The sequence below is a fragment of the Budorcas taxicolor genome, chromosome 15 (genome assembly GCF_023091745.1).
Source record: "Budorcas taxicolor isolate Tak-1 chromosome 15, Takin1.1, whole genome shotgun sequence".
Lineage (NCBI taxonomy): Eukaryota > Metazoa > Chordata > Mammalia > Artiodactyla > Bovidae > Budorcas > Budorcas taxicolor.
Window position 1 is genome coordinate 5683715 of NC_068924.1, and position 141194 is coordinate 5824908.

Genomic DNA, 141194 nt, shown 5'->3' on the forward strand with positions numbered 1-141194 from the left:
GCTGCCGTCTATGGGGTCGCACAGAGTTGGATACGACTGAAGTGACTTAGCAGCAATCTCAAAGAAGATTTAAGTTCCTCTGCCATCTTCTTGGTCTGACAGTTTTCAAATAAAATCGTTATTCCTTGCCTCAAGCCCCGTCTCCTGAATTATTGGCCTGTCATGTGGTGAGAAAAGTGAGCTTGGACTTGCTAACAATTTTATCCTTTATCCAGCATTTTTATTGTAAGCATCAACCAAGATATCTACACTGCCATTTTGCCAGAAACAGAAGTCTCTGACTGGTAGTTCTATTTATTATTCTTATGGAGTTTCACTGTTTTCATTTCAAAAATGTTCCCTGTATTTAGTATTATTGTAGAATATTTTAACATTTTGTGCATGCATGCTAAGTCACTTCAGTCATGTCCGACTCTTTGTGACCCTGTGGACTATAGCCCACAGATTCCTCTGTCCATGGGATTCACTAGGCAAGAAAATTGGAGTAGGTTGCCATTTCCTCCTCCAGGGAATCTTTCAGATCCAGGGATCAAACCCAGATCTCCTGCGTCTCCTGCATTGGTAGGTGGGTTCTTAACCACTAGTGCCCCCTGATAAGCCATTTTAATCTTTTAGTCCATATGATTTTCTTCCTCATGTTCATAAGTAATTTCTCTAAATTTTCCCAGATGTCTTAAAGTTTTCTAACCTTCGATCAAACAATTCTCATAAAATAACCAGTAAAGCAGAGTGGTTAAGAGCATGAATTCTGCACCAAACTTCTGTGCTCAAATTCTCATTGCCACTTAGCTGTGAACCCTGTACCTTGAACTCCTTATGTGTAAAATGCAGGTGATAATAATAGTACCCTCCTGTTAGTATTGAAAACAAAAACCACAGTCCCCAACTGGCATCACTTCTGCTAAAAACCATGATACCAAACCTAGATTTTAATACCTAACCCAACTACAGTTTCAAACGTCCCCTGAAATCTAATCTTAGTCACCCATCTGGGAATTTTCTGGTCAGTCCTCTCGATCCTCTCCCCACCCCCCAAAAGAATCCTTTCTTTTCTTTTGCTAACAGCTTCCTCACCCCACACTTCCTTCCATTTAGCACAACCTCTCAGAGTGCCTTTCTGTTTTCTAGATGGGATGTTGCTGCCTGATCAGGACAGGCTGTCTCTGAGACTGGGATACTTGTTCTAGCTAGCTAAGTGTCTAAAGGCTTCACTGACCCCAGGAATCTGACATGCTCATCTTCACCTCCACAGCACCATGCGTGGACCTAACGCATAGTGGGTAGGCCATAGCTGTTTTCGGAATGTTGTAAAGGTTAGACAAATGAACGTGTCAATGAGTTAATGGATATGACTATGAAGATCAGGACAGAAATTTTTTTTTTTTTTTTTTTTAGGACAGAAATTTTTGACTGTGGCATCTTGCTTATGTGGTTACAGACAAGGTCTATGTGAGAACACCAGAAGATTTAAGTTCTTCTCAAACTCAATATAAAACAGTAGCAAGATATAGCTGATAAATAATTATGATATAACCTTCAGTTCAGTTCAGTCACTCAGTCGTGTCCGACTCTTTGAAACCCTATAAACCGAAGCACACCAGGCTTCCCTGTCCATCACCAACTCCTAGAGTTTACCCAAACCCATGTCCATCCAGTCGGTGATGCCATCCAACCATCTCATCCTCTGCCATCCCCTTCTCCTCCTGCCTTTAATCTTTCCCAACATCAGGGTCTTTTCCAATGAGTCAGTTCTTTGCATCAGGTGGCCTTGCTATTAAGTTAAAAAGAGCATGGTACTCAGAAAAAAAAAAGTTAGTGGGGGATTCTTCACTCCTATGGTCAGTTTCCCAAGCATTCCAAATGCCATCCTCCATGCAAAGGAAACTGATCTTCCTTTCCAAGACTGACTCACATCCATTTGTCCTGTTTCCTCACGTGGTTTTCTCACACCATAAAAAATGCTTTCCTTCTTATCCTTCATTTCTCTATTGTCTTCCTTGGAATTTTCTGCTGTTCTACAATCCCAGGCCCCATGCTCCCAACTTTTCTCTACATCCCCCAAACCTCTGGAACAATGTTACGGTGCTAATCTTTTTTAATTTGACATTTTCACTATTGTTGTCCTTGACTTCTTTATCAAAAAAGTGTCAGCTGTAAAGCACTGATCAAACGCAAGCAAATATCATTATTTTTGTTGTACTTGCTTCCATGTACATTTCACAGCTATTAGATCATGATCTTCTAAAGGTCAGTAAGAGACTCTTGCAATTTACATTATTTTATTTCTCTTTAACTTACACAGTGTACCTAGTTAGTTGTCCTGGACAAGGAACAAATGTTGCTTGTCTGATGGCTGACTCATGTATATCTACAAGCCACAACAAGAGGATGTTAACACACTAGCAAGGAACAAGGCTACATACATACTCCAAGCCAGGAGCCGGGTTTTTGAGACATCTCTTAATACATAGACATACAGACATATTTTCTGATTACATATTCTCATGTACATAAATTGAAAGAGTTAACCAACTAAGAATATGAAGAGATAACTTCCAGAAAGGGAAATACAAATGGCTAATGAAATATACAATGGTATGTCATCTTAGTTAATAAAGAAGGAAATGCAAATGGAACAAAATGAGACACCATGATTTGCCTACTACATTGGCAAAAGTCAAAGACATAGATAATAATCAGTGTCAGCTACAGCGGGAATGTAAATTTTAAAGAGCACTTTACAATACTGATAAAAAATTTTTAAACACAGATTACTTACTAAATAAGCCCACTTCTAAGAGCCTAGTCTTCAGAATAACTTTTTCCATATTGCCAGGATGTTGGCTGAAGAATGTCCTCTGTGTCATCAAATTTATATTAGTAGAAATCAGAGAAAATCTAAATATGTTAAAACTGAGATGTTCAAATAAACTGTATTCATACTTCATACTCTGATGCTTCATAGCCATCACAGAAAATGAAGCATATCTATGTGTGTAGATATGGGGAAATGATCACAATATATTGTCAAATTAAAAAAGCAAATTGCAAAGCAATAAATGTCGTATAATCGTTTTCTTTGTGGGGGAAAAAAACACGTTCTATGTTTCTATGTTCATATAAATACACAAGTTTCTACATAACTATGTGCAGAAACAGAAGTAAAAAACAAACCTACAAACAAAAACAAAGGTCTGAAATCTGGAAAGGAAAACACCCAGCTGCTAACCGTGATTACCCCTGGGGAGGAAAAACAGGAAAGGCTTTTATGTATTTCTGCGTATTGTTGAAATTTTCTTTCAACATTCACTTTGACTTTTTTGAAATAAAACAATAAACTCAATTAAAGTAGTTATAAAATGTTTGAAGATTTGAGAAAGTGTTACCGAGTCCAAGCTCCCTCTGCTTGCTGCACGATAGGCCACTGAATCCGAGAGAGAGGTGTTGAGGTAAGACAGACTAATCACGGAGCCAACAGACTGAGAAGACGGTTAGCTAGTGCCTCAAAACAACCGTCTTACTGGGGTCTGGATGCCAGGTTCTTTTACAGATCAGAGAGAAAGAAGCAATGAGGAACTAAAGACAAAAGGCAGAATAGAGAGGGAGAGGCCGTGGGGAAGTAAGGTGAAAGCGTCTTCAGTCTTACAAAATATCTCCAAGGGAATGTCCAGCCTTTGGAAGAGGTGTGTTAATATCTTTTATTCACAAGTGGGCAGGGACAAACCGTCTCTCCAGGAGCTGAACAAAGGCACCTTAGCTTACAGTCAAGCAGAGGCGCGGGGTCCTCCTGGCAAGCCACTGAGTATGATTATAATAATAAAAACAAGTCAAAGAAACAGTCTCCAACATGGAGTCAGCATTGCCTTCCTCCCTGCAACAGACTATGCTAAAGTCTTTGACTGTGTGGATCACAACAAACTGTGGAAAATTCTCAAAGAGATGGGAATACTAGACCAGCTTGCCTGCTTCCTGAGAGACCTGTATGCAGGTCAGGAAGCAACAGTTAGAACTGGACATGGAACAACAAACTGGTTCCAAATTGGGAAAGGAGTATGTCAAGCCTGCTTTTGTGATGCTGCTTATCTGACTTCTATGCAGAGTACATCATGCCAAATGCTGGGCTGGATAAAGCACAAGCTGGAATCAAGATTGCTGGGAGAAATATCAATAACCTCAGATATGCAGATGACACCACCCTTATGGCAGAAAGTGAAGAAAACTAAAGAGCCTCTTAATGAAAGTGAAAGAGGAGAGTGAAGTAGCTGGCTCAGGTTGAGTGAAAAACTCAACATGGAAAAAACTAAGATTATGGCATCTGGTCCCATCAATTCATAGCAAATAGATGGGGAAACAATGGAAACAGTGACAGATTTTATTTTCTTGGACTCCAAAGTCACTGCAGACAGTGACTGAAACCACTAAATTAAAAAACGGTTGCTCCTTGGAAGAAAAGCTATGACAAACCTAGACAGCATATTCAAAAGCAGAGACATTACTTTGCCAACAAAGGCCCATATCGTCAAAGCTATGGTTTTTCCAGTAGTCATGTATGGATGTGAGAGTTGGACTATAAAGAAAGCTGAGTGCTGAAGAATTGATGCTTTTGAACTGTGGTGTTGGAGAAGACTCTTGAGAGTCCCTTGGACTACAAGGAGATCAAAGCAGTCAATCCTAAAGGAAATCAGTCCTGAATATTCATTGGAAGGACTGATGCTGAAGCTGAAGCTCCAATACTTTGGCCACCTGATGCAAAGAACTGACTTCTTGGAAAAGACCCTGATGCTGGGAAAGACTGAAGGGAGGAGGAGACAGGGATGACAGAGGATGAGATGGTTGGATGGCATCACTGACTTGATGGACATGAGTTTGAGCAGGCTCTGGGAGTTGGTGATGGACAGGGAAGCCTGGTGTGCTGCAGTCCATGGGGTCACAAAGAGTTGGAGACGCCGAGCAACTGAGCTGAACTTGATGACTGCAACAGAAGCAGTGATCAAATCTGTAAGAACTGCGTGCATGAATTATCTCTTTAAGTATTGTTTAGAACTCTATGTTCAAAAAATTATTCACACATATTCATGTCAGTTACTGAGACCTTAAGTGGTAGCATAAAAAGTCATTTCCATGTTGTAGAAGAGGTAAGAAAGGAACAGAAAGAATTAAATTTCTTTCAACACTGTGGATGAAGAACGTCTCCTGTAATATCAGTAAACAAAAAATGCTGCAGTCACCAAGCCATCAGCAGCTGCAGACACTCCCAAGTGTGCACTCTGAGGGAACTCAAGATGGGAAAGAACGGAGTACTGGCCCCAGACAGTTAAGATGCATAACAAAGGAATGATTTCAATGAGCCCAAACTCTTGCATCTTCCCCTATGCACATAAATGTGTGCTCAGTTGCTCAGTGTGTCTGACTCTTTGCAGTCCCATGGATGCCTGCCAGGCTCCTCTGTCCCTAGAAAAGTCCTATATTCATCAACTTGAGATGTCCGGTTTTATTTTAATTAATAGTAATCTTCTGATGTTTGAACTACCTGGTTTTTGCAAAACCTCACATATCCTGGCTACTTCCTTACCTCTTTGGAACAATTCCTCAGAGCTATCTAAGAGTCCGTCTCTCAGGTTTAAGTCCTCAGTAAGTACGCCAAATAAAACATAATTTTCAACTTTTAGATTGTGCCTTTTTTTCCTCAGTTGACAATACTTTTCTTTAAAGAAATTGACAAACCAAGCACAGAAAAAGTCACCTGATCATTGATTTGTGCTAGAGGCCACAAGTTCAAATTTCACAGGAGACAGGCAAGTAGCAGAGATCAGTGAGGCCAGTTGGGAATACGTTACTAAAGGCCAGAGGGGCTGTTTGGAAAGGGTGTACTGCTTAAAGGTCATAGCGATTTCAAAACTCCAGCTAGTTGAGAGTTTGTATCTGGTATTACCAGATCTTTTAATATTTCAAAGAAAATCTGAAATCAGAATTTTTCATAGCAATGTTTCGGGAACAGAGGCCCCTTCCAGGGCCCAAGAGTGGGCTCTTGTCTAATACTTGGAAATGAACTGTCTGAATTCATGCTTACAAAGAACGAGATTTTATTGGAAAGAAACGCCCAGGTGCACAGAGCAATAGGGGAAGGGAACACAGGAGAACTGCTCGGCCACCTGGCTCACAGTCACAGGTTTTGTGCTAGTAGGCTTCGTTTCTAGGTCATCTCTTAGGGTTCTTCCTGGTTGCTTGCACATCACTCAGCCAAGACGGATTTCAGCGAGGATTCTGGGAGGTTGGTAGGAAATATAGACTGGTGTCTCCTCTCTACATTTGACCTTTCCCCATTTTTTTCTGGTTGGTGGTAGATGGTTAATTTCAAGTTCCTTACCTGGACCTCCTGTTGTAAGACAACTCCTGTAGGTGATTAGATAACTATTGTGCCTGGCCAGGGCAGACAGTTTTAGTCAGTGGTTCTCCTAACACTAATAAACTCAGGTTGAACATTTTAACAACCAATTCCTTTAAAACCTTAAATGCTATGTCAGTAGACATTGCATAAACAAAACACACCTCCTAGCTGGATTTGGCCGACAGCCTCTCATCTGCCATTTTGGGGTTTTACTGTCTTCACAGAGTTCCAGTGGACTAATTCTAACACGTCCTTCACCACCCAAATCAGTCCCCTCTTCTCCCACTAGCACTTTGGCCATTGTATTATAGAAAATTAGAGTTCAAAGATTTTTTTTAAAAATCTTATTGAAATCTCTCAATTTCTTATGGTAGCAAAATATATGTAACATAAAATTTGCCACTTTAACCATTTTATGTGTACAATTCAGTGTCATTAATTGCATTCAGAAGGTTGTGCAACCATCACCACTAGCTCTTTCCAAAGTTTTTTCATCACCCTAAACAGAAACCCTGTACCCATTAAACAACTGACTCCCCGCTTCTTCCTCCCCCAGTCCCTGACAAATTCTAATCCATTCTCTGTCGCTATGAATTTCCCTATTCTAGGTACCTCACAGAAATGGAATCATACAATATTTTTCCTTTTCTGTCTGTCTTATTTCACTTAGCATAATGTTTTCAAGGTTCATCCACATCACTGCATGTATCAGAACTTCAACTGAGCAATATTCCATTGTATGTTGTGATATTGTGGTTTATATCAGGAAATAGGCATTGGGTTGGCCAAAAAGTTTATTGGAATTTTTCCATAAGATGTTACAGAAAAACCCCAACAAACTTTTTGGCCAACATGACATTTGATCTTTGTTCCCATTTCTAGCACAGGGGTTTTAGAAATACTTGGCATCATCTAAGTGCTGAGAGAAATAGATGTTTCATTTGTCATGTTAATGAGGTGATTTTTGGAATGCAGGTTAACTAAGACTGGGTGCTGGTTGCCATGGCAACCAACCTTGTGATTGGAGGGTTGGCGCTTTCAGCCCCTTAGCCTGACCTTCAGGTAGGGGAGAGGGGCTAGATGTTGAATCATCACCACTGTCTATTGATTTAATCAATCATGACTATTTAATGAGGCCTCCATAAAAAATCAAAAGGAGAGTTTGGAGAGCTTTCAGCTTCGTGACTCTGCTGGAGATTGGTGCATCTGGAGAGGGCATGAAAGCTCAGTGCCCTTTCCCATCCCTTGCCCTTGCACCCCTTCTGTATGGTTGTCCCTGGGTTATCCTTTGATAACAAAACCATAATCTGGCACATAAAAGGGTTTCCTGAGTCCTGTGAACCACTCAGGCAAATTAACCAAATCCAAAGAGGGGATCATGGGGAACCTCTGATTTATAGTCAGTTGGTCACAAGCACAGGTAACAACCTGGACTTCTGATTGGCATCTGAAGCCCAGGGCAGTCTTGTATGACTAAATCCCTGACCTGTGGAATCTGATTCTATCTCCTGGCAGAAAGTATCAAAACTGAGTTAAAATGTAAGACACCTAACTGGTAGCAAAGCATTGTTTGTTGGGAAACTCTGTCTTGTCACCATGGAACTGTTTTCAGAACCATTTGTATGTATATAGCACATTTTGTTTATCCATTTCTCTTTGAATGGACACTTGGGTTGTTTCTACCATTTGAATATTGTGAAAAATGTTGCTTTGAACATTGATTTTAAAATATCTGCATCCAATTTTTATTCTTTTGGGTGTATACCTAGGAGTAGAATTGCTGGGTAATATGAAATTCTGTATTTGACTTTTTGAGGACCTGATAATCTGTTTTCTACACCAGTCACATCATTTTACATTCATACCAACAATGCATGTAAGTGCCTCATTTTTAAGATTTAGAAATCAAGGGCAAAACTGGTTAGATAGCTTGACCATAGATACAGAAAGTCAACTACAGATCTTGTAGTAGCATGTGGCCATAGGCATCCCTGAGCACACTGCATTTGCTGTGTACAGTTAGTTCACTCCCTGTTACCAGGCAACAATTACCATGAGACCATCAGTGAGCCCAATCAGCCAGCGTGAGTGGGGGGCCATCAAGCGGAGAGTGAAGTTAAGAGGCAGATTCTGGCCTTCTCCCCAGGGTCATCCTGCTGGTGAGCTGGGGGCCCAGGAATAGGCTGGGGGCTGTGTTCTTCACATTTCCAGAGCCCTCGCCTAGGTCACCCCCTGGCCGGCCCAGGCCTTGAGCGGGTGGTGAGCTTCTTCAGCAGCAGCAGGGTTCAAAGGATGTAGACTGTAGGACCTGGCCTGGGCAGGTTGAGAAGCCTGAGTGCCAGCCGAGTTGGGTGATTGACTCCCTCAACAATGACAGCTGGGCAAGGTCTGGGGGCCTGGCCCTGAGGGAGCTGCCAACTGAGCTCTGCCTCTTCAGCCAGGGCTCACCCCTTAGAAGGGGAAAGGTATGCCTTGGGACCGTGCCCTTTCTCATCAGAACAGAGAGTAACATTTATTTGGTGGAGATGAATAGAAACATTCTTAATGTTTATTTGGTGGAGATGAATAGAAACATTCTTACCTGACCATGATCTGACCTCAATAAAAAAGGAACCGACACTGAGAACTTTGTTGGCAACAACTACGTGCCCCTCCCTCACCTTTTCTGTAAAAGGGCTTTGCTGAGAGCTTTCAGGGAGCTTGAGGTTTTTAAGGCATGAGCCACCCATCTCCTTACAAGGTCCTCAATAAACCTTTCTCTGTTCCAAACTCCGATGTTTTGGTACTGTTTGGCCTCACTCTGCTCAGGCACACAGGCTTGTGCTTTGCTAACAAGCTGACAAGAGAAAGCAAGTATCTTGACTCCTAGTACAATTCTCTTTTAAAGGTTAACTCCACTAGAATTTAACTCAGATATTCAGGCTAATGACAGCACTATCTATACAAAGAGTGGGCCACTGGAAACAGATCAGTAGATATATTGGAGGAAACAACAACAACATTGGAGGAAAGAATTTGAATTAAGGTCTGGATTTTCCTCTCCATATGGAGCGAATTTTGTTTTGTTCTTCTTTAGGTCTAAGCTCTGAGAGAAGATAAAGTCATACTTGTCTTTAGCCTGATACCTAATTATAGAATAATCATACAAATATGTTTGTATCATTATTAGTCTTACCATTCTAAACTAAGGGCTTTAAAAAAAGTTCCTTGAAATGCAATAAATATTTGTTTTAGAGGAGTTGGAAAATTCAGAAAGGTAGAAAGGAAATGAAAAGGGTGCCTGTTGTTGTTCAGTTACTAAGACATGTCTGACTCTTTGCAACTCCATAGACTGTAGCACACCAGGCTTCCCTGTCCTTCACTATCTCCCTGAGTTTGCTCAAACTCAAGCCCATTGAGTCAGTAATGCCAACTAACCATCTCATCCTCTGTTGCCCTCCTCTTTTTTGCCTTCAACCTTTCCAAGCATCAGGGTCTTTTCCAGTGAGTTGGCTCTTTGCATCAGGTGCCCATAGTACTGAATCTTCAGCTTCAGCATCAGTCCTTCCAGTGAAAATTCTGGGTTGATTTCCTTTAGAATTGACTGATTTAATCTTCTTGCAGTTTAAGGGACTCTCAAGAATCTTCTCTAGTACCACAACTCAAAAGCATCAATTCTTTAGTGTTCAGCCTTCTTTATGGTAAAACATGTACAGTTATCTGTACAATCTGTACTTGACTACTGGAAAAACCATGGCTTTGACTATACAGATCTTTGTTGGCATAGTGATGTCTCTGCTTTTTAATATGCTGTTTAGATTTTCCATAGCTTTTCTTCCAAGGAGCAAGTGTCTTTTCATTTCATGGCTGCAGTCTCCATCTGCAGTGATTTTGGAGGAGAAGAAAGTAAAATCTGTTACTGCTTCTACTTTTTCCCCTTCTATTTGCCATGAATTGATGGTACCAGATGCCATAATCTTAGTTTTTTTCATGTTGAGTTTCAAGCCAGCTTTTTCACTCTCCTCTTTCACCCTCATCAAGAAGTTCTTTACTTCCTCTTCACTTTCTGCCTTTAGAGTGGTATTATCATCTTCATATCTGAGGTTCTTGATATTTCTCCCAGCAATCTTGATTCCAGCTTGTGCTTCCTCCAGCCCAGCATTTCTCATGATGTACTCTGCATGTAACTCAAATAAGCAGGGTGGCAATATACAGCCTTGTCCTACTCCTTTCTCAATTTTGAACCAGTCAGTTGTTTCATTTCTGGTTGTAACTGTTACTTCTCGACCTGAATATAGCTTTCTCAAGAGACAGGTAAGGTGGTATTCCCATCTCTTTAAGAATTTTCCACAGTTTGTTGTGATCCACACAGTCAATGAAGCAGAAGTATGTATATATAGATATAGATATAGATACATAGATAGATATGTTTGGAATTCCCTTGCTTTCTTCATGATCCAACAAATGTTGGCAATTTGCTCTCTAATTTCTCTGCCTTTTGTAAACCCAGTTTGTACACCTGGAATTTCTTGATTCATGTACTGCTGAAGCCTAGCTTGAAGGATTTTGAGTATAACCTTGCTAGCATGTGAAATGAGCACAACTGTATGGTAGTTTGGACATACTTTGGGATTGGAATGAAAACTGACCTTTTCCAGTCCTGTGGTCCTTGCTGAGTTACCTGCTGCTGCTGTTGCTGCTGCTAAGTCACTTCAGTCGTATCTGACTCTGTGTGACCCCCATAGACGGCAGCCCACCAGGCTCCCCCGTCCCTGGGATTCTCCAGGCAAGAACACTGGAGTGGGTTGCCACTTCAAAAAAAATGACTATTAACTTTTTAGTACTTTTCTTCCAGGCTTTTCCCCCCTAAATATGGTGTTTTTGTTTGGTATATATGGTTGAAATCATAGAACCTTAAAGCTTAAGAAAATTATTACAATTTGGGAAGCAAGCTTAAAAACAGAATAACGATAAATGAAGATTTCAAGGTTTAGAAAAGCACCCAGTATAGAGTTAGGACTCCTTCCTAGCAAGCCACGGCCCTCACTGTCTTATGACACTCCTTTTGGTGGCGTGTTCTTACTTATCTGTCTACATGGAAATGTGCCATTTGTCTAAGTGCATAAGCTCCAAGGACATGGCCACACATTATACTATTTTGTTTCTTCCTCCATGCCGTGTAGAGTGCTACAAACACAGTAGGTCCTCAGTAAAGAATTTCTGAATGCTTATTACTGATTTCAGACCATCTTCAAAGTTAACACTCCTCAGACTCTCCATTAAGGGTAATCTAACCCAGCACCTGCAGGACCTAGTCTTGTCAGGGCTTCACATTCTGTGATCTTTGGTTCAGCAATCAAAGATAATTTAAAGTCATCTGGGAGGCTTCCCTGGTGGCTCAGTGGTGAAGAAACTGCCTGCCAATGCAGGAGACTCGGGTTCGATCGATGGGATGGGAAAATCCCACATGCCTCAGAGCAACTAAGCCCGTGCGCCACAACTAGTGAGCCCGTGTTCTGGAGCCCAGCAACTGCAACTACTGAGCACTCACACCAGGACTCCTGAAGCCCACATGCCCTAGAACTCATTCTCCAGCAACAAAAGAAGCCACCACAATGAGAATGTCCTGGAACTAGAGAGTAGCCCCCACTCACAGCAACTAGAGAAAAGCCTATGTATCAATGAAAACCCAGCACAGCCCATAAATAAAAAAATAATTAACTGATTTAAAATAAAAATCATCTGAATCTTTACTTCCATTACTTGAATGCTATAGGAAATTCAACTTGTAACCCATAATAACACTTCTTAAAACCTCCTTTGCCCCATTCCCTTCACTTCAGTACGTCTCAAGTCCATGGCTGATTTAAAGCCCCTGTCTCAAAATCTTCACCAAAAATTCTCTCTCAACCTCATCCCCTGTGGTTCTTGGTTTCACGTTTCTTCCTCTTTAACTTCAATTTCTTCTTTCTTTCAGCCAAAAGTTACAGCCATTTATATCATTTTGGTGTTCTCTTATTTCTTTTTCCTACTCTTATTTCTTCAGCTCAGCCCCTCTCTCCTCAGGCTCTGATTTTGCATCAGGAAAGCTCAGGCATGGAGCCGTACACTCAGCCCGTCTCTCAGAAGGAGGCCCAGAAGTTAGGACCGGGGGACAAGCAGGCAGAGAAGATGGGAGAAGCCAGAAGTGTTTATAATGTACTCTTTTCTGTTAGTCTCATCACATGATGAAATTCTCACATATTATTTACTTGGGGTGGACTACATGAAAGTTCTTTGGGAAAATATGTAGCATGTTGTAAAGGGAAAATGATGAAATTTTCTTTGATAAAGGAGGTCACTACCAACTCACCCTCTCCTCTTTAGGATGTCACCTTGAAAGTATATGATAGGCCTGAAAAGTAGGGTCTGATCTTTTGGTCTTTAAAAACAGTCACAGGATCTGATCCTTGAAACTGCAAACATTCCTCTGGGATTAGCTCAGAGGTCTCTCATGGGTATAATAGGGTAATTACAAGTTATATCATCTTGTCTCTCAGAGATAAGTTTTCATTTTTCTCTTTTCTACTTTCTGCATATACCTGTGCGAAAATCTCTTCAAACTTGGTATTCACTGTTGTGATATCTGATATGCATATTGTCTCTGATAATGCTTACTCAACAGTAAAATTACATTCTCTCTTCTTTACTGGCATAGAGCATGGGTTCCCAACCAGTGCCAGTCCCTGGCCTCTTAGGAACTAGGTCACACAGAAAGAGGCGAGCTGCAGACGACTGAGGGAAGCTTCATCCGTGTTTACAGCCACTCCCCACAGCTCCTTACTCACATTACTGCCTGAGTCCTGCCTCTCATAAGATCAGCATCAGATTCTCAGAGGAGCGAACCCTACTGCACTTGAATCATCCCCAAACCAACACTCACTTCCCCACCTTTCATGGAAAAACTGTCTTTCACAAAACTGGTGCTTGATGCCAAAAAGATTGGGGATTGCTGGTATGAAGAGGTCTTTTGTTGGAGTCTTTGCTACCTTTCCCCAGCACTACGATATAGCCCTCCAAACAACCATGATATCTATTTAACTATAATTCTTATTTGATCTCTTCCTCCAGTTCAGTTAATACCCAAAGTGCACTCTTGCCGAGTGAGAGCAAACTTGGGCAATACCCAACACTACTTGACATGAGTCAACAGGTACCAACAGATAATCACCAAAACTTTTTGTTCTCCCCAGCTATCTCTGTGTGCATTCTTGACAGAGTTCGCTATAAGACTCCAAAGGACAGGAGGACAGTACAACCGAGTTCAGAAAGTGTGACTGAATATTCCAGGATAAGGGATATGGAGCTACCACTCATTTAGTTCTGAAGCCACAAAACTAGGATTCTGCCTTAGTTCTCTTTCCCTCAAACAAAACATCTGATCGACTCCATACTCAACCCACATGCCCAATGCATTCAGTTCTTCCATTTTCACTACTTCTACCCTCGTTCAAGGCACTATGCACCAGCCTCCTAACTGAACTTCCTGTTTCTACTCTTGCTTGTCTCTATAGCAGCTGGTGTAACGATTTATAAAAATATAAGCCATAACATGCTATTGCTAACTTTTTAATGGTTTTTCATATTTAAATTAACCCCCAACTCCTCACCTGAAAAGCCCCAAGCCTAATCTTACATATTTTTGCTTCCGCCACACTTGCTTGCTTTCTGTTCCCCCAATGCACCAAGCTTGTCTAAAATGTACTTCCCCCTGGTTTTCACATGGTTCCTTTTAAGGACTCAGTTCAGTTCAGTTCAGTCACTCAGTCGTGTCCGACTCTTTGAGACCCCATGGACAGCAACATGCAGGCCTCCCTGTTTATCACCAACTCCCAGAGTTCACTCTAAGTCATGTCCATCGAGTCGGTGATGCTACCCAACCATCTCATTGAAGGACTCACTTGAACTTTTACCTACTTAGAGAGGACTTACCTATTTATTTGAAAGTAAACGCCCAGTTGTTCTCCATCACAATGTTGTGTTTTGTCAGCATGACACTTTTCTAGTTGTTTCTTGAATATATGTGTGTTTTCAATTGCTCAAACTTTTGTTGAATGAATGAATTGGTGAGCCTTACTCTTCTGTTTCCTAGATGGGAGAGGAGACACTGAGCAAGAATTAAGAGTCTAAGAATTTTATATCAGATTTTTCTTTAACTTCCTCACAACAGCTATTTTATCTACTTCAAATTCTCCATCATTATTAACCCTTACTATAGAATGGCCTGGGGATTTAGGCAACTAACTCCATATGAAGGTTTGAAGAAATAAAAACACCAAAGAATGGATACATGGCAGTGACTTTAAACAGGAAAGGAAAGTCTGCCAATTCCTATAGCTTCCTATAAAGAAGAAGCAGTCAAAGTAGGAGCTGATAAACAACCCAGGACTAACATTGGAAACGCCCATGGAACTCTCCGGTGCCCACCACCTGAAGTCTCTGAACTCAGACCTCACCTTCCTACTGCCTCACACAACATAATCCTGCTCACATCTACGCTGAACAGTCTCCATCACCACCACTCTCTGAACCAAATCCTTCAGATTCAGACACAGCTCTCCAATTCCTTTTCTTTTCTTTTTCTTTTTCCCCCTTTGGTGGGAGGCAGTGGGGCATTGTGTCTTAGTTACTGTCTATGGGATCTAGTTCAGATTGAACCCAGGCCCCCTGCATTAGGAACTCAGAGTCTTGCCCACTGGACCACCAGGGAAGTCCCTCCAATTCCTTTTTGAGAAGTCAGTCCTTAAAACATTTAATCCACTAAGAACTTTCTTCTCTGACTTCCTTGTTTCAAAAGGAAAATCCAGTAGGAGTTCACTGGTCTTTCTTTGTTTTTCTTTACCATTACTTGTACATTTGGGTTTTGCTTTGTTTTGCTTTATTTTTACTTTTAAATATTCGTTGGAAGAATGGATGCTGAAGCTGAAGCTCCAATATTTTGGCCACCTGATGCGAAGAGCCAATTCACTGGAAAAACCCTGATGCCAGGAAAGATTGGGGGCAGGAGGAGAAGGGGATGACAGAAGATGAGATGATCAGATAGCATCATTGACTCAATGGACATGGGTTTGAGCAAATGCCAGAAGATGGCGAAGGACAGGGAAGCCTGGCGCACTGCAGTCCATGGGGTGCAAAGAGTGAGACACAATTGATGAACTGAACAGCAACAATTTTTACTTTTACTCTTGTCTTAATCTTAGAACCCTATATAGCATCAAACACAAGATATCAGTAAGAGTTTTTGTTTTGGTTTGTCTGGATTAATTGAACAGATTCACATTCTGGCTGCAATTTGTACTCCGAAGGGGAAAAACATGAAGATAAAACTAAAAGGAGAGGGAAGAAGGAAGCGTGACAAGAAGAGGGGCTCGAATATATAAGGAAAGGAAGCAGGGGTAAAAAAGAGGAAAGAGACCCCAAAAATCAGCTTTCATTGTGAAGACTTGATCACAGTTTCTAACACATCGTCAGTCTGCTAAAATGGAAGTTGACAGGAAATAGGCATCATCAGGGAAAGGGCCACAGACCAACTGACACTCTTGTGTTAAATCTTTCCACTGCTTTGCCTTACCTCTCAGTCTTAAAGTCAAGCAGATTCTGATTTGTTCCTCATGCAAGTATGGCTTTCTCAACAGATTGATAGTAATAATCATCTGTGGACATCTAACCAGATGAGCCTTCCTCTCTCACCTCTTTCTTTTTACAAATAAAAATTTAGTGTGGGATATACATAAGTTTCAGAGAAGGCAATGGCACCCCACTCCAGTACTCTTGCCTGGAAAATCCCATGGGCGGAGGAGCCTGCTGGCTGCAGTCCATGGGGTCGTGAAGAGTTGGACACGACTGAGCGACTTCACCTTCACTTTCCACTTTCATGCATTGGAGAAGGAAACAGCAACCCACTCCAATGTTCTTGCCTGCAGAATCCCAGGGATGGGGGAGCCTGTGTGGGGTCGCACAGAGTCGGACATGACTGGAGTGACTTAGCTGCAGCAGCAGCATACATGAGTTTAGGTGGGAAAACATGAACTCTCAGTAACTTTCACATAGTCATAATAAAAGCAGTTTCTGTCATTCCTATCCAGAAATTAACTCACTCTGAAACCACTCACTGGGTCTATCATTTTATGTGACAGGTAGATCACGATTATTCACTGCTATTTCCTAGCACCTAGAGCAGTGTCTGGTACATGTCACACATGTAGTAAGTTTTTGTATATTTTCTGATAGAGTAAAAGAATAAATGGTAGTTCTAATCTCTGGTACACCCCTGGGTGATCTTAATCAAAGACACAGACATATGGGAAATACAGGACAGTGTTTTTGAAAAGGACATAAATAACTGAGGGAGAAGAGTACCAGAGATTTCCTGCTCTGTTTATCTAAAATTCATTCCATGAACAGAAACTGAATGCCTTCTATGTGACAGGAAGTGTGTTATACCCTGAGGTACAAATATAGACACAGACCCTGGCTCCAATGTGTGCTTTTTCATTATCCCATCATAGCCTCTAATCACATTCTCTTAGATACTAGGCTGTAACTGTCACTATTTATGCCCAACCTAGATAGCATATTGAAAAGCAGAGACATTACTTTGCCAATAAAGGTCCGTCTACTCGAGGCTATGGTTTTTCCAGTGGTCATGTTTGGATGCGAGAGTTGGACTGTGAAGAAAGCTGAGTGCCGAAGAATTGATGCTTTTGAACTGTGGTGTTGGAGAAGACTCTTGAGAGTCCCTTGGGCTGCAAGGAGATCCAACCAGTCCATTCTGAAGGAGATCAACCCTGGGATTTCTTTGGAAGGAATGATGCTAACGCTGAAACTCCAGTACTTTGGCCACCTCATGAGAAGAGTTGACTCTGATGCTGAGAGGGATTGGGGGCAGGAGGAGAAGGGGACGACAGAGGACAAGATGGCTGGATGGCATCACCGACTCGATGGATGTGAGTCTGAGTGAACCCCGGGAGATGGTGATGAACAGGGAGGCCTGGCGTGCAGTTCATGGGGTCGCAAAGAGTCAGACACGACTGAGCGACTGAACTGAACTGAACTGAACTGTCACTATATCTGTCTTGACACTATACTGAAAGTTCTGTTAGGAACCAGCCCATCACACAGCAAGCACTAAATAACAGCTGGTAAAGCATCTAATGGAGATTGTAGCTTCCCAAGGGAAAAGGAAATAATCAACCGTATAAAGTCAGGATTCTTAGTTGTGAGAAAGAAAAGCTGACTCTGTCTGAGACAGCAGAAAAAGAGCATGTTGAAGATACTGGATGGCTCTCAGAATTATTGGAGGGTAAAGAGAATCATAACAGAAGTTAGGCCTCCAGAAATGATGCACACAACCAGCAGAACCAGACCAGTGAGGAAACCATCTCCATTGCAGCTCCCCATCAACACCACTTCTGGATCAGAAATTCAGTCTTGCAACCCTTGAGAAACTGCTGCTGCTGCCAGGGCTGCCAACAAAGTCAGCCACCTCTAGAGCTACTCTATCAAATGCCAAAGAACCAGAGAGCATCCCTTGTTCACAGAAAGGCAGGCTGAGCCTGGATTGTGAAATGCCTGGACAGATGGGCAGACATCAAAACAGCTTATTCCTAAACCAGATTCCCAATTAAATGGGGGCAGTGTTAGTCACTGTCATGTCTGACACTTTGCAACCCCATGGACTAGCATGCCGGGCTCCTCTGTCCATGGAATTCTCCAGGCAAGAATACTGGAGTGGGTAGCCATTCCCTTCTCCAGATGATCTTCCCCACCCAGGGACTGAACCTGAGTCTCCCACATTGCAGGCAGATTCTTTACCACCTGAACCACCAGGGAAAACTAAATCTACAGTGCTTGCTTTTGGTATTTGCATATATGGTTGAATCAACAGATGAAAGTCTGTAAATTCAGAACAGATTGCCCCAGTTAACCTCTACAATTAGTCATGTCTACAGTTCAGTCAGTAGAGTCACTCAATCATGTCCAACTATTTGCGACCCCATTAACCGCAGCACACCAGGTCTCCCTGTGCACCCTGTCCATCACCAACTCCCGGAGTTTACCCAAACTCATGTCCATTGAGTTGGTGATGCCATCCAAACATCTGATCCTCTGTCGTCCCCTTCTTCTCCTGCCCTCAATCTTTCCGAGCATCAGGGTCTTTTCCAATGAGTTAGCTCTTTGCATGAGGTGGTCAGAGTTTTGGAATTTCAGCTTCAATATCAGTCCTTCCAATGAACACCCAAAACTGATCTCCTTTAGGATGGACTGGTTGGATCTCCTTGCAGTCCACGGGACTCTCAAGAGTCTTCTCCAACACCACAGTTCAAAAGCATCAGTTCTTTGGAGCTCAGCTTTCTTTATACTCCAATGCTCACATCCACACATGACTAATGGAAAAACCATAGCCTTGACTAGATGGACCTTTCTTGACATAGTAATGTCTCTGCTTTTTAATATGCTGTCTAGGTTGGTCATAACTTTCCTTCCAAGGAGTAAGCATCTTTTAATTTCATGGCTGCAATCACCATCTACAGTGATTTTGGAGCCCCCTAAAATAAAATCAGCTACTGTTTCCACGGTTTCCCCAACTATTTGCCATGAAGTGATGGGACTGGATGCCATGATCTTCGTTTTCTGAATGTTGAGCTTTAAGCCAATTTTTTCACTCTCTTCTTTCACTTTCATCAAGAGGCTCTTTAGTTCTTCTTCACTTTCTGCCATAAGGGTGGTGTCATCTGCATATCTGAGGTTATTGATATTTCTCTTGGCAGTCTTGATTCCAGCTTGTGCTTCCTCCACCTCAGCATTTCTCATGATGTACTCTGCATATAAGTTAAATAAGCAGGGTGACAATACAACCTTGCTGTACTCCTTTTCCTATTTGGAACCAGTCTGTTTTTCCATGTCCAGTTCTAACTGTTGCTTCCTGACCTGCATACAGATTTCTCAGGAGGAAGGTCAGGTGGTCTGGTATTCCCATCTCTTTCAGATTTTCCACAGCTTATTGTGATCCACACAGTCAAAGGCTTTGGCATAGTCAATAAAGCACAACAGATGGTTTTGCAGAACTCTCTTGCTTTTTTGATGATCCAGCAGATTTTAGCAATTTGATCTCTGTTCCTCTGCCTTTTCTAAAACCAGTTTGAACATCTGGAAGTTCAGGGTTCATATATTGCTAAAGCCTGGCTTGGAGAATTTTGAGCATTACTTTATTAGCATGTGAGATGAGTGCAATTGTGCGGTAGTTTGAGCATCCTTTGGCATTGCCTTTCTTTGGGGTTGGGATGAAAACTGATCTTTTCCATCCCTGTGGCCACTGCTGAGTTTTCCAAATTTGCTGGCATATTGAGCGCAGCACTTTCACAGCATCATCTTTCAGTCTTTGAAATAGCTCAACTGGAATGACATCACCTCCACTAGCTTTGTTCATAGTGATGCTTTCTAAGGCCCACTTAACTTCACATTCCAAGATGTCTGGCTCCAGGTAGTGATCACACCATCATGATTATCCTGGTTGTGAAGATCTTTTTTGTATAGTTCTTCTGTGTATTCTTGCCACCTCTTCTTAATATCTTCTGCTTCTGTTAGGTCCATACCATTTCTGTCCTTTATTGAGCCCATCTTTGCATAAAATATTCCCTTGGTATCTCTAATTTTCTTAAAGAGATCTCTAGTCTTTCCCATTCTATTGTTTTCCTCTATTTCTTTTCCTTTTTTTTTCCTATTTCCTCTCCACGTCCAAGGTAAGGAGTGGTGCCTCCACTTTACTGGAGCAGCCGTGAAGAGATACTCCACATCCAAGGTAAGAGAAACCCAAGTAAGACGGTAGGCACTAACAGCGGGAATCAGAGGGCACACAGACTGAAACCACAATCACAAAAAACTAGCCAATCTCATCACATGGTCCACAGCCTTGTCTAACTCATTGAAACTAAGCCATGCTGCGTGGGGCTACCCAAGACAGATGGGTCATGGTGGAGAAGACTGACAGGATGTGATCCACTGGAGAAGGGAATGGCAAACCACTTCGGTATTCTTGCCTTGAGAACCTCATGAACAGTATGAAAAGGCCAAAAGATAGAAAACTGAAAGAGGAACTCCCCAGGTCGGTAGGTGCATAATATGCTACTGGAGATCAGTGGAGAAATAACTCCAGGAAGAATGAAAGGATGGGGCCAAAGCAAAAACAACACCCAGTGGAGGATGTGACTGATGATAGAAGCAAGGTCCGATGCTGCAAAGAGCAATATTGCATAGGAACCTGGAATGTTAGGTCCATGAATCAAGGCAAGTTGGAAGTGGTCAAACAGGAAATAGCAAGAGTGAACATTGACATTCTAGGAATCAGCAAACTAAAATGGACTGGAATGGGTGAATTTAACTCAGATGACCATTATATCTACTACTGTGGGCAGGAATCCCTTAGAAGAAGTGGACTAGCCATATAATCAACAAAAGAGTCCAAAATTCAGTACTTGGATGCAATCTCCGTAACGACAGAATGATCTCTGTTCGTTTCCAGGGCAAACCATTCAGTTCAGTTCAGTCGCTCAGTCGTGTCTGACTCTTTGTGACCCCATGAACTGCAACACGCCAGGCCTCCCTGTCCATCACCACCTTCCGGAGTCTACCCAAACCCATGTCCATTGAGTTGTTGATGCCATCCATTCATCTCATCCTCTGTCATCCCCTTCTCCTCCTGCCCTCAATCTTTCTCAGCATCAGGGTCTTTTCCAATGAGTTAGCTCTTGGCATCAGGTGACCAAAATATTGGAGTTTCAGCTTCAACATCAATCCTTCCAATGAACACCCAGGACTGAGCTCCTTTAGGATGGACTGGTTGGATCTCCTTGCTGTCCAAGGGACTCTCAAGTCTTCTCCAACACCACAGTTCAATAGCATCAATTCTTCAGTGCTCAGCTTTCTTTATAGGCCAACTCTCACATCCATACATGACTACTGGAAAAACCATAGCCTTGACTAGACGGATCTTTGTTGACAAAGTAATGTCTCTGCTTTTTAATATGCTGTCTAGGTTGGTCATACTATCACTGTAATCCAAGTCTATGCCCTGACCAGTAATGCTGAAGAAGCTGAAGTTGAACAGTTCTTTGAAGATCTACAAGACCTTTTAGAACTAACACCCCCCAAAAGATGTCCTTTTCATTATAGGGGACTGGAATGCAAAAGTAGGAAGACAAGAAACATCTGGAGTAAGAGGCAAATTTGGCCTTGGAGTACAGAATGAAGCAGGGCAAAGGCTGATAAGAGTTTTGCCAAGCGAATGCACTGGTCATAGCAAATACCCTCTTCCAACAACACAAGAGACGACTCTACACATGGACATCACCAGATGGCCAACACCGAAATCAGATTGATTGCATTCTTTGCAGCCAAAGATGGAGAAGCTCTATACAGTCAGCAAAAACAAGACCAGAACTGACTGTGGCTCAGATCATGAACTCCTTATTGCCAAATTCAGACTTAAATTGAAGAAAGTGGGGAAAACCACTAGACCATTCAAGTATGACCTAAATCAAATCCCTTATGATTATACAGTAGAAGTGAGAAATATATTTAAGGGACTAGCTCTGACAGAATGCCTGGTGAACTATGGACAGAGGTTTGTGACATTGTACAGGAGACAGGGATCAAGACCATCCCCAAGAAAAAGAAATGCAAAGAAGCAAAATGGCTGTCTGAAGAGGCCTTACAAATAGCTGTGAAAAGAACAGAAGCAAAAAGCAAAGGAGAAATGGAAAGATATACTCATTTGAATGCAGAGTTCCAACCCCAGGGTAAGTAGAAGGAAAGAAATCATAAAAATTAGGGCAGAAATAAATGCAAAAGAAACAAAAGAGACCATAGCAAAAATCAACAAAGCCAAAAGCTGGGTCTTTGAAAGGATAAATAAAATTGACAAACCATTAGCCAGACTCATCAAGAAACAAAGGGAGAAAAATCAAATCAATAAAATTAAAAATTAAAATGGAGAGATCACAATAGACAACACAGAAATACGAAGGATCACAAGAGGCTACTATCAGCATATACATGCCAATAAAATGGACAACGTGGAAGAAATGGACAAATTCTTAGAAAAGTACAACTTTCCAAAACTGAACCAGGAAGAAATAGAAAATCTTAACAGACCCATCACAAGCACGGAAGTTGAAACTGTAATCAGAAATCTTCCAGCAAACAAAAGCCCAGGTCCACGGAGCTTCACAGCTGAATTCTACCAAAAATTTAGAGAAGAGCTAACACCTATCCTACTGAAACTCTTCCAGAAAATTGCAGAGGAAGGTAAACTTCCAAACGCATTTTATGAGGCCACCATCACCCTAATACCAAAACCTGACAAAGATGCCACAGAAAAAGAAAACTACAGGCCAATATCACTGATGAACATAGATGCAAAAATCCTTAACAAAATTCTAGCAATCAGAATCCAACAACACATTAAAAAGATCATACACCATGACCAAGTGGGCTTTATCCCAGGGATGCAAGGATTCTTCAATATCCACAAATCAATCAATGTAATTCACCACATTAACAAATTGAAAAATAAAAGCCATATGATTATCTCAGTAGATGCAGAGGCCTTTGACAAAATTCAACATCCATTTATGATAAAAACTCTCCAGAAAGCAGGAATAGAAGGAACATACCTCAACATAATAAAAGCTATATATGACAAACCCACAGCAAACATTATCCTCAGTGGTGAAAATTGAAAGCATTTCCCCTAAAGTCAGGAACAAGACAAGGGTGCCCACTTTCACCACTACTGTTCAACATAGTTCTGGAAGTTTTGGCCACAGCAATCAGAGCAGAAAAAGAAATAAAAGGAATCCAGATTGGAAAAGAAGAAGTACAACTCTCACTGTTTGCAGATGACATGATCCTCTACATAGAAAACCCTAAAGACTCCACCAGAAAATTACTAGAGCTAATCAATGAATATAGTAAATTTGCAGGATATAAAATCAACACACAGAAATCCCTCGCATTCCTATACACTAAATAATGAGAAAGTAGAAAAATAAATTAAGGAAACAATTCCATTCACCATTGCAACGAAAAGAATAAAATACTTAGGAATATATCTACCTAAAGAAACTAAAGACCTATATATAGAAAACTATAAAACACCGGTGAAAGAAATCAAAGAGGACACTAATAGATGGAGAAATACACCATGTTCATGGATTGGAAGAATCAATATAGTGAAAATGAGCATACTACCCAAAGCTATCTACAGATTCAATGCAATCACTATCAAGCTACCAGCGGTATTTTTCCCAGAGCTAGAACAAATAATTTCACAATTTGTATGGAAATACAAAAAACCTCGAATATCCAAAGCAATCTTGAGAAAGAAGAATGGAACTGGAGGAATCAACTTGCCTGACTTCAGGCTCTACTACAAAGCCACAGTCACCAAGACAGTATGGTACTGGCACAAAGACAGAAATATAGATCAATGGAACAAAATAGAAAGCCCAGAGGTAAATCCACACACCTATGGACACCTTTCTTCGACAAAGGAGGCAAGAATATACAATGGATTAAAGACAATCTCTTTAACAAGTGGTGCTGGGAAAACTGGACCACTTGTAAAAGAATGAAACTAGAACACTTTCTAACACCATACACAAAAGTAAACTAAAAATGGATTAAAGATCTAAACATAAGACCAGAAACTATAAAACTCCTAGAGGAGAACATAGGCAAAACACTCGCCAACATAAATCACAGCAGGATCCTCTATGACCCACCTCCCAGAATACTGGAAATAAAAGCAAAAATAAACAAATGGGATCTAATTAAAATTAAAAGCTTCTGCACAACAAAGGAAACTATAAGCAAAGTGAAAAGACAGCCTTCGGAATGGGAGAAAATAATAGCAAATGAAGCAACTGACAAACAACTAATCTCAGAAATATACAAGCAACTCCTGCAGCTCAATTCCAGAAAAATAAACTACCCAATCAAAAAATGGGCCAAAGAACTAAACAGATATCTCTCCAAAGAAGACATACAGATGGCTAACAAACACATGAAAAGATGCTCAACATTACTCATTATCAGAGAAATGCAAATCAAAACCACAATGAGGTACCGTTTCACACCAGTCAGAATGGCTGTGATCCAAAAGTCTACAAGCAATAAATGCTGGAGAGGGTGTGGAGAAAAGGGAACCCTCTTACACTGTTGGTGGGAATGCAGACTAGCACAGCCACTATGGAGAACAGTGTGGAGATTCCCTTAAAAACTGGAAATAGAGCTGCCTTATGACCCAGCAGTCCCACTGCTGGGCATACACACCAAGGAAACCAGAATTGAAAGAGACACGTGTACCCCAATGTTCATTGCAGCACTGTTTATAATAGCCAGGACATGGAAGCAACCTAGATGTCCATCAGCAGAAGAATGGATAAGAAAGCTGTGGTACATATACACAATGGAGTATTACTCTGCCATTAAAAAGAATACATTTGAATCAGTTCTAATGAGGTGGATGAAACTGGAGCCGATTATACAGAGTGAAGCAAGCCAGAAAGAAAAACACCAATACAGTATACTAACACATATATATGGAATTTAGAAAGATGGTAATGATAACCCTGTATGTGAGGCAGCAAAAGAGACACAGATGTATAGAACAATCTTTTGGACTCTGTGGGAGAGGGCGAAGGTGGGATGATTTAGGAGAATGGCATTGAAACATGTATAATATCATATAAGAAACGAATCACCAGTCTAGGTTAGATGTAGGATACAGGATACTTGGGGCTGGTGCACTGGGATGACCCAGAGAGATGGTATGGGGAGGGAGGTGGGACGGGGATTGGGAACACGTGTACATCCATGGCAGATTCATGTCAACGTATGGCAAAACCAATACAGTATTGTAAAGTAAAATAAAGAAAAAAAAATGAATGCAGAGTTCCAGAGAATAACAAGGAAAGATAAGAAACCCTTCCTCAGTGATCAATGCAAAGAAATAGAAGTCATGTCTACAATGATAGACTGAACCTGAGATCAGAAAATATACAATCTCTCATAACATATTTTGGGCAATTTAACTGCAATATCAAGGCTTTTATGTCATGAAATCTGGCTCAGGTACCAAAAGACCCAAAAACATTTAGATCTGCAACATTTATAGTGTTGTGGTTGGGATGTGGCTGGATCTTATGTGCCCTGGATCCTTCTCAACTGAGGGTTTCCCACCCAAATCAGGACTCAATTTTTGTCATTCTCTTGCATTAGCCACGGGTTACTACAGGTTATTTCACAGTTCTTAGCAGAAACAAAATGCAGACTTTAGGAGTACTGCAAGTCAAAACACGTGAGTAGCACCAGCTCCTAAGGCTGAAGAGACACTTAGGCAAAAATTATTCAAAACAGGTTATTCCATCCCAACTGGGACAGCAGACGCCTTCTCCAAAGAGAGAACGGACTAGGTTAGAAGGGTGCAAACTAGGTCTTGCTGCCTATACTTTCCTCTGAATAGCTACCAATTTTCCGTGTCTGCCTGCCGCCATCCCCTCCATCTCCGCCCCAGAGTCCACTTTATTAACCGTTTTAGGCACCGAAGCTGTCTAGAGAAGCCGGGAAACTGTGAAAGAAGATGGGGTATAATTTGGGGTATAGAGATCATGGATGTTTTACGTATAAAGTGAGTGAAGTCGCTCAGTCGTGTCCGACTCTTTGAGACCCCATGGACTCACCACGCTCCTCCATCCATGGAATTTTCTAGGCAAAAGTCCTGGAGTGGGTTGCCATTTCCTTCTCCAGAGGATCTTCCCGACCCGGGGATCGAACCCCGGTCTCCGGCATTGCGGGCAGACGCTTTACCGTCTGAGCTACCAGGGAATCATCAACGAATTTGTCTTTTCCACCCCTCGCCCCATCTTAGGCTAGATCACTCAGAAAAACAGCAACAACAAAAAAAACCATCTGACGGCCCAGGACCCGTCAAAGGGGATTCCATCTACTCCAGCTTCTTTCCTGGACCTCCCTTTACGCCGCCCTCGCCCAAGGCGTCTCTCTGTCACTGGAAGCCGCAAGCATTCCCCGCACCCCACCAGAAAACTACTCTTCAAAGACTTCCTTCCGAGCCCAGAAAAGCCCGGTGCGCCCGCTGTCAGGAGAGGCAGCAGGTGCTCGCTTTTTTCCAAAAAACACGAAACTGCCATTTCTGAGGGGGCGGGCGGGGAAGGAACCTGATGAAGCGTTCTGGGGCTCGCAGACGCCCGCGGGAAGGGGAGGGGGCGAGGAGAGCCCCGCGCGCCCAATCGCAAGCCCCGCCCTGTCCCCGCCCCTCTGCCTCGGCCCCGCCCCGGCGCCTCAGCCCCGTGCTGCGGCCCGCCGCCTCAGCCCGCCCCGCGACCTCAACCCCGCCCCGCCCCCACGCCTCGGCCCCGCCCCGCCCCACCTCCTGGGCCGGCACGCGACGCCCCCTCCCGGCCAGGTTCCCGCGCCCGATTTGGTGTTTGGGGGGAGGCGGCGGGAGGGGTGGTGTGCGCGGCGGAAGGGGAAGGGGAACAGGCTCTCAGCCGTGCCGCCGCCGCCCGGTGAGGACCCGCGAGGCCTCGGCGTCCCGCCTCGGAACAATGGGACTCGGCGCGCGAGGCTTCCTGACGTTGCTGGCCCTGGGGGTCGTGCTGGGGGTGGCGCTGCTGAAGGTCTTCACGGACAGCGCGGACCCCGAGGGTGAGTGGCCGCGGGGCCGCCCCCGGCCCGCGAGCCTCCCGGCTGGCTGTGGCCTCGCGGAAAGTTGTGCGAGTGTGGGGACGAGCGCGCGGCGGCCGTGCGCGGGCCTGAGGCGGCGGGGGGCCGCCAGCTGAAGGGACGTCTGGCCCTCCGCTCAGCTCCGGGGTGCGCCGCGGTCGCGGCCGGAGGGCGGCGAGTCACCTGTTGCGCTACCGATCATCGGCCTGCAGCGCGGTTGTTACAGCCTTTCCCCAAAGTTAACGTTTCTCGGGGAGGTTAGAGTTCCTCTCAGGCTTCCTTTTGTAAACGGTTAGGGGGACTGGAAAATATGTCTACCGACTCCTGAGCAGACGTGTTAGTTGCGAACCTTTCAGCGTTTTCCGGCGTCTCATCGCCTCGTGTAAAATCAAACCGGTTATGCATATATAGTCTTAAGGACCCCAGACGCCTCAAGTTTGCACTTTGGGGCTCATGTGGCAGGTTGGGCGCTTCGGGGGCATGCGACCAGCCCTCCCGGGCGCAGGTGATGCTCGCGCCCTTGTGGATGGCCGCTCCCGCCCTTCGTGTACCGTAAACAGCGGCCGAGGCGCATCGGCTCTGCGGCCTTGAACAGCTGCGCGGATGTTAGGAGTTCAGGATACCTCCAGTAGAGTCATGACAGAATGATTTTGACCTTTCGCTTCTAGGGGAAGGGAGGTGTCCCTTTAGGCCGTTGGCCTTTTGGGGACTTTTTCGATAAAGCGGCAAAAGCTGGGATTTCCTGTGTAAATTCTGTTTTCTCTTTTTCAACTCTAATGGAAGTCAGATCACTGGTTAATGATCAGTAAACCACAATAAGTTAGTTTAAAGACCCGAGCTTTTCATGGCTTTTAAATTCTACCCACTGTATTTTAGTTTTACATTAGTTTTATCCAGCAGTTTGCAAAACCGGGTAATTCAGACACAACGCCTACTTTTGCTAGAATAATCTGGGTGAATTAGACAACGATTTTCTTTTGCTTTGCTGAATTTTTTTGTTTGCTTTGCTGAATTGCACATGTGACAGACTAGCTTTGTAGACCGCATTTTGAGATCATTTAAGGAAAGAATGATCAATAAAAGCATGTCCATCATATTTTCAATATTATGAGGTGTTTGATTGTAAAAGTGATCTGTCTAGAGTTAAAGAGTATAACTTGGTGCTAATTTTATAACAATATTCATGTCAGTAGGTCTCCATTTTTTATTTTACTTTGTAAAAGTATGCCTTTTTATTGTTTCTCTGAAGAATTACTGAGTAGAGAAAAAGTGTCCTTGCTTTTCTTGTACCCTCATAACAGACTTTTTTGCCCTAATTTAATACTCACTGTTTGACAGTTCTGTTTATTACCTGATATCTCACTAGATGTTAATGCTATTTGAAAATTTTGGAATGCTCTACTATGTGAGAGCCTTGATTTCATGAACTGGTATAACCAATGTGAGCAGGAATCCATTTCTCCAGACTGTATTGTCACCTTGAAACTAAATGAAGGTTCTATAAAGGACATCTCAAAAGAATGAGTAAATGTTGTCCTAGTGTTTATAGGTAATCTGTAATCCGTTTAAAGTGTCATTATGAAGTGCAGTGATTTTTGTCAGACTAGAGTTCCGTAACTAATTTTTACCAGACACTCTCATCTCACTCTGTGAGCTTCTCACTCTGTGCTAATTGAGGTCCATACATCATCCCATTGGATCCTTCCAGTATTATCCCCATTTTATAATGAGGAAATTGAGGCTTAGAAGTTACCTAACTTGTGCAAAGTGAAACAACTAATAGATGTTTGATTTCAGAGGCCAGAATCAATCTTTCAACCATTTTCCACTAAGCTACATTGTGTGATGTTGACTCTTCAAGCAATACTGTCATTGCCCAGAATATTGTGGGAAAAGAAAAAAAGATTAGTGAAATTCTGCTTTTAAGATATTCTTCAGTCTGCTGCATAATTTCATAAATATTTTCAGCTGAAGGAGGAGGGATACTATGAACAAGTTAGCAAGCCAGCAAACAGGATAGAATGTGGTAGTACAATGAAAGATATCAGGGATGGGAAAGCTGTTACTCGGACTGTTAGTAGTAGCAAGTGACAGAAACCCACCTTAAACAAGCATAGGGGAAAGGAGGGAATTTAATGACCATGAACTGAAAAGCCCAAGGATTGAGGTGGCTTCAGAAATGCTGCCTTCAAGATTCAAACAGGTTGCTAAGAGACAGCCATTTCTAATGCTCTAGATTGCATCTGGACTGACTGTGGCTCAGATCATGAACTCCTTATTGCCAAATTCAGACTTAAATTGAAGAAAGTAGGAAAAACCACTAGACCATTCAGATATGACCTAAATCAAATCCCTTATGATTATACAGTGGAAGTGAGAAATAGATTTAAGGGACTAGATCTGATAGATAGAGTGCCCGATGAACTATGGAATGAGATTCGTGACATTGTACAGGAGACAGGGTTCAAGACCATCCCCATGGAAAAGAAATGCAAAAGAGCAAAATGGCTGTCTGGGGAGGCCTTACAAATAGCTATGAAAAGAAGACAAGCGAAAAGCAAAGGAGAAAAGGAAAGACATAAACATCTGAATGCAGAGTTCCAAAGAACAGCAAGAAGAGATACGAAAGCCTTCCTCAGTGACCAATGCAAAGAAACAGAGGAAAACAACAGAATGGGAAAGACTAGAGATCTCTTCAAGAAGATACCAAGGGAACATTTCATGCAAAGATGGGCTCAATAAAGGACAGAAATGGTATGGACCTAACAGAAGCAGAAGATATTAAGAAAGATGGCAAGAGTACACAGAAGAACTGTACAAAAAAGATCTTCACAACCAGGATAATCACGATGGTATGATCACTCACCTAGAGCCAGACATCCTGGAATGTGAAGTCAAGTGGGCCTTAGGAAGCATCACTATGAACAAAGCTAGTGGAGGTGATGTCATTCCAGTTGAGCTATTTCAAATCCTGAAAGATGATGCTGTAAAACTGCTGCACTGAAAATGCCAGCAAATTTGGAAAACTCAGCAGTGGCAACAGGGATGGAAAAGATCAGTTTTCATTCCAATCCCAAAGAAAGGCAATGCCAAAGGATGCTCAAACTACCGCACAGTTGCATTCATCTCACACGCTAGTAAAGTAATGCTCAAAATTCTCCAAGCCAGGCTTAAAGAGTATGTGAACCGTGAACTTCCAGATGTTCAAGCTGGTTTTAGAAAAGGCAGAGGAACCAGAGATCAAATTGCCGACATCCACTGAATCATTGAAAAAGCAAGAAAGAGAGTTCCAGAAAAACATCTATTTCTGTTTTATTGACTATGCCAAAGCATAGTGTGGATCACAATAAACTGGAAAATTCTGTGAGAGATGGGAATACCAGACCACCTGACCTGCCTCTTGAGAAACCTATATGCAGGTCAGGAAGCAGCAGTTAGAACTGGACATGGAACAACAGACTGGTTCCAAATAGGAAAAGGAGTATGTCAAGGCTGTATACTGTCACCCTGCTTATTTAACTTATATGCAGAGTACATCATGAGAAACACTGGGCTAGAAGAAGCACAAGCTGGAATCAAGATTGCTGGAAGAAATATCAATAACTCAGATATGCAGATGACACCACCCTTATGGCAGAAAGTGAAGAGGAACTAAAAGGCCTCTTGATGAAAGTGAAGGAGGACAGTGAAAAAGTTGGCTTAAAGCTCAACATTCAGAAAATGAAGATCATGGCGTCTGGTCCCATCAGTTCATGGGAAATAGATGGGGAAACAGTGGAAACAGTGTCAGACTTTATTTGGGGGGCTCCAAAATCACTGCAGATGGTGACTGCAGCCATGAGATAAAAAGACGCTTCTCCTTGGAAGAAAAGTTATGACCAACCTAGACAGCATATTAAAGCAGAGACATTACTTTGCCAAAAAAGGTCCGTCTAGTCAAGGCTATGGTTTTTCCAGTGGTCATGTATGGATGTGAGAGCTGGACTGTGAAGAAAGCTGAGCGCTGAAGAATTGATGCTTTTGAACTGTGGTGTTGGAGAAGACTCTTGAGAGTCCCTTGGACTGCAAGGAGATCCAACCAGTCTATCCTAAAGATTAGCTGTGGGTGTTCTTTGAAAGGAATGATGCTAAAGCTGAAACTCCAATACTTTGGCCACCTCATGTGAAGAGTTGACTCATTGGAAAAGACTTTGATGCTGGGAGGGATTGGGGGCAGGAGGAGAAGGGGACGACAGAGGACGAGATGCCTGGATGGCATCACCGACTTGATGGACGTGAGATTGAGTGAACTCCTGGAGTCGGTGATGGACAGCGAGGCCTGGCATGCTGCAATTCATGGGTTTGCAAAGAGTCAGACATGACTGAGCAGCTGAACTGAACTGAACTAAGATTACATCTGTCAAACCTTAGGCAAGCGCTGAAATGTTCTTAGCCTGCAGGGGGAATCCAAATAAGAGGAACTTTCTAAAGTGATTGAGTTCAGTTCAGTTCAGTTGCTCAGTCATGTCCGACTCTATGTGACCCCATGGATGCTAGGCCTCCCTGTCCATCACCAAGCCCTGGAGCCTACTCAAATTCATGTCCACTGAGTCAATGATGCCATCCAACCATCTCATCCTCTATCGTCCCCTTCCCCTCCCACCTTCAATCTTTGCCAGCGTCAAGGTCTTTTCAGATGAGTCAGTTCTTCGCATCAGTTGGCCAAAGTATTGGAGTTTAAGCTTCAGTGTCAGTCCTTCCAATGAATATTCAGGACTGATTTCCTTTAGGATGGACTGGTTGGATCTCCTTGCACTCCAAGGGACTCTCAAGAGTCTTCTCCAACGCTGAAGTTCAAAAGCATCAATTCTTTGGTGCTCAGCTTTCTTTGTAGTCCAACTCTCACATCCATGAAGGAGTACTGGAAAAACCATAGTTTTGACTAGACGGACCTATGTTGGCGAAGTGATGTCTCTGCTTTTTAGTATACTGTCTAAAATGATTTCCACACTTCAAAAACCACCATAATGGGTAGCCAGTTAGGAGATGAAATTAATCTTTAATGATTCTGGGCCATTTTATGAACTTAATTCCATTTAGAGTAGCATTGTGCTATAATACTTGAGTCTTTTTTTGTCAAGTAAAGCATCCACCTCCTTGTACTTAGATTGTCCAAGACATTCTTTATTTCAGCTTGCACACAGTAGGTACTTCATAAGTATTTTTTGAAAAAAGGTGAAGAGCTTAGAAGATAGTTTCTGCCTTCTTCCTCAAGTCAAAACAAAAGAAAAAAGTAAAGCATCCATCATAAGAGTGACAACAGCAGGGAGAGAAAAATAGGAGGCTCTTGTAATCTAGGCAAAAGATGAAGACATGGGGTAATGGGGATAAGAGGGTAGAGTCTAGATCTACTTGGGGTGTGGAACTGAAATCATTGCTAATGGATTGGATGGTGAAGTGAGGAAGAAGGAAGAATCAAAAGATAACTTCCTGGTGTTAGGGTTGAGCAACCAGCAATGCAACAACTGGGAACATGAGGGCAGAAGCAGGTTTATTGTAGAAAATCAACACTTCCATTTGGCACTGATGTACGCACTTTGGAATCAAACACCCTGGTCCACATCTGAGAATCCGCCGCTTACTGGCTCGGTGGCCAGAATCTGCCTGCAAGGCAGGAGACCCTGGTTTGATTCCTGAGTGGGAAAGATCCCCTAGAGAAAGGGATCGGCTACCCACTCCAGTATTCATGGGCTTCTCTGGTGGCTCAGATGGTAAAGAATCTGCCTGCAGTGCAGGAGACCTGGATTCCATCCCTTGGTTGGGAAGATCCCCTGGAGGAGGACTTGGCAAGTCACTCCAGTATTCTTACCTAGAGAATCGCTATGAACAGAGGTGCCTGGTGGGCTACAGTCCATGGGATCGCAAAGAGTTAGACACAACGGAGCAACTAAACACAGCTGGGTGGTCCCCTGTTGGTCTCCTGTGGGTCTTCTGTGGGACTTCTGTCACTGCCTAGCTGTGTTCCTGTCGCAAAATTGTTTTGGGGGTTAGATGGGCTAATGCAGGTTACATGCCCCCCACAAGGCGTGGCAAGTAGTAAGCCCTTCGTAATATTGTCAGTTATTTGCTACCTGCTGCTAAATACATCTAAATACATAGCCTCCTAACCTTGATCTTTTTCAGGTTTAATCTTCACACCATAGTCTTTTGGGATAAATGGATTATGGTTCCAGCAAGAGAAAGAAATTTGCACATAGAGTAAAGATAGCTCCATCAGAATTGTTATTGCTTACTTTCTTTGTACTTGGGAGATTTTTGGGGTGGGGAGGGCCTTCTTTGGAAAAGTACATAATAACATACTTGCTCACCTCCCATGTAATATATGTATTTAATCTTCCCTTATACAAAGATCCAAGGTGAATAATGCACCCTGAAAAGTTGCTTAACTGGAGCATAGAATTCTTCCATACTTTTTCCACATTTTAAGGTACTAGTTAAAAATTCAAAGAATTATGTCAAGAATGCTTCCAATTTTACATGAAAACCCTAAGCCACTTCATCTTCTCTCCATTGTATGAAGTTAGGAGTGCTGGTGCACAAGACCTGGGGCACTCATTAATAGTAAGGGTGGTCCACTCTCCTCAGAAGAGCGGAGTTGTCTGTAGTAGAAATTCCTCATAAACACATGGCCTCATGTCCAAACTATTTTATCAGTAGCCAGCACATAGTAAGTACCTGGTAAGTATGTACATTAGCTATATGTTTTCTGTCTTTAAAAATCTAGTAGTATAGATCTAGATTTATGAACAATTTCAAGGCATATTTCATAGAAGCAGTGCAAAAGTAGAACTTCCTGCGGAATAATCTACCCTCCACCCCTCAGGGGCTGAAAGAAACATATTGCCAGTACCCTTAGTTCAATATTGATGGCTGTTCTTCACAGGATATTTCTTTGTTTTTATAGGATCTCCAAGCCAGAAGAATCCTATGTCTGTAGAAAACTCCAATGATAACCAAGCAGGTGAGTTTTAAAAGGTCAGAAAACGGATTATCTGTCTAGCATACATAAACTAATATCAGCTAGTCCAGTACATGTAAGCTGGTACACTGACCTGTCTTAACCATGATTTGTGCGTTTGTGAATACTTAAAGCCTACCATCAGAGGCTTCCCTTAGTAGGCATCAGGAAATGACAGTTCACTGGATTCACCATCTTTCTCAGTTTAGCAAAGTTGTGAGTAAATTCTAGAACTATTAATAAAAAAATGCTGGAATTTATTACTGAGTTTTGAAGCACATTTTTAGGTATGACACTTTGTGCTCTGCCTGTGAATATGAACTAGAATTCATAAATATGCTGATCTTGCTGGTAGAAGAAATCATTTTAAACTGGTCAGCCATGGCAGCCTTAATTTACCTTGGTGGACTCTAAGGAGACCCTGCTTATATTTCACCCATCAGTTAGATTTCAATCTACCCCCTTTCTTCCTTATTGAAAAGGTAGATGACACTTTTTTCTTCTGCTTTTAGTTTAGGACAGATGGATTTCTTCCTTGATTTTCTGAATTAACATGGAAGGAGAGGAACCAGACTAACGTTATAATAATAGTGCCATCAACGCATGTTTCTTCTAAGTGATATTTAGTTTATCTTCTCACTGCCTTCATTAAGAGTGACAGAGGTAGAAACTTTAAAAAGGTACACAAATCCTATCACTGAACCCATTTTTTCTACTTTTATTCAACAAATATTTATTAAGTGTCTTTAATGTGTGGACACAGTACAAAAGGGACCAAGCTCTGACTTCTTGGAGTTTTTCTTTGTTTTTTGTGTTATTTTATTGTTGAAACATACACGTAAAATAAAATTCACAACGTTAGCCATTTTTCAGTGTAGAGGTGGCATTAAATACATTCACAATATTGCGCAATGTCATGTTATTTTTATTAATTTTTATTGAAGTACAGTTAATTTACAATGTTGTTTTAATTTCTGCTGTACAGCAAAATGACTTAGTTACATACATGTATACATTCTTTTTTATTTTCTTTTCCATTGTGGTTTATTGCAGAATAGTAAATGGAGTTCCTGAGCACCGGTTGATTCTCAGTTCTATATGTAACAGTTTGCATCTACTAACCCCAGACTCCTAGTCCCTCCCTCCCATTAGAAACCTTGGGGTTTCTTTGGAAACCCTATGTCTGTTCTGTACGTCTGTGAGTCTGTTTCTACTTCATAGATAGGTTCATTTGCACCATATGATAGATTCCACATATAAGTGATTTGTTCTTCTTTAGTCACTAAGTCGTGTCTGACTCTGTGACCTCATGGACTGCAGCATGCCAAGCTTCCCTGTCCTTCACTATCTCCCGGAGTTTGTGCAAACTCATGTCCATTTATGTACATCGCTGATTAATCAGTGATTAATCCACCCAGTCACCTCATCCTCTTTTGGCCCGTTCTTCTTTTACCTTCAATCTTTCCCATTATTAGGGTCTTTTCCAATGAGTCAGTTCTTCGCATCAGATGGCCAAAGTATTGTAACTTCATCATCAGTCTTTCCAATGAATATAGAGGTTGATTTTCTTTAGGATTGAATGGTTTGATCTCCTTACTGTCCAAGGGACTCTTAAGAATCTTCTCCAGCACTGCATTCAAAAGCATCAAATCTTTGTGTTCAGCCTTCTTTATGGTCCGACTTACATCCATTCATAACTACTGGAAAAACCATAGCTGATGGACCTTTGTTTGCAAAATAATGTCTCTGCTCTTTAATATACTATCTATATGGTGATTCCCAGACTTCAGAAGCCACCATAATGGGTAACCAGTTAGGAGATGAAATTAATCTTTAATGAATCTGTGCCACTTTATGAACTTAATTCCATTTAGTGAAGTATTCTTCTGTAATACTTGGTGTCTTTTTGTCATGTAAAGTATCCTCCTCCTTGTACTTAGATTGTCCAAGACAGTCTTTATTTCAGTGCTTGCACACAGTAGGTACTTCCTAAGTATATTTTGAAAAACGGTGAAGAGGTCTTAAAACTATAAAGTGCTTAGAAAGAAGGCAGTTTCTGCCTTCTTCCTCAAACCAAAAAAAAAAAAAAGAAAAAGGGAAAGCATCCGTCATAAGAGTGACAACAGCAGGGAGAGGAAAAAAGGAGGCTCTTGTAGTCTGGGCAAAAGATGAAGACATGGGGTAATGGGGATAAGTGGGTAGAGTCTACTTGGGGTGTGGAACTGAAATCATTGCTAATGGACTGGTTGGTGGAGTGAGGAAGAAGGAAGAATCAAAAGATAACTTCCTGGTGTTAGGGTTGAGCAATCAGCAATGCAACAACTAGGGACGTGAGGGCAGAAGCAGGTTTATCGTAGAAAATCAACACTTCGATTTGGCACTCTCATGTACGCACTTTGGAATCAAACAGCCTGGTCCACATCTGAGAATCCGCCGCTTACTGGCTCGGTGGCCAGAATCACCTGCAAGGCAGGAAACCCTGGTTCAATTCCTGAGTGGGAAAGATCCCCTAGAGAAAGGGATCAGCTACCCACTCCAGTATTCATGGGCTTCCCTGGTGGCTCGGACGGTAGAGAATCCGCCTGCAGTGCAGGAGACCTGGATTCCATCCCTTGGTTGGGAAGATCCCCTGGAGGAGGACATGGCAACTCACTCCAGTATTCTTGCCTGAAGCATCTCCATGGACAGAGGTGCCTGGTGGGCAGCAGTCCGCAGGATCAGAGTCAGACACAACGGAGCAACTAAACACAGCTGGGTGGTCCCCTGTGGGTATCCTGTGGGTCTTCCTGTAGTGTTCTGTCACTGCCTAGCTGTGTTCCTGTCGCAGAATTGTTTGGGTGTTAGATGGGCTAAGGCAGGTTACATGCTCCCCACAGGTCCTGGTATTGTTACGCCCTTCATAATATTGCCAGTTATTTGGTACCTGCTTCTAAATACATCTAAATATATAGTCTACTGACCTTGATCTTTTCCAGGTTTAATCTTCATACCATAGCTTTTTGGGAATAATGTACTATGGTTCCAGCAAGAGGAAGAAATTTTCTCACAGTAAAGATAGCTCCATCAGAATTATTATTGCTTACTTTCTTTTTACTTGAAAGGTTTTTTTTTAGGGGAGGCCTTCTTTGTGAAAAGTACACAATAATACACTTGCTCGCCTCCCATGTAATATATGTCTTTAATCTTCCATTATATAAAGATCCAGGGTAAATAATGTACCCTGAAAAGTTGCTTAACTGAGGCATAGAATTCTTCCAAACTTTTTCCAAATTTTAAGGTACTAGTTAAAAATTCCAGAGAAGGCGATGGCACCCCACTCGAGTACTCTTGCCTGGAAAATCCCATGGACGGAGGAGCCTGGTAGGCTGCAGTCCATGGGGTCACGAAGAGTTGGACCTGACTGAGCGACTTCACTTTCACTTTGCACTTTCCTGCATTGGAGAAGGAAATGGCAACCCACTCCAATGTTCTTCCCTGGAGAATCCCAGGGACGAGGGAGCCTGGTGGGCTGCCGTCTATGGGGTCGCACCGAGTTGGACACGACTGAAGCAACTTAGCAGCAGCAGGTAAAAATTCAAAGAATTATCTTGAGAAGGCTTCCAACTTTACGTGAAAACCCTGACTGACTTCATCTTCTCTCCATTGTATGAAGTTAGGCGTGCTGGTGTACAAGACCTGAGCACTCGTTAATAGTAAGGGTGGTCCACTCTCCTCAGAAGAGCAGAGTTGTCAGTAATAGAAATTCCTCATAACCACATGGCCTCATGTCCAAACTATTTTATCAGTGGCTGGCACATAGCACTAGGTAAATGTGTACATTAGCTATATGTTTTCTGTCCTAAATAATCCAGTGATGCAGATCTAGACTTATGAACAATTTCAAGGCATGTTTCATAGAAACAGTGCAAACGTAGAACTTCCTGTGGAATAATCTACCCTCCCAACCCACGTAGCCGAAAGAAAAACATTGCCAGTACCCTTAGTTGAATATTGATGTCCTTTCTTCACAGAATATTTCTTTGCTTTTATAGGAAATACAAACAAGAATGATCCTAAGTCTGCAGAAAACTCCAGTGATAACCAAGGAGGTGAGTTTAAAAAGGTCAGAAAATGGATTTTCTGTCTAGCATACATAAAGTAATGTCAGCTAGTCGAGTACATGTAAGCTGGTACACTGACCTGTCTTAACCATGATTTGTGCATTTGTGAATGCTTAAAGCCTACCATCAAAGGCTTCCCTTAGCAGGCATCAGAAAATGATAGTTCACTGGATTCACCATCTTTCTCAGTCTAGCAAAGTTGTGAGTAAATTCTAAAACTATTAATAAAAACATACGGGAATATATTACTGAATGTAGAAGCACATTTTTAGGTATGACATTTTGGGCTGTGCCTATGAATATGAACTAGAATTCATAAATCTGCTGATCTTGCTGGTGGAAGAAATCACTTTAAGCTGGTCAGCCGTGGCAGCCTTAATTTGCCTTCAATCCACCCCTTTGCTTCCCTATTGAAACAGTAGATGAGGCTCTTTTCTTGTGCCTTTACTTTGGGACAGATGGATTTCTTCCTTGATTTTCTGAATTAACATGGAAGGATAGGAACAAGCCTGATGTTATATAGTACCATCATCACATGTTTCTTCTAAGTAATATTTAGTTTATCTTCTCACTGCCTTTATTAAGAGTGACAGAGGTAGAAACTTAAAAAGGTAGAGAAATCCTATCACTGAACCATTTTCTCAACAAATATTTATTGAGTGTCTCTAATGTGTGGACATAATACAAAAGGGACCAAACTCTGACTTCTTGGAGTTTTTGTTTGTTTTTTTGTGATATTTTATTGTTGAAACATACACATAACTTAAAATTCACAGAGTTAGCCATTTTTAAGTGTTTAGTTCAGTTCAGTTGCTCAGTCGTGTTCAACTCTTTGCAACCCCATGAACCGCAGCACACCAGGCCTCCCTGTTCATCACCAACTCCTGGAGTTCACCCACACTCATGTGCATCAAGTCGATGATGCCATCCAGCCATCTCAGCCTCTGTCGTCCCTTCTCCTCCTGCCCCCAATCTCTCCCAGCATCAGGGTCTTTTCCAATGAGTCAACTGTTCGCATGAGGTGGCCAAAGTACTGGCATTTCAGCCTCAGCATCAGTCCTTCCAATGAACACCCAGGACTGATCTCCTTTAGGAAGGACTGGTTAGATCTCCTTGCAGTCCAAGGGACTCTCAAGAGTCTTTTCCAACACCACAGTTCAAAAGCATCAATTCTTTGGCACTCAGCTTTCTTCACAGTCCAACACTCACATCCAGACATGACCACTGGAAAAACCATAGCCTTGACTAGACGGACCTTTGTTGGCAGAGTAATATCTCTGCTTTTTAATATGCTGTCTAGCTTGGTCATAACTTTCCTTCCAAGGAGTAAGTGTCTTTTAATTTCATGGCTGCAGTCACCATCTGCAGTGATTTTGGAGCCCCCCAAAATAAGTCTGTCACTGTTTCCACTGTTTCTCCGTCTATTTCCCATGAAGTGAAGGAACCAGATGCCACGATCTTAGTTTTCTGAATGTTGAGCTTTAAGCCAACTTTTTCACTGTCCTCCTTCACTTTTACAAGAGCTTTTTAGTTCCTCTTCACTTTCTGCCATAAAGGTGGTATCATCTGCATATCTGAGGTTATTGATATTTCTTCCAGCAATCTTGATTCCAGCTTGTGCTTCTTCCAGCCCAGTGTTTCTCATGATGTACTCTGCATGTAAGTTAAATAAGCAGGGTGACAATATACAACCTTGACGTACTCCTTTTCCTATTTGGAACCAGTCTGTTGTTCCATGTCCAGTTCTAACTGTTGCTTCCTGACCGGCATGTAGGTTTCTCAAGAGGCAGGTCAGGTGATCTGGTTTTCCCATCTCTTGAAGAATTTTCCACAGTTTATTGTGATCCACACAGTCAAAGGCTTTGGCATAGTCGATAAAGCAGAAATAGATCTTTTTCTGGAACTCTGTTGCTTTTTCAATGATCCAGTGGATGTTGGCAATTTCATCTCTGGTTCCTCTGCCTTTTCTAAAGCCAGCTTGAACATCTGGAAGTTCATGGTTCACGTATTGCTGAAGCCTGGCTTGGAGGTTTTTGAGCATTATTTTACTAGACTGTGAGATGAGTGCAATTGTGCAATAGTTTAAGCATTCTTTGGCATTGCCTTTCTTGATAATACACTTTCTTTTTAAGTGTACAGGTGGCATTAAATACATTAACAATGTTGTGCAGTGTTATGGAGATTTTTTATGAAATTTTTATTGAAGTACAGTTAATTTGCAATGTTGTGTTCATTTCTGCTGTATAGCAAAATGACTTAGTTATATACATGTATACATTCTTTTTAATTTCTTTTCCATTGTGGTTTATTCCAGAATAGTAAATGGAGTTCCCTGAGCAACATTCTGGTTTCTCAGTTCTATATGTAACAATTTGCATCTACTGACCCCAGACTCCTAGTCCCTCCCTCCCCGACCCCGGCTCCCCCTTGGAAACCCTATGTCAGTTCTGTATGTCTGTGAGTCTCTTTCTACTTCATAGATAGTTTCATTTGTGTCGTATTTTAGATTCCACATAGAAGTTATTGGTTGTTGTTTAGTCACTAAGTCGTGTCTGTGACCCCATGGACTTGGACTGCAGTATGCCAAGCTTCCCGGTCCTTCATGTCTCCCAGAGTTTGCTCAAACTCTTGTCCATTTAATCAGGTCACTGATTAATCATTGATTAATCCATCCAATCACTTCATCCTCTGTTTCCTGCTTCTTCTTTTGCCTTCAATCTTTCCCAGCATCAGGGTCTTTTCCAATGAGTCAGCTATTCACATCAGGTGGCCAAAGTATTGTACCTTCAGCATCAGTCTTTCCAATGAACTTTGAGGGTTGTTTACTTTAGGATTGACTGCTTTGATTTCCTTGTAGTCCAAGGGACTCTCAAGAGTCTTCTTGCAACACCACAGTTAAACAGCATCAATTCTTTGGCACTCAGCCGTCTTTATAGTCCACCTCTCACACACATATATGACTACTGCAAAAACCATAGCTTTGACTAAACAGACTATTGTTTGCAAAGTAATGTCTCTGCTTTTTAATATGCTATCTATAAAGTGATTGCCAGACTTCAAAAGCCACCATAATGGGTAGCCAGTTAGGTGATGAAATTAATCTTTAATGAATCTGTGCCACTTTATGAACTTAATTCCATTTAGTGAAGTATTCTGCTGTAATACTTGGTCTTTATTTGTCATGTAAAGCACCTGCCTCCTTGTACTTAGAAAGTCCAAGATAGTCTTTATTTTAGTGCTTGAACACAGTAGGTACTTCCTAAGTATTTTTTGAAAAACGTGAAGAGGTATTAAAACTAGACAGAGCTTAAAAAGAAGACAGTTTCTGCATTCTTCCTCAAGCCAAAAAAAAGAGAAAAGGAAAGCATCTGTCATAAGAGTGACAACAGCAGGGAGAGGAAAACAGGAGGCTTTTGTAATCTGGGCAAAAGATGAAGACATGGGATAATGGGGATAAGTGGGTAGAGTCTAGATCTACTTGGGGGTGTGGAACTGAAATCGTTGTTAATGGATTGGATGGTGGAGTGAGGAAGATGGAAGACTCAAAAGATAACTTTCTGGTGTTAAAGTTGAGTAATCAGCAATGCAACAACTGGGAACATGCAAGCAGAAGCAGCTTTGTTGTAGAAAACCAGCACTTTGATTTGGCACTCTCATGTATGCGCTTTGGAATCAAACAGCCTGGTCCACATCTGAGAATTTGCCGCTTACTGGCAGGGTGGTCAGAATCTGCCTGCAAGGAAGGAAACCCTGGTTCGATTCCTGGGTGGGAAAGATCCCCTGGAGAAAGGGATCGGCTACCCACTCCAGTATTCATGGGCTTCCATGGTGGCTCAGACGGTAGAGAATCCGCCTGCAGTGCAGGAGACCTGGATTCCATCCCTTGGTTGGGAAGATCCCTTAGAGGAAGACATGGCAACTCACTCCAGTATTCTTGCCTGGAGCATCTCCATGGACAAAGGTGCCTGGTGGGCAGCAGTCCACAGGATCACAGAGTCAGACACAGCGGAGCAACTAAACACAGCTGGGTGTTCTCCTGTGGGTATCCTGTGGGTCTTCCTGTGGTGTTCTGTCACTGCCTAGCCTGTGTTCCTGTCCCAGAATTGTTTGGGTGTTAGATGGGCTGCTGCAGGTTACATCTCCCCACAAGGCATCGCATGTAGTAAGCCTTTCATAGTCTTGGCAGTTATTTGCTACCTGCTGCTAAGTACATCTAAATACATAGCCTACTAACCTTGATCTTTTTCAGGTTTAATCTTTACACCATAGTCTTTTGGTATAAATGGATTATGGTTCCAGCAAGAGGAAGAAATTGGCAGAGAGTACACATAGCTCCATCAGAATTGTTACTGCTTACTTTTTTGAACTTCGGAGTTTTTTGGATTGGCGGAGGCATTCTTTGGGAAAGTACCCAATAACGTACTTGCTTGCCTCCCATGTAATATATGTGTTTTTTCTTCCATTATATAAAGATCCTAGGTGAATAATGCACCCTGAAAAGTTGCTTAACTGGAGCATAGAATGGTTCCATACTTTTTCCAAATTTTAAGGTACTAGTTAAAAATTCAAAAAATTATATCAAGAAGGCTTCCAAGTTTACGTGAAGACCCTAAGCCACTACGTCTTCTCTCATTGTATGAAGTTAGGTGTGCTGGTGCAGGAGACCTGGGGCATTCGTTACTAGTAAGGGTGGTCCACTCTCCTCAGAAGAGCAGAGTTGTCAGTAGTAGAAATTCCTCATAACCACATGGCCTCATGTCCAAACTATTTTATCAGTGGCCGGCACATAGCAAGTACCTGGTAAGTGTTACATTAGCTACATGTCTTCTGTCTGGAAAAATCCAGTGATGCAGATCTAGATTTATGAACATTTTCAAGGCATGTTTCATAGAAGCAGTACAAAAGTAGAACTTCCTGTGGAATAATCTACCTGCCACCCCTCAGAGGCTGAAAGAAACATATTGCCAGTACCCTTAGTTTAATATTGATGACCGTTCTTCACAGGATATTTCTTTGTTTTTATAGGATCTTCAAGCCAGAAGAATCCTCAGTCTGGAGGTAACTCCAATGGTAACAACCAAGCAGGTGAGTTTTAAAAGGTCAGAAAACTGATTATCTGCCTAGCATACATAAGTAATAGCAGCTAGTCCAGTACAGGTAAGCCTATACACAGGCCTGTCTTAACCATGATTTGTGCGTTTATAAATACTTAAAGCCTACCATCAATGGCTTCCCTTAGTAGGCATCAGGAAATGATAGTTCACTGGATTCACCACCTTTCTCAGTCTAGCAAAGTTGTGAGTAAATTCTAAAACTATTAATAAAAACATACTGAAATGTATTACTGTGTTTTCAAGCCCATTTTTCGGTGTGACATTGTGCGCTCTGCCTGTGGATATGAACTAGAATTCCTAAATCTGCTGATCTTGCTGGTGGAAGAAATCACTTTAAGCTGGTCAGCCATGGCAGCCTTAAATTGCCTTGGTGGACTAGTTGAAGACCCTTCTTATATTTCACCCATCAGTTAGATTTCAATCCACACCCTTGCTTCCTTATTGAAACAGTACATGAGGTTTTATTGTTATGATATTAGTTTGGGAGAGATGGATTTCCTCCTTGATTTTCGGAATTAACATGGATAGATAGGAACCTGACTGATGTTATAAAGAATAGTACCATCAACGCATGTTTCTTCTAAGTGATACTTAGTTTATCTTCTCACTATCTTTATTAAGAGTGACAGAGGTGGAAACTTAAAAAAGGTATACAAATCCTATCAGTGGACCCATATTTTCTACTTTATTCAACAAATATTTATTGATTGTCATGGACATTTTTTATTAATTTTTTTTGAACTACAGTTATTTTACAATGTTGTGTTCATTTTTGCTGTACAGCAGAATGATTTAGTTATATACATATATACATTCTTTTTTATTTTCTTTCCATTGTGGTTTATTGCAGAATAGTAAATGGAGTTCCCTGAGCACCGCTGTGGTTTCTCAGTTCTAAATATAACAGTTTGCATCTACTAACCCCAGACTCCTAGTTCCTCCCTCCCCGACCCAGGCTCCGCCTTGGAAACCCTAAGTCTGTTCTTGATGTCTGTGAGTGTGTTTCTACTTCATAGATAGGTTCATTGGCTCCATATTTTAGATTCCACATAGAAGTGATTTGTCGTTGTTTAGTCACCAAGTCGTGTCTGTGTCTGTGACCCCATGGACTTGGACTGCAGTATGCCAAGCTTCCCGGTCGTTCATGTCTCCCAGAGTTTGCTCAAACTCTTGTCCATTTAATCAGGTCACTGATTAATCATTGATTAATCCATCCAATCACTTCATCCTCTGTTGCCCCTTTCTTCTTTTGCCCTCCATCTTTCCCAGCATCAGGGTCTTTTCCAATGAGTCAGCTCTTTGCATCAGGTGGCCAAAGTATTGTAACTTCAGCATCAGTCTTTCCAATGAATATTGAGTTTGATGTTCTTTGGGATTGACTGGTTTGATATCCTTGCTGTCCAAGGGACTCTTAAGAATCTTCTCCGGCACCACATTCAAAAGCATCAGTTCATTGTGTTCAGCCTTCTTTATGGTCTGACTCATATCTGTACCTGAATACTGTAAAAACCATAGCTTTGACTAGACGGACCTTTGATGGCAAAATAATATCTCTGCTTTTTAATAAGCCATGTATAAAGTGATTTCCAGACTTCAAAAGCCACCATAATGGGTAGCCACTTAGGAGATGAAATTAATCTAATGAATCTGAGCTACATTATGAACTTAATTAAGTCCATTTAGTGAAGTATTGTGCGCTAATACTTGGTCTATTTTTGTCACGTGAAGCACCCACCTCCTTTTACTTAGATCGTCCAAGACATTCTTTATTTCAGTGCTGGCACACAGTAGGTACTTCCTAAGTATTTTTTGAAAAAGGTGAAGAGGTCTTAAAGCTAGAAAGAGCTTAGAAAGAGGGCAGTTTCTGCCTTCTTCCTCAATCCAGAGGAAAGAAAAATGGAAAACATCTGTCGTAGGAGTGACAACAGCAGGGAGAGAAAAACAGGAGGCTCTTGTAATCTGGGCAAAAGATGAAGACATGGGGTAACGGGGATAAGAGGATAGAGTCTAGATCTACTTGGGGTGTGGAACTGAAATCATTGCTAATGGATTGGATGGTGGAATGAGGAAGAAGGAAGAATCAAAAGATAACTTCCTGGTGTTAGGGTTCAGCAATCAGCAATGCAACATCTGGGAACATGAGAGCAGAAGCAGCTTTACTGTAGAAAACCAGCACTTCGATTTGGCACTCTCATGTATTTGCTTTGGAATCAAACAGCCTGGTCCACATCTGAGAATCCGCCGCTTACTGTCTGGGTGGACAGAATCTGCCTGCAAGGCAGGAAACCCTGGTTCGATTCCTGGGTGGGAAAGATCCCCTGGAGAAAGGGATCGGCTACCCACTCCAGTATTCATGGGCTTCCCTGGTGGCTCGGACAGTAAAGAATCCACCTGCAGTGCAGGAGACTTGTTCCATCCCTGGGTTGGGAAGATCGCTTAGAGGAAGACATGGCAACTAACTCCAGTATTCTTGCCTGGAGCATCTCCATGGACAGAGGTGCCTCATCGGCTACAGTCCGCAGGATCAGAGAGAGTCAGACACAGCGGAGCAACTAAACACAGCTGGATGGTTCCCTGTGGGTCTCCTGTGGGTCTTCTGTGGTGTTCTGTCACTGCCTAGCTGTGTTCCTGTCGCAGAATTGTTTGGGGGTTAGATGGGCTAAGGCAGGTTACGTGCTCCCCACAAGGCGTGGCATGTAGTAAGCCCTTGGTAATATTGTCAATTATTTGCTGCTGCTGCTAAGTCGCTTCAGTCATGTCCGACTCTGTGCGACCCCATAGACGGAAGCCCACCAGGCTCCCCCATCCCATGAATTCTCCAGGCAAGAACGCTGGAGTGGGTTGCCGTTTCCTTCTCCAATGCGTGAACGTGAAGTCCCTCAGTCATGTCCGACTCTTAGCGACCCCATGGACTGCAGCCTACCAGGCTCCTCCATCCATGGGATTTTCCAGGCAAGAGTACTGGAGTAGGGTGCCATTCCCTTCTCCGCAATTTTTGCTATCTGCTGCTAAATACATCTAAATACATGGTCTACTGACCTTGATCTTTTTCAGGTTTAATCTTCCCACCATAGTCTTTTGGTATAACTGGATTATGGTTCCAGCAAGAGGAAGAAATTGGCAGACAGAGTAAACATAGCTTCTTCAGAATTGTTTCCGCCTACTTTCTTTGTACTTGGGAGGTTTTTGGGGTTGGGAGGGCCTTCTTTGGGAAAGTATACATTAACATACTTGCTCACCTCCCATGTAATATATGTGTTTAATCTTCCATTATATCAAATATCCAGTGTGAATAATGCACCCTGATAAGTTGCTTAACTGGAGCATAGAATGCTTCCATACTTTTTCCACATTTTAAGGTACTAGTTAAAAATTCAACAAATTATATCAAGAAGGCTTCCAAGTTTACGTGAAAATCTAAGCCACTTCATCTTCTCTCATTGTATGAAGTTAGGCGTGCTAGTGCACAAGACCTGGGGCACTCGTTAATAGTAAGGGTGGTCCACTCTCCTCAGAAGAGCAGAGTTGTCAGTAGTAGAAATTCCTCATAACCACATGGCCTCATGTCGAAACTATTTTATCAGTGGCCGGCACATAGCAAGTACCTGGTAAGTGTTACATTAGCTACATGTTTTCTGTCTGGAAAAATCCAGTGATGCAGATCTAGATTTATGAACAGTTTCAAGGCATGTTTCATAGAAGCAGTGCAAAAGTAGAACTTCCTGTGGAATAATCTACCTGCCACCCCTCAGAGGCTGAAAGAAACATATTGCCAGTACCCTTAGTTCAATATTGATGGCCGTTCTTCACAGGATATTTCTTTGTTTTTATAGGATCTTCAAGCCAGAATAATCCTCCGTCTGGAGGTAACTCCAATGGTAACAACCAAGCAGGTGAGTTTTAAAAGGTCAGAAAATGGATTATCTGGCTAACATACATAAGTAATATCAGCTAATCCAGTACAGGTAAGCCTGTACACAGGCCTGTCTTAACCATGATTTGTGCATTTGTGATGCCTTCTCTTCGTAGGCATCAGGAAATGATAGTTCACTGGATTCACCATCTTTCTCAGTCTAGCAAAGTTGTGAGTAAATTCTAAAACTATTAATAAAAGCATACTGGTATTTATTACTGTGTTTTCAAGCCCATTTTTTGGTGTGACATTGTGCACTCTGCCTATGAATATGAACTAGAATTCATAAATCTGCTGATCTTGCTGGTGGAAGAAATCACTTTAAGCTGGCCAGCCATGGCAACCTTAATTTGCCTTGGTGGACTCTAAGGAGACCCTGCTTATATTTCACCCAAGAGTTAAATTTCTATCCATGCCCTTGCTTCCTTATTGAAACAATAGATGAGGCTTTTTTCTTGTGCTTTTAGTTTGGGAGAGATGGATTTCTTCCTTGATTTTCTCAATTAACATGTAAATTCGGAACCAGACTGATGTTATAAATAATAGTACCATCAATGCATGTTTCTTCTAAGTGATATTTAGTTTATCTTCTCACTGCCTTTGTTAAGAGTGACAGAGGTAGAAACTTAAAAAAGGTATATAAATCCTATCCGTGGACCCATATTTTCTACTTTTATTCAACAAATATTTATTGAGCATCTTTAATGTGTGGACACAGTACAAAAGGCACAAAGCTCTGACTTCTTGGAGTTTTTCTTTGTTTTTTTGTTATTTTATTGTTGAAACATACACATAACATAAAATTCACAATGTAGTCATTTTTCAGTGTAGAGGTGGCATTACATAAATACATTCACAATGTTGTGCAGTGTCATGGAGATTCTTTAGCAACTTTTTCTTGAAGTACAGTTAATTTACAATGTTGTGTTCATTTCTGCTGTACAGCAAAATGACTTACTTATATGCCTGTATACATTCTTTTTTATTTTCTTTTCCATTATGATTTATTCTAGAAAAGCAAATAGAGTTCCCTGTGTACTGTTGTGGTTTTTCAGTTCTATATGTTACAGTTTGCATTGACTAACCCCAAACTCCTAGTCCCCCCCTCCCCGACCCCTTTCCCCCTTGGACACCCAAAGTCTGTTCTGTATGTCTGTGACTCTGTTTCTACTTCAAAGATAGGTTCATTAGCTCCATTTTTTGATTCCACATATAAGGGATTTGTCATTGTTTAACCACTAAGTTGTGTCTGACTCTGTGACGCCATGGACTGCAGCATGCCAGGCTTCCATGTCCTTCATGTCTCCTGGACTTTATTCGAACTCATGTCCATTTAATCAGATCACTGATTAATCAGTGATTAATCCATCCAGTCACCTCATCCTCTGTTGCCCCCTCTGCTTTTGCCTTCAATCTTTCCCAGCATCAGGGTCTTACCAAAGTATTGTGGCTTCAGCATCAGTCTTCCAATGAATATTGAGGGTTGATTTTTTTTAGGGTTGACTGGTATGATCTCCTTGCAGTCCAGGAGACTCTTACGAATCTTCTCCGGCACCACGTTGAAAAGCGTCAGTTATTTTGTGTTGAGCCCTCTTTATGGTCCGACTCACATCTGTACATGACTACTGCAAAACCATAGCTTTGACTAGACAGACCTTTGTTGGACCTTTTTAATAAGCTAAGTATAAAGTGATTACTGGAGAAGGCAATGGCACCCCACTCCATTACTCTTGTCTGGAAAATCCCATGGATGGAGGAGCCTGGTAGGCTGCAGTCCATGGGGTCACTAAGAGTCGGACATGACTGAGTGACTTCACTTTCACTTTCACTTTCATCCTTTGGAGAAGGACATGGCAACCCACTCCAGTATTCTCGCCTGGAGAATCCCAGGGATGGGGGAGCCTGGTGGGCGGCCGTCTATGGGATCGCATAAGTCGGACATGACTGAAGGGCCTTAGCAGCAGCAGCAGCAAAGTGATTACAGACTACAAAAGCCACCAGCCACCATAATGGGTAGAAATTAGGAGATGAAATTAATCTTTAATGAATCTGTGCCACTTCATGAACTTAAGTCCATTTAGTGCAGTATTCTGCTATAATACTTCGCTTTTTTGGTCAGGTAAAGCACCCGCCTCCTTGAACTTAGATCATCCAAGACATTCTTTATTTCAGTGCTTACACACAGTAGGTACTTCTAAGTAGTTTTGAAAAAGGGTGAAGAGGTCTTAAAACTACAAAGACCTTAGAAGGATGGCAGTTTCTGACTTTTTCCTCAGGCCAGAAAAAAGGAAAACATCAATCATAAGAGTGACAACAGCAGGGAGAGAAAAACAGGAGGCTCTTGTAATCTGGGCAAAAGATGAAGACATGGGGTAATGGGGAAAAGAGGATAGAGTCTAGATCTACCTGGGGTGTGGAACTGAAATCATTGCTAATGGATTGGATGGTGGAGTGAGGAAGAAGGAAGAATCAAAAGATAACTTCCTGGTGTTAGGGTTCAGCAATCAGCAATGCAACAACTGGGAACATACGGGCAGAAACAAGTTTATTGTAGAAAATCAGCCCTTCAATTTGGCACTCGCATGTACATGCTTTGGAATGAAACAGCCTGGTCCACATCTGAGAATCTGCCGCTTACTGCCTGGGTGGACAGAATCTGCCTGCAAGGCAGGAGACCCTGGTTCGATTCCTGGATGGGAAAGATCCCCTGGAGAAAGGGATCGGCTACCCACTCCAGTATTCATGGGCTTCCCTGATGGCTCAGATGGTAAAGTGTCCGCCTGCAGTGCAGGAGACCTGGATTCTATCCCTGGGTTGGGAAGATCCCCTGGAGGAGTGCCAGGAGCCAGCACGGGAGAAGCCACCCATGACAAGGTCATATGGAGAGACCTGATGGGCAAGGCGAGTTAGGTCTCAAGGGGTCCTCTGCCTGAGCATCTACCCCGAAACCACAATCTGTCTGTTTACTGTCTGCTATACTATACTCTTCTGACATAACAGGGGGCTATCCCCGAAAGAGTTAATTCAGAGCTCCAGTTAACAGTCTCCTGCATATAAAAAGAGTGTCTCAGCTTAAAACCCCTTTGATGGCTTTCTAACTTACCTGACCGGTCTGCCCGGACTTTTACAATTTGTTAATTGTTTACAGCCCCCCAACCGCGAGAGGCACGAAGCTTAAAACATCTTAAAGATATAGAGCCTTTAGACTTAAGAATTAGTTCGGTGAAGAGTTTGTTGAGTTAATGTTTGCCGCCAGGCCTCCATATCCTTTATCTTTTAGGCACCTGGGAGGATATTAATCAATGTAAACGGGATGCAGAAATAGGAATATAGTAGTTTTGATGTTATCAATACTAGACTTTTGAGTTAATTACTTTTCTCTTTGTTATAAATCACTGTACTCCTTTTCCTTGTTATAAATTGTTGTGTCCTTGCTATGTAAGAATGTAACTTTATTTAGTGCTTTCTGAGAGTGGCACCAGACTTTGGGAAGAACAACACTATTACCCTTACCAGAAAAGGGCTGTAAAATGCTAATTGGCCTTCTGGCCTGAAGATGATGTAAATCACCTAAGACTTGTGTATACAACTAGGTATGCAGAGAGAAAGCCTGGTCTCGATAAGAGTCAGGGCTGTTGACACTGCACAATTTTATATTATCCATTGATCTCTATGTACAAAAAAAGGTATAAAAAGCCTTTACGAACAATAAAGGATGGACCAGTTTCTCAGACCAGCTTCTCAAACTGGTTTCTTGGAAATCTGGCTCCCCCCGTGTCAAATCTCTCTCTCTTCTCCCTCTCCCTCCCTCTCCTTTTCAGGCTGAATTCCCATCTGGGGCGTGGAGGCTCTCCGAGTCTACTTACTTGCCCTGGCTTCTAAGACCCACGCGAGAGGGAGCCCAAGGCGGGGCACCCTCTGCTATTCAAGTGGACACCGGTGGCCTAACGCAGATGGTGCAAGTTCCTTGTCTTGGAACTTTATTAGTTTTCCACGTAAACCAAGTTATTCAGCCTCTTTTCTCCACTAAATTTCCCACTATAGTATTCTTTCCTAATCTCTCTTTTATATTTCTAAATAAGTAAGTTTTTCCTCGCCTACTCCGTCTCCCCTTCGAATTACCCTGGATCCACCAGGGCAGGACCCTGGCAGAGGAGGACATGGCAACTCACTCCAGCATTCTTGCCTGGAGTGTCTCCATGGACAGAGGTGCCTGGTGGGCCACAGTCCGCAGGATCACAGAGTCAGACACAGCGGAGCAACTAAACACAGCTGGGTGGCCTCTTGTGGGTCTTCCTGTGGGTCTTCTGTCACGGCCTAGTTGTGTTCCTGTCGCAGATTTGTTTTGAGGGTTACATGGGCTAATGCAGGTTACATGCTCCCCACAAGGTGTGGCATGTAGTAAGCCCTTCATAATATTGTCAGTTATTTCCTATCTGCTGCTCAATACCTCTAAATACATAGTCCGCTGACCTTGAGTTTTCACGTTTAATGTTCACTCCATAATCTTTTGGGATAAATGCATTATGGTTCTAGGAAGAGAAAGAAATTTGCACACAGAGTAAAAATAGTACCATCAGAATTGTTCTTGCTTACTTTCTTCGTACTTGGGAGTTTTTGGTGTGGGGAGGGCCTTCTTTGGGAAAGTACACAATAACACACTTCTCGCCTCCCATGTAATATATGTGTTTTTTCTTCCATTATATAAAGATCCAGGGTGAATAATGCACCCTGAAAAGTTGCGTAACTAGAGCATAGAATTCTTGCATACTTTTTCCAAATTTTAAGATACTAGTTAAAAATTCAACAAATTATATCAAGAAGGCTTCCAAGTTTATGTGAAAACCCTAAGCCACTTCATCTTCTCTCCATTGTATGAAGTTAGGCGTGCTAGTGCACAAGACCTGGCCACACATTAATAGTAAGGGTGGTCCACTCTCCTCAGAAGAGCAGAGTTGTCTGTAGCAATTCCTCATAAACACATGGCCTCATGTCCAAACTATTTTATTAGTGGCTGGCACATAGTGAGTACCTGGTAAATGTTACATTAGCTACATGTCTTCTGTCTGGAAAAATCCAGTGATTCAGATCTAGATTTATGAACAGTTTCAAGGCATGTTTCATAGAAACAGTGCAAAAGTAGAACTTCCTGTGGAATAATCTGCCCTCTCACCCGCTAAAGGCCAAAAGAAAAAAAAAAAATGGATGCATATTGCCAGTTAAATATTGTTGGCTGTTCTTCACAGGATATTTCTTTGTATTTATAGGAACCTCAAACCAGAATAATCTTCAGTCTGCAGGAAACTCCAATGATAACCAAGGAAGTGAGTTTAAAAATTTCAGAAAACCAGTTATCTGCCTAGCATACAGTAATATCAGCTAGTCCAGTACATGTAAGCCTGTACTCAAGCCTGTGTTAACCATGATTTGTGCATTTGTGAATACTTGAAGCCTACCATCAAAGGCTTCCCTTAGTAGGCATCAGGAAATGATAGTTCACTGGATTCACCATCTTTCTCAGTCTAGCAAAGTTGTGAGTAAATTATAAAACTATTAATAAAAACATACTGTTATTTATTACTGTGTTTTCAAGCCCATTTTTTGGTGTGACGTTGTACACTCTGCCTGTGGATATGAACTAGAATTCATAAATCTGCTGATCTTGCAGGAGGAAGAAATCACTTTAAGCTGGTCAGCCATGGCAGCCTTATTTTGCCTTGATGGACTTTTAAGGAGATCTTGCTTATATTTCGCCCAAGAGTTAAATTTCTGTCCATGTCCTTGCTTCCTTAATGAAACTATAGATGAGGGTTTTTTCTTGTGTTTTTAGTTTGGGACAGATGGATTTCTTCATTAATTTTCTCAATTAACATGTAAAGATAGGAACCAGACTGATGTTATAAATAGTAGTACCATCAATGCATGTTTCTTCTAAGTAATACTTAGCTTATCTTCTCACTGCCTTTATTAAGAGCAGCAGAGGTAGTAACTCTAAAAAGGTACATAAATCCTATCAGTGGACCCTATTTTCTACTTTTATTCAACAAATATTTATTGAGTGTTTTAATGTGTGGACACAGTACAAAAGGGACAAAGCTCTGACTTCTTTGAGTTTTTCTTTGTTTTTTTTGTGTTATTTAATTGTTGAAACATACACATAACATAAAATTCACAATGTAGTCATTTTTCAGTGTAGAGGTGGCATTACATAAATACATTCACAATGTTGTGCAGTGTCATGGAGATTTTTTAGTAATTCTTTTTTTTTGAAGTGCAGTTAATTTGCAGTGTTGTGTTCATTTTTGCTGTACAGCAAAATGACTTAGTTATATACATGTATACATTCTTTTTTATTTTCTTTTCCATTGTAGTTTATTGCAGAATAGTAAATGGAGTTCCCTGAGCACCGCTGTGGTTTCTCAGTTCTGTATATAACAGTTTGCATCTACTAACCCCTGGCTGCTAGTCCCTCCCTCCCCGACCCAGGCTCCCCCTTGGAAACCCTATGTCTGTTCTGTATGTCTGTGAGTCTGTTTCTACTTCATAGATAGGTTCATTTGCTCCATATTTTACATTCCACATATAAGTGATTTCTTGATGTTTAGTCACTAACCGTGTCTGTGTCTATGACCCCATGGACTGCAGCATGCCAACCTTCCCTGTCCTTCGTGTCTCCCAGAGTTTGCTCAGACTCTTTGTCCATTTAATAGATCATTGATTAATCATTGAATAATCCATCCAATCACTTCATCCTCTGTTGCCCCTTTCTTCTTTTGCCCTCAATCTTTCCCAGCATCAGGGTCTTTTCCAATGAGTCAGCTCTTTGCATCAGGTGGCCAAAGTATTGTAATTTCAGCATCAGTCTTTCCAATGAATATTGAGGTTGATGTTCTTTAGGATTGACTGGTTTGATCTCCTTGCTGTCCAAGGGACTCTTAAGAATCTTCTCTGTTACCACATTCAAGATCATCAGTTCTTTTTGTTGAGCTTTCTTTATGGTCTGACTCACATCTGACCTGAATACTGTAAAAACCATAGCTTTGACTAGATGGACCTTTGATGGCAAAATAATCTCTCTGCTTTTTAATAAGCTATGTATAAAGTGATTTCCAGACTTCAAAAGCCACCGTAATGGGTAGCCACTTAGGAGATGATATTAATCTAATGAATCTGAGCCACTTTATGAACTTAATTAAGTCCATTTAGTGAAGTATTGTGCTGTAATACTTGGTCTTTTTTGTCACGTGAAGCACCCACCTCCTTTTACTTAGATCGTCCAAGACATTCTTTATTTCAGTGCTGGCACACAGTAGGTACTTCCTAAGTATTTTTTGAAAAAGGTGAAGAGGTCTTAAAGCTAGAAAGAGCTTAGAAAGAGGGCAATTTCTGCCTTCTTCCTCAATCCAGAGAAAGAAAATGGAAAACATCCGCGGTAAGAGTGACAACAGTGAGAGAAAAACAGGAGGCTCTTGTAATCTGGGCAAAAGATGAAGACATGGGGTAACGGGGATAAGAGGATAGAGTCTAGATCTACTTGGGGTGTGGAACTGAAATCATTGCTAATGGATTGGATGGTGGAGTGAGGAAGAAGGAAGAATCAAAAGAAACTTCTGGTGTTAGGGTCGAGCAATCAGCAATGCAACAACTGGGAACATGCGAACAGAAGCAGGTTTATTGTAGAAAACCAGCACTTTGATTTGGCACTCTCATGTATGCGCTTTGGAATCAAACAGCCTGGTCCACATCTGAGAATCCGCCGCTTACTGGCTGGGTGGCCAGAATCTGCCTGCAAGGCAGGAGACCCTGGTTCGATTCCTGGGTGGGAAAGATCCCCTGGAGAAAGGGATCAGCTACCCACTCCAGTATTCATGGGCTTACCTGGTGGCTGAGATGGTAAAGAATCCACTGCAGTGCAGGAGACTGGATTCGATAGCTGAGTTGGGAAGATCCCCTGGAGGAGGACATGGCTACTCACTCCAGTATTCTTGCCTGGAGTATCTCCATGGACAGATGTACCTTGTGGGCTACAGTCCCCGGGATCAAAATGAGTCAGACACAGCGGAGCAACTAAACACAGCTGGGTGGTCCCCTGTGGGTCTCCTGTGGGTCTTCCTATGGTGTTCTGTCACTGCCTAGCTGTGTTCCTGTCGCAGAATTCTTTTGGGGGTTAGATGGGCTAATGCAGGATACCTGCTCCCCACAAGGCGTGGCATGTAGTAAGCCCTTGGTAATATTGTCAATTATTTGCTACCTGCTGCTAAATACATTTAAATACATAGTCTACTGACCTTGATCTTTTTCACCTTTAATGTTCACACCATAGTCTTTTGGGATAAATGGATTATGGTTCCAGGAAGAGGAAGAAATTGGCAGACAGAGTAAACATAGCTTCTTCAGAATTGTTTTTGCCTACTTTCTTTGTACTTGGGAGGTTTTTGGTGTGGGGCGGCCTTCTTTGGGAAAGTACACAATAACATACTTGCTTGCCTCCCATGTAATATATGTGTTTTTTCTTCCATTATATAAAGATCCAGGGTGAATAATGTACCCTGAAAAGCTGCTTAACTGGAGCATAGAATTCTTGTATACTTTTTCCACATTTTAAGGTACTAGTTAAAAATTAAAAGAATTATATCAAGAAACTTCCAAGTGTACGTGAAAATCCTAAACCACTTCATCTTCTCTCCATTGTATGAAGTTAGGTGTGCTGGTGCACAAGACCTGGGGCACTCGTTAATAGTAAGGGTGGTCCACTCTCCTCAGAAAAGTGGAGTTGTCTGTAGTAGAAATTCCTCATAACCACATGGCCTCAAGTCCAGACTATTTTATCAGTGGCCGGCACATAGCAAGTACCTGGTAAGTGTTACATTAGCTACATGTTTTCTGTCTTAAAAAATCCAGTGATGCAGATCTAGATTTATGAACAGTTTCAAGGCATGTTTCATAGAAGCAGTGCAAAAGTAGAACTTCCTGTGGAATAATCTACCCTGCCACCCCTCAGAGGCCGAAAGAAACATATTGCCAAAAGCAGAGACATTACTTTGCCAACTAAGTTCCGTCTAGTCAAGGCTATGGTTTTTCCAGTAGTCATGTATGGATGTGAGAGTTGGACTGTGAAGAAGGCTGAGCGCCAAAGAATTGATGCTTTTGAACTGTGGTGTTGGAGAAGACTCTTGAGAGTCCCTTGGACTGCAAGGAGATCCAACCAGTCCATTCTGAAGGAGATCAGCCCTGGGATTTCTTTGGAAAGAGTGATGCTAAAGCTGAAACTCCAGTACTTTGGCCACCTCATGCGAAGAGTTGACTCAATGGAAAAGACTCTGATGCTGGGAGGGATTGGGGGCAGGAGGAGAAGGGAACGACAGAGGATGAGATGGCTGGATGGCATCACTGACTCGATGGACATGAGTCTGAGTGAACTCCAGGAGTTGGTGATGGACAGGGAGGCCTGGCACTCTGCGATTCATGGGGTCACAAAGAGTCGGACACAACTGAGCGACTGAACTGAACTGAACTGAACCCTTAGTTCAATATTGATGGCTGTTCTTCACAGGATATTTCTTTGTTTTTATAGGATCTTCAAGCCAGAATAATTCTCAGTCTGGAGGTGACTCCAATGGTAAGAACCAAGCAGGTGAGTTTTAAAAGGTCAGAAAATGGATTATCTGCCTAGCATACATAAAGTAATATCAGCTAGTTCGGTACATGTAAGCCTGTACACAGGCTGTCTTAACCATGATTTGTGCGTTTGTGAATACTTAAAGCCTACCATCAAAGGCTTCCCTTAGGAGGCATCAGGAAATGATAGTTCACTGGATTCACCATCTTTCTCAGTCTAGCAAAGTTGTGAGTAAATCCTAAAACTATTAATAGAAACATACTGGAATGTATTACTGAGTTTTCAAGCCCATTTTTTGGTGTGACTTTGTGCGCTCTGCCTATGGATATGAACTAGAATTCATAAATCTGCTGATCTTGTTGGTGGAAGAAATCACTTTAAGCTGGTCAGCCATGGCAGCCTTAATTTGCCTTGGTGGACTCTAAGGAGACCCTGCTTATATTTCACCCAAGAGTTAAATTTCTATCCATGCCCTTGCTTCCTTATTGAAACAATAGATGAGGCCTTTTTCTTGTGCTTTTAGTTTGGGACAGATGGATTTCTTCCTTGATTTTCTCAATTAACATGTAAATTCGGAACCAGACTGATGTTATAAATAATAGTACCATCAATGCATGTTTCTTCTAAGTGATATTTAGTTTATCTTCTCACTGCCTTTATTAAGAGTGACAGAGGTAGAAACTTAAAAAAGGTGCACAAATCCTATCAGTGGACCCATATTTTCTACTTTTATTCAACAAATATTTATTGAGCGTCTTTAATGTGTGGACACAGTACAAAAGGCACAAAGCTCTGACTTCTTGGAGTTTTTCTTTGTTTTTTTTGTGTTATTTTATTGTTGAAACATACACATAACATAAAATTCACAATGTAGTCATTTTTCAGTGTAGAGGTGACATTAAATACATTCACAATGTTGTGCAGTGTCATGGAGATGTTTTAGTAATTTTTTATTGAAGTGCAGTTAATTTACAATGTTGTGTTCATTGCTGCTGTACAGCAAAATGACTTAGTTATATACATGTATACATTCTTTTTATTTTCTTTTCCATTATGATTTATTCCAGAATAGTAAATGGAGTTCCCTGAGCACCACTGTGGTTTCTCAGTTCTAAATGTAACCGTTTGCATCTACTAACCCCCAGCTGCTAGTCCCTCCCTCCCCGACCCAGGCTCCCCCTTGGAAACCCTACGTCTGTTCTTTATGTCTGTGAGTCTGTTTCTACTTCATAGATAGGTTCATTTGTACCATATTTTATATTCCACATATAAGTGATTTCTTGATGTTTAGTCACTAAGTCGTGTCTGACTCTTGACCCCATGGACTGCAGCATGCCAAGCTTCCCTGGCCTTCACGTCTCCCAGAGTTTGCTCAAACTCTTGTCCATTTAATCAGATCACTGAATAATCAGTGATTAATTCATCCAGTCACTTCATCCTCTGTTGCCCCCTTCTTTTGCCCTCAATCTTTCCCAGCATCAGGGTCTTTTCCAATGAGTCAGCTCTTTGCATCAGGTGGCCAAAGTATTGTAGCTTCAGCATCAGTCTTTCCAATGAATACTGAGGTTGATGTTCTTTAGGATTGACTAGTTTGATCTCCTTGCTGTCCAAGGGACTCTTAAGAATCTTCTCTGTCACCTCATTCAAAAGCATCAATTCTTCGTGTGCAGCCTTCTTTAAGGTCCGTCTCACATCCGTACATGACTACTGAAAAAACCATAGCTTTGACTAGATGGACCTTGTGGCAAAATAATATCTCTGCTTTTTAATAAGCTATGTATACAGTGATTTCCAGACTTAAAAAGCCACCATAATGGGTAGCCACTTAGGAGATGAAATTAATCTAATGAATCTGTGCCAGTTTATGAACTTAAGTCCATTTAGTGAAGTATTCTGTTGTAATACTTGGTCTTTTTTTGTCACGTAAAGCACCCACCTCCTTTTACTTAGATTGTTCAAGACATTCATTTCAGTGCTTGCACACAGTAGGTACTTGCTAACTGTTTTTTGAAAAAGGTGAAGAGGTCTTAAAACTGGAAAGAGAGAAAGAGGGCAGTTTCTGCCTTCTTCCTCAAGCCAGAAAAAAGGAAAATGGAAAACATCTGTCGTAAAAGTGACAACAGCAGGGAGAGAAAAAGAGGAGGATGTTGTAATCTGGGCGAAAGATGAAGACATGGGGTAATGGGGATAAGAGGGTAGAGTCTAGATCTACTTGGGGTGTGGAACTGAAATCATTGCTAATGGATTGGATGGTGGAGTAAGGAAGAAGGAAGAATCAAAAGATAACTTCCTGGTGTTAATGTTGAGCAACCAGCAATGCAACAACTGGGAACATGCGGGCAGAAGCAGGTTTATTGTAGAAAATCAACACTTCCATTTGGCACTCTCATGTATGTGCTTTGGAATCAAACAGCCTGGTCTCCATCTGAGAATCCACCTCTTACTGGCTGGGTGGCCAGAATCTGCCTGCAAGGCAGGAGACTGGTTCGATTCCTGGGTGGGAAAGGTCCCCTGGAGAAAGGGATTGGCTACCCATTCCAGTATTCATGGGCTTCCCTGGTGGCTCAGATGGTAAGGAATCCTCCTGCAGTGCGGGAGACCTGGATTCCATCCCTGGGTTGGGAAGATCCCATGGAGGAGGACATGGCAACGTACTCCAGTATTCTTGCCTGCAGCATCTCCATGAACAGAGGTGCCTGGTGGGCTACAGTCCATGGGATCGCAAAGAGTTAGATACAGTGGAGGAACTAAACACAGCTGGGTGGTCCCCTGTGCATCTCCTGTGGGTCTTCTGTCATTGCCTGACTGTGTTCCTGTCGCAAAATTGTTTGGGGGGTTAGATGGGCTAATGCAGGTTACATGCTCCCCACAAGGCATAGCATGTAGTAAGCCCTTGGTAATATTGTCAATTATTTGCTACCTGCTGCTGCTGCTGCTAAGTCGCTTCAGTCGTGTCCGACTCTGTGCGACCCTGTAAAGTCGCTTCAGTCGTGTCCGACTCTGTGCGACCCTGTAGACGGCAGCTCACCAGGCTCCCCCGTCCCTGGGATTCTCCAGGCAAGAACACAGGAGTGGGTTGCCGTTTTCTTCTCCAATGCATGAAAGTGAAAAGTGAAAGTGAAGTCGCTCCGTTGTGTCCAACTCTCAGCGACCCCATGGACTGCAGCCCACCAGGTTCCTCTGTCTGTGGGATTTTCCAGGCTAAATACATCTAAATACATAATCTACTGACCTTGATCTTTTTCAGCTTTAATGTTCACACCGTAGTCTTTTGGGATAAATGGATTATGGTTCCAGCAAGAGGAAGAAATTGGCAGACAGAGTAAACATAGCTTCTTCAGAATTGTTTTTGCCTACTTTCTTTGTACTTGGGAGGTTTTTGGTGTGGGGGCGGCCTTCTTTGGGAAAGTACACAATAACATACTTGCTTGCCTCCCATGTAATATATGTGTTTTTTCTTCCATTATATAAAGATCCAGGGTGAATAATGCACCCTGAAAAGTTGCTTAACTGGAGCATAGAATTCTTCCATACTTTTTCCACATTTTAAGGTACTAGTTAAAAATTCAAAGAATTATATCAAGAAACTTCCAAGTTTACATGAAAATCTAAGCCACTTCATCTTCTCTCCATTGTATGAAGTTAGGTGTGCTGGTGCACAAGACCTGGGGCACTCGTTAATAGTAAGGTTGGTCCACTCTCCTCAGAAGAGCAGAGTTGTCAGTACTAGAAATTCCTCATAACCACATGGCCTCATGTCCAAACTATTTTATCAGTGGCCGGCACATAGCAAGTACCTGGTGAGTGTTACATTAGCTACATGTTTTCTGTCTTAAAAAATCCAGTGATGCAGATCTAGATTTATGAACAGTTTCAAGGCATGTTTCATAGAAGCAGTGCAAAAGTAGAACTTCCTGTGGAATAATCTACCCTGCCACCCCTCAGAGGCTGAAAGAAACATATTGCCAGTACCCTTAGTTTAATATTGATGGCCGTTCTTCACAGGATATTTCTTTGCTTTTATAGGATCTTCAAGCCAGAAGAATCCTCAGTCTGGAGGAAACTCCGATGGTAAGAACCACACAGGTGAGTTTTAAAAGGTCAGAAAATGGATTATCTGCCTAGCATACATAAGTAATATCAGCTAGTCCAGTACATGTAAGCTGGTACACTGACCTGTCTTAACCATGATTTGTGCGTTTATGAATACTTAAAGCCTACCATCAAAGGCTTCCCTTAGGAGACATCAGGAAATGAAAGTCACTAGATTCACCATCTTTCTCAGTCTAGCAAAGTTGTGAGTAAATTCTAAAACTATTAATAAAAACATACTGGAATTTATTACTGTGTTTTCAAGCCCATTTTTTGGTGTGACTTTGTGCGCTCTGCCTATGGATATGAACTAGAATTCATAAATCTGCTGATCTTGTTGGTGGAAGAAATCACTTTAAGCTGGTCAGCCATGGCAGCCTTATTTTGCCTTGGTGGACTCTAAGGAGACCCTGCTTATATTTCACCCAAGAGTTAAATTTCTATCCATGCCCTTGCTTCCTTATTAAAACAATAGATGAGGCCTTTTTCTTGTGCTTTTAGTTTGGGACAGATGGATTTCTTCCTTGATTTTCTCAATTAACATGTAAATTCGGAACCAGACTGATGTTATAAATAATAGTACCATCAATGCATGTTTCTTCTAAGTGATATTTAGTTTATCTTCTCACTGCCTTTATTAAGAGTGACAGAGGTAGAAACTTAAAAAAGGTGCACAAATCCTATCAGTGGACCCATATTTTCTACTTTTATTCAACAAATATTTATTGAGCGTCTTTAATGTGTGGACACAGTACAAAAGGCACAAAGCTCTGACTTCTTGGAGTTTTTCTTTGTTTTTTTGTGTTATTTTATTGTTGAAACATACACATAACATAAAATTCACAATGTAGTCATTTTTCAGTGTAGAGGTGACATTAAATACATTCACAATGTTGTGCAGTGTCATGGAGATGTTTTAGTAATTTTTTATTGAAGTGCAGTTAATTTACAATGTTGTGTTCATTGCTGCTGTACAGCAAAATGACTTAGTTATATACATGTATACATTCTTTTTATTTTCTTTTCCATTATGATTTATTCCAGAATAGTAAATGGAGTTCCCTGAGCACCACTGTGGTTTCTCAGTTCTAAATGTAACCGTTTGCATCTACTAACCCCCAGCTGCTAGTCCCTCCCTCCCCGACCCAGGCTCCCCCTTGGAAACCCTACGTCTGTTCTTTATGTCTGTGAGTCTGTTTCTACTTCATAGATAGGTTCATTTGTACCATATTTTATATTCCACATATAAGTGATTTCTTGATGTTTAGTCACTAAGTCGTGTCTGACTCTTGACCCCATGGACTGCAGCATGCCAAGCTTCCCTGGCCTTCACGTCTCCCAGAGTTTGCTCAAACTCTTGTCCATTTAATCAGATCACTGAATAATCAGTGATTAATTCATCCAGTCACTTCATCCTCTGTTGCCCCCTTCTTTTGCCCTCAATCTTTCCCAGCATCAGGGTCTTTTCCAATGAGTCAGCTCTTTGCATCAGGTGGCCAAAGTATTGTAGCTTCAGCATCAGTCTTTCCAATGAATACTGAGGTTGATGTTCTTTAGGATTGACTAGTTTGATCTCCTTGCTGTCCAAGGGACTCTTAAGAATCTTCTCTGTCACCTCATTCAAAAGCATCAATTCTTCGTGTGCAGCCTTCTTTAAGGTCCGTCTCACATCCGTACATGACTACTGAAAAAACCATAGCTTTGACTAGATGGACCTTGTGGCAAAATAATATCTCTGCTTTTTAATAAGCTATGTATACAGTGATTTCCAGACTTAAAAAGCCACCATAATGGGTAGCCACTTAGGAGATGAAATTAATCTAATGAATCTGTGCCAGTTTATGAACTTAAGTCCATTTAGTGAAGTATTCTGTTGTAATACTTGGTCTTTTTTTGTCACGTAAAGCACCCACCTCCTTTTACTTAGATTGTTCAAGACATTCATTTCAGTGCTTGCACACAGTAGGTACTTGCTAACTGTTTTTTGAAAAAGGTGAAGAGGTCTTAAAACTGGAAAGAGAGAAAGAGGGCAGTTTCTGCCTTCTTCCTCAAGCCAGAAAAAAGGAAAATGGAAAACATCTGTCGTAAAAGTGACAACAGCAGGGAGAGAAAAAGAGGAGGATGTTGTAATCTGGGCGAAAGATGAAGACATGGGGTAATGGGGATAAGAGGGTAGAGTCTAGATCTACTTGGGGTGTGGAACTGAAATCATTGCTAATGGATTGGATGGTGGAGTAAGGAAGAAGGAAGAATCAAAAGATAACTTCCTGGTGTTAATGTTGAGCAACCAGCAATGCAGCAACTGGGAACATGCGGGCAGAAGCAGGTTTATTGTAGAAAATCAACACTTCCATTTGGCACTCTCATGTATGTGCTTTGGAATCAAACAGCCTGGTCTCCATCTGAGAATCCACCTCTTACTGGCTGGGTGGCCAGAATCTGCCTGCAAGGCAGGAGACTGGTTCGATTCCTGGGTGGGAAAGGTCCCCTGGAGAAAGGGATTGGCTACCCATTCCAGTATTCATGGGCTTCCCTGGTGGCTCAGATGGTAAGGAATCCTCCTGCAGTGCGGGAGACCTGGATTCCATCCCTGGGTTGGGAAGATCCCATGGAGGAGGACATGGCAACGTACTCCAGTATTCTTGCCTGCAGCATCTCCATGAACAGAGGTGCCTGGTGGGCTACAGTCCATGGGATCGCAAAGAGTTAGATACAGTGGAGGAACTAAACACAGCTGGGTGGTCCCGTGTGCATCTCCTGTGGGTCTTCTGTCATTGCCTGACTGTGTTCCTGTCGCAAAATTGTTTGGGGGGTTAGATGGGCTAATGCAGGTTACATGCTCCCCACAAGGCATGGCATGTAGTAAGCCCTTGGTAATATTGTCAATTATTTGCTACCTGCTGCTGCTGCTGCTGCTGCTGCTAAGTCGCTTCAGTCGTGTCCGACTCTGTGCGACCCTGTAAAGTCGCTTCAGTCGTGTCCGACTCTGTGCGACCCTGTAGACGGCAGCTCACCAGGCTCCCCCGTCCCTGGGATTCTCCAGGCAAGAACACAGGAGTGGGTTGCCGTTTTCTTCTCCAATGCATGAAAGTGAAAAGTGAAAGTGAAGTCGCTCCGTTGTGTCCAACTCTCAGCGACCCCATGGACTGCAGCCCACCAGGTTCCTCTGTCTGTGGGATTTTCCAGGCTAAATACATCTAAATACATAATCTACTGACCTTGATCTTTTTCAGCTTTAATGTTCACACCGTAGTCTTTTGGGATAAATGGATTATGGTTCCAGCAAGAGGAAGAAATTGGCAGACAGAGTAAACATAGCTTCTTCAGAATTGTTTTTGCCTACTTTCTTTGTACTTGGGAGGTTTTTGGTGTGGGGGCGGCCTTCTTTGGGAAAGTACACAATAACATACTTGCTTGCCTCCCATGTAATATATGTGTTTTTTCTTCCATTATATAAAGATCCAGGGTGAATAATGCACCCTGAAAAGTTGCTTAACTGGAGCATAGAATTCTTCCATACTTTTTCCACATTTTAAGGTACTAGTTAAAAATTCAAAGAATTATATCAAGAAACTTCCAAGTTTACATGAAAATCTAAGCCAGTTCATCTTCTCTCCATTGTATGAAGTTAGGTGTGCTGGTGCACAAGACCTGGGGCACTCGTTAATAGTAAGGTTGGTCCACTCTCCTCAGAAGAGCAGAGTTGTCAGTACTAGAAATTCCTCATAACCACATGGCCTCATGTCCAAACTATTTTATCAGTGGCCGGCACATAGCAAGTACCTGGTGAGTGTTACATTAGCTACATGTTTTCTGTCTTAAAAAATCCAGTGATGCAGATCTAGATTTATGAACAGTTTCAAGGCATGTTTCATAGAAGCAGTGCAAAAGCAGAACTTCCTGTGGAATAATCTACCTGCCACCCCTCAGAGGCCGAAAGAAACATATTGCCAGTACCCTTAGTTTAATATTGATGGCCGTTCTTCACAGGATATTTCTTTGTTTTTATAGGATCTTCAAGCCAGAATAATTCTCAGTCTGGAGGAAACTCCGATGGTAAGAACCACACAGGTGAGTTTTAAAAGGTCAGAAAATGGATTATCTGCCTAGCATACATAAGTAATATCAGCTAGTCCAGTACATGTAAGCTGGTACACTGACCTGTCTTAACCATGATTTGTGCGTTTATGAATACTTAAAGCCTACCATCAAAGGCTTCCCTTAGGAGACATCAGGAAATGAAAGTCACTAGATTCACCATCTTTCTCAGTCTAGCAAAGTTGTGAGTAAATTCTAAAACTATTAATAAAAACATACTGGAATTTATTACTGTGTTTTCAAGCCCCTTTTTTGGTGTGACTTTGTGCGCTCTGCCTATGGATATGAACTAGAATTCATAAATCTGCTGATTTGCTGGTGGAAGAAATCACTTTAAGCTGGTCAGCCATGGCAGCCTTATTTTGCCTTGGTGGACTCTAAGGAGACCCTGCTTATATTTCACCCAAGAGTTAAATTTCTATCCATGCCCTTGCTTCCTTATTAAAACAATAGATGAGGCCTTTTTCTTGTGCTTTTAGTTTGGGACAGATGGATTTCTTCCTTGATTTTCTCAATTAACATGTAAATTCGGAACCAGACTGATGTTATAAATAATAGTACCATCAACGCATGTTTCTTCTAAGTGATATTTAGTTTATCTTCTCACTGCCTTTATTAAGAGTGACAGAGGTAGAAACTTAAAAAAGGTGCACAAATCCTATCAGTGGACCCATATTTTCTACTTTTATTCAACAAATATTTATTGAGCGTCTTTAATGTGTGGACATAGTACAAAAGGGACCAAGCTCTGACTTCTTGGAGTTTTTCTTTGTTTTTTGTGTTATTTTATTGTTGAAACATACACATAACGTAAAATTCACAATGTAGTCATTTTTCAGTGTAGAGATGGCATATAATACATTCATAAAGTTGTGCAATGTAATGGAGATTTTTTACGAATTTTTTATTGAAGTACAGTTAATTTGCAGTGTTGTGTTCATTTCTGCTGTATAGCAAAATGACTTAGTTATATACATGTATACATTCTTTTTATTTTCTTTTCCATTGTGGTTTATTGCAGAATAGTAAATGGAGTTCCCTTCTGTCACTGCCTAGCTGTGTTCCTGTCGCAGAATTGTTTTGCGGGTTAGATGGGCTAAGGCAGGTTACATGCTCCCCACAAGGCGTGGCATGTAGTAAGCCCTTGGTAATATTGTCAGTTATTTGCTACCTGCTGCTAAATACATTTAAATACATAGTCTACTGACCTTGATCTTTTACAGGTTTAATCTTCCCACCATAGTCTTTTGGTATAAATGGATTATGGTTCCAGCAAGAGGAAGAAATTGGCAGACAGAGTAAACATAGCTTCTTCAGAATTGTTTTTGCCTACTTTCTTTGTACTTGGGAGGTTTTTGGTTGGGGCGGCCTTCTTTGGGAAAGTACACAATAACATACTTGCTTGCCTCCCATGTAATATATGTGTCTAATCTTCCATTATATAAAGATCCAGGGTGAATATTGCACCCTGAAAAGTTGCTTAACTGGAGCATAGAATTCTTCCATACTTTTTCCACATTTTAAGGTACTAGTTAAAAATTCAAAGAATTATATCAAGAAACTTCCAAGTTTACGTGAAAATCTAAGCCACTTCATCTTCTCTCCATTGTATGAAGTTAGGTGTGCTGGTGCACAAGACCTGGGCCACTCGTTAATAATAAGGTTGGTCCACTCTCCTCAGAAGAGCAGAGTTGTCAGTAGTAGAAATTCCTCATAACCACAAGGCCTTATGTCCAAGCTGTTTTATTGGTGGCTGGGACATAGTAAGTACCTGGTAATTGTTATATTAGCTATATGTCTTCTGTCTGAAAAAATCCAGTGATACAGATCTAGATTTATGAACATTTTCAAGGCATGTTTCATAGAAACAGTGCAAAAGTAGAATTTCCTGTGGAATAATCTACCCTCTCACCCATCAGAGGCCGATAGAAAAAGAAAAGTGAGGGAGAAGCATATTGCCAGTATCGTTAGTTAAGTATTGATGTCTGTTCTTCACAGAATATTTCTTTGTTTTTATAGGATCTCAAAACCAGGATAATACTCAGTCTGAAGAAAAGCCCAATGGTGACGAAAAAGGTGAGTTTAAAAAGGACAGAAAATGGATTATCTGCCTAGCATACATAAGTAATATCAGCTAGTCCAGTACATGTAAGCTGGTACACTGACCTGTCTTAACCATGATTTGTGCGTTTGTGAATACTTAAAGCCTACCATCAAAGGCTTCCCTTAGGAGGCATCAGGAAATGATAGTTCACTGGATTCACCATCTTTCTCAGTCTAGCAAAGTTGTGAGTAAATTCTAAAACTATTAATAGAAACATACTGGAATGTATTACTGAGTTTTCAAGCCCATTTTTTGGTGTGACATTGTGCACTCTGCCTATGGTTATGAACTAGAATTCACAAATCTGCTGATCTTGTTGGTAGAAGAAATCACTTAAAGCTGGTCAGCCGTGGCATCCTTATTTTGCCTTGGTGGACTCTAAGGAGACCCTGCTTATATTTCACCCAAGAGTTAAATTTCTATCCATGCCCTTGCTTCCTTATTGAAACAATAGATGAGGCCTTTTTCTTGTGCTTTTAGTTTGGGACAGATGGATTTCTTCCTTGATTTTCTCAATTAACATATAAATTCGGAACCAGACTGATGTTATAAATAATAGTACCATCAATGCATGTTTCTTCTAAGTGATATTTAGTTTATCTTCTCACTGCCTTTATTAAGAGTGACAGAGGTAGAAACTTAAAAAAGGTGCACAAATCCTATCAGTGGACCCATATTTTCTACTTTTATTCAACAAATATTTATTGATTGTCATGGATATTTTTTATTTAATTTTTATTGAACTATAGTTATTTTACAATGTTGTGTTCATTTTTTGCTGTACAGCAAAATGATTTAGTTATATACATATATACATTCTTTATTTTCTTTTCCACTGTGGTTTATTGCAGAATAATAAATGGAGTTCCCTGAGCACCGTTGTTGTTTCTCAGTTCTAAATATAACAGTTTGCATCTACTAACCCCAGACTCCTAGTCCCTCCCTCCCCGACCCAGGCTCCCCTTTGGAAACCCTAAGTCTGTTCTTGATGTCTGTGAGTGTGTTTCTACTTCATAGATAGGTTCATTTGCTCCATATTTTAGATTCCACATAGAAGTGATTTGTCGTTGTTTAGTCACTAAGTCGTGTCTGTGTCTGTGACCCCATGGACTTGGACTGCAGTATGCCAAGCTTCCCGGTCCTTCATGTCTCCCAGAGTTTGCTCAAACTCTTGTCCATTTAATCAGATCACTGATTAATCACTTTCACTTTTCACTTTCATGCATTGGAGAAGGAAATGGCAACCCACTCCAGTGTTCTTGCCTGGAGAATCCCAGGGACGGGGGAGCCTGGTGGGCTGCCGTCTATGGGGTCCGCACAGAGTCAGACACAACTGAAGCAACTTAGCAGCAATCCATCCAATCACTTCATCCTCTGTTGCCCCCTCTTCTTTTGCCCTCAATCTTTCCCAGCATCAGGGTCTTTTCCAATGAGTCAGCTCTCTGCATCAGGTGGCCAATGTATTGTAGCTTCATTCAGCATCAGTCTTTCTAATGAATATTGAGGGTTGATTTTCTTTAGGATCGATTAGTTTGATTTCCTTGCTGTCCAAGGGACTCTTAAGAAGCTTCTCCAGCACCACATTGAAAAGCATCAAATCTTTTGCCTTCAGCCTTCTTTATGGTCCGACTCACATCCACCCATGACAAATGGAAAAACTATAGCTTTGACTATGTGGACCTTTGTCAGTGGAAGGATGCCTCTGCTTTTCAATATGCTTTCTAGGTTTGTCATACCTTTTCTTCGAAGGAGCAAGCGTTTTTTCATTTCAAGGCTGCAGCCACCATCCTCAGTGATTTTGGAGTCCAAGAAAATAAAACGTCACTGTTTCTGCTTTCACCCCATCTATTAGCCAAGAAGTGATGGGACCAGATGCCATGATCTTCGTCTTTTTAATTTGGGTTTCCAGTCAGCTTTTTCCCTCTCCTCTTCCACTTTCATCAGGAGGCTCTTTATCTTTAGTTTTTCGCTTTCTGCCATAAGGACAGTGTCATGTGCATATCTGAGGTTATTGATATTTCTCCCAGAAATCTTGATTCCAGCTTGTGCTTCATCCAGCTCAGCATTTCACATGATGTACTCTGCATAGAAGTTAAATAGGCAGGGTGACAATATACAGCCTTGGCATATTCTTTTCCCAATTCTGAACAAATCTGTTGTTCCATGTCCAGTTCTAACTGTTGCTTCTTGACATGCATACAGGTTTCTCAGGAGGCAGGTAAGGTGGTCTGGTATTCCCATCTGTTAAGAAATTTCCAGTTTGTTGTGATCCACACAGTCAAAGACTTTAGCATAGTCAGTGAAACAGAACTAGATGTTTTTGGAATTCCCTTAACTTTTTCTATGATCCAGCAGATGTTGGTGATAAGAAATTGGTTACAGGGAAAAACAAGGTATTTCCAGTATCATGAACAGATTGAAGTTTCTAATGACAGATCCAATGGTCAGAGAAGTTCCACATTTTGCAGTAGTTTGGGAAAAGCCGATAAAAGCATTGTCTTCCTAAGAATGAGAGAAAGAGGTATACTGGCCTGGTTCTGTCATCTTGGAAAAGCTGTCTCCTTCAGATGTCATCTGCTTCATTTCTTAGAAGTCTTTGTTTTCAAGTCACCAGTGCAAGTCCACTCTGGGTTTGATGCTTTCTTTATATGTGATGTGTTAATCCAAGAGTCTATTTCTTTTGGAATTTGATGACACAAGATTGGTTAACAGTACCTGATTGAGGCCTTTTCAGTGGGATTGAAAGGAGTCTTTCTAGAGGTGAAATTTCCAGACTGCAGAGTGTGTTGTTTAAGGTTTCGTCTCCTAGGAATACACTATGAACAGATTACTGAAGTTGGTTATTTCTGTGACATACATTTTAAGATACTAACTAGATTACAGCTGATAACATCATACCGGGACATATCAGAATTTTATAAAATTTCTGGAACATTTATATATATTTTTGGGAACATTTATATTAATAACATTCACCATGCATTATAACCTAAGAAGGTTTATCATCACTTATTTAACAGTGCTTCCCATATAGTTTAACATGCCAAATGAGCCTAATTAGTTTGATTTCTCTTTTTGTAAAGAAAGAGAACAAATCTTTTGAGATGTTGTAGGAGCTCTCTGGAAATGTCCAGTGTTACTTTCAGGTCAGAAAGACTTTATTTAGAATTTGATCTTGGGGAAGTTTGTCAAAAACATCAGAAGGGTTCAGACATCTGACTAAATATGATCACATATTGTTATAAATCAATACTTTATTACCTAAGAAGGTTACATAGGTCTGAGCAAAATTTAGCTCTTTTAGAATTTAAAAAACTTTGTTTTCATAAGTAAAAACAAAGATCTGACTGAGATAACATGAAGCACACAAAAATAATTTTGGTAAAACACAAAATCATTGCTTTCTAGACAAGAGTACTTAAAAGGTAAGAAAGAAGACTTTCATAGAATTTTATCAGAAGCAGATCATAGTCCAAGCAAACTTTGGTCTTTTAGTAGATGATGGAAAATTAAGTTCCAGTTTTACGTAAGTACACTATTGATATTAAAGCTTATTTTTTTAAAAACCTTACAACAAATTCTTTTGATCTTACCCAGCCTGATCACTCATAAAATTCCTTTCCCAGATTCTCCTTCCAAAATCCTACAACTTTCTTAATACCCCTTCAGATTTTATTCTGTGTTTTTCCTCTTTCCCTCTCTGAAATGATAAGCCTGCTTTAGGTCAGTTACTTTCTTTTATTTCAACAAAAATATATCTCTTATACCTCCTTAACCATCCTATTTTTCTTATATATGAAGATTTTTCACTTAATAGCTTTAATTATGTTAAAGGATTAGAATTCTTAACCCTTGGTAACCTTGGTTTCTAATAAAGCATTCTTTAGTCAATTTATGAATACACTTCATAATTTCTAGAATCATGCTTTCTCATAGTACAGTTCTTTAGCATGGCACAAAACATGCTTACTAAGAAAACCAAATATCTTTAGTAACTCTGTCAAAGAAAGCCAAAACTGGATAAACCTATGTTTGGTATTTACTTTTTCAGTGTTTTTTCTTATTTGAAAATGATTCAGATATTCAGTGAATTTAACTCACTATTTAGCTGAACTTAACAAAATTTTAAGGTTCTAGGGTACCAGAAGATTTAAGGAAATTTTTAAAAGTTTATCTAAAGGCTATTCTGTGTATATCTATTTAATTTACTTGTTTTTTAAAAATTATATTTAGATTAATTATGAAAGTCTGATCCTACTGTTATTTTTCTTGCTGAATTACCATTAAAGCTCAGTGCAGTACTTTGAGAATAGCTTCAGGCTTGATCCTTGGGTTGGGAAGATACCCTGGATTAAGAAATGGCAATTCACTCCAATATTCTTGCTTGGAAAATTTCACAGACAGAGGAGCCTAGCAGACGGTAGTCCAGTGGGTCGCAAAGAGTCAGACACGACTGATCACACACATACACACACGTTAGAGTCCATGAGATAACTTTAAATGCTCCTTCTAGCACAGGGTATTTATCTTGAGGGGGAAAAAGCATTGCCTCAAATTTTTCCTGAAGAGCCCAGATAATACAGCCATTATAAAAATGTTTTGTTTACTGTGTAAGATTTTTGCATAACTGTTTTATCCCTCTGATATATCTCTGAAGCTTGAAGATCCTTATGTAACCTGTTGAATTTGTTTTTTTAATAGGACATAATGCTTAATATTTTGTTTCGTTAGTAACATTTCTAATTATAGAAAAATTGTCATTTGAACATACTGTTTACCAATTTATTGGGTGCAATTTAGTGCAGTTTATTTGGCACCTGTCCCAAAAGGAAAACAATACCTTTGAGAAATCCTGTATGATGTGTTCTCCAGGAATGTACTGTTGGCAAAAGAGGAGACTGCTAGCGGTACCACTTACAACATGCATCTGTATCACTGTTACATTGGACTCAGCACATTGAATTCAGCAAATCCAGTTGTTTTAGATTTTGTTTGTTTGTTTTTGGTCTTCCTCTGAGTTCTGTGAGTGCTTTCTATGATTTATTCATCTTGGCACTTAACACTATATGGAACCAAGTACATATTTTGTAGTTGCTGATTTACAAAGAACCACTGTATATGTTTTTCAGACTTGACTGGTCCATGCTCCAATCTTATCTGTTATTCTAGCTGGATTTTTTTGTTTATAGAGTAAGATAGACACTTGAGGTCAAAGAAACAGGAATTAAGGTTACTTTCTAACTGCACCACAGAGTTACATGTGATAGTTTTGTTTTTTAGTATGTTCTAATAATTATTTGAAGACAGACATACTTTTGACATTGTTTTGTACAGGGACTTGTTTGATACTTCATCTACTTAGAAAGAAAATAATTTCCCCCATTTCATGTATAGTCTGAGAGAGAGCATATTGTTTAGGGTCTGTGGATGGATAGATTTATCCTTTCTGTGCAAGAAAGGCACAGGCCCAGATTGTCTTTCATTACAGGGTTTGGGCAAGGAAATGTAACATAGTCTAGAATGGACAGTAGATAATCAGAACAATAGTTCAGTATCAGTCAGGATACAGGAGCATTCTTCTTGATCAGTTAGGATTAATGCTTCCCCCAAAAGGGGAGTCTCAGGTTCAAGGTACCACCATCCAGTCTGAAGCTCTTTTCTTGGGCATAATTTTACAAAGCTGTATTCAAAGCAGTTGACCTCCCGTAATGTTCTCAGCATACATGATTGCTTGGTACAGTTGTTTGGTACATCCTTGGTACAGTTCCTTGGGCTACCCTAGTAGGGTTGGCTTTATCGACAGATCCGACAGGACCGTAGCAGTTTTGAACAGATGCACCTGGTTTGAGTGTTAGATTTCTGCAGAAGAGGGTGGTGGAAATTTGGGAACAGCTTACTCAAATAATTATTCCAACTTTTACCCCCAATGAAAAGAAGCCTTACTGATGTGGGAAGAATTCATCAGGTACATAATCTCCGAGTCCTCAGTACCTTCCTTTATTTCCTTTGGGTAACATGGTTTATGTATGAAAGAAACATTAGATGGAAACTTCCAGTTAGGTTGTAAGCTGCTATAAGACAGGAACCAGATGACCTGACAGGTTACCTCAGATGCAGATGGTGTTAGACGGACAGAGACGTAGATATAGGTATTGTTATTTCTAACCAGAGAGTTGACGTAGAAAACAATTTCTCTGACTACTGCAAAGGTTACTGTATACTTAAGGAAGTGCTTCAACTCCTCAAAGACTTTAGTTTGTTCAACTCATGTTTATGAGACTGCATTTGAAAATTGCTGATAATTTTTAACATCATTAGATTTTGTAGGAATGTAAATTTCAAGGAATGTAGAGTGGGAAATCATTGTATTCAGTTTCAGGCTGAGTCACTAAGTCGTGTCTGACTCTTGCGACCCTATGGACTATAGCCTGCCACGCTCTTCTGTCCATGGGGCTTCTCCAGGCAAGAATACTGGAGTGGGTAGTCATTCCCTTCTCCAGGGGATCTTCGCAACCCAGGGATCAAACCTGTGTCTCCTGCATTACAGGCAGATTCTTTACCGACTGAGCTACGAGGGGTGGGGAGATACAGACTATGAGATAATCAACTGAAGGTGATTTCAGATCGTGATTTTTAGAAATAAACAGGATATAATATATGTGTGTGTGTGTGTGTGTGTGGTGGAGAATGACTGAGGAAGGGCTGCTTCAGACCGGGTGGTCTGGGAGGACCTCTCTGAGGTGGGGTCATCTGAGCTGAGCCCTGACTGACAGGAAGCAGCCGGCCCTGCACATACCAGCAGGAAGAGCATTGCAGGCAGAAGGAATAATTCGTGCAGGTGTGAAACAGGAGTGAACCTCTGTGTCATGTGGCTGGCATGCAGCCGTGGGTGTGTACTTATTACATACAGGAATTATGAAATGGGAATACAATGTTTTATATGTAAGAGTTGTATTTTGAAACATCAAAAACATAGTAGAGCACACTTCTGAAGAGGAGGCCAGAAATGCAGATTCTGGCTACTTCATTAACTTTTCTGGGTCTTTTTTGTTGTCATTCGAGTGGGGGTAGGTGTTAGTTCTTCCGGCATAAAATGTTATGGTTATTCTAAACCACAGTGCGCCTTCATATTCTCTGTACTTTCAAGACAGCAGGTATAGTAATAAATTGGAACTGTTCTGGTGCTTTCTTTCCTGAAGTGTGTTGCTATCCAAAGTTATAATTAGGAGCCAGATGAAAAGCTTCCAGTTCAGATCAACAACTGTTGCTTGTACTTGATTGTAATGTGAGCTTTAAAAGGGAACAGCAGATGTTTAACAGTTAAATCATTTTAAGGGTTAGAGGTATGGGGCTGGGTAACCAGCCTGCTGTATGAGTTCTGGGAAAACCCAGGAAATTGTGAATGTTAGCTTGGGTTTGTGAGGCCGGTGAGGTCGTGATGAATGGAGGTTAGAGAGATGGTGCAGGATGCACATGCACTGAGAATTCAATGCAGAAATCCCAGAAACACCCAGAAATGCTAAACAGCAACAGAAATGAGAAAAATAAATGAGCAGTTTTTAATACTTTTGTTCCTTTTCACAGATGGTGTAGAAGATAAGCATAGGTGTCCTCTCCCCCAAAAAGTAAACCTAGGGCAGAAAGCCAGCTACTGGACCCGCTGTTCCTATTGTCTTTCAGTATGCCCACGAGGGTCTGACACAGTGAGTGCCCAGTGGGTGCTTGCTGAATCTGAATTCTAGTTTGAATAGGACAATGGACTTACGTGGCATTGAATACATGACACTCATTTTTTTAGCTTGCTCTAGACTCTCATGTCATCTCTCAGACAAATATTATTGACTTATCTATTCAATCATGTACAGGAATACATAGAGATTGCCCAAGAATAACTTTCCCAGATGCATAGTATTAAAAAAAGAAAGACTTTGATGTACTAATTATAGAATTAAGCAGTAGTTGATATCAGGTAAAGCATCTGCCTGCAATGCAGGAGACCCAGGTTTGATCCCTGGGTTTGGAAGATCCCCTGGAGAAGGAAATGGCAACCCACTCCAGTACTTTTGCCTGGAAAATTCCATGGATGGAGGAGCCTGGTAGGCTACAGTCCATGGGGTCGCAAAGAGTTGGACATGACTGAGCGACTTCACTTTCACTTTCACTTTGGTATCAGGCCTTCATCTTTTTGTTTGTCAATATCTTCTTTTTCTCCTTAATATTTTAATTTTGTTTACAACTTATTATAAAATATGAGTAACGCATGTACATAATTTGAAAGTTCAGAGAGTGTTTGAAAATATGAAATACATAATACCTGCCTTCCTTTCTCTGTTGAGTCCCACTGACTCCTTTTCTCAGATGTCCTCTAATGGTCAAAAGCCAGACTCATTATTTCCATCCAAAGATCTGTATTTCGTGTCTCACTTGAATGACCAACCATTTGTATCTAAAGCAAGAAATTATTACCAGTTTTACATGTATTCTTCCAAGACACTTCAAAAGTGAAAGTGTTAGTTGCTCAGTCGTGTCCGACTCTTTGTGACCCCACGGTCCGTAGCTCACAGGGATCCTCTGTTCATGGAATTCTCCATGCAAGACAGTTTAAGCCTAATCCATATATAGCATATGTGTTTTTTACGGACATAAATGGATAAGCACATAAATGTGTGAAGCACGCCTTTCCCTGCTCAGCTGGTCTCACTTGCGCTCATCCTTCCTGGTGGCTACATGTATTCCACGGTACAGATGCAGCCCAGCTGATTCTCCCAGGCCCCCACTGAGGAGTGTGCAGGTTATTTGCAGTCTCTGCTCATTTAAGCAGTGCTGCAGGGAGCATCCCTCCTGTTCCGTAGGGCCCCCGTGATGCTCCTTCCAAGTAGTGGAACTGGTGAGTCAGATTGTGCATGTATTTTAACTGATGTTTTGCTAAATTTTCTTGCAAGGAGATTACACTAGTTTACTCCCACAGGCAGTAAAAGGGGCTTGTTTTCCACAGCCTCAACAGCACTGGGTAATAGCAAATATTTTAATATTTGCCAATCTAATACATGATTAATGAAGTCTCCTTGTTTGGAGTTACAGTGCTTTAAATAAGTTTAGGATATTGTCATATTGGTTATGAAGGGGCTTGGTTCTTTTTTAAAAAAACAGCTTTCAGTTCAGTTCAGTCGCTCAGTCGTGTCTGACTCTTTGCGACCCCATGAATCACAGCACGCCAGGCCTCCTGTCCATCACCAACTCCCGGAGTTCACCCAGCCTCACGTCCATGGAGTCAATGATGCCATCCAGCCATCTCATCCTCGGTCATCCCCTTCTCCTCCTGCCCCCAATCCCTCCCACCATCAGGGTCTTTTCCAATGAGTCAACTCTTCGCATGAGGTGGCCAAAGTACTGGAGTTGCAGCTTTAGCATCATTCCTTCCAAAGAAATCCCAGGGCTGATCTCCATCAGAATGGACTGGTTGGATCTCCTTGCAGTCCAAGGGACTCTCAAGAGTCTTCTCCAACACCACAGTTCAAAAGCATCAATTCTTCAGCACTCAGCCTTCTTCACAGTCCAACTCTGACATCCATACATGACCACAGGAAAAACCATAGCCTTGACTAGACGGAACTTAGTTGGCAAAGTAATGTCTCTGCCTTTGAATATACTATCTAAGTTGGTCATAACTTTTCTTCCAAGGAGTAAGCGTCTTTTCATTTCATGGCTGCAATCACCATCTGCAGTGATTTTGGAGCCCAAAAAAATAAAGTCTGACACTGTTTCCACTGTTTGCCCATCTCTTTCCCATATAGTGATGGGACCAGATGCCATGATCTTCGTTTTCTGAATGTTGAGCTTTAAGCCAACTTTTTCACTCTCCTCTTTCACTTTCATCAAGAGGCTTTTGAGTTCCTCTTCACTTTCTGCCATAAGGGTGGTGTCATCTGCATATCTGAGGTTATTGATATTTCTTCCAGAAATCTTGATTCCAGCTTGTGTTTCTTCCAGTCCAGCGTTCCTCATAATGTACTCTGCATATAAGTTAAATAAGCAGGGTGACAATATACAGCCTTGACCTACTGCTTTCCCTATTTGGAACCAGTCTGTTGTTCCATGTTCAGTTCTAACTGTTGCTTCCTGACCTGCATACAGATTTCTCAAGAGGCAGGTTAGGTGGTCTGGTATTCCCATCTCTTTCAGAATTTTCCACAGTTTATTGTGATCCACACAGTCAAAGGCTTTGGCATAGTCAATAAAGCAGAATAGATGGTTTTTCTGGAACTCTCTTGCTTTTTCCATGATCCAGCGGATGTTGGCAATTTGATCTCTGGTTCCTCTGCCTTTTCTAAAACCAGCTTGAACATCTGGAAGTTCACAGTTCACGTATTGCTGAAGCCTGGCTTGGAGAATTTTGAGAATTACTTTACTAGCATGTGAGATGAGTGCAATTGTACAGTAGTTTGAGCATTCTTTGGCATTGCCTTTCTTTGGGATTGGAATGAAAACTGACCTTTTCCAGTCCACTGCTGAGTTTTCCAAATTTGCTGGCATATTGAGTGCAGCACTTTCACAGCATCATCTTTCAGGATTTGAAACAGCTCAATTGGAATTCCATCACCTCCACTAGCTTTGTTTGTAGTGATGCTTTCTAAGGCCCACTTGACTTCACATTCCAGGATGTCTGCTCTAGATGAATGACAGCTTTACTGAGATATAAGTCACTCATTTCTGGTGTATTCAGTGGTTTTTTAATATATTCAGGTATGTGCAACCATCACCAGTAAATTTTGGAATATTTTCATTGCCTCAGAAAGAAATTCTGTGCCCTTTAGCCGTCACCCCCCTTACCCCCATCTCACCCTGACCCCTCAGTCCCTAAGCAATCATTTATCTAGTTTCTATTTCTAGATTTCCTTATTTTGGACTTCCATATGAATGGAATCATTTTAGTATTGATCTTTGATGATTGACTTCTTTCACTTATGTTTTCAAGATAACGTGAGTTGTAGCAAGTTGTCAGCACTTCATTCCCTTTTATGGCTGAGTAATGTTCCACTGTACAGAGATACCATATAATGCTTATATATTCATCCCTTGGTGGACATTTAGGCTGCTTCAGCCTTTTGACTGTTATGAATAGTATTGCTATACAAAATTGATGGGTCATATGGCAACACTGTGCATGATGAACTGCCAGGCTGTTTTCCTAAAAGGCTGTCCCATTTCACATTCCCACTAGTAGAGTACGCTGTGTCAGGATTTTGATTTCTCTACATCCTTTTCAGCACCTTTAAACTTTTTGATTCTAGTCATCCTAGTAGGTATAAAATAGTATCTCATTGTGGTTTTGATTTGCATTTCTTTGTTGGCTAATGATGTTGCACATCCTTCATGTGTTTATTAGTCATTTGCATATCTTCCTTGAAAAAATACCTGGTTTTTTTAGTTTGAAGTATAGTTGATTTACAGTGTTGTGTTAACTACTGCCGTACAGCATAGTGATTCAGTTGTATTGTTGTTTAGTTGCTAAGTTGTGTTCAACTCTTTTTCAAGCCCATGGACTGTAGCCCACCAGGCTCCTCTGCCCATGGAATTTTCCAGGCAAGAATACTGGGGTGGGTTGTCATTTCCTTCTCCAGGGGATCTTCCTGACTCAGAGACTGAACCTGTGTCTCCTGCACTGGCAGGCAGATTCTTTACCACTGAGCGATCAGGGAAGCCCTGATTCAGTTTTACATACATATATGTACATCTTCTTTTATATGTTCTTTTCTATTATGGCTTATTGTAGCATACTGAATATAGTTCTCTGTGCTACACAGTAGGACCTTGCTGTTTATCCATTCTGTATATAAAAGCTTACATCTGCTAACCCCAACCACCCATTTCAAAATATTTAAGTATTTTGCCCATTTTTAAATTAATAAATTTTTTCTGATTATATAAATAGTTCTTGTGGAGATTTTGGAAACTATAGCAAAGTATTTTTTAATTATTCAAATTACTCCCACCAAGCACTTTTAGTTATTTTTAGACTCAGAGTTGATATATAGGCACAGTTTCTTAAATGGAAACTAACACTGTTCCACAAAACATGTTATTATGGTTCCAAGTTACAACATGAGAACAACTAGTTGAGAAGTGACACTTTTAGCCTATTACCTGTTACAATAATAACTTACTTATTGCTCAGTAAGCTTTGGTTTGACTACTTTTCTCACTCTGCAGTGAATTTGATTTGCCAGTTTTAGTGTTTTTCACCCCAGTGTGTGTGCCCTGTTGTATTTAGAGGAAGATACAAAGAGAAAGTAATTGTTTTGTTGTTCAGTGAACTTGGATTAGGTACTTAACCTCTCTGTGCTTCAGTTCCTTTTGTAAAAATAGAACTGATAAAATAATACAGATCTCCTAATGGGGTAAATTACAAGTAAAGCACCTGGCTTTAAAACAGTACCTGGCACAAATTAAAAACTAAATAAATGTGTTCCCCTTTGCTCTCCAGCCATGATGGTCCTTTTTTTTTATTTCATTGAAATATAATTAATTTAAAATGTTACATTAGCTTCAGCAAGTGCTTAGCATAGTAATTTGGTATTCTTCTACATTAAGAAATGTTCACCACAGTAAGTCTAGTTATCTGTCACTATACAAAGCGTTTACAATATTATTGATCATATTCACTGTGCTGTGCATTATCTCTTCACGACTTACTTTATAACGAGAAGTCTGTGCCTCTTAGTCACCCATTTCACGCATTCCTCTGCTCCTCTTCCCTGTCACCGCCGGTTTGTCCTCTGCGCCTGTGAGAATGGACCTTTTTGATCCCCAGCTGTGCTCTCTGCCCCAGAACCTTGGCATAAGCTGCTCTCACTCCCTGGGTCACTCTCCCCTCCCATCTCTGCTTCTGCCTGCTGAACACCCATTCCGCCCTCAGGGCTCTGCTCCGGCCTCACCTCCTCAGGGAGTAGTCCTTGACCTGTGCTTACAGGCCTCCCGAGGACCATATCTGTCTGTGTTAGGCTTTAGTGAAGACTGCCTTCTCAGCTGAAAAGTCATCTTCCTCAGCACCACATTGCCAGTGTCCAGCTCAGGCCTGACACATTTTTGTTGAAGCAAAGGACAAGTGAATGCTCTGGGAGGAGGATCTTGTTTCTGTGCTTGCTACCCCAGCCTTACCTTCAAGGTTAGTTGGGAGTCCTTTGATCACAGTAAATCACCATCTGCTCTCTACATACTTCTCTAATGGGATGCAGGGTTTTTCACTTTACAGTTGGGAAGAACAGGCTTACATGATGGTAGGACTGTTGCCATAATTCTGTCACTGTGTTCCTGGGCAACTCCTGTCTTTGCTCTTGTTCCCATGAAGCACCTCCAGCCAGGCCCTGATCTGTGAGGGGTGTGGGGAAGGGGATGGACAGGGGCCTTCAGATCCATGAGGACAGAGAGGAGCTCGCCAGGCTTAGCAGGGCCACGCTGTGCTCAGTCTTCCTGTCGAGTCGGGGGTGCTCAGGTCATTCAGCCCTGGTGACCTGCTGCAGGAGGGGACCATCTGTGCTTTGTGTGATGCAAGAGGTCATAGCGGTGATACAGGGAGGAGGTGTTGGGTTTACTCATGTTGGGTGATGGGAGGGGTTGCCCAAGCCCCTAAGGGAGTATGGCTTTGACAGTAATGCCGTGGGAAGACATTGCAGAGTTTTAAACAGATTAGTTCAAATGGATGGTGGGCCAGGATGCTATGGTGGACATGAAGACAGATTTTGCTGATGGGCTGACTGTGGCAGGTGAGAGGAAGAGGGGGACTGGTGGCTGGGTATTTGAGTTTGAGCTCAGATGTTGTACTGGCCCAGGCAAACCCAACAGCTGGTCACCACGTGTCCAGGCAGTTACTACAGGGGAGGAGTTAAAAACGAGAATGGCTGAGAGATCCCAGCAGGCTGGATCTCTGTCCAAAGATGTGAGTGTCCAAAGATGGAGAGCCTTGTGATGAAAGACAGAGGGAAGAGCATGGACAAAGAAGTGGAGGATGAGGAGAACCCCACTTGGTGTGTTTCATTGTCTTTGAGAAAGTTGAGAGTTAGGGGTGACAGTGTGAGAATTAGGCAGCTTTAACTTCCTACATGAGCCAGTTTTGGGGGTCTTTACAGGGTAAGTCTTAGAAATTGTCATCTAGTATTAATAGTTATATTACTGCATTTTATTGTTCTAAATTATCAAACCTTAGAACTGGAAGTAACCTTTGAGCAGTTTTTCTCCTTATTAGTACCACATTCTAACCAACTGAGCAACCTGTCATTCCCTCAGTTGTATGATTTTTTTTTCTTTTGGTTATTTAAACTGTTTGTACTGGGAACTATGATAATGCTTAGTTATATGAAAATTATAAACCAAAAAGTACTATACAGTTCTAAAGTGAACATCTAAACTTAACCAGGGAGGAGAAAGTATTCAGTTTTTGACTTTTTCCAGTTGAGTTTAGCTAGTCAGTTTTCCTGTGAGTTGTACAATCCAAGTTTTGCCATGACTTATCTCTTCAATTCACAGAGTTTGTGTTTCACAAAGCAGCCCTAAGATTCAGCAGGCTGCAGTAACTGTGACACACCGAGGCTGTTCCCTGCTTACCACAGCGTAACTGTCTCGATGAGATGACATGATATGTATAACAAATGTATGTGTGCCTGTCTCTGTAATGAGGTTAATCTCTCTTTGTATTAAGTTTTTCTGGGGATGATTCTGTTTATAACTAGACTCTAGATCATGCTGACCCAGGATAAAGTTTTTAGTCTAAGTGCTTTAAATGATGCTAAGTCTCTGTAAGTTCAGTGAGTCTGGCTACATCTGGGATCCACACTAGTTTACCAGTGAAAGGTGCTATATATAAGACATGAAACGTCTGCTTAGTAGAATGCTATGATTTTAACAATTTACTTTAGAATCAATAGAGTCTAGCTGACTTGGTATAAGTAACATTGCAGCACACAGACACAGGAATTCATGTTCGTTAGCTTAGTCAGAAGTTCATAGAGGGGTGTGAAAATCTATTTCAAAAAGAAAAGTCTAATTTTAGAAGCTTCTACTTTACATACCAGAACTTTCGTTTCAGTAAATAGCTTGGGTAATTTTCCTGCTGGCACAAGTTGAAAAGTACATTCTGTTGGAAAGGAAAATAGAAAATAACCTGACAAGAAACTATAAGCCTGTTTATGAAGTGAAGGAACAGGAAGAAGAAAGTAAACATCACCACAGATTTAATTTTCATATTTCATATTTCCTGTTACATGTATTTGGTTGCAAGCAACAAAAAGCAACTCCAGCTAAGCACTTAGGCAAACAAGAAATTGTTGGACACAGATGGGGTCACTCACAGAATCAAAGAGAAAACACTGAACAGCTAGACCTAGCACTAGGTATTTTAAGGAAAGGAGTGAACAGAAAGAATCTTCTGAGGAGTTGTCAAAATGACTTGTCAGCTCTTTTCCATTCTATTGTACGCTGCTTGAGTTTCAAATTCGTGGGAAGATCTGATTGACCTAATTTGAGTCATCGCCTACCCACTGACAGTCCCTCCAAACTGCATGGAGGGCAAGACTGAGGGGTCTTTAAAGGAAGAGTGGAAGCTGTTATGAAAAATGAGGACCTGGAGCTAGACAAGGGAAAAACAGTGAATGTTCATTACGCCCGCCGAGTAGCCACGGTCAGTAGTAGTGATTCTGCGCGACTAGAGTAAGTGCCAGATAGTTACTATCTTTCTCTTCAGAAACAGCTCTTGTCAGCTTTGTATTCATTAGTTAACTGTGGTGAAAATATTATGCCACTTTGAATTGGAGAGGAATCATTTCCCTTGAATTTCAGAATCTCTTTTTCATTTAGCTTTATAAATTGTCCAGATGACCAGTAATTTCTGATATGGAGTAAAAATAATCTAGAATCACTTTTCTTGTTTGCTTCAGTTTTTTTTTCAGCAAGTTCTTATACTTGAAGTATGTATTGCCAGAAAGTTATCATGATAATTCTCAGAAGGTAAATGTGTATTCTTCTTTTCTACATCTCCATGTAGAGAGAATATTCTTTGTCTTCCTGAATGAACTGGTAGATTGTTTACATTTAAAGTCTATTTCCTAGGATTTCTCTGGTGGTCCAGTGGTTAAGAATCTGCCTGCCAGTGCAGGGAACACAGGTTCAATCCCTGGTCCAGGAAGCTCCACATGCCATGGGCCAACTAAGCCCGCACTCCACAGCTGCTGCGCCTAAACTCTGGAGCCTGTGCTCCGCAGTAAGAGAAGCCACTGCGGTGAGAAGTCTGTGCACCGCAGCTGGAGAGTGGCTCCCCTTGCTACAACCAGAGAAAGCCCATGCAGTGCAGCGAAGACCCAGGGAAGCCCCAAGGAACAAATGAAGAATTGTGTTTTTTAAAGTCTGTTTCCTTAGAACTTATACCCACCCTCTTCTTGTCCTGCCACTTCTATCTTTCTCCTTGTCCCTCATAGTTCTTGTCCCCTAGCTGGTCAGGTACTAAGGGACCTGGGGCAGCTTTTGTGAAACTCAAAACAATCAAAAAGCCCACGGAACAGGAATTAATTAAAATGTGTTGGGGTAACATTGTGCCATTAGCCTTGAAGAGCAGTGGCCACTGCTCAGTGCTGCCCCACGGCCACGAACTCGGCAAGCGCCCCAAGGTGGCCAGGTACGCTCGGTTTATGTGGGCCTGTCCCAGAGGTGCATGGTCTCACCCGGGGTGAGTGATTGTGCACACAGGGAACTGTTCAAGGTCTCTGAGCCCAAGTGGGCCCTCCAGTCCATGAGGAAAAGGGTGGGGACCCCCACCGTGCCAAGAGGAAGAGGGAGGGCTGAGCAGCCCTAAGGAAACTGGCTGCAGAGAAGGACTGAGCCACCTTCCTCCCAGCGCACACCCAGACCTTTACAGGGACAGAGAGGCGGGTACTGCTTAGGACATTAAGCCAGCTGTGAATAACAGTGCTGGTCAGCACTCTAGCTTGATACAGGGTGTGGATAAGAGACATGTAGTAAGTTCCAACCACAGACTGAAGGTTGTGAAAAGAGAACCTGCTAAAGACCAAAACCTTGCAGCTTAATTCTGCAAGTTAAAGCATTCCACAGTAGACAGTAACACATTCACAATTAGAAGACTTCCATTCGGCTTGGTGACATCCCAGCTATTCTAGACTAGCACGTAACTGGTTGTATATGCCCAGACACAAAGCTGTTTATCCACAGCTGGCTATTCAGTTAATAAAAAGGTTTGTGACTAGGCATATACATCAGTTATTTGCTATTTATAGTAATCAGGATATCGCCAAACAAATAGAAGTTTTCTAATTATAAATGTGTTAGCCAGATTTTAATCAATAAGTAGGGAATAAAACAGCCTTTGTGAACACTAGGCCACAGGCTCATTCAGTCTTTATCATCATACTCTAGTAAGTAATTTTGCTTTCAGTGTTAAACAATAACAACAAAAGGCATACCAAAATCCTCACATACCTTGGGTGTAAACTTTCCTGGGGTTTTCCATTATTAATGAAGTCAAAGACAAATTTTATAACTTTCTTGAGATAGCTAAAACTTACATGGCAATCTCTGTATGTAGGGATATTATAGTATTAGAGTATTAAAAGAAACTGACCTTCCATTATTTTCTACTCAAGACAGGGTTTTGGTTAAATGCAATTTTTGTTCTGTTTTAAAATCTCATATATGCTCTGTCCATCCCACTAGTTAGCTGCAAGACAGTTGACCTCACACAAAGTTAAGTCCTTCTGGAAGTTCATTGCCTAGAGATAGGGAGACAGTTTACTTGCTATTGACACTGTTTAGTTGGAAATAAGTAAAAGTGTCTCAGTAGATCAGTGGAAATCAATTATGATAGTAGATTAAGAAGTAGAAACTTCTTTTACCTTGAGGAAAACATAAAGACTAATATCACTGAAATATGAATAGGAAAAGAGTGGAAAATAAAGCATAGAACTAATTCTAACCGACAGAAGTTTTATGGAGATTACTGAGGTAAACTATGAGGAGCTTTGCAACACTTAATAAATTCTCCTTACCCATTTTAGCTTTTTAAAATTGTTGGCTCCTGTTTTTACCGATCTGAGTTTTCATTAGTCTTCCTTTTTCTTACACAGTTAGAAGGAAAAGAATTGAAATTTTTGTGCCTCAGTTTTCTTCTAGCACTTCTTTCTAAGGTTGTGAGGATTAAGTGAGTTGATACATGTAAAGGATTTAGAACAGTGCTTGGCACATCATAAATGCTATATATATATATATATATATATATATATATGAATTACTATTATTGTTAAGAATGATCCAGATGTTCAAGAGTGAGAAGTCAGAGTTCTAATAGAATGCTATAGTTACTTAGGGGCTTTCCAGATGGCTCAGTGGTAAAGAATCCACCTGCCAAGCAGGAGATGCGGGTTCGATCCCTGGGTCAGGAAGATCCCCAGGTTTGATTCCTGGGTCAGGAAGATACCTTGAAGAAGGAAATGGCAACCCACTCCAGTACTTTTGCCTGGAGAATCCCATGAACAGAGGAGCCTGCCAGGCTACAGTCCATGGGGTCTCAAAGAGACAAGATTTTGCAACTAAATAACCACATAGTTACTTAGACTCAAAGCTATAAAAACCTAGCTGACCTTTCTGTCAAGAGTTCAGTGATAATTCTGCTACATAAGCCTCTAATATTCTTTTCTTACATCCATTCATCAAAGGTTCCTTTTGAACCTAATATGTGTTAGGCAGTGTGCTCTGTGGGAGTTGTAGAGACCACCTGAATATAGACACTGTCTTTATGACACTTGGAATTTACTTCCAAAAGTAATAAGAACCAAAATAGCTATAATCAAAAATGTGCTTAGTAGAAAAACACATTCGAAGGAGGGAGAGATTACTTTCAGTTAGGAAAACCTTGAAGGAAATAGCACTTGAACATGTCTGAGTGGATGTGGCATTCAAAAATGGAGTAAGCAAGCACAGATTTGTCATTGGAGGACACGATGTGAGGAAAGGTATGGGGAAGGGAATGGATCTGGGCTGTCTTTAAATCATGTGTTCCCTGTTGTGAATTGAGGGAGAGGGTGGTGATGGTAACAATGGTAGCCTCTGGCTGCCAAGCATCATGTGGTTCTTCACCCTTGTTGTTGAATTCTGCATGATAACCAGATGAGTTAAGTATTGTTTTCCCTATTTTAGAGATGAGGAAACGTTGTACACTTAGAAAATAATTGCATGACCGTTTGAGCACAGGAAGGAAAGTGAAAGTGTTAGCCACTCAGTCATGTCCAACGCTGTGCGACACCACAGACTGCAGCCTGCCAGGCTCCTCTGTCCGTGGGATTCTCCAGGCGAAGAGTACTGGAGTGGGTTGCCATGCTCTCCTCCTGGGATCTTCCCGACCCGGGGATCAAACCTGGGTGTCTTGCATTGCAGGCAGATTCTTTACCATCTGAGCCACCCGGGAAGCCCAGGAGTTGGTTTGAAAATGAGGGGTTTCTTTCTGACATACCTGGCTGCCTCTTCAAAATCTCCAGGGATTGATTGACAGATAATTAGATACCTAGTCTACCATCTTGAGAGTACCAGTTGATACAGATTAGAATTTTCTTCATTACTACTTCTGAATTTTCAGCAGATTTTTCTGCCCCCGGTGTTTCCCAGAAACCTGATAAGATGGTTTGTCTGTCTTTCTCCAAGACCTTTTCTGAAAAGGTAGCAAGTGAGCATGCAGTCTGTGCAGAGTTGGATGGTTGGAGGGAGCACTCATTCTGGCTGAAGTGACAGGGTCCTGCATCCACAAGGCTGACTCTGTCCCATTTCCGTATCAGATAAATAGCATTATCTGTGTAATCAAGCCCTAATTCAGAATGGAATTCAGGGTCTGTGTGCCTTGGCTCCATGCACTTCCTGGCTTTGTTTCCAGATCTGTAAAACATCAGTAAAAATACCTCTGTATGCCTGGGTTCATTGTGGGGTAAAGTAAAAATCAGTACATGGAGCAGTTCATAAGCTGCTCACTGCTTTATAAACATTGTTTCTATAATCATAGTCTTGTGAGGCAGTTATATCCTCAGAGGCTTCTAGATATATAGGGGTCCTTGTTCCTGCACTGTAGCGGCTTCAGACGGCTTGTTTTAGCTTCTCCTTTTTTCTAACAGACTCAACTGTCATGTCTTTGTATTGGCATTATGCTTCCCCCTGATACCCACTCCTCCCTCTATTTGCTGCTTTTAATCAGCAGTCAACTAGAAAACCACAGAATAGAACTGTTAGCAATATGTCTAAAATTAAAGTAATTTTGTTCTTCTTTTTCACAAGGGGTGAGAGGAAGTTTTTTTAAAATCTCAGTTGGTTTAAAATTTCATGTTTATTTTTGAAATCTTTTTTTAAGGTCTTAAGCATTTTTAGAAATTAATAATGCTTGCACTTAACCCTTCAAGCAATGCAAAAGCATATAAGATAAAAAAAGATCTGATGCCTCCCTCCCTTTCCCTTCTCAATAACTCCCTAGAAATAATCAGTATTTGTGGAATGAATATACAAAATAGGCTCATGATATTCTGCACCTCGTTTTTTTGACCAAACTATTAACCTTTTTGTATTAGTACATTATTGGTTATGTGTACACGTGCCAATTCACTTCAGTCGTGTCTGACTCTTTGCGACCCTGTGGACCATAGCCCACCAGGCTCCTCTGTCCGTAGAACTCTCCAGGCAAGAATACTGGGGTGGGTTGCCATGCTGTCCAGGGGATCCTCTGGACCCAGGGATTGAACCGTGTCTCTTTATGTCTCCTGCATTGGCAGGCAGGTTCTTTACCACTACTGCCACCTAGGAGGCCCACATTATTGGTTATTGCTGTGTAAGAGAATCCCCAGGACTTAGTGGTTTGACTGTATATATTACCTCAGTTCCTCTGGGTAAAGAGTTCAGTAGTGGCTTAGCTGGGTACTTTGCTGAAGGTTTCAAGGTTTCCCTGATAGCTCAGTTGGTAAAGAATCCACCTGCAATGCAGGAGACCCCATTTCATTTCCTGGGTCAGGAAGATCCACTGGAGAAGGGATAGGCTACCCACTCCAGTATTCTCGGGCTTCCGTTGTGGCTCAGCTGGTAAAGAATCTGCCTGCAATGTAGGAGACCTGGGTTCGATCCCTGGGTTGGGAAGGTCCCCTGGAAAAGGGAAAGGCTACCCACTCCAGTATTCTGGCCTGGAGAATTGCATGGACTGTATAGTCCATGAGGTTGCAAGGAGTCGAACACGACTGAGCAACTTTCACTTTTCACTGAAGGTGGATTTGAAGTTGCAGTACTGGAGGCTTGAGTGGGACTGAAGGCGCCACTCTAAGGTAAACTAAGTCACAGCCTGGAGGCCTCAGTTCTTTCTCCATTGCGTTGCTTGAGCATCTTCACAGCATGGTGGCAGGCTTCCCCAAGAGTGAGCTCTCTAGAGATTCACTGGATCCTAGAGAGAGCCACAGAGAAGGCAATGGTACCCCACTCCAGTACTCTTGCCTGGAAAATCCCATGGATGGAGGAGCCTAGTAGGCTGCAGTCCATGGGGTCGCTAACAGTCGGACACGACTGAGCGACTTCCCTTTCACTTTTCACTTTCATGCATTGGAGAAGGCAATGGCAACCCACTCCAGTGTTCTTGCCTGGAGAATCCCAGGGACCGGGGAGCCTGGTGGGCTGCCATCTGTGGGGTCACACAGAGTCGGACACAACTGAAGCGACTGAGCAGCAGCAGCAGCAGAGAGAGCCAAGTAGAAGCTATTGTTTTATGACCTAACCTCAGAAGTTATAGTTTTGACATATTCTTTGCTAGAAACAAATTTCTCAGTTAGGTCCACCTAGAAGGAAAGTGAAATAGAAATAGTGTAGTGCTTAGAGATAGTGTAGGAAGTGCTTAGAAACAGTAAATTATAAAGAAATCTACAATAATTTCAGGATAATGGTTACTTTGAAGGCACTGCATTTGATGAAGGTGCACAATTTGAGGGAATTTCTTAACTGACAATTTTATGTCTTTATCAGACTAATGAGAACACAGATGTTCTTAACCATGAGATGTTCTTAAACATACTGCTTAATGAAAATTTTGAGAGGCTCTCGATTTTTAAATTCTGACCTTATTTTAGCTTCAGCTTACATGTATACATTTGCTTATTGATGGTGATTTTAGTGCAGTGAAGATAGTCAATGGTAAAATTAGAACCTAAAGTAAATGCAGTAAGCTCTGGAATTCAGGAGGATTTCCATTAAGAGACAATGAGCAAACCAGTGGAAAGTTCACCAGGCTGGGAGAAGTCCAACAACCTGTGCTAGGGTCTATTCATCACCGTGTGTGACAGTGATTTGGAGCATTTACTTAACTGGAGTCAGTCTCATCAATAAATTGCAGGGAACAAGCCCACTTCTCATGCTGTTATACATATCACATGAAATTTTTTTAATTAAAAATATGAAATATTTAATTTTTAATATGAAATATATCCAGCTACTGGCACACAACAGATCCTCAGTATTTTCTTCCTACTTGCACAGATATTGCCTCTTGATTCTGATTCTGTGTCTAGCATTTTAGCAAGTGTGTATTTTTAGTAATTGCAAGTTTTGTATTTTTCGGTGTGCAAGAAAGAATGTTCAGTATTCAATACTAAATTTTTTAATGCCTTTATACAGTGAGCTAAAGTCATTTAATAGTGGATGTTAAACTGTACAATTGCCATCTCTAGGGATTTCTTTTTGCTGACATTTGAGCAGTTTTTCTGGCTGACTGAATATCTCTTTGTGGTGGTACTTTGAGCTCGTTAACAACCAAATTCTTATGTGGCAGCTGCATATTACACATGCTTCTTCTCCGTGTTCAGGCCATAAATCTTCTGTGACTGAGTGACAGCGCCACCTGCATAGTCTTTTGAGGTTGCAGATATAGCTCTAATAATGTTATTTCAAAATAGCCAGATATGTTTTCTCGTACATTTTAGCACAGCTGGGACAATGAAATGGTATTTCAGAGTAGGAGAAACTATTGTTATTTTTTGTGTGTATTTTACAGTGCAGACAGACGGTAGAATTTTCTGTATGTAGGATTGTATGACATGTAGAACATCCAGAGTATTCGGTACATACCTAGCTGGGGGTTATTAAATACTGAAAGTAATTTTGAAAATGTTCATGTTGTTATTTTTTCTCCCTAAAATCTATTTTCTAGCTTATTCTTAGCAAAACACGTTGAATGAAGGTCATTAGGGCAATGATACAGTCACTCACTCATCCCGACAAAGTTTTTTGCTTTGATGGCACTACTTTCATGACTGGTAGCCAAACGCAGTGCTTGAAAACAGAGGCTCTTGGGCCGAACTGCCTCGGTTCACATCCTGGCTCTTCCCTTCCTGAATTTGTTCTCAAGTCACTGAGTCTCTCTGTTCCTCAGTTTCATCTATGAAATGGGGATGAGCATAACATCTGCCCCTTAAAGTAATATGAAGATTTCTAATGTTTACAAAATACTAAAGCAGTGTCTGGTTCATAATGGGGACTGTTCAAATGTTCATTAAGTAAGCACATTAAATAAGTACAGCAGACAGACAGCTGCAGAGCATAGAGCACACAGGACTAGGCTCAGCTCTGTGAGCTCATCCCAGATCAGATCAGTCCCCAAACAGTAAGACACTGTCCTTTCAGTCAGATTAGTCATACAAGCTCATAAGGATAAGGAGGAGTATAAATCATCAATGAATGATGATTTCCCTTTGGCTTAACCAAACCAGAAGCCTAGGGGGTCAGCCTGTGTCATTTTTCAGGGCAGAGGGCTGTTGCAACAGGAGTAGGGAGGGATCTGAAGGGACAGACAGAAAATATCCATCACATTTTCTGAGACAGAGTGCATATTTATATATAATGCATAAATAATATGTAGATATGTGCTATTTCTATATAAAATTTCCATCATCTTCCCATGTATTTTCTAACTCTCCACAGAAAGAAATTTGATCTCAGCATGAAAATCTCAGTCACTTAAAGCATATTTCAGCATTACTATTCCCTGCCTAAAACAGTGGAGGAACACAGTTCATTTTCTGCTTAATCCAAAAAAAAACATTGCAAGCCTGGTAGGAAATGTTGAAGAGCTGATAGAATTGATAGTACTACCTCCTATGTAGAAATGCCAGCAAAACTGTTTCTCAGTCTTTATACCAAATGCTTCTAATCTGCACCAATAATTTCTGTTCATAAATAGAACAGAATTGAATCTGTTCATAAATTCAACAGAATATGTTGAATGAGGTTTTTAAAGTACTTTCTATGCCTAAATCAGTCATTTCATTTTTCTTCTACTAGAGCCCCATTGAGCTCACTCTGATGTTCCTGTCTTCAGTGGGAGGTAAAGGTGATATGCAGTATTCTGAATAACAAAAGTAGTTAATTGAACATTTCAAAAGCAATCACTATATAACAGACTGGACTCACAGTTGCCCTGGGGAATTGTGGTAGCTGGGAGATGACAAATGAGCAGGCTTTAATTCTCTCAGTGATTGTTCCTGGAGGACCATTTTAAATTTCTGCATTCTGGAGAAGGAAACTCACTTAACCTCACAGCATTGTGTTAATTCTGTGTTCAGGCACACAGGGGACATGATTAGCCTCGATTTGACAATTAACATTTGGTCAATCAGTCATTTCCGCCTCTCAGTCGTGTCTGACTCTTTACGACCCTGTGGACTGCAGCACTCCAGGCTTCCCTGTCCATCACCAACACCCAGAGCATCCTCAAACTCCAACCATCTTATGCAGTTGGACATTTGGTAGCTAATAAGTAATGATTCAGGGCATGAGGAAACACATTTTTGTAACACCCAAAATTATGTTTTACATAGGAAAACTTTAGCTTGCCTATGGTTGGGAGCCATTTTTCTTTTTGCCTGAGTTTGAACCTTTGAATTTAATGAGGGGTTGCTCATACTTTCTCTCATTCACCACCTAGGAATTTAGTTTTCTCATATTTGCAAAGCAGGATCAACTTTACTCCCAAAACACTGTGCAGTAGGCAGAATTCTAAGATGACCCTCCTGTGACCCTCTCCCTCTGTCTAATTCTCTCACTTGTGAATATCAGCCACCATTCCTATCACAGTCACAGAAAACTAACCAATCTGATCACATGGACCTCAGCCTTGTCTAAGTCAATGAAACTATGAGCCATGCCAGGTAGGACCACCCAAGACAAACGGGTCATGGTGGAGAGTTCTGACTAAATGTGGTCCACTGGAGAAGGGAATGGCAAACCACTTCAGTATTCTTGCTTTGAGAACCCCATGAACAGTATGAAAAGGCAAAAAGATAGATAGGACACTGAAAGATGAGCTTCCCAGGTCAGTAGGTGCCCAATGTGCTACTGGAGATCAGTGGAGAAATGACTCCAGAAAGAATGAAGAGACGGAGCCAAAGCAAAAACATCACCCAATTGTGGATATGACTGGTGATGGAAGCAAGGGTCAATGCTGTAAAGATCAGTATTACATAGGAACCTGGAATGTTAGGTCCATGAATCAAGGCAAATTGGAAGTGGTCAAACAGGAGATGGCAAGCATGAACGTCGACATTTTAGGAATCAGCAAACCAAAATGGACTGGAATGGTGAATTTAACTGAGATGACCATTATATCTACCACTGTGGGCAAGAAGCCCTTAGAAGAAATGGAGTAACCATCATAGTCAACAAAAGAGTCCTAAATGCAGTACCTAGATGCAGTCTCAAAAAGGACAGAATGATCTCTGTTCGTTTCTAAGGCAAACCATTCAGTATCACAGTAATCCAAGTCTATGCCCCAAGCAGTGATGCTGAAGATGCTGAAGTTGAATGGTTCTATGGAGACCTACAAGACCTAGAACTAACACCCCCAAAAGATGTCCTTTTCATTATAGGGGACTGGAATGCAAAAGTAGGAAGGCAAAAAACACCTGGAGTAACCGGCAAATTTGGCCTTGGAGTACAGAATAAAGCAGGGCAAAGGCTAATAGAGTTTTGCCAAGAGAATGTACTGCTCATAGCAAACACCCTCTTCCAACAACACAAGAGAAGACTCTACACATGGACATCACCAGATGGTCAACACCGAAATCAGGTTGATTATATTCTTTGCAGGCAAATGTGGAGACACTGTATACAGTCAGCAAAAACAAGACCAGGAGTTGCCTGTGGTTCATTCTGATCATGAATTCTTATTGCCGAATTCAGACTTAAATTGAAGAAAGTATGGAAAACCACTAGACCATTCAGGTATGACCTTAATCAAATCCGTTACGATTATACAGTGGAAGTGAGAAATAGATTTAAGGGACTAGATCTGGTAAGAGTCCCTGATGAACTATGGATGGAGGTTCATGACATTATACAGGAGACAGAAGTCAAGACCATCCCAAAGAAAAAAAATGCAAAAAGGCAAAATGGCTGTCTGGGGAGGCCTTACAAATAGCTGTGAAAAGAAGAGAAGCAAAAAGCAAAGGAGAAAAGGAAAGATATACCCATCTGAATGCAGAGTTCCAAGGAATAGCAAGGAGAAATAAGAAAGCCTTCCTCAGTGATCAGTGCAAAGAAATAGAGGAAAATAATAAAATGGGAAAAACTAGAGATCTCTCTAAGAAAATTAGAAATACCAAGGGAACATTTTATGCAAAGATGGGCTCTATAAAGGACAGAAATGATATGGACCTAACAGAAGCAGAAGATATTAAGAGGAGGTAGCAAGAATACACAGAAGAACTATATAAAAAAGATCTTCATGACCCAGATAACCACAATGGTGTGATCACTCACCTAGAATCAGACATCCTAGAATGTGAAGTCAAGTGGACCTTAGGAAGCATCACTGCAAACAAAGCTAGTGGAGGTGATGGAATTCCAGTTGAGCTATTTCAAATCCGAGAAGATGATGCTGTGAAAGTGCTGCACTCAATAGGCCAGCAAATTTGGAAAACTCAGCAGTGGCCACAGGACTGGAAAAGGTCAGTTTTCATTCCAATTTCAAAGAAAGGCAATGCCAAAGAATGCTCAGGCTACCACACAATTGCACTCCTCTCACATGCTAGCAAAGTAATGCTCATAACTTTCCAAGCCAGGCTTCAACAGTATGTGAACCAAGAAATTCCAGATATTCAAGCTGGTTTTAGAAAAGGCAGAGGAACCAGAGATCAAATTGCCAGCATCCGTTGGATCATAGAAAATGCAAGAGAGTTCCAGAAAAACATCTATCACTGCCTTATTGATTATGCCAAAGCCTTTGACTGTATAGATCACAGCAAACTGTAGAAAATTCTTCAAGAGATGGGAATACCAGACCACCTGACCTGCCTCCTGAGAAATCTGTTTGCAGGTCAAGAAGCAACAGTTAGTACCAGACATGGCACAACAGACTGGTTCCAAATTGGGAAAGGAGTCTGTCAAGGCTGTATATTGTCACCCTGCTTATTTAACTTCTATACAGAGTATATCATACAAAATGCTAGGCTGGATGAAACGCAAGCTGGAATCAAGATTGTCAGGAGAAACATCAATAACCTCAGAGACGCAGATGATACCACCCTTATGACAGAAAGTGAAGAGCAGCTAAAGAGCCTCTTGATGAAAGTGAAAGGAGAGTAAAAAGCTGGCTTAAAATTCAACATTCAAAAAATGAAGATCATGGCATCTGGTCCCATCACTTCATGGCAAATAGATGGGGAAACAATGGAGACAGTGACAGAATATTTTCTTGGGCTCCAAAATCACCGCAGATGGTGACTGCAGCCATGAAATTAAAAAGATGCATGCTCCTTGGAAGAAAAGCTATGACCAACCTAGACAGCATACTAAAAAGCAGAGACATTTCTTTGCCAACAAAGGTCCATCTAATCAAAGCTATGGTTTTTCCCATAGTCATATATGGATGTGAGAGTTGGACTATAAAGAAAAGTAAGCACCAAAGAATTGATGCTTTTGAACTGTGGTGTTGGAGAAGACTCTGAGAGTCCGTTGGACTACAAGGAGATCCAGCCAGTCCATCCTAAAGGAAATCAGTCCTGAATATTCATTGGAAAGACTGATGCTGAAGCTGAAACTCCAATACTTTGGCCACCCAGTGTGAAGAACTGACTCACTGGAAAATACCCTGATGCTGGAAAATTGAAGGCAGGAGGAGAAGGGGACGACAGAGGATGAGATGGTTGGATGGCATCACTGACTCAATGAACATGAGTTTGAGTAAGCTCCAGGAGTTGGTGATTGACAGGGAAGCCTGGCGTGCTGCAGTCCATGGGGTCACAAAGAGTCAGACATGACTGAACGACTGAATTGAACTGATGATTAGTGATGTTGAACACTTTTGATCTGGCCAACTCTGTCTTTTTTGGAAAAATGTCTATTCTGATTCTCTGTGTTTTAAATGAGATATTGATTTTCTTGCTGTTGAGCTATATGACTTTATATAAATTGGATATTTACCTCTTAACATATATGATTTGCAAATATTTTCCTTCATTCAGTGGTCTGCCTTTTCATTTTGTCAATGGTTTTCTTTGCTGTGCTGAAGCATTTTAGTTTAATGTGGTCCCACCTGTTTATTTTTTGCTTTAGTTATCTCAGGTTTTGGTTTCAGATATCAAAAACCATAGCCAAGCCGTATGTGAAGGACTTTATTACCTGTGTTTTCTCAGATGTTTTATAGTTTCAGGACTTGCATTAAGTACTATCAAGTCTTTACTGCACTTTGGGTTAATTTTCTCTGTGTGGTATAAGATAGTGGTCTAGTTTCTTTCTGTTCCATATCATTATCCAGTTTTCCTATCACCACTATTGAAGAGATTGTCCTTTTCCCTTTGTATTGATATATTCTTGGCTTCTTCATCATAAATTAATTGGCCATATTTGTATGATTTCTAGGCTGTCACTTCTGTTGATATGTGTTTGTTTTTATGCACATTTGATTACTGCAGCTTTGTAATTAGTTCAAATTTGGACAGTGTGGTGGCTCCAGCTTTATTGTTACTTCTCAGGATTGCTTTGGCTACTCAGGATCTTTTGTGATTCTGTATAAATTTTAGCGTTATTTATTCTGAGAAAAATACCATTGAAATTTTTATCAAGATTGCATGAACTCTGTAGATTGCTTTGGATAGTGTGGATATTTTAACAATATTCTTCCAATTCATGATCGCAGAGTATTTTTCCATTTACTGGTATCTTCTTTAATTCTTTTCATCAATGTGTTATAGTTTTCAGTGTACAGGCCTATTACCTACTTGGTTAAATTTTTTCCTAGGTATTTTCTCTCTTTCATGCAACTGTAAATTGGATTGGTTTTAGTTTCTTTATGTGATAATTTGTTATAGTGTATATAAATGCAGTATATTTTTATATATTTTATATTCTTGAACTTTACTGAAATTGTTTATTAGTTCTAACAGTTTTCTGTGGTGTCTTAAGGGTTTTCTGTTTATAATACCATATTATCTGCAAATAGTGACAGTTTTACTTCTTCCTCTCTAACTTGGATGCCTTTTATTTCTTTTTCTTGGCCATTTGCTCTGGCTAGGACTTCCAATACTGTGTTGAAAAAAGTGGTTAGAGTGGGCATCCTTGTCTTGTTCCTGATATTACAGGAGAAGTGTTCAGTGATGCATACGTTAGCTATGGTCATGTCATTTATGGCCTCTATTATGTTGAGGCACATTATGGCCTCTCTTCTGTTGAGACACATCCATAAATGAATGTTGAATTTTCTTAAATTCTTTTTCTGCATCAAAGGCTACCTACTCCAGTATTCTGGCCTAGAGAATTCTAGGCCACACTGTACGGTCCTTCGTGTCACAAAGAGTTGGACACAAGTGAGCAACTTATACTTACTTGCTATTGAGATAATCATATGGTTTTTATCCTTCATTTTGTTAATGTGGTATATAACACTGATTGATTTGCAGATGTGGAACCATACTTGCATCCCTGGAATAAATCTCACTTGATTATAATGTATGATTCTTTTCATGTATTGTTGAATTCAGCTTGCTCATAGTTTGTTGAGGATTTTTACATCCATTTTCATCAGTGATATTGGCCTGTTCTTTTGTTGTGGCATCTTTGTCTGATTTTGGTATCAGGGTAATTTTGACCTCTTCTCACTTTATTGACTGGAGATGTGTTAGTACATCTTCTGTTACCCAAACATTTATCAACCAGAGACTTATCACATATCAGTACATTTTTAGAGAGTGATACAGTTAACATCACTGTACAAAGTTGTTAGAGCTTAAAATTGATCAAGAATTCGTTATGATTATCATCAATAATCATATAACTTACGATTATTATCATTCACATTTTGTTCCATTAGCTTTTGGTTTCAACCTTGCATATGTTATAATAAACAAAAGATTTTCAAAAATGATGTAATGAAAAATTTTGAGTGAAGAATATTTCAGTAAATTTTATGCAGATACTTCCTCTGATTTTCTAAGTAACATATATACTAATGTCTCAGAAAATGGGAGTTCTTCAGAGAACAGTTCTGATTCACATATGATGAGTAGACCAACAAAAATACAGAAAACCTTACTGATTGATTCTGATATGGCAAGTGAAAATGAAATGGTGCTGGAGAATGCTCCATTGCTTCTACAGAAGAGTGGATTAGAAACAATATTTTACAACAATTAGGAGACTTTACAAGTGTGTCAGTTGTAACTATTGAGTGTAATAACCCACAAAGTGTTAGTGAAATGATGGACTTAATTTTTGGCCAGTCAAAATAAAAATCACTTACCACAGGTGTTAGTTTCTGCAAAAATCCCCCAGTCAACAATGAGTTAAAATCAGTCTATAAATCTTATCTCTTCTGTTTTTTGCAAGGGTTTTAGAAGGATTGATGTTAATTCTTCCTGAATATTTGGCAGAATTCACCAGTGAAGCTGTCATGTCCTGGACTTTTGTTTGTTAGGAGGTTTTGATTACTGAATCAATGTCCGTATTAGTAATTGTTCTGTTCATATTTTCTATTTCTTCTTGAGTCAGTCTTGGAAGATTTTATGTTTCTAAGAATTTATCTGTTTTCTCTTGGTTGTCCAGTTTGTTGGCATATAATTGTTCATAGTGGTCTCTGAAAATTCTTCGTATTTCTGTGGTATAAGTTTTGATGTCTCTCATTTCTGACTTAATGTTTGAGTCTTCTTTTTTCTTGGTGAATCTAGCTAAGTTTGTCCATTTTTTGTTTATCTTCTCAAAGAGAGAAACAACTCTTGATTTCACTGATCTTTTCTGTTACCTTTTTAGTCTTTATTTCATTTTTCTACTTTGATCTTTGTTATTTTATTGCTTCTACTGACTTTGAGTTTAATATTTTTTTCTAGTTTCTTTAGGTGTAAATTTAGGTTGTTTATGTGAGTTTTGTTTTTTGTTTGTTTCTTGAGGTAGGCATTTATAGCTATGCATTTCACTGATAGAATTCTTTTACTGCATTCCATAAGGGGCTTCCCAGGTGGCACTAGAGGTAAAGAACCCACTTGCCAGTGCAGAAGACATAAGATATGCTTATTCGATTCCTGGTTCAGGAAGATCCCCTGGAAAAGGGCATGGCAATCCACTTCAGTATTCTTGGTTGGAGAATCCCATGGACAGAGGAGCCTAGCAGGTTACAGTCCATGGGGTCACAAAAAGTTGGATACGACTGAAGCAATTTAGCATACATGCATAAATTTTGGAATCCTATATTTCCATTTTCATATGTCTTAAGGTATTTTTTTGTTTCCTTTTTGACTCATCAGTTGTTCAGTAGCATGTTGTTTAATTTCCACATCTTTGTGCATTTTTCAGTTTTCTTCTGTAATTGAATTCTAGTTTCCTACCATTGTGGTTGGAAAAGATACTTGATATTATTTTAGTTTTCTTACCTTTGTTAAGAACTTGTTTTCTGGTCTAATAATATGATTTATCCCGTAGAATTTTCCATGTGCACTAAGAAGATTGTGTGTTCTGTTGCTTTCTGGATGGAATGTTCTGTACTAGTTTGTTAGGTCTTTTATGTTCTGACTTGTCATTTAAGGTCAGTGTTTCCTTATTGATAGTCTGTCTGATGGATGGTCTATCCATTAATTTAAGTGGGATATTAAAGTTCCTCTTGTTATTGTGTTGCTGTCTTATTTTTCCCTTTAAGTTTGTTAATGTTTGTTTTATATACTTAAGTGTTCCTATGTTGGGTGCATAAATATTTGCAAATATTTGCTTATTTGGTTGACCCCTTTATCATTATGTAACGCCCTTCTTTGTCTCTTGTTACAGTCTTTGTTTTAAAGTTTACTTTGTCTCATATAAGTATAGCTACCCCAGCTTTCTTTGTATTTCCATTTGCAGGGCATATCTTTCTCTGTTCCCTCTCCTTCAATCTCTCTGTGTCATTATACCTGAAGTGAGTCTCTTGTAGGCAGCATACAGATGGGTGTGTTTTTGTTTTTTTAAATCCATTCATCCACTCTGTCTATATCTTTCAGTGGGAAAATTTAGTTCATTTACATTTAAAGTAATCATTGATAAATACGGACTTATTTCCATTTTGTCAACTATTTTCTGGCTCTTTTGCAGTTTCTCTGTTTCTTTCTTCTTTTTGTTCTCTTTTGTGGTTTGATGGCATACTTTAGTGGTATGCTTTGATTCCTTTCTCTTTATCTACTACAAGTATTTTTCATTGTGGTTACCATGAAGCTTACATATAACAGCTTATTTATAACATTCCTATAAGTTTTCCCATAAGTCCCTTGAAATATCTTTATTTTTTTACTCTTTTTTTCTTTTTGCTGCTCTGATTAAGAGAGCCCCACTGTCCTGTCCTTGAGTTCACTGATCCTTTCTCTTGGTTTATCTATTCTGCTATTAAACCTCTTTATTGTATCAGTTATTTTATTCTTCAGCTCTGTGTCATCTTGTTCACACTTTCTTACATTTTCTCTTTATTGAAGTGTGCTTATCCATTTTTCTCCCAAGTTCAGTGAGAATCTTTATGACAGTTATTTTGAACTTTCTATCAGGTAAATTTTTATCTTTGTTTCATTGAAGTATTTTTCTAATGTTTTTTCTTGTTCTTAACTTTGGAACATATTCCTATTTCTTCCTTTTCCTTGACACTCTGTCATGGTTTCTATGCATTAGATAAAACAGCCATCTGGCCCAGACCTGAATGAGTGGATCCATGTAGGAGATGAACCTTGTTCAATCCTGCCCTAGCTCGTGGTTCTCTCTCAAACCTTTTTGATTGTTAAGTAGTCTGTTTGTTAACTAGATCTAGTCCCTTAAATCTATCATTACCTCCACTGCAAATTCATTCAGGTAGTGTTTTTCCCAGTTTTCTTTAGTTTAAGCCTGAATTTTGCTACAAGAAGCTGATGATCTGAACCACAGTCAGATCCAGGTCTTGTTTTTGCTGACTATACAGCTTCTCCATCTTCAGCTACAATGAATGTAATCAATTTGATTTTGGTATTGACCATTTGGTGATTGTCCATGTGTAAAGTTGTTTCTTGGGTTGTTGAAAAACAGTATTTGCTATGACTAGTGCATTCTCTTGGCAGAATTCAGTTAGCCTTTGCCCTGCTTCGTTTTGTTCTGCAAGGCCAAGCTTGCCTGTGACTCCAGGTTTATCTTGATTTCCTCCTTTTGCATTCCAATCCCTGATGATGACTAGAATATTTTTTTTAGGTGTTAGTTCTAGGAGGTCTTCTAGGTCTTCATAGAACTAACCTACTTCAGCTTCTTCAGCCATCAGTGGTGGGGCATAGACTTGGATTACTGTGATGTTGAATGGTTTGCCTTGGAAATGAGCTGAGATCGTTCTGTCATTTTTAAGGTTGCACCCAAGTACTGAATTTCAGACTCTTTCGTTGACTATGAGGGCTACACCATTTCTTCTAAGGGATTCTTGCCCACAGTAGTAGATGGTCATCTGAGTTAAATTCACCCATTCCTGTCCATTTTAGTTTGCTGATTCCTAGGATGTCAGTGTCCAATCTTAGCATCTCCTGCTTGACCACTTCCAATTTTCCTTGATTCGTAGACTTAACATTCTATTCTAGGTTTCTGTGCAATACTGTTCTTTGCAGCGTTGGATTTTACTTTCATCAGCAGACACATCAACAACTGAGTATCTTGCGACTTTGGCCCAGCCACTTCATTCATTCTGGGGCTATTGGTAAATATCCTCTGCTCCTCCCCAGTAGCGTGTTGGACACCTTCAGGCCCGGGGGGACTCAACTTTGGTGTCCTATCTTTTTGGCCTTTTGTACAGTTCATGAGGTTCTCATGGCAAGTATACTGGGTGGTTTGCCATGCCCTCCTCTAGTGGATCATGTTTTGTCAGAATTCTCTGCTATGACCCATCCATCTTGAGTGGCCCTGCACAGCATGGCTCGTAGCATCATTGAGTTACGCAGGCTCCCTCGCCACAACAAGGCAATGATCCATGAAGGGGTATACAAAGGTAGTTGGAATAAATCCAGACTCTAAAGAGGATGAGTACTTTTACTTGGTGCTAAAAAACAGGCTGCTTCATAGTGTCCTTGGTCCTGCTGTGATAGAAGGTGGCTGGCTGGTGTTAGAAAAAGGGTTGGAGTATCCCTTTTTTCTTTTTTGGATGTTTGTATCAGTGAACTGAAAATATCTTCAATAGCATCCTCTTCACGTGCTGTGATTCCGGCGACAGTGGTGCTAATCGTGGAAGTAGGTCTGTTCCAAGCATCTCTGCAGCAGTGGCAGAACGTCCCTCATCACCACAGGTACCTTGTCCATCTCGTTCCTCTCCCTCTGAGCATGGCAGCTGCTGGCACGGAGGGCACATGGCGCCCTCACTGCCAGCCTTCGTCTCCTCTTCCTGTGATTGTTAGCTGAAACCAAGAGTTAAGGTGAGGACATTTTTATAGCTCTGACTGAAATCTATAGATGATGTCAGGTTTTACTTAGGCCAGTTCTGAGAGTGGTTTGACAAGTACTGACTCACTGGATTTGTCTCAAAGATCTGAGTTTCAAAGATCTGTGAAAGGAACCAGCTTAGCACAGCCACCAGCCAGCACCGTTGCCCAGAGACACATCTTGTTAGAAATGGAAGAACTATGATCCTGAGTGCATTGGTTTGCCAGGGCTACCACAGCAAAGGACCACTAACTGGGTGGCGCAAACAGCAGAGATGGATTGTCAGACTGTCGACAGACTGTCAGATTACATCCTCCTGAGGGCTGATGACAGAGGTCTGTTCCATGCCTGTTCCCTCGTTTCTGGTGTTTCACTAGCAATCTTTGGCTTTCCTTGGCCTATTGGAAGCACCACCCTGATCTCTGTCTTCATGTTCACAGTGTTCCTCCTGTATGTTTGTCTGTCTCCAAATTTCCCACTTCACAAGGATACCAGGTACTTAAGCCTCATCCCAGTAATCTTATTAACCTCATTTTAACTTGATTATAATCCTCTGTGAAGATTCTATCTCCAAATAAGGCTACATCCTCAGGTACTGGGAATTAGGGCCTCACCATATGAATTTTAAGGGGACACAGTTCAACATATAACACTAAATAAGTGTTGACGATTGTGTGCCCCCTACACCCGGTCCCGCAGCTCCACCTGCGTTCACTTCAGTTCAGTACAGTCAGTCGTGTCCAGCTCTTTGCTACCCAATGAATTGCAGTGCGCCAGGCCTCCCTGTCCATCACCAACTCCCAGAGTTCACCCAAACTCATGTCCATCGAGTCAGTGATGCCATCCAGCCATCTCATCCTCTGTCGTCCCCTCCTCCTCCTGCCCCCAATCCCTCCCAGCATCAGAGTCTTTTCCAGTGAGTCAACTCTTTGCATGAGGTGGCCAAAGTACTGGAGTTTCAGCTTTAGCATCTTCCAAAGAACAGTCTTCCAAAGAACACCAAGGGCTGATCTCCTTCAGAATGGACTGGTTGGATCTCCTTGCAGTCCAAGGGACTCTCAAGAGTCTTCTCCAACACCACAGTTCAAGAGCATCAATTCTTCAGCACTCAGCTTTCTTCACAGTCCAACTCTCACATCCATACATGACTACTGGAAAAACCATAGCCTTGACTAGACGGACCTTTGTTGACAAAATAATGTCTCTGCTTTTGAATATGCTGTCTAGGTTGGTCATGCCTTTCCTTCCAAGGAGTAAGCGTCTTTTAATTTCATGGCTGCAATCACCATCTGCAGTGATTTTGGAGCCCAGAAAAATAAAGTCTGACACTGTTTCCACTGTTTCCCCATCTATTTGCCATGAAGTAATGGGACCAGATGCCATGATCTTAGTTTTCTGAATGTTGAGCTCTAAGCCAACATTTTCACTCTCCTCTTTCACTTTCATCAAGAGGCTCTTTAGTTCTTCTTCACTTTCTGCCATAAAGGTGGTATCATCTGAGTATCTGAGGTTACTGATATTTCTCCCAGCAATCTTGATTCCAGCTTGTGCTTCCTCCAGCCCAGTGTTTCTCATGATGTACTCTGCATATGTTAAATAAGCAGGGTGACAATATTCAGCCTTGAAGTACTCCTTTTCCTATTTGGAACCAGTCTGTTGTTCTATGTCCAGTTCTAACTGTTGCTTCCTGACCTGCATATAGGTTTCTAAAGAGACAGGTTAGCTGAGGTATATATGCTCAGCTTGTTGAACGAGTTGTAGTTAGTAGGATGTCTGTCTTGTTCAGAATGAAACCAAAAGGAATAGCACTGTGATGAGTGGGATTCCTCCCTCCGGCAGCCCAGGCCCTGCAGGGGGGCTGCAGTACAGCCCAGCCCCTGTCCTTGCTCCCCCTTCTCCCCTCACCTCTGCTGTTTTGACCTCATGGAAGCAGGCCTGAAGGGGCTTGGGGAGAAGCCCGCTGGGATGTTTGCAGCTGGTGGAGGTGTCCCTGGGTGGCAGATGTGGTTCTTGGGGAGCTTCTGGAGAGACCCTCAGCTGGTGCTTCCCCCGCCAGTCTCTGGATGCCCTAGGACCTTACCCCTACTGGTCCTCGTGTTCCACTCCCTTCAGTCCAGTTCAGTTCAGTCACTCAGTCATGTCGGACTCTCAGCAACCCCATGGACCACAGCATGCCAGGCCTCCCTGTCCATCGCCAACTCCTGGAGTTTACTCAGACTCATGGCCATTGAGTCAATGATGCCATTCTCGTGGCCCCTGCTCTGCAAAGCTGTCGTTTAAAGCAGCCCCGTGCTGGCTGTGTTCCACGGGGCCTGATTTGGTTCATGGGAAGCAAGCACCCTTTGTTGTCACTGGAACCAAGAATCGACTCCCAGAGTAGCCTTTTTAAACTCTGCTGACAGGTAGAGACAGCTCACCCACGGCCTCTCGCCTTTAGAGTTACTTTTCAGGCCAGAGTAAGATCTCAGTGTTTGTCCCTTCAGGTCCAGCGGATGCTGGGCCTGCTCTTCAGGTGATTCCCTTGAAGCCTTTCCAGCTTGCCTTGAGGGCAAGGGCTTGTGTTCCCCTCTTTTACTCTGTGGGCTGAGGTGGGGGTGGACAAAGAGCACACATCACACTTTCCAGTAACATACCCTCCTTGGGCCTTTGTACCTTCTTTTGTCTTGTTTTAACTTGATGTTTTTGTACTTTCTTAGATTGAAATACATAGTTGATATATAACACATTAGTTTCAGGTATATAACATAATGATTTGATACTTGTCTATATTGCAAAATGATCATAATAAGAACATCTATCATAATATATATAAGAATTTATATAACATCTGTCATCCTATTTAGTTACTTTTTTTTCTGATGAGAACTTTCCAGGTCTATTCTCTTAAAGACTCTCGAATACACAGTGTGATATGAACTAGAGTCACCATGTGGTTTACATCACATCCCCATGACTGACTCAGTTTATAACTAGAGGTTGGTTCCTTTGACCCCCTTCGCTCATGTCACCCGCCCTCCACATCCTTACAACTTCCGCTTCTCAGAGGCTGTGGAGACTGAAGGGCTAACGCAGCAGAGCTTAACCCTTCCCAAGCCCTGCGTGCGTGGTCTGTTCTCCCGACATCTCTGCAGGTGTTCACTGTGCCTCGCCATGGAGAACACTGGCCAGTCACTGAACAGTTATGGGAGAGGGAAGACACCCAGATGCCCATGGAGGGATGCTCTCATTTGTAGAGGAGCCCAGAGGACCATTCACTTATATTATAGACAGTGGGTGGGGGGGAGTGACTCACTGAATGTGAGCTCTGACCTTGAAGAGAGTATCCTTGCATTGCAGCTAACACATTTAAACATCACAGAACACACCTTAACATGAAACTTATTTGCCTGTTTTGTCAGGCAAAATTTGTAGAAAATTTTAGCTGCTTAGTCATTTCTTTAACACATTTGGATTTTCTTAATGAACGAACCTGACAGGTCCCTGTTTTTGCCCATGTGACTTTGTATAGTATCTGTGAAGAATATCTTATTATGGCTGGGAGAAGAGAGTGGGCTGTGTGTGTGTGTGCGCATGTGTATAATCCAAAAGCAGCATTGTATTCATTGTTCCACTCTGCAAAGATCATTCTGTTCTAAAGATATGATATAAACAATGGTTCTTTGCTGTATTTAATTTCACTATAATAGAATTCATTCAGTAGATTAAAATAATAGGTGATTATTTCAATGCTAAAGTATATTACTTATATCTGTAGCACATTTTAATTGATTAATAAAAGATTAGTTCAAGTTCATAGCATTTCTATCATCTACTTGAATGATTATAATTTATTAGTCTGTATAATACAAAAGTTTTGGTATTATCACCAATGCAGTGGACATGAACTTGGGCAAACTTCAGGAGATGGTGAGGGACAGGGGGCCCTGGCGTGCTGCAGTCCATGAGGTCACAAAGAGTCAGACACGAGTGGGCTACTGAACAACAACATAATATAGAAGTACTAATTCCTTTTGTCTTTTTTAAAAATCAGGTAATACTCAGTGGAAGAGATCACACAATAAAGACCCAGAGTTCAGAAAAGGTGATAGGAATTTAAATAGTAAAAGCTGATGGCCAGATAAGAAGCACTATTAAAACCAGTCTGTAAAGCTGAAAACAAATATTTGAATTCTTTGAATAAAAAGTACAGAATAATTGTGAGAGATAGGGTGATAGTACCTGAAGTCATAGCTTTTGGGTGTGACAGGGACCTTGAAGGCCTGATGCTGTTGTCCGTGGAGAAGGCAGGCCAGGGGCGAATTCTTTCCACTTTGGTTCTTGGCCAGAGAGAGTGAAATGAGAAAATGCAGGCAACATAGCAACTACTAAACCTGCAGAGACAAATAGATAAATTGCAACCAATCAGTCCTAAAGGAAATCAACCTTGAATATTCATTGGAAAGACTGATGCTGAAGCTGAAGCTCCAATACTTTGGCCACCTGATGCGAAGAGCTGACTCATTGGAAAAGACCCTGATGCTGGGAAAGATTGAAGGCAGAGGAGAAGGGGGCGGCAGATGATGAGATGGTTGGATAGTATTGCCAGCTCAGTGGACATAAGTTTGGCAAACTCAGGGAGATAGTGGAAGACAGAGGAGCTGAACAATAACAATAGGGCAAAGAGAGATTTTTGATTCCTTGGATAGTATATAGTAAAATAGTATTTATTATGCTTCCTTTGTGGCTCAGACAGTAAAGAATCCACCTGCAGTGCGGGAGACCCAAGTTCGATCCCTGGATTGGGAAGATCCCCTGGAGAAGGGCATGGCTACCCACTCCAGTATTCTTGCCTGGGGAATCCCATCGACAGAGGAGCCTGGCAGGCTGCAGTCCATGGAATCACAAAGAGTCAGACACAACCGAGCAACTAACACACATTTATTTAGTAAATTATAAGTAACTAAAGTATCTTTAGTTGTAAGTATCAGTTAGGTTATGATGTTACAATGAAGATAGAGTATGAAAAAATATTAAGACAGAAATGTTTGCTTTTGGCCATAGGGCATTTTATACATAGATATTTAGTATTTATTTTTTGATAATAGTGCTTATTTATTTCCAGTTGTTTTTTTTAAATTAACATGAATGGTTTCCCCTTATAAAACTGGCTTTTGCATATTTTAAGCTTTCCAAAATATTTTTCCAACGATGGAATATTATCACCACTATGAGATTTCCAACCAACCATGTTCTGCAATGTTATTTCAATTCCTAATGTATCATGGGAAGTTGGTTTTACTCTTATAAAGAGTGTCCCGCTTATGCTCACAGCCACTTCAGGTGGTTAGAAGCATGTAGCTACTGTTTGTCCCCAAAGCCTTTTGAAAGAATGTGGCAGGGAAACTTTAAACTTTAAAAACCCTTTTTACATCCATTGGTTTAATAATCTTTTCAACTAATACTGTGACATAAAGTATGGCATATTCAGACAGAGGTGGTTAAGACACTGTCCCTGTACTGAAAGAGCTCCGTCTACTGGGTTGGGTCTCCTTCCCCCTCCCCCCACACCCCACCCCACCATATGGTCACAAAAATTCCTAACTCTATGTAAATCCAGGCGTGGTTCCTTTTGAATATTTTCCTGTTTTGAGACATTTTATGGCTTATTGCTGTGTACTGCAGAGTATTAGTAGACTAAGTATCTTCATGCTGCTGTTTGTTAGATCTTTTCCTTTATGTGTGACCGTGAAAGGCAGTGAAGTGGAAGCTTGATTATCTGAGTCACAGCTCTTGCTTTAATGTTTCTATATCTTCTCATAGACCCACAGGGACATCACGACCATAAAGGTGAATCTTCCAACCTCAGTCCAAAACCATCAACAGCTTCAGTTTCCCTAGTCTCAAAGAATGTAACCACTACTACCTTGAAACCCACAGGAAAATCATCATCAGAAACTAAAGATTCCTCAGCCTCAAATAATGGGACAGCCACCACCTCGAGACCCTTAACATCTAAAATGATAACACCAGTGGTCTCAACAAATATGACTTCTGCCACCTTAAAGTCTACACCCAAAATAACAAATGTTTCACAAAATACATCCCAGGTATCAGTATCCACAGTGACCACAGCCCACAATAGTTCTTCATCAGTAACAGGTATGTATAAAATGGATTTTTTTTCCTATGCTGAAAAATAGTTGTTAAAATGCTGCATTTATATCATTCCATTCTGTAAAATATAGAAATTTAGGCAATTATTTCTCATTTTCTGTATAAATTAGTTGTAGAGATCAGGAAAAGGGTTGATGTAGTAACTATCTTGTTCCTTTAAGAAATTAGCTTCCAACTTAATCATGACAAATAATGACTGTATAAGATCCATCTGTAAATAAATAAATTATCCTAACGGAATTTTATTTTTATTTTTTTTGTACCTCACTCTAGAAGGGAATTAGGTAGGGTCAGTCTCCATGATTTCTAAACCTAAATCATGGTGAACTTCGGTTTTAATCCACTTGTACCATAAAGATATTTTTTAATGGTATTAGATATAGTCACATATATATTATTAGTCTCAGCACTCTTTTTCTTCATTTGTTTAAAATATAATGCCTGTGAAACCTGGAATTCAAAACCTTTAAATTCTCTTTTAAGTTATCCAAAGTTGAACTTCTGTTTAAAAGCTGTTGATTACATTTACCAGAACAAATATCAGATTTTATGGTTTCTTTTTTGTGTTTTTATATACTTTTATTCGGAATAGTTTCTCTTCTTTATTACTACAATTTATGTATTGACTTCACAAAATTAAAATAGTAAAAATTCACAATTTGTTCAAAAGGAGAAATCTCAGTTAGAAACATTTATTCAAATTGGATCCAGTTTCAGGATTACAGCTGTTACCCAGACATGTTTTGTTTAGGGCATGAACTCTTAAAGAGAATTCGTAAAAGAATTCCCCGACTCTTGCTGCCTTGGATGGTATTGGTAGCCCATCTAAGTCCAGTCTCGCATTAAGATCTTGGGACTGCAGGCAGTGGGGGTTTCTTTAATAAGGGATGTGTTGGGTCAGCTGAAGAAAACTAAAGCCAGGCAGTCACTAGACACAAAACCAGCTGGAGAGCAACTTCATGTCCTTCTCGTCCCCAGGTCAGAGTGCTTACATGGAAATTCAAAATGTTTTAGTTGATTACAATGTATTTTAAAAGCACTAAAACCTATTTTTTGTTTTGTTTTCTTCTAGTCACAACAACTATTATTTCTAAGGAAAATAAAGGATCAAAATTTGATACTGGCAGCTTTGTTGGTGGTATTGTATTAACACTGGGAGTTTTATCTTTTCTTTACATTGGATGCAAAGTGTATTATTCAAGACGAGGCATTCGGTATAGAACCATGTAAGTTTTGATTGGCCAGGACTTTTATTATTATTATTATTAGTTCTTTATTTAAATATCATGACAAAATTTAAGAGTAGAGCCAGTGTTCATCTCGGTGACTACTAATTCACAGATTTATGAGTTATATTCCTATTAATCCTTTGTGCCTAAAGCAAATTGGGTACAAGCTCGTGATTATAATTATTTGCAAATGAAAATGGATGTATATACCTGTAAAAATGATTGTGTTTTATTAGTGTGCCATCCTTTTTCTAACTGGAGACCCAAGTTTAATCAGCCCTTTTCACATGCTTACACCTCTAATCACAAGAAATACCCTATCAGGTCTCCTAAGGCTGTTGACTTAGTGCTGCTGACAAATGTAAGATACACTAAAGTAGCATCCTTGATAAAAACATGATTTCTGCTTTCTGTGACAAAGAAAGTAAAGAAATTCTGACAGCCTCATTTTCCCTGATAATGAGTTGTTAGTATAATATATATTATCAGTTACTCTGTAGTAAAACCCATCTTTTCAGGTGAGCTTTATCAACAAGTCCTCAACAACAAACCATGTCATTCTGTAGAGCTGATGGTTTTTAGAGGTATCATCTCCCAATTTTTGTTACTACAACAAAGTCCTTTTGGTTTTTCTTTTGAGTCTTATATGTACAAGAGTGAATTTATTCTTTTGATTGTTCAGTTCAGTCGCTCAGTCGTGTCCAACTCTTCGCAACCCCATGAACTGCAGCATGCCAGGCCTCCCTGTCCATCACCTACTCCCGGAGTTTACCCAAACCCATGTCCGTTGAGTCGGTGATGCCATCCAACCATCTCATCCTCTGTCATCCCCTTCTCCTCCTGCCCTCAATCTTTCCCAGCATCAGTTAATGTATATATAAAATAAATACCATAGAACAAATGGCATTTTCCAAAATGTAAGTTGTCATATGTCAATACATATATGTCCCATAGAATTTCCATGTCAGAAACGTTTAGGAAATGCTGATTGAGCACAGTAAAATTGTGTAAGCCTTTAATATGTTGATGTACATTATGAATTTCTAGGAGGAAATTATAATATCAAAATAAGTCTCAGATTTTTCATTGAACTAAGAAAACCAGACTTTAAAAAATATTTAAATTGTAACTTACCTTCCATGTATAGTAGCCATCATATCAAACTTACTTTAAAAGAATATCAAGGTGGTGTCTTGTCAGATAAACGCACATTCAGAAACATTCATTCTTCCTCTTGTAGCTCAGCCTGTAAAAGAAGAAAAAAAAAGGAAACTAACTAAATCAAGTTAATTCTAAAAATGCTTTAACATATGGAAAAATTTTTTAAACCACTCTGTTCCTAGAAATATTTATCATCTGGCTTTTTTTTTTTTTTTAATTTCACCAGTTAAACAGAAGGCACATTTTGATTAAATTTAATACATCTCCTTTTTTATATCATCAATATTTATTGATACTCGAGACTATAAAACTATGAAGGAACTAAATTTAAGTGTGCTGTTTTCATTTTAAAGAGCCTTAACTACGAAGTATGTAGTGTTAGCTTTACGGGCCAGCTTCTTTGTCACATGTACATGGCCACATAATGCTGCATGCCCTGTGGAAGGCGTCAGGTCCAGAGTCCCCATAACTGAGGGGACTGTGAGGTGTATAGGGCAGTGTGACGCTAGAAGCAGTCTTATTCATATCACACCAGTAGCTGGTGAAACACCTTATTTCATTGAGTCTCAGAACACATTTTTGTTTTTATGTTTTTCCACATTTTAACCCCTCTGAAGTAGATGCATCTTACTTTCTATGGGATGAGAAAGCATTGTGTTGTAGTTTAATTGACCATGTTTTTCTTAGTGCTACACTTTTTTAAAGTGTTATTTTAAAGCCAGTCGTTCCTTTGAAGTTATAAATAATGACATTCCATAAATAAAGACTTACTATTTTCCCATTAAGGACACTGAGACCAGTATCTAGTAATTATGAGCATTTCTAATTTCCATTACTGGATAATAACACTGATTAAAGTGTCAGCTGCTGTGTTTCTTAGGGTTGCATGGATAGACGGTGGAGTGATGTGGTAAGAGGTGGGGTTGGGGCAGACAGACTTAAATGTGAGTCTGGTTCTACTGTTGACTAGCAGGGTGCCTGCCTACATTCATGTGCATGGTGTAGCAGTGTCTAGTAGTCAAGATGAGAGGCCTCAGGCTTACATGCTTGCTTAGCTTCTGATCTTCTGCAAAATGGAATTGACTGATTAAATACCTACCATTAGCCACACATACACACACAGATATTTTTTTCAGCACCCTCCCTTCTGCTTGGGGCTCCTGTGATGACTGAATGAGATATGGGTGTAAAGTCTGTAGCAGAACACCTGGCACATAGTAGATGCTCATAAAATGATTGTTCTGGTTATTTTCTTTTTTAAAGAGGTTTATAATAGCTAATTGATGAAAAGTCACAGCCGCTGTAGAGCAGAGATTTGAGTGTAGATCCATTTTGCAACCTGAATACACTGCTTGAATCCTTCACCACTATAGTATACCAGGTACTTTTGCTTAAGAAAACACAAAGCAATGACAGTTTTGATTCTGAAGCTTGAAATTATTCATTACTTAAAAATATAAACTATAAGTATTTTGATACAAATATAAAACATAAAGTAATTTTAACTTTTGATTTATTACAGCGATGAACATGATGCCATCATTTAAGAGACTCCAAGAACCAGTGGAAAGAAGAGTGATACAGCCTTATCACCTAATTTTGATTTATTACTTTAATACAGTATTCTCTTCTTGAAAATAGCATAAACAGGCCGTGCATATAATATACCGTGTATTATATAAATATGTAAAGATTCCTCATGATTATTAAAGGAAAAAGGTTTTGGTTTGGGGGTTTTTAATGAACATATGGAGCATATAGTTAGTGCAGTGGTATTATATTCAGTTTTAGAAAATACATAGTAAGACAAACAAGTCTGGTCTTACTTTTCTGTGGCATTGGTCACATAGGCCAGTAATTGGAAAGCATCATCACTGAAGGGTATGATGCCATCTGGTCATTCAAATAAGGAGCTTGTCTCAGCACTAAGGATTTTGATGTCTTTGTTAGTCACACAAAGAATCTCAGTGCTAATAACAGCTGGATATATCCTAATTACCATTGCCACAGAGCAGAAATTATATGAATAAGCCACATCTTAAGCATAATTTTAGTTTATTGTCTCTTCAGAAACCATCAATATTTTATATAGTTAAAGTTAGTTATTTTGTTTAGAACAAAATACATGCCCTCCCCCACCAAAAAAAAAAACGAAAAATTAAAACTAGAAACAGTGTCTAGGCTCATCCTTGTTAGAGAACCATTGGAGAGCCTGTATTTTTCTTTTGTGCTTTCAATAGCAGTTGATGTAACTGCCTTTTTTCTCCTCTGTAATTGCTGTTTAACATAATAATGTTTTAAAAACTTAGTTGTTAGTATTAAATAATTAGATTATTTGCTACTGTGAGAACACTGTCACCACTGGAAATTGCTTTATTTCATGTTCAGTTGTTAATTTTATATTTAGTGAATATTTTTAACAGATGTAGAACTGCTTTCAATGTTTAGAAATGGTTAACATAATGTAAACAGACCTAGCTTAAAAAAAAAAAATACCTTTAGATGATTTCCACAGCAACACTTAGCACTCTTTGGTCCAAATGAGAGAGAAGTGCTGTGTTTGCCAAGCTGTGGGGCTTCCCTCAGGCTGCTACTCCTATAGGTGCACTCCGTCAGTGTCACTCAGAGATTTGAGGAAATAGCATTTTTACACTAAAACACCAACATATTTTGGAATAAATTCTTAGTTTTAAAACAGGAGTTTTTAAGACCGGACATTCCTGCTTCCGTATTTGGGTTTTCTCTCCAACTTCTCCTCTTCTCGCCTGCTGAGGAGGAGGCACTTTCAGATGTATTATGTTAATGGAGAGAAAAAGCATAATATTGTAAAGACAGCAGTATTAGCCAACATATTTTGGAGTGTTTTCAGCTTTACAGTTTATATTCCAGCACTCAAAACTCAGGGTCAAGTTTTAACAAAAGAGATACTTAGTCATACTACATACTAACATACTGTTTCTTCTATCTTAGACGGTCAAAGTAAATCACACCAATTTCTGACAGCCCAGAAATGAGCTAAGAAGTCCTAATAAATGTGTACGTTCATTTAAGAGGAATTAAATGTAACTTTTGTGCAGAGAATCAAGAATTCTGATATGAAAGGATCATTTCTACTCACTGTGTATTGTGGCCAACTGACATGATGAAGAATAAGAATCATGCAAAATCTGGATGTGACAGGACGGGTGGATGAGACACATGCAGTGTGGAAGGCGTGCATGAAACACGTGTTTGCATTAGTTTGGAAAGAGATCTGGGCTGATAGATGACTTGTATGTTACTAACTTATCCATAACTGGTCCTTTAACCACTGCTTTACTTCTTTGCAAAATATACTGAAGACATGTTTTATAGTAAAGAAGGCTTTTTAACCTTAACTTGTCTTCTGAATTCTTGGTATTTCAGTACTTCAAGTCAGTCAGAACTTTGTAGACAGGCCTGAAATTTTCTTGAATACTTGTTTCTTAGCACTTTGAAAATATAAAACCACTTTTTAAGTACTGAATGTCATTATTTGCCTTTAAAATTTCCTGTTCTTGGGGCTTGAAAAAATTTAGTTATGTCTTTTTCTGTATATAAGTTGTATAATTTGTTACTTTCAAATATCAGTAGTTCAATACAATCAGGTTTTGGGGTTTGGGGGTTTTTTTGGTTATCTGCAAAAAATAAGGGAAACAACTATATAAACCAGTATTTCACTTTGGAGCACATTTCCTAAGTATAAATTTATCTTCCTCGTTATGTTTACTTCAGCAAATGTTCAGTTTCATTTGCATTCTTTAAGAATGTATTTACTTGAAGATAAAACCAACTCAAATGTCTGTTTAAATATTAGGTAGAATTCAACCTAAGATTTTTAAATTTCCTTGGATAGTCCGTAGAATGAATAATTCAAATACAGTTAATGAGAGCTGGCAAAATTAGAGTGATAATTTTGTATTTTTCAGGAAAAAAATATAAAGCAAATTTCTGTTACATTTTTTCTTTTTATTATAAGGACCAACTTTTGGTATTTCCTTGTTACTGAGATCTATTTTTAGAATAAAAGTTTGTTCTTTATCCAAGAGTAGTGTGTGGTTTTGCTTCATTTTTTATCAAACTTAGGAGAAGCTAACAGAAAATGCCCAAAGTGAAAAGGCAGATTGTTGTGTGGTTGCCTGGCCCAGCGGCAGCCTCACGTGGAAGCCTGGTACAGTAGATCCCAGCCCAGATCTACTGAATCACAGTCTCTGGGGTGGAGCCCAGCAGTCTTTTAGCAGTTCCTGTCAGGTGATTCTGAACACCAGTCTGAGAGGCACTGCTCAAAGGACTTTGATTTAAAGCCACTTATTTTTATTCTTCTGGGTAGAACCTTTAAAACAAGCATATCTGTTGTAGAAATTTTACAACTACCGTTTCTGATATAAGTCAGCTGCAAAAGTATTAACATATGGTTTTTCAACACTTTTTCTTTACAACTGGATATAATTTAGCTTTATTGAAAGAATGACTTGGCTTCCCAGGTGGTGCTAGTGGTAAAGAACCACCTTCCAATGCAGGAGACATAAGAGATGGGGGTTCCACCCCCAGGCGGGAAGGTCCCCTAGAGATGGGCATGGCAACCCAATCTAGTATTCTTACCTAGAGAATCACATGGACAGAGGAGCCTGGCGGGCTACAGTCCGTAGAGTCGCAGAGTCAGACAGGACTGAGTGACTTACCACACATGCAAGGAAGACTTAAATACGTATTGTTACAGAGTAACCAAGGGGAAAAGGTGCAGAAAATTCTTTATATAATAAAATGTACTCCTACAGTAATATTTGTACATAGTTCTTCCTCCCTCCGCATCATTACTTCAGCTTCACTCAGGGTAGTTATGCTCCCAGCAACGTCAGGCTTGAATGTGTTTCTTATTTAGGTACACAATGGTATGAGTATAGATAGAATAAACATCACATCTGTCGAGGAAAAAAATGCCCTTTTAAGGTTCAGCTAGTTATTCTTTAAAAATTGAAGTATCTTATACATAGAAAATGGAGAAGGCAGTGGCACCCCACTCCAGTACTCTTGCCTGGAAAATCCCATGGATGGAGGAGCCTGGTGGGCTGCAGTCCATGGGGTCGCTAGGAGTCGGACACAACTGAGCGACTTCACTTTCCCTTTTCATTTTCATGCATTGGAGAAGGAAATGGCAACCCACTCCAGGTGTCCTTGCCTGGAGAATCCCAGGGACGGGGGAGCCTGGCGGGCTGCCGTCTGTGGGGTCACACAGAGTCGGACATGACAGAAGTGACTTAGCAGCAGCAGCAGCATACATACAAAAAAAATGCCGTGTGTCATCACCAAGATGGCAACATAGATTGTTCCTGACTTCCTCTCACCCCACTTACAAGCAGCACAGCTGACAACTATTGTGCACCGAGAGAAGCCTGGAACACAGGAGTGAGGCTGAAGCATCCCCTTGCACCACAGACACCAAGAAAGACCACATTTAAAGGTACAGAGGAGGGACTACATGGTGACTCACTGCCCCTCCCCAGGCTAGCACCATAACATACCAAGAGGTTTCCCCTGAGCTTAGAGCTACCCCATTTGGGAGAGAGAGCCCAGAGTGGATATCCAGTTCCCCCAGCACTATACGTCACTTCTTTGGAGCACCCACTCGTCTCACCCCCTGAGAACTGCAAGGAAATCTGGGGGGCTTGACCACTTGGAATCCAACAGAGGAAAGGAGAAAGCTTGCAATAACCAGCACTCAGAACGTGGCAGATGAAGTCCGACCAGCAACATGCAAGTGCTGTGGTCCCAGCAGCTTTGCTCATCTCCAGCATCGGAATCAATTTGGTGGCACAGTCTAACCTGGGAAGTCAGTGAAGTGCAGGACTGCCTGATTTGGGTCCCCAAAGAGATTTGGCAGCCCTGGCCCATGGTCTACTCTCACCCCCAGAAGCTGAGGCATACCCTGGCCCACTGATGAAGTGGGAAAAATGGAAACATATAACCTGCCAAACTGACTCAGAAGAAATAGGACATTTGCACAGACCATTTATTAATAAGGAGACTGAATGGGTAGTCAAAAATTCCCAGCACTAAAAATACCAGGACAAAACAGCTTCACTGGAGTATTTTATAAAACACTGAAAGAACTAAATCATTCTCAAAGCTCTTACAAAAAAAAAGAGGAAGGAACATTCCCAAATTAGTTTTATGAGGTTCACATTACTGTAATACCAGTCAGAAAAGGCCACTACCAGAAAAGAGAACTATAGGCCAATATCCATGATGAATATAGTTGCAAAAATTCTTCATAGAATACTGGCAAACTGAATTCAGCCACACACACACAAAAAGATCATTCACCATGATCAACTGGGACTTTTATTTCTAAGATGTAAGGATGGTTTCACCAGGCTTCCCTGGTGGCTCAGAGGGTAAAGCGTCTGCCTGCAATGCGGGAGACAGGGGTTCGATCCCTGGGTCAGGAAGATCCCCTGGAGAAGGAAATGGCACCCCACTCCAGTACTCTTGCCTGGAAAATCCCATAGACTGAGAAACCTGGTAGGCTACAGTCCATGGGGTCTCAAAGAGTCGTATAGGACTGAGCAACTTCACTTCAAGGATGGTTTAACATATGCAAATAACTCTGTGATACATCACATTAATAGAATGAAAAAAAATACCTCAGACACAGAAAAAGCATTTGAAAATTTTAACATCCGTTCATCTTAACATAATTAAAGGAATGTACCTCAACATACTGGATTTCCCTGGTGGCTCAGATGGTAAAGCGTCTGTCTGCAATGCAGGAGACCCAGGTTCGATCCCTGGGTTGGGAAGATACCCTGGAGAAGGAAATGGCATCCCACTCCAGTATTCTTGCCTGGAAAATCCGATGGACGGCAGAGCCTGGTAGGCTACCGTTCATGGGGTTGCAAAGAGTCAGACATGACTGAGCAACTTCACTTTCACTTTCACCTCAACATAATAAAAGTTATATATCACAGGCCCACAGCTAACATACTCATTAGTGAAAGGTTGAAAGCTTTCCCTCTAAGATAAGAACAAAACAAGAGGGAGGTCTCTGATGGTCAGGTGGATAAAATTCCATGCCCCCAACGCAGGGGGCCTGAGTTTGATCCCAGGTCAGGGAACTAGATCCCATATACCACAACTAACAGAGTTTGCAAGCTGCAACTAAACATTCTGCATGCCTCAATGAAGATTGGCAATCCTATGTGCTGCCACTAACACCTGGTGCAGCTAAATAAAAATTTTAAAACATATTTGTTTTAAAAAAAGAACAAGACATGGGTGCCCACTTTCACCACTCCTATTCAACACAGTTCCAGAAGTCCTAGCCAGAGCAATCAGGCAAGAAAGAGAAAAGGCAATAAAATTGGAAAGGAGGAAGTAAAACTGTCCCAGTTTGCAGATGACATGATTTTATATATAAAAGAACTTAAAGACTCCACCAAAAAGCTTTTATTTTGTTAAATACAGACTATGGACAAAACATAAATCTTTTTTAAAAGTATATAGGCTGCACTGGGTCTTCATTGCTCCGTGCGGGCTTTATCTAGTTGAGGCAAGTGGGGGCTACACTCGAGGTGCAGTGCAGAAGCTTCTCGTGGTGGTGGATTCTCTTGTTACGGAGCACAGGCTCTCGGGCTTGCAGGCCTCAGTAGCTGCAGCACACGGGCTCAGCAGTTGTGGCACATGGACTTAGTCACCTCTGCATGCGGGACCCTCCCAGATCAGGAATTGAATCTCTGTCCCCTGATTAGGCAGGTAGATTCCTAACCACTGTGCCACCAGGGAAGCCCCACCAAAAAGCTTTTAGTTCTATTCAACAAACTCAACAAAGTTGCAGTTTACAAAATAACATTCAAAAACAGTAGTTTTCCTATACACCAATAATGAATTATTTGAAAAAGAGAAAAATTGTCCCACTTACAATAGCATCAACAACAAACAAATACCTAGGAATAGATTTAATCAGGAGATGAAAGATCTCCACTCTGAAATTATAAAACAGTGATGACAGAAATAGAAGACACAAGTAAATGGAAATATAGTCTGGGTTGGAAGAATTAATATTGTTAAAACATCAATACTACCAAAAGCCATTTAGAAATCCAGTGCAATCCCTACCAAGATTTAAATGGCATTTTTAACAGAGGTAAAAAACAATCCCAAAATTTAGATAGAACCACAAAGACTAAAAAGAGCTAAAGCAATCCTGAGAAAGAAGCGGGGCAAAGGCTAATTGAGTTTTGTCAAGAGAACACACTGGTCATAGCACACACCCTCTTCCAACAACACAAGAGATAACTCTGCACAAGGACATCACCAGATGGTCAACACTGAAATCAGATTGATTTTATTCTTCACAGCTGAAGTTGGAGAAGCTCTATACAGTCAGCAAAAATAAGACTGGGAGTTGACTATGGTTCAGATCATAAGCTCCTTATTGCAAAATTGAAGAAAGTATGGAAAACCACTAGACCATTCAGGTATGACCTAAATAAAATATTTTATGATTATACAGTGGAAATAGAAATAGATTCAAGGGATTAGATGTGATACACCAAGTGCCTGAAGAACTATGGACAGAGGTTTGTAACACTGTACAGGAAGCAGGGATCAAAACCATTCCAAAAGGAAAAAGAAATGCAAAAGGCAAAAAGGCTATCTGAGGAGTCCTTACAAATAGCTGAGAAAAGAAGTGAAAGGCAAAGGAGAAGGAGCAAGATATATCCAACTGGATGCAGAGTTCCAGAGACTAGCAAGGAGAGATAAGAAAGCCTTCCTAAGTGAACAGTGCAAAGAAATAGAGGAATGGGACAAATAGAATGGGAAAGACTAGAGATTTCTTCAAGAAAATTAAGAGATACCAAGAGAATATTTCATGCAAAGATGGGCACAATAAAGGACAGAAACAGTGAAGACCTAACAAAAGCAGAACAGATTAAGAAGAGGTGGCAAGAATACACAGAAGAACTGTATAAAAAAGTCTTACTGATCCAGATAACCAGGATGGTGTGGTCACTTACCTAGAGCCAGACATCCTGGTGTATGAAGTCAAGTGGGCCTTAGGAAGCATTACTACAAACAAAACTAGTGGAGGTGATGGAATTCTAGCTGAGCTTTTTAAAATTGTAAAGGATTATGCTTTTAGAGTGCTGCATTCAGTATGCCAGCAATTTGGAAAACTCAGCAGTGGCCACAAGATCAGAAAAGGTCAATTTTCATTCCAACTCCAAAGAAGGGAAATGCCAAAGAATGTTCAAACTACCATACAATTGCATTCATTTCACACACTAGCAAGGTAAAGCTCAAAATCCTTTAAGCTAGGCTTCAACAATACATAAACAGAAAACTTCCAGATGTACAAGCTGGATTTAGAAAAGGCAAAGGAACCAGAGATCAAATTGCCAACATCCACTGGATCATGGAAAAAGCAAGAGAAATCCAGAAAACATCTACTTCTGCTTCAATGACTACACTAAAGTCTTTGACTGTGTGGATCACAACAAACTGGAAAATTTTTTAAGAGATTGAAATACCAGACCACCTTACCCACCTCCTGAGAATGTATGGAAGTCAAGAATCAACAGTTAGAACAAGACACGGAACAATGGACTGGTTCCAAACTGGGAAAGGAGTCTGTCAAGGCTGTATACTGTTACCTTGCTTATTTAACTTATATGCAGAGTACATCATGTGAAATGCTATGCTGGTTGAATCACAAACTGGAATCAAGATTTCCAGGAGAAATATCAATAACCTCAGATATGCAGATGAATCACCCATATGGCAGAAAACAAAAAAGAACTAAAGAGCCTCTTGATGAAAGTGAAAGATAAGAGTGAAAAAGTTGGGTTAAAACTCAACATTCATAAAACTAACATCATGGCATCTGGTCCCATCACTTCATGGCAAATAGATGGGGAAACAGTGGAAACAGTGACAGACTTTATTTTTATGGGCTCCAGAATCACTGCAGATGGTGACTGAAGCCATAAAATTAAAAGATGTTTGCTCCCTGGAAGAAAAGCTATGACAGACCTAGATGATATATTAAAAAGCAGAGACATCACTTTGCAAACAATGGTCCCTATAGTCAAAGCTGTGTTTTTTCCAGTCATGTACAGATATGAGAGTTGGACCATAATGAAGACTGAGCACTGAAGAATTGATGCTTTTGAACTGTGCTGTTGAAGACTCTTGAGAGTCCCTTGGACTGCAAGGAGATCAAACCAGTCCATCCTAAAGGAAATCAGTCCTGAATATTCATTGGAAGGACTGATGCTGAAGTTTCAACACTTTGGCCACCTGATGTGAAGAACTGACTCATTTGAAAAGACCCTGATACTGGGAAAGATTGAAGGCAAAAGGAGAATGGGATAACAGAGGATGAGATGGTTGGATGGCATCATTGACTCAATGGGCATGACTTTGAGCAACCTTCAGGAGATAGTGAAGGACAGGGAAGCCTGGGCTACTGCAGTCCATGGTGTTGCAAAGAGTCAGACATGACTGAGCGACTGAACAACAATATATGGTAAAATAATATTTGACAAAGGAGCCAAGAATTCTCAATGGAAGTGTGTCAGTCTTCAATAAATGGTGCTAGGAAATTTGGACATTCACATGTAAAAGAGTGAAATTAGATCCCTATCTTAACACTCCTCACAAAAATTAACTCAAATGGATTAAAGACTTAATATAAGACCTGAAACCATAAAACTCCTAGAAGAAAATATAGGAAAGAACTTTGACATGAGTCTTGGCAATGATTTTTTTAAATATACCACAAAGCAAAAGCAACAAAATAAAAAATAAACTGGTGGGACTACTTCAAACTAAAAAGCGTCTGCATAAGAAATGATCAACAAAATGAACAGACAACCGATCGAAAATGTAAAAGTATTTGCAAACCACATATGTAACAAGGGTTAATATCCATAATGTATAAAGAACTCTTGGAATAGCAGCAAAAAAAAAATTAATTGGAAAGGAAGTGAACAATATAGAGGTTCCTGAAAAAATTAAAAATAGAACTATCATGTGATCTAGCAATTGCATTTCTGGGAATGTATCCAATGGAAATAAAAACACTATGTTGAGGAGATATCTGCACCCCCAGATAATGTTCATCAGCAGCATTATTTACAATAGCCAAAATGTAGAAACAATCTAAGTGACCACTAATGAGTGGATAAAAAATCTTGTGGTGTGTGTGTGTATGTATATATATATATATACATACACACAACAACATACATGGACTTTGACGACATTATGCTAAGTGAAATAATTGGACAGAGAAGACAAATGGATATATCACATATATGCAGAATCTAGAAAACAATAACCCAAACTCATAGAAAAAGAGAGCCAATTTGTGGTTACCATAAGTGAGGTGTGGGGGGAGGGGCATTTGGATAAAAGGTCAAAATGTACAAACTTCAGGTTATAAGGTAAATATATACTAGGCATATAATTACAACATGATGACTATGGTTTATCACCGTTCTATGATATGTAAGAAAGTTGTTCACAGTAAATCCTAAGAATTCTCATTACAAGGGAAAAAAATTTTATTTTGTGTCTATATGAGATGGTGGATGTTAACTAAACTTACTGTGGTAATCATTTCACAGTGTATGTAAGTCAAATAATTATTCTGTAAACTTTAAACATATAGTGTCATATATCAACTATATCTCTATAAAACTGTATCAGTTCAGTTCAGTTGCTCAGTGGTGTCCAACTCTTTGTGACCCCATGAATCGCAGCACGCTGGCCTCCCTGTCCATCACCAACTCCCAGAGTTCACTCAAACACATGCCCATTGAGTCGGTGATGCCATCCAGCCATCTCATCCTCTATCGTCCCCTTCTCCTCCCGCCTTCAATCTTTCCCAGCATCAAGGTCTTTTCAAATGAGTCAGCTCTTTGCATCAGGTGTACAATACTTATTGGAGTTTCAGCCTCAGCATCAGTCCTTCCAATGAGCAACCAGGACTGATCTCCTTTAAGATGGACTGGATGGATCTCCTTGCAGTTCAGGGACTCTCAAGAGTCTTCTCCAACACCACAGTTCAAAAGCATCAATTCTTCAATGCTCAGCTTTCTTCACAGTGCAACTCTCACATCCATACATGACCACTGGAAAAACCATAGCCTGGACTAAATGGACCTTTGTTGGCAAAGTAATGTCTCTGCTTTTTAATATGCTATCTAGGTTGGTCATGCCTTTCCTTCCAAAGAGTAAGTGTCTTTTAATTTCATGGCTGCAGTCACCATCTGCAGTGATTTTGGAGCTCAGAAAAATAAAGTCTGACACTGTTTCCACTGTTTCCCCATCTATTTCCCATGAAGTGATAGGTGGGATGCCATGATCTTAGTTTTCTGAATGTTGAGCTTTAAGTCAACATTTTCACTCTCCTCTTTCACTTTCATCAAGAGGCTTATTAGTTCCTCTTCACTTTCTGCTATAAGGCTGGTGTCATCTGCATATCTGAGGTTATCCATATTTCTCCCAGCAATCTTGTGCTTCCTCCAGCCCAGCGTTTCTCATGATGTACTCTGCATATAAGTTAAATAAGCAGGGTGACAATATACAGCCTTGACGTCCTCCTTTTCCTGTTTGGAACCAGTCTGTTGTTCCATGTCCAGTTCTAACTGTTGCTTCCTGACCAGCACATAGGTTTCTCAAGAGGCAGGTCAGGTAGTCTGGTATTCCCATCTCTCTCAGAATTTTCCAGTTTATTGTGATTCACACAGTCAAAGGCTTTGGCACAGTCAATAAAGCAGAAATAGATGTTTTTCTGGAACTCTCTTGTTTTTTCCATGATCCAGAGGATGTTGGCAATTTGATCTCTGGTTCCTCTGCCTTTTCTAAAACCAGCTTGAACATCTGGAAGTTCACGGTTCACGTACTCTTGAAGCCTGGCTTGGAAAATTTTAAGCATTACTTTGCTAGTGTGTGAGATGAGTGCAATTGTGCGGTAATTTGACCATTCTTTGGCATTGCCTTTCTTTTGGATTAGAATGAAAACTGACATTTTCCATCCCTGTGGCCACTGCTGAGTTTTCCAAATTTGCTGGCATGTTGAGTGGAGCACTTTCACAGCATCATTGTTCAGGATTTGAAATAGCTCAACTGGAATTCCGTCATCTCCACTAGCTTTGTTCGCAGTGATGCTTACTAAGGCCCACTTGACTTCACATTCCAGGATGTCTGGCTCTAGGTGAGTGATCACACCATCAGGATTATCTTGGTCGTGAAGACCTTTTTTGTACAGTTCTTCTGTATATTCTTGCCACCTCTTCTTAATATCTTCTGCTTCTGTTAGGTCCATACCATTTCTGTCCTTGATCGAGCCCATCTCTGCATGAAATGTTCCCTTGATATCTCTAATTTTCTTGAAGAGATCTCTAGTCTTTCCCATTCTGTTGTTTTCCTCGGTTTCTTTGCACTGATCGCTGAGGAAGGCTTTCTTATCTCTCCTTGCTATTCTTTGGAACTCTGCATTCAGATGCTTATATCTTTCCTTTTCTCCTTTGCTTTTCACTTCTCTTCTTTTCACAGCTATTTGTAAGGCCTCCTCAGACAGCCAGTTTGCTTTTTTGCATTTCTTTTCCATGGGGGTGGTCTTGATCCCTGTCTCCTTTACAATGTCAGGAACCTCCGTCCATAGTTCATCAGGCACTCTGTCTATCAGATCTAGTCCCTTAAATCTATTTCTCACTTGAACTGTATAATCGTAAGAGATTTGATTTAGGTCCTACCTGAATGGTCTAGTGGTTTTCCCTACTTTCTTCAATATAAGTCTGAATTTGGCAATAAGGAGTTCATGATCTGAGCCACAGTCAGCTCCTGGTCTTGTTTTTGCTGACTGTATAGAGCTTTTCCATCTTTGGCTGCAAAGAATATAATCAATCTGATTTCGCTGTTGACCCTCTGGTGATGTCCATTGTAGAGTCTTCTCTTGTGTACATAAATATACAGCACAATGAATAATCATAAACTGAACAGACCTCTTTAACCCCCACCCAGATCAGAGACAAGAATATTACCAACACTTTGCAAGTCCCTCTTTCACCCCTTCCCAACCTCACTTCCTTCCTTCTCCTCTGAGGTTAACAAGTGCTTGACTTTTAGCATCATAGACTAGTATTGCCTGTTTTAGAATTTCGTGTGATATAATCATGCTTCTTTTCATCTAGATTCTTTCAGTCAACGTTTGTGAGATTCATTCATATTACTTACTGTAAATAGTCACTAATTTATGTTCATTGCTGTTTAGTATTCCATTTTGAGCATACTGATTTGTTCATCTACTGTATATTTGGGTCTTCAGAATTTGGCTTATACAAATAACATGGGTATGAACTATATATATATGGCTATTGATGCAAATTTGTAAGCATTTCATTTAGGTATATACCCAGGACAGGAATTGCTGGGTCAGAAGGTTTGTGAGTATAGCTGAGCTGCAATAGAAAATGCTAAACAGTTTTCAAGGTGGCTCCATCAGTTTGCAGCCCCATGGTAGCCTAAGAGTTCTTATTGTCTCATGTTTTTGATTTATCAGGCCTGAATTTCAGTCATCCTGGCAGGTGACAGTATCCCACTGTGGGTGTACTTTGCATTTCTCTGATACAAGATTACACACCTTTTCATTTGTTTGTTGGCCATTTGGCTGTACTCTTAGGATGTGCCGATTTGAGTCTCTTGCCCATTTTTTGATAGGTTTTCTTATTTATAATTTTCTATATGTCCTTTTTCTGTTTTTTAAAAATTTTATTGGAATATAGTTACCTTACAATGTTGCATTATACACTATACAGCAAAGTGAATCAGCCATACATATCCTCTCTGTTTTGTTTTCCTTCCAACTTAGGGCACCACAGAGCATTTAGGAGAGTTCCCCTTACTGTACAGTAGGTTTATATGTTCTTGATGAAAGTTTCAGTCAGTAATACATTTACAAATGTATCTCTCCAAATCCATTTAATAAATATAGGAAAACTAAATTTTTGTTCTATGCAAAGTATATAATTCAAAGAACAAATAGCATATTTTCATTAAATATGTTTCTGGCAAAAGAGATATTTGTTATTATCCCTGAAATTGTTCTGTATTAGAGTGCAGTAACTGACAACTTCCTAAGAAGTAATGCATAATATTATAAAAAGAAACATTTGATAAATATGAACATTTTATATCTGCTCTGCTGTTGTGTGATTATAGATGCACAGGTTCATTACTAAGTTTGTAGCAAACAGGAGAACACAATAGATATCTCTGGATATAAATAGCAGATAACTAAGAAGAAAATGAGTTGGAGATCTGAGATGAACTCCTAAAAGATTTTCACTGAGTAGAGAGTGCTCAGCGTCCTCCACTTCTCCTGTAGCAGCACCACTGCACCTACCATCTGCCCCCTCACACATCCATCCATCCTAACCCTTTTCCATTTCATTTGAAGAAGAGATAGACTTCTGCTCAAAATACCCACACATATCACTTCCCAGCTACTCAAAGGCCTTGTCTATTTTTATTAATAAAATATCATAATCATTATTTACTAATCTCTTAAGAGCCAGTTAAAGTGCCACCTCTTTTATGCAGAACTTTTCCCATGCCCCCAAGCCTGCTCTTTTTCTTCTGTTATGTGTCTTCTGATATTGATGCTTCAAAGTGTTGACAGGACGGCACGCAGCAAAAGGATTCTCAAAACATGTCATATTCTGCTACTTTTACTGCAGGATTAGGAAGGAAATTTCTGTCTAGGAACTACAAAATGCTCTGCACCAAAGGAAGTTAGGAAAAAATCAACTGAGCTACAACACTTCCTAACTCATTCTGTGAATGAGTATCATTTGGTGTCATTATCCTGATATCAAAGCCAGACAAACTCACCACAAGAAAACTACAAACCAATATCCCTTATGAATATAAAGGCAAAAATCTTCAACAAAATATTAGCAAACTGAATCCAACAATATATTAAAAAGGTTATACACCACAATCAAATGGGATTTATCTCATGAATACAAGGATGTTTCAACATAACGAAATCAATCGATGTAACATACCACATTAATAGAACAAACGTGGAGGGGATCATGTGACCATCTCAGTGAAGAAAAGTATTTGTTAATAGCCAACATCTTTTATAACACTCAGATAACTAGAAGTGACTTCATCGACCTGGCAAATGTCATCTATTTAAAAAATAGATAAAAAGAGCTAATGCACCCAATAGTAAAAGATTGAAAGCTTTCCCTATAAGGAAGCCCACTTTCATCACTGATGTTCAACATCGTGTTGAAAATTCTAGCCAAAGCAATTAGGTAAGAGAAAAAGCTTCAAAACTGGAAACGAAGACAATCCCTATTTATAAATGTCATGATTCTATATATGAAAATTCCCAACAAATAAACAAGGAATATACAGCTATTAAATTCACAAAGCTGTAAGGGTATGAGACCAATACACAAAAATCAGTTGTGTCTCTCCATACTAACAATAAACAGTTCAAAATGACATTAAGAAAACAGCAACCAAGAGAATAAAACACCAAGAAAGGGAAAGTCTTTTACACTTTTCAAAAACTTTGCTGATATTAAAGACCTAAATAATGGAAAAAAATCCCCATGTTCATGGATGAGAAGATTTAATATTGTAAAGATGGCAACACTACCGAAGGCAATCCACAGGTTCAATGCAATCTGTATTGAAATTCCTGGATCACAAGGGGCCACAAATATCCAAAACAACCTTGAAAAATAAGAACTAAGTTTAAGGATCATACTTCCCAATTTAAAAACTTACTAGGAGGCTACAGTAATTAAAACAGTGTGGTACTGGCACAGGATAGACATATCAGTATCAGTTCAGGTGCTCAGTCGTGTCTGACTCTTTGCAACACGGTAGACTGCAGCAAGCCAGGCTTCCCTGTCCATCACCAACTCCTGGAGTTTTACTCGAACTCATGTCCATAGACTCAGTGATGCCATCCAACCATCTCATCCTCTGTTGTCCCCTTCTCCTCCTGCCTTCAATCTTTCCCAGCATCAGGATCTTTTCCAAGGAGTCAGTTCTTCACATCAGGTAGTCAAAGTATTGGCTTCAGCATCAGTCCTTCCAATGAATATTCAGGACTGATTTCCTTTAGGATGGACTGATTGGATCTCCTTGCAGTCCAAGGGACTCTCAAGAGTCTTCTCCAACACCACAGTTCAAAAGCATCAATTCTTCGGCACTCAGCTTTCTTTATAGTCCAACTCTCACCTTCATACATGACTACTGGAAAAACAATAGCTTTTAAAAAAAACTAGACAGACGTTTGTTGGCAAAGTAATGTCTCTGCTTTTTAATATACTGTCTAGGTTGGTCATAGATTTTCTTCCAAGGAGCAAGCGTCTTTTAATTTCATGGCCGCAGTCATCATCTGCAGTGATTTGGGAGCACCCTCAAATATAAAGTCTGTCACTGTTCCCATTGTTTCCCCAACTATTTGCCATGAAGTGATGGGACTGGATGCCATGATCTTAGTTTTTTGAATGCTGAGTTTTAAGCCAGCTTTTTCATTCTCTTCTTTCACTTTCAAGAGGCTCTTTAGTTCTTCGCTTTGTGCCATAAGGGTGGTGTCATCTGCATATCTCAGGTTATTGTTATTTCTCCCGGCAATCTTGATTCCAGCTTGTGCTTCATCCAGCCCAGTGTTTCTCATGATGTACTCTGCATAGAAGTTAAATAAGCAGGGTGGCAATATACAGCCTTGATAGATTTCTATCCCAATTTGAAACCAGTCTGTTGTTCCATGTCTGGTTCTAACTGTTGCTTCTTGATCTGCATACAGGTTTCTCAAGAGGCAGGTCAGGTGTTCTGGTATTCCCATCTCTTTTAAGAATTTTCCAGTTTGTTGTGATCCACACAGTCAAATGCTTTGGCATAGTCAATAAAACAAAAGTAGATGTTTTCCTTGAATTCTCTTGCTGTTTCAGTGATCCAACGAATGTTGGCAATTTGATCTCTGGTTCCTCTGCCTTTTCTAAATCCAGCTTGAATATCTGGAAGTCCATGGTTCACATACTGTTGATGCCTGGCTTGGAGAATTTTGAGCATTACTTGGCTGGCGTATAAGATGAGAGCAATTGTGCAGTAGTTTGAACACTTTGGGCATTGCCTTTCTTTGGGATTGGAATGAAAACTGACCTTTTCCAGGACAGACATAAACACCAATAGAATTGAATTAAACATCAGGAATAAACCCCTAATCTATGGGCAATTAAGATGTGTGTGTGTGTGCTCTGTGCCCTTGAGAGCAAGTGCCCATTTTAAAAAATTTTATATTTTAAATAAAAAATATATTTACTATGTAATTTTTATGAGAACCCAATTCTATTCTCTTTGCAAATTTTCATTACTCAGTACAATATTATTAACTATAAATACTATAGTCATTATGCTGTACATTGTATCTCTGTATTCATCCAAAATAACTTCAAGTTTGTGCTCTTGACCAGCATCTCCCCAATTCCCCCACTTCCTTCTTCCTAGTATCCACAATTATACTACTTCTATTTATCTGACTTTTTTAGATTCCACATACAAGCGAGATCATGTTTTGTATTTTCTATGTCTGGCTTATTTCACTTAGCCTAATGTTACCCAGGTTCATTCATGTTGTTGCAAATAGCAGGATCTCTTTCTTTTTCAAGACTGAAGTATATTATGTATATAAAATCTCTCACAATTTTTAAATCCATTCTTTGTTGAATGGACGCTTAGGTTGTTTCCACATCTAGCCTATTATGTATAATACCATAATAAATGGGAGAGCAGATAACTCTTCAAGGTATTGATTTCATTTCCATTGTTGATATACCCAGAAGTGGGATTGCAGGGTCATGATAACTTTATTTGTGGTTTTTTGAGAAAACTTCATACTGTTTTCCACAATGACTATACAATTTACAGTCCCACCAAGAGTGTACAAGGGTTCCCTTCACATTCTCACCAACACTTGTGTTGTCTTTTTGATAGCAACCATCCTAACAGGGGTGTGTTGTTATCTCATTGTGGCTTTGATTTGCATTTCTGATGATTAGTCATGCTGAGCACCTGTTCATTTGCATATTGGGTATTTGTATGTCTTCTCTGGAAAAAGTCTGTTCAGTTTCTCTGCCCATTTTTAATTGATAGGTTTGCTTTTTGCTAGTTGTATAAATTCCTTATATATTTTGGACACTATCAGATATATGGTTTACAAATATTTTTCCCTCTTCATTTTGTTGATTGTTTCCTTTGCTGTGAAGTAGCATTTTAGTTTGATGTTGTCTCACTTGTTTTTCTTTGTCTGAATTTTAGATGTCATACACAAAACATTATAGCCAAGAATAGTGTCAAGAAGGTTTTTCCCTACTTTTTTTTTCCATTCAGAAGTTTTACAGTTTCAGGTATTATGTTTAAGTATTTGATACATTTTGAGTTATTTTTGTTAAGGTGTATGATATGGATCCAATTTTATTATTTTGTATGTTGATATCATTTTCCCTATATCTTTTATTGAAGACTGTCCTTTTCCCATTGTGTATTCTTCACACCCTTGTCAAAAATTAGTTGACTGTGTTTGTGTATGCTAAGTCGTTTCAGTTGTGTCTGACTCTGCGACCCTGTGGACTATAGCTGCCAGCCTCCTCATCCTTTGGATTTGCTAGGCAAGAATACTGGAGCGGGTTGCCATGAACTCCTCCAGGGGATCTTCCCAACCTAGGGATTGAACCTGCACCTCTTATATCTCCTGCATTGAAAGGCATGTTCTTTAGCACTAGATCCATGCTTTGGTTTATTTCAAAGCTCTCTACTCTCTTCTACAGGTCTATGGGTCTGTTTTTATGCCAGTATCATATTCTTTTGATTACTATAGGTTTGCAATATAACTTGAAATCAGGAAACGTGATGCCCCCAATTCTCATCTTTATTCTGAAGATGGCTTTAGCAAATTAAAGGTTTGGGTTTTGTTTTATTTTGTTTTTGTAGTTCCATACAAGTTTTAGAATTTTTTTCTATTTCTATGAAAAATGTCACAGGAATTTTGATAGATATTGTATTGAATCCATACATGTCTTTGGGTGGTATGAACATTTTAACAATATTAATTGTTCCAATTCATGTACACAAGATATATTTTCATTTATTTTTTTAAGTTTTTTCCTTAGACAAGGGTTCCCGGGGCATTCAATGGGGAAATAATAGTCTCTTCAACAAATATCCAGTTGTCCCTGTTCAAAATTGCAAAAGAATGGAGTTGGACCTTCACCTCATACCATATAGAAAAAATCATTCAAAATGAATCAACAATTTAAATATAAAAGCCAAACCATAAAACTCTTAAAACAGGAATATCTCTTATGACCCTGAATTTGGTAATGAATTCTTAAATTAACATCAAAATCATGAGCAACCAAAGGAAAACTAGATAATTAAACCTCATCAAAATTAAAAACCAGGGGAGTTCCCTGGTGGTCCAGTGGTTAAGAATCCACTTTGCAATGCAGAGGATGCAAGTTTGATCCCTCATCTGGGAACTAAGACCCACGTGCTGCAAGGCAACTAAGCCCACACACCGCAGCTACTGAGCCCATGAACTCAAGAGCCCACACTCCACATGAGAAACCCATGTACCACAACAAAGAACCCTCACATTGCAGTGAAGACCCAGGGTAGTCAAATAAATAAAAATCAATTCAAAATATATCACTGAGTTAAACATAAAACAAAAATATATAAAACATTAAAAATTAAAAACCACTCACCACTACTATTCAACATAGTTTTAGAAGTTTTGGCCACAGCAATCAGAGCAGAAAAAGAAATAAAAGGAATCCAGATTGGAAAAGAAGAAGTAAAACTCTCACTGTTTGCAGATGACATGATCCTCTACATAGAAAACCCTAAAGACTCCACCAGAAAATTACTAGAGCTAATCAATGAATATAGTAAATTTGCAAGATATAAAATCAACACACAGAAATCCCTTGCATTCCTATACACTAAATAATGAGAAAGTAGAAAAAGAAATTAAGGAAACAATTCCATTCACCACTGCAATGAAAAGAATAAAATACTTAGGAATATATCTACCTAAAGAAACTAAAGACCTATATATAGAAAACTATAAAACACTGGTCAAAGAAATCAAAGAGGGCACTAATAGATGGAGAAATATACCATGTTCATGGATCAGAAGAATCAATATAGTGAAAATGAGTATACTACTCAAAGGAATCTACAGATTCAATGCAATCTTGATAGGGATTGCATTGAATCCCTATCAAGCTACCAATGGTATTTTTCACAGAGCTAGAACAAATAAGTTCACAATTTGTATGGAAATACAAAAAAAAAAAAAACCTCGAATATCCAAAGCAATCTTGAGAAAGAAGAATGGAACTGGAGGAATCAACCTGCCTGACTTCAGGCTCTACTACAAAGCCACAGTCATCAAGACAGTATGGTACTGGCACAAAGACAGAAATATAAATCAATGGAACAAAATAAAAAGCCCAGAGATAAATCCACACACCTGTGGACAAGAATATACATTGGATTAAAGACAATCTCTTTAACAAGTGGTGCTGGGAAAACTGGTCAACCACTTATAAAGGAATGAAACTAGGACACTTTCTAACACCATACACAAAAATAAACTCAAAATGGATTAAAAATCTAAACGTAAGACTAGAAACTATAAAACTAGAGGAAAACAAAGGCAAAACACTTTCCAACATAAATCAGAGCATGATCCTCTATGACCCGCCTCCCAGAGTATTGGAAATAAAAGCAAATATAAACAAATGGGACCTAATTAAACTTAAAAGCTTTTGCACAACAAAGGAAAATATAAGCAAGGTGAAAAGACAGCCTTCAGAATGGGAGAAAATAATAGCAAATGAAGCAACTGACAGAGAATTAATCTCAAAAATATACAAGCAGCTCCTGCAGCTCAATTCCAGAAAAATAAACGACCCAGTCAAAAAATGGGCCAAAGAACTAAATAGACATTTCTCCAAAGAAGACATACAGATGGCTAACAAACACATGAAAAGATGCTCAACATCACTCATTATCAGAGAAATGCAAATCAAAACCACAATGAGGTACCATTTCACGCCAGTCAGAATGGCTGCTATCCAAAAGTCCACAAACAATGAATGCTGGAGAAGGTGTGGAGAAAACAAAACCCTCTTACACTGTTGGTGGGAATGCAAACTAGTACAGCCACTATGGAAAACAGTGTGGAGATTCCTTAAAAAACTGGAAATAGAACCGCCATATGACCCAGCAATCCCACTGCTGGGCATACACACTGAGGAAACCAGAATCAAAAGAGACACGTGTACCCCAATGTTCATCACAGCACTGTTTGTACCACCAGAGCATGGAAGCAACCTAGATGTCCATCAGCAGATGAATGGATAAGTTTGGTACATATACACAATGGAAAATTATTCAGCCATTAAAAAGATTACATTTGAATCAGTTCTAATGAGGTGGATGAAACTGGAGCCTATTATACAGACTGAATTAAGCCAGAAAGGAAAACACCAATACAGTATACTAACGCATATATATGGAATCCAGAAAGATGGTAACAATGACCCTATATGCGAGACAGCAAAAGAGACACAGATGTATAGAACAGTTTTTTGGACTCTGTGGGAGAGGGTGAGGGTGGGATGATTTGGGAGAATGGCATTGAAACATGTGTATTATCACATGTGAAAGGGATCGCCAGTCCAGGTTCAATGCATGAGACAGGGTGCTCAGGGCTGGTGCACTGTGATGACCCAGAGGGATGGTATGGGGAGGGAGGTGGGAGGGGGGTTCAGGATGGGGAACACATGTACACCCATGGTGGATCCATGTCAATGTATGGCAAAAACCACTATGATATTGTAAAGTAATCAACCTCCAATTAAAATTAAAAAATTTATTTTAAAAACCCAAAAAACAAAAATTACATTGTCCTCATTTTGAGTTGTGAAAAAAAAAAATTAAAAACCAAACTTTTACACCAAGCACATTAGCAAGAAAGTAAAAAAGATAACCTATAGAACACAAGAAAATATTTGCAGTCATAGTTCCAAAAAGGGTCTCTGACTCTTTGCGACCCCATGGACCATAGCCTACCAGGCTCCTCCGTCCATGAGATTACCCAGGCAAGAATACTGGAGTGGGTTGCCATTTCTTTCTCCAGGGGATCTTCACGACCCAGGGATTGAACCCTGGTTTCCCGCATTGGAGGCAGACGCCTTGAACTCTGAGCCACCAGGGAAGCCCTCAAAAGGGTCTGCTGCTGCTGCTGCTAAGTCGCTTCAGTCGTGTCCGACTCTGTGCGACCCCATAGACGGCAGCCCACCAGGCTCCCCCGTCCCTGGGATTCTCCAGGCAAGAACACTGGAGTGGGTTGCCATTTCCTTCTCCAATTCATGAAACTGAAAAGTGAAAGTGACGTCGCTCAGTCGTATCCGACTCTTAGCCACCCCATGGACTGCAGCCCACCAGGCTCCCCCGTCCGTGGGATTTTCCAGGCAAGAGTACTGGAGTGGGGTGCCATTGCCTTCTCCAAAAAGGGTCTAGTATACAACACATATTATATAAAGAACTCCTCAACAAAAACACAAGTAACCCAACTGAAAAGTGGACAAAGAGCTTGAATAGACATTTCTCCAAAAATATATATTAGCCATCAGGAAAATGCAAATAAAAAACATAATATGAACCAATTCCACATCCATGAGGACAGCTATAAAACAGAGAAAGAAAACCGAAAATACCAAGTGTTGCAGGGAATGTAGAGAAATGGGATCCCTTGTGTATTGCCTGCTTGTGGGAATGTTAAATGAATGGTGCAGCTGCTGTTAAAAATAGCCTGGCAGTTCCTAAATAAGTTAAACCTATTCCAGGTACATAACCAAAAGACCTGAAAATAGGTATCCAAACAAATACTTGTAGAATATTCATAGCAGCACTACTCACTGAGGCAAAAAGTAGAAAGTACTCCAAGTCCATCATTAGGTGTATGGATAAACAAAACGGTATATATGTTCAGTGTAGTATTCAGTTCAGTTCAGTCGCTCAGTCATGTCTGACTCTGCGACCCCATGAACCACAACATGCCAGGCCTCCATCACCAACTCCCAGAGTCCACCCAAACCCATGTCCATTGAGTGGTTGATGTCACCCAACCATGTCATCCTCTGTCATCCCCTTCTCCTCCTGCCCTCAATCTTTCCCAGCATCCGGGTCTTTTCCAATGAATCAGTTTTTCACATCAGGTGGCCAAAGTATTGGAGTTTCAGCTTCAACATCAGTACTTCCAATGAATATTCAGGGTTGATTTCCTTCAGGACGGACTGGTTGGATCTCCTTGCAGTCCAAGGGACTCTCAAGAGTCTTCTCCAACACCACATTTCAAAAGCATCAATTCTTTGGTGCTCAGCTTTCTTTATAGTCCAACTCTCACATCCATACATGACCACTGGAAAAACCATAGCCTTGACTAGACAGACCTTTGTTGGCAAAGTAATGTCTCTGCTTTTCAATATGCTGTCTAGGTTGGTCATAATTTTCTTTCCAAGGAGTAAGCGTCTTTTACTTATCTATAAAAAGGAATGAAGAACTGATACACACTATAATGTGATGAACCTCAAAAACATTACACAAAGTGAAAGAAGCCAGGCACAAAAAGCCACATATTGACTTCATTTATATGAAATATCCAAAATAGATAAACGCAGAGACAAAAAGCAAATTGTTTGCCAGGACAATGGGGAAGAGGGTATGGAGACTGACAGCTTCAAGAGGACAAGATTCTCTTTTGGCTTTAGTCATCTGCATAAGTTGCAACCCCCTTCTCCATTTTTTAGCACAAATATTATCTTTTATGTTATTTATGGTGTTTATGAATTGAACTTCAAGTCCCACCAACTAGCCTTCCCAAACTCCTTTAAATTCAATTCTGCCACTATATTATTCTTTATAAAGCTATAATCACAGAACTACTCTGCTGAGAAACCAATAGCTCTTCATCACCTTTAGAATGATGTCTAGACAGCAAAGCTCAATATCTGTATCTTTTTAAATCTGGTTCCCACCCTAACTTTTGAAACTTGTTTCCCATTATTTATTCTCATTGACCTATAACTACTCACTTTTTCCAAAAAAATACTTCATGCATTTTTATCTTTTTTTTGATTTTTCCCTCTGCCTGGAAAATACTTCCCAACACCTCTGTTCTCCAAATTTATATACTTTAATCCTATTTAATCTTCAATACCCAATTGATTACTACCCTAATTAAGATTCTTCTTAAAAATCCCCAGAGCACTTTATCTGAACCTCTCTTACAGCAGTTATTTTCTACGTTGAATTAAAATGTATTTTTCAGGGCCTCAGTGCCTCTGTCTTCTTCCTTTGCACTTCTGTGCTTTACATATGCCGAACCTGTCACCAGTCTCCATGCCTGCCCCCAGGCTTCTTCGCCTTTGGTATCTGCATATATCCTAATTATTCCAAATTACATTGTTCTACAAATTACCTTCTCAATCGCAATAGCTTCAAAATGAATAAGTTTCAAGAGACAGTGAGTTCTGGTGGAAACAGATATTGTCTATGTAATCACCTTAAGTGTTATCAAGATTATATATACCAGATACTGAAAGTGAAAGTCTTAGTCGCTCAGCTGTGTCTGACTCTTTGTGACCCCATGGACTGTAGCCCACCAGGCTTCTATGTCCATGGAATTCTCCAGGCAAGAATACTGGAGTGGGTAGCCATTCTCTTCTCCAGGGGTTCTTCCCAACCCAGGGACTGAACCTGGGTCTCTGTCATTGCAGGAAGACTCTTTACAGTCTGAGCCACCAGGGAAGCCCCAAATACAAAATAAGGACCAAGAAAACCTTTAGTTTCCTTGTAACTTTGAAACCAAGATTGATTTCTGTTTGCACAGAAAAATCATGGAGTATGTACCTACGGACTTGGAAAAGTAGGGAAAAGTAAAGATCTTCAAGGCATATTCAAATGAAAAAAAAAACCTGAAGAAACTCATACTATCTGTGCACATATACATATGCACAACCACACACATTAAATACATGGCAAATTTAAAGGTGACTAGCCCTGTGAAGAAGATTGAAAGTAGCAGTAAGGAGAAATTGAGGACTTGTGCATTTTACTTTATATACTTTGAATTTTTTACAAGTATCTATTCAAGTATTCAGTTCAGTTCAGTTGCTCAGTCGTGTCTGACTCTTTGTGACCCCATGCACCACAGCATGCCAGGCCTTCTGTCTGGATTTCCTCAAACTCATGTCCACTGAGTCGGTGATGCCATCCAACCATTTCATCCTGTCGTCCCCTTCTCCTCCCACCCTCAATCTTTCCCAGCATCTGGGTCTTTTCAAATGAGCCAGCTCTTTGCATTAGGTGGCCAAATTTTTGGAGTCTCAGCTTCAGCATCAGCCTTTCCAATGAATATTCAGGACTGATTTCCTTTAGGATGGACTCATGGATCTCCTTGCAGTCCAAGGGACTCTCAGGAGTCTTCCCCAACACCACAGTTCAAAAGCATCAATTTTTCAGCACTTAGCTTTCTTTCAGTCCAACTCTCACATCCATACATGACTACTGGAAAAACCATACCTTACACTAGATGGACCTTTGTTGGGAAAGTAATGTCTCTGCTTTTTAATATGCTGTCTAGGTTGGTCATAACTTTCCAAGGAGTAAGTGTCTTTTAATTTCATGGCTGCAGTCACCACCTGCAGTGATTTTGGAGCCCCCCAAAAATAAAGTCTGTCATTGTTTACATTGTTTCCCCAACTATTTGCCATGAAGTGATGGGACCATATGCCATCATCTTAGTTTTCTGAATTGCTGGGAGCCAGCGTGAGGAATTCCACCCATGACAAGGTCATGCGGCAGACCTCTGATGGCAAGGCTAATCAGACCTCAGGTTTTCCCCCTGGAATTTCCTGAGCATCCACCCCCCGCCCCCCCCCCCCCCCCCCAAAATAAGAATCTGCCTGCTTTTCCACTCTTCTGATATTCTCTGGAAAAAGTCAAATCAGGGCTTTAGTCTTGTGCATTTGAAAGGGATGTTTCAGCTCAAACCCCCTCTGATAGCTCTCTAGCTTGCCTAACAGGTTCCCCAGACCTCTTACAGCTTGAGAATTGCTTGCAGCCCCCAACCACAAGAGGCACAAAGCTTAAAATCATCTTAAAGATACAGAGCCTTTTCTAAAGAGCTAAAAATCATATTGGTGACAGGATTTCACTGTTGACTCAATGATTGCTGCCAGGCCTCCATATTCTTTATCGGCCTCCATATTCTTTATCTTTTAGGCACCTGGGAGGATGTTAATCAATGTAAACTGGATATGGAAAAATATATAATAGTTTTGATGTTAGCAACACTAGACTTTTGAGCTAATTACTTTTCTCTTTGTTATATATCACTGCACTCCTCTTGTGTTCTTGCTATGTAAGAATGTAACTTTAGTGCTTTCTGAGAGGCACCGGACTTTGGGAAGATCAACACAAATAAGTCTTCTGATTGACAAACTCTTATCAGAAAAAAGGCTGTAAAATGTTAATTGTCCCTTTTGGCCGGAAGATGATGTAAATTACCTAAGACTTGTGTATACAGCTAGGTATGCAGAGAGAAAAGCCTGGTTTTGATAAGAGTCTGGGCTGCTAACGCTGCATAACTTTGTGTTACCCATTGGTCTCTATGTATAATCAAAAAGTATAAAAGGCCTTCTGAACAATAGCGGACGGGGTCAGTCGCTGGACTGGTTTCCCCGTCTCCTCTTTACTCTAATTTCAGGCTGAATTCCCATCTGGGGCATGGAGTCTCACCATGTCTACTTACTTGTCCTGGCTTTTAAGATCCACGCGAGGGGGAGCCCAAGGTGGGGCACCCCCCGAAATTTAAGAGGACGCCAGTGGCCTAAAGTAGATGGTGCAAGCTCCTTGTCTGGAACTTTATTGGCTTCCCACGTAAACCAAGTTATTCAGCCTTCTTTCTCCACTTAATTTTCCTACTACACTATTTTTCCCTAATCTAATCTTATATTTCTATATTAATAAATAAATAAGTTCTCGCCAATGCCATCCCTGCTTCGAATTTCCCTGGATCCACCAGGGCTGGACCCCAGCACTGAATGTTGAGTTTTAAGTCCTTTTTTTCACTCTCCTCTTTCACTTTCATAAAGAGGCTCTTTAGCTCTTCTTTGCTTTATAAGGGTGGTGTCATCTGCATATCTGAGGTTATTGATATTTCTCCCTGCAATCTTAATTTCAGCTTGTGCTTCATCCAGCCTAGCATTTCGCATGATGTACTCTGCATATAAGTTAAATAAGCAGGGTGACAATGTACAGCCTTGACAGATTCCTTTCCCAATTTGGAACCAGTTTGTTGTTCCATGTCCAGTTCTTGACCTGCACACAGATTTCTCAGGAGGCACGTCAGGTGGTCTGGTAGTCCCATCTCTTGAAGAATTTTTCAGTTTGTGGTGATCCACACAGTCAAAGGCTTTGGCATAGTCAATAAAGCAGATGTTTTTCTGGAATTCTTTTTTTTTTGATGATCCCACAGATGGTGGCAATTTGATCTCTGGCTCCTCTGCCTTTTCTAAATCCAGCTTGAATATCTGGAAGTTCACAATTCACGTAGTGTTGAAGCCTGGCTTGGAGAATTTTGAGGATTACTTTGCTAGCATGTGAGATGAGTGTGATTGTGTGGTAGTTTGAACATTCTTTGGGATTGGAATGAAAACCAACCTTTTCCAGTCCTGTGGCCACTGGTGAGTTTTCCAAATTTGTTGGCATATTGAGTACAGCACTTTCATAGCATCATCTCTTAGGACTGAAATAGCTCAGCTAGAATTCAAGTATTACTTGGCCTTTGAAAAACAGAGTGCAACAAAAAACACTGAATGGAGCCCAATGCTGTGACTCAGTTTCTCTGGGTCTGATGTCAAAGGAGATGATTGCCACTTAGGGATGAGACCAGCGACACTGTCATCAGCACTGCCTGCTAATAGAGAACACAGAAGTTCTTATGTGTAGCCCCACATTAGACTCCAATATAACCTTGTGAGGAATAAGGAAGGCAGAAACTGACCCTCAAAGAAAAGCCAAGGATCAAATAGAGTTATAAAGGGCTGGCTAAGAACCTTGTTTAATGGTAGAACTGAGCTTAGAGGTAAAGTCTTCAGATTTGAAATTCTGAATAATTCTGAAATTCTGGATAATAATTCTGAATTCTGAAATTCTTGGATAATTATACAATTTTACCTTATGTCATCAGAACTGCTAAGGATTAAAAGTACCAAGGACTCACTGGTTAAAACCTGTTGGACACCATTATACCATAATATAACAGTATGTCTCCTAATTATCTATTATTAGCATGTTTTTTTCTATTTCTACTGAGTTAATCATGTCTTTCCCAACTGACCACCCAAGAAATACTATCTGTTGTGGGTTGCTGGTGACGGAATGAAACACCAACACTGCAGAGTGGTTTAAATCTTTATATTTTAACACTTGCTTCTTACAGCTGCTTTATTTTATATCCCTTGCACAACAACCTGCAGGGCAAGCTGCCAAGCACTATGATTCAGAGACTGTACAGTGCGCAGGCGCAGGGCGAGATAACCTTTGCCTTATTTACTGCAGCTAAGACTTTGTTTTGGGGAACTTCCTTATCAACTTAGAATCCGTTTTGTCCCAGGGTCTGTTCCTTTTGAGGAATCAGAAACATCCTTGTGTGCAAGAAATGTTCTTTTCCCATGGGAACAAACAGGATTCTTAGCTGAACATCTCATTTGCAAGAATGTTCAGCCCTGGTTGAGAGTCTCGTTTGCAAGCACTTCTCAACCTTCTTTATACCTTGTTCCCTACAGTGGGTTTGTGGAGCCCAATAATAAAAAATACCTCTTTTACCCAAGTGCAGAAACAATAAAAGGTAAAGAAGTGATCATACATAGATTTGCTGTTGTTGTTCAATCACTCAGTAGTGTCCAACTCTTTGCGACCCCATGGACTGCAGCATGCAAGTCTTCCCTGTCCTTCAGCATATCCCTGAGTTTGCTCAAACTCATGTTCATTGAGTCGGTGATGCCATCCAACCATCTCATCCTCTGTTGTCCCCTTTATTCCTGCCTTCAATCTTTCCCAGCATCAGGGTCTTTTCTAATGAGTCAGCTCTTCGCATCAGGTGGCCAATGTATTGGAGTTTCAGCCTCAGCATCAGTCCTTCCAATGAATATTCAGGGTTGATTTCCTTCAGGATTGACTGGTCTGATTTCCTTGCAGTCCAAGGGTCTCTCAAGAGGCTTCTCCAACACCACAGTTCAAAAGCATCAATTCTTCAATGCTCAGCCTTCTTTATGGTCCAACACTCACACCCATACATGACTACTGGAAAACCACAGCTTTAACAAGACGGACTCTTGTCAGCAAAAC

The 141194-nt window shown here is 40.6% G+C and overlaps 1 protein-coding gene and 1 non-coding gene across 2 annotated transcripts; both read left to right on the forward strand.

The window, feature by feature from the left end:
• The first annotated feature begins 26646 nt into the window (after positions 1 to 26646).
• Positions 26647 to 112809, forward strand: TMEM123 (transmembrane protein 123). The gene is made up of 14 exons (XM_052652988.1): positions 26647 to 27133; positions 34095 to 34151; positions 38180 to 38236; positions 43274 to 43333; positions 47196 to 47255; positions 52543 to 52599; positions 56850 to 56909; positions 60921 to 60980; positions 64998 to 65057; positions 67104 to 67160; positions 107908 to 107934; positions 108025 to 108246; positions 109334 to 109487; positions 112174 to 112809. Exons 1-14 carry the CDS (start codon positions 26647 to 26649, stop codon positions 112196 to 112198), a joined length of 1443 nt encoding a protein of 480 aa, XP_052508948.1. The 3' UTR covers positions 112199 to 112809.
• Positions 112810 to 117397: 4588 nt separating this feature from the next.
• TRNAC-GCA (transfer RNA cysteine (anticodon GCA)) lies at positions 117398 to 117469 on the forward strand. The gene has a single exon. It is a non-coding gene; the product is annotated as a tRNA-Cys (tRNA).
• Positions 117470 to 141194: the final 23725 nt, after the last annotated feature.

Excerpts from the sequence above, each read along its gene's own strand:
- TMEM123 (XM_052652988.1), top strand. The coding sequence starts at position 26,647 with ATGAAGCGTTCTGGGGCTCGCAGACGCCCGCGGGAAGGGGAGGGGGCG. Across the intron at positions 27,134-34,094 it reads GGACAGCGCGGACCCCGAGG|GATCTCCAAGCCAGAAGAAT; the intron begins GTGAGTGGCCGC and ends TTGTTTTTATAG. Across the intron at positions 108,247-109,333 it reads TAGTTCTTCATCAGTAACAG|TCACAACAACTATTATTTCT; the intron begins GTATGTATAAAA and ends GTTTTCTTCTAG.